The following is a 144,179-nucleotide window of genomic DNA, read 5'->3' as shown; positions in this document are numbered from 1 at the left end:
ATCTCCGAGGGAGCATGGGGGAAATCGGTATTCCGGGTAATGGTAGACCAGTTGGGACCAGGGCGGTCTCGGTTCATCCGGTAGGCGGATGAGAGTCAACAGGACTGCAGGCAGGAATGATGGTAAATGATTTGGTGTGAAAAGCCGTAAGCTGATCGGGTGATGCTAAACTGCTCATCGGGGGATCAAATGATCTTAGAGTAAAGGATTTTTCTTGGTGACGCCGTTCTCGGCTGAGCCAGAAACGTAGTAGAAAGGAATCTGCTACCCGAAGGATTGTCTGAATTCTCACGATTGGGTGGAGCTTTCAGTATTAGAGCATTGTATAGGGATCATTCCATGAGTACTGGTTTGACGGTCGGCACTGGGAGTGGTCAGGATTGCGGTTTCGGCAGAGGATTGGTCCTCGAAGGAAATTGGGAAGATTGTTGTTTGTGGAAAGTGCCTTAGAAAGGCCAGTGACAGTGTAGGGTGAAAGAGTAAACCCCTTGCGAATCAAGGGTAGGTGTATCAGGAGTATTGGTAAGATTATCGGTTGGATAAAGTGTGGTACTCGAAGGTTGCATGTAACGGGTTATTCTGAAGATGGCATCTTCAAGGTTTGGATCGAAAGGGGTGGAGTGTGTACCTTGTGGTAAATGGCGACCAGATGGTAAGGTAGTTGGCCGTGGCAGACTTCGAGGACGAAGTCTAGTTTAAGTGGGGGAGTGTTGTAACACCCAAAATCAGAAAGACCAAGAAAGGAAAGGAAAACCCTAAGTTAAAGAGGTCAACTCCGAGTCCATGGGTGAACTCGGCGAGTTGGAGCGGGAGCCGTGTCGGGGTTTAAGTGACCGACTCAACGAGTCAGGTCTGGGTTGGAAAACCCTAATTTTCGGGCTTAGTGCCCTATTTAAGCATCATTTCAGGCCTTCACCCCAGCCTTCATCACTCCCTCTACCTTCACTCGAAACCCTAAGCAGCCATTGAGTGTCATTGAGTTTCTCTTTCCATTTTTTAGTGATATAAAGCTATAAGGAAGAAGGAAGACTTTGGGTGATTCAAGAAGTAGTAGTGGACTCTGTGTTGGTGTGTCATTTTAGATCCTAGAAAGGTATGAAGCTCATACCTTGGCTGTTGTTCACTTAGATCCCCTTTCCTAGTTAGATTTTGTCATTTTGGCCATTTCCAAAGCCAATTCATGTATTGTGCCTTTGTGAGCAAAGAGAACTTCGGATCTAGGGTTGTCTTGGCCTAGAAACCCATAAAGCAGCAGTCTTTGGTGGGTTGGTGAAGCATGCTTGTCACAAAACCAAGCCCTAGAGTGTTTTAAGCCTATAGCATCTTGTTTTCACGTAAAGTTTGCAACTTTACGTGAAAGATGGGCCTTAAAAGAGTGGATCTACAGTTTGGAGCCCCTGCATGGCTCGAAAAGCCATTGTATGGATTAAGAGCTGAAGCTACTCGACGAGTCACATGGGTGGACTCGGCGAGTTGGATGAAGATAGGCAGGAACTCGACGAGTAGTAAGAACAACTCGGTGAGTCTGTTGAAGATTGTCTAGGACTCGGCGAGTCTGTTCTTGGACTCGACGAGTCTGGTCGCTGAACCCCCCTAACCTCTTCTAGTTAACACATAGATAAGTGAGTTGAGTGGTGACTCAGTGAGTTGGACAGGAAGGGACTCAGAGATTGTTGAACTCGACGAGTCTTGGGGTGACTCGGCGAGTTGAGTCATGTTATGGGAGTTTCTGAGTTAAGGACTCGGCGAGTCTATGGGTTGACTCGGCAAGTCGAGTCAACTGGAAGGTTGACCAGGACTTTGACTTTGACCATAGTTGACTTGGTTTGACTTCTAGAGTTCAGTTTGGAACTAAGAGTTTTATTGGTATTAGTAGCTCGGAGAGCTAGGGGAGCAGTGGTTCAGAAAGTGGTCGGGCAACAACCAGAGGATTATCAGCAAAGTTCAGCAGTGCGAGGTGAGTCTCCTCACTGTTCGTATGGGTCTAAGGCACCAATGTCGGCCCATTTAGTTTATGTATGCTAGGAAGACCCGGGGGTTAGCCCTAGGCAAAATGCATGAAAGACCAGGAGGAGGCTCCTGACACACAATATGTTATTATGTATGATAGGAAGACCCGGGGGTTAGCCCTAGGCAATATGCATGAAAGACCAGGATGCGGCTCCTGGCACATAGTATTTTATTATGAAAGGTAGGAAGACCCGGGGGTTAGCCCTAGGCAATATGTATGAAAGAACAGGAGGTGGCTCCTGGCACATTGTATGCTATTATATATGAAAGACCAGGAGGTGGCTTCTGGCACACGGTATGTTGTTTAGCTAAGTAGAGTAGTATCTATGGTTGTCTTTGTGATACTTGCATAAAAGACCAGGGGGTGGCCCTTGGCACTTGTCTGTAAGACCCAGGGAGTGGCCTCAGGCTTGACCAGAAGACCACGTGCAGCCCGTGGCATAATGGCAAGACTATTCGTGGCACATAACACCTTAGCAAGACTATGTTTGGCGCATAGCACCTTACTTGATTATGGATATGTTGGCTTGGTATGGCATGTATGGATCAGTTGGTTTGTATGGTATGTGGTACCTGATGGGTTTGAGCATTCTAACACTTCCTAAGTGTACATGCAACCCTAATAACCTTGAATGTAAGTTTTCTCTATATACATGCAAATTTCTTTTTCAAGGTTATTTTCTAACTAGCATGGCATGGGGAATATATGAAACATAAAAACTAGTAGAAATACATACCTTGTTGTTGCTTGGATTCCTTCAAGACTTTGTGATCCTAGCACCCCAAATGTTGTGCCTCAAATGCTTCACACAACACCACAAAACTTGGAATAACTTGAGAGAATACTTCTTGCACTCAAAATCGGTTATTCCCTCTTTAGTAACACTAGGTCCGATTTTGCTAGCCAAATGGTTCCTTTTATAGTGTTGTCATAATTAGGGTTTTCACATGAATACTCTTAATTGTCATGACTCTTCATTTCTCATGACCCACGGGTTTGTAACTCCCATGGACTATCCATGGAGCTCCATATGGTTATAACCAAACCCATAAACCATGGATCATTAATCCACCATAAAAGAATTGATGATTGTCATAATCAACCCTATATATTTAATTAGTCTCACTTTGATCACCAAATTAATACTAGATTAATACTTGATCAAATACTAATTAAATAATACTATTATTAATATATTAGAGGTTATAATATATTAATAATCATAAGTGCCTTATTCTCTCATCTAGTCTATCCAAGTATTGCAATGTCATGCAACCCAAATGGACCATGCCGGGTCGGTTCAAGTTCATACCAAATAAAGTTATGGACTTAGACACTATATCCAACAGTCTCCCACTTGGATAAGTCTAATAACTATATTTGCAAATATGACTTCAAAATCCGACTAGCAATCGTAGCTCTTTCAAAGTCTCTCGGAACTGAGATGATGATGATACGCCATTTAAGATAAGTGATCATATAATCCTCTGTTCTCATGATATCAGCCGAACAAACACATGGAACATGGTCTTACTTATTGTCCAGCATTTGTTTCTCGATCTCTGATTTGTTTCGACATAGAACTAAATTGAACACATCAATTACGTTCTGACCGGGCCCGGTACATAGGTCAAAACCAAATCATCGAGGGGCCCAAATATCGCTTCTATTTCTAGAAGGAACAGATAAACTTCGACTGATATGCTTGTACCAACTACTTGTTGAATTATTCACAAAGTCAACAACTCATATCTCTAGGTTTGAAGATTTATATGATATTACCGTCTCACGATCACTCGAGATAAATTCCATGAAGTGATGCAAGTGAGCGTGGGTTGAATCCAATACTCAGCCCTTATGAGTACTCATGAATGTTGTAGCAACCATTGCATTATCTAAAGCATTTTAGACAAATCATACAAGCCAAATTCACGACAGTCTTAAATCAATATTTACGTCCAAAGTTTGACTAACTGTGGATGGTTTGAATAATAACATAATTATTCTGGGAGTAAAACATGCAAAATTGAAACATAGTAAACAATCAACACAAGATAGTAACACCTTACTCATAAATAAAAAAAAACTTTTATTTATCATCAAATTTCAATTACATTTTACAAGTTTCAGGAATCTAATTATTGAAACTAATATCATCCTTCAACCCAATGCGCCTCGCATGCTGTAAGTGCTTAACCCTGCTCAGTCCCTTCGTGAGGGGATCTGTCGGGTTCTCATCTAATGATACCCTCTTTGCAATGATGAGTCCTTCTTCTATTCTATGTCTGATGAAATGGTATTTCCTGTCAATGTGCCTAGATCTACCGTGATCTCTTGGTTCTTTAGCCAAAGCAACCGCACTTTCACTGTGACAGAAAATTTCATTGGCTCCTTTATAGCTGGTACAACTCCAAGGTCTCCGATGAAGTTCTTTAGCCATATCGCCTCTTTTGCTACCTCGCTTGCTGCTATGTACTCTGATTCACAAGTCGAATCAGCTACTGTCTCCTGCTTGGAACTTTTCCAAGTAATTGCTCCTCCATTTAGGATAAATACCCAGCCTGACTGAGAGCGGAAATTATCCCTATCAGTCTGAAAGCTAGCGTCACTATATCCTTCCACTCTCAAGTCATCACTGCCCCCGAGGGTAAGGACCTAGTCCTTAGTCCTTCGCAGATACTTGAGAATGTTCTTTACTGCTGTCCAGTGTGCCTTGCCAGGGTTCCCTTGATATCTATTGACCATGCTCAAAGCAAAGGCCACATCAGGGCGAGTACAAGTCATAGCATACATGATCGAGCCCACAGCGGAAGCATATGGTATCTGACTCATCTCAGCCTCTGTACTCGGACTCTGAGTCTTACTTAGCTTGGCATTACTCTAGATTGGTAATTCTCCTTTCTTGGAATCTTGCATACTGAACCTCTTCAGTACCTTATCCACATAAGTACTCTGACTAAGTCCAATTAGTCTCTTACCCTTATCTCTCAATATCCTTATCCCTAGGATATAGGCAACTTCCCCAAGGTCCTTCATAGCGAAACACTTCCCAAGCCAGGACTTTACTTCCTGTAAAGTTGGGACGTCGTTTCCTATGAGAAGTATGTCATCCACATACAACACCAAGAAGCTAACTATGCTCCCACTAGCCCTGACATACACACAAGACTCATCCTCACTCCTAGAGAAGCCAAACTCTTTGACTTTCTCATCAAAGCAAAGATTCCATCTGCGAGATGCTTGTTTCAATCCATAAATGGATTTCTCAAGCTTACACACTCTATTAGGGTATTTTGGATCGACAAAACCCTCTGGCTGAGCCATGTAAACATCCTCAGCCAACTTCCCATTAAGGAAAGCGGTTTTGACATCCATTTGTCATATTTCATAATTATGAAATGCAGCTATGGCTAATAACACTCTAATAGACTTAATCTTAGCTACTGGTGAGAAGGTCTCGTCATAGTCAACTCCCGGAGTTTGAGTAAAGCCCTTCGCAACCAGTCGCGCTTTATAAGTGTGTACTTTCCCATCCATGTCAGTCTTCTTCTTGAAGATCCATTTGCACCCAACTGTCTTACGACCTGGTACATTTTCAACCAAGCTCAAAACTTGATTGTCATACATGGACTGAATCTCACTGTCCATAGCCTCCTTCCATTTCGCAGACTCAGGGCCTGCCATGGCTTCCTTATAATTATTAGGTTCATCCAAATATATCAATGTACTATCACTGATAAATGTATCACATTCAGTGGTGATGTGATAACCATAATAAAATTCAGGTGCGTTCCTCACCCTAGTGGAAAATCTTGGAGGTACAGACTCATTTATCGGCTCAACAGAAGTTTCCTCCTCAGGTTGGCTGATAGCATTTGAGGTTCTTTCACCACTTGACTCTTGAATCTCTTCAAGGTCAATTTTCCTCCCACTGTCCCCTTGGCTTATGAATTCTCTCTCACGAAAGACTCCTCTTCTTGCTACAAAAACCACATTATCACTGGGTCTGTAGAAGAGGTAACCAAAGGATCTTTGTGGGTAGCCGATGAAAATACACCTCTCGCTTTGGGGTTTAAGCTTGTCATGAGTCTCACGCCTCACAAAAGCTTCACAACCCTAAATCTTGATGTGGTCCAAATTGGGTACTTTCCCGGTCCACGTCTCGTAAGGTGTTTTGGCAACCTTTTTAGTAGGGACTAGATTAAGGATATGGGTGGCAGCCTCTAAGGCATACCCCCAGAAAGAGATAGGTAATGAAGCTCGACTCATCATGGAACGAACCATATCCAACAAGGTTCGATTGTGCCTCTCAGCCACACCATTCAACTGTGGTGTCCTGGGAGGTGTCAATTGTGAGACAATCCCACATTCCTTAAGATAGTCAAGGAACTCAATGCTAACATACTCTCCTCCCCGATCGGATCGGAGCATCTTGATGTTCCTGCCCAATTGATTCTCAACTTCCTGCTTAAACTCTTTGAACTTTTCAAAGGTTTTTGACTTATGCTTGATTAAGTAAATATATCCATATCTACTGTAATAATCAGTAAAATTCACATAATAGCGATTAGCATCCCTTGTAGCCACTCTGAAGGGCCCACACACATCTGTGTGTACAAGGTCCAACAAACCTTCACCCCTATCACAAGTACCTATGAAGGGTGACTTTGTCATTTTTCCAAGCAAACAAGACTCGCAACTATCATCTGACTTGAGGTCAAATGATTCCAAGACTCCAGCCTTCTGGAGTTGGCCTATGCGCTTCTTGTTAACATGTCCAAGACGCCAATGCCACAAGGATGCTTTATCCAAGCTATCTGAAGAATCAATATACAACACATTATTTCCTAGATTGTCTACAACATTCACAGCTTCATATACACCATAACAAGGTAATGCTTTAAAGTAAAATACATCATTGTAATAATCATTAATAGCACCATTTTTATTATCAAATGAAAATGAAAACCCTTGTTTGTACAAGCCATGAAAAGAAATAATATTTCTCGCCATTTCGGGCGAGTAACAACATTTATTCAAATCTAACATTAACCCATTATTAAGAAATAAATAATAAACTCCTATCTTGGTAACAGGTGATGCTTTCCTGTTGCCCATGACTAAGTTTATCTTCCCGTGCTCCACTTGCTCACATCTTCTTAGTGCCTGCAAATCAGTACAAATGTGAATACCACAACCTATATCAAGCACCCAAGAATTAGCATTAGATGAGTTGTTAGACAATATTGTGTAAATACCTACATGGGTGGGTTTAACCTTCCCATCCTTTACATCTTGCAGATATTTGGAGCAGCTTCGCTTGAAGTGTCCCTTATCCTGGCAATAGAAGCACTGTGCTTCCTTTGGTTTTGAAGAAGGAGTAATGGGACCTTTCTTTGTCCCACTTGAAGAGGAACCATCAAGAGTCTTACCCTTGGTACCCTTCGATGGGTTTTTCCTCTTCTTACCCTTCCCTTGCCCAATTGCAAGAACAGGGGCTGTTAAAAGAGTAGAAGTAGCAACCGCTTTACCCTTAAGGCCATTTTCAGCTGTCCTTAAGAGTCCTTGAAGTTTGCTAAGTGTGACTTCCTCCTTGTTCATGTGATAAGTCATATGAAACTGATCATAACTTGGAGGTAAGGAATGGAGAATGATGTCAATCGCCAATTCCTCAGGGAAGTCAACATTGAGCTTTAGCAACCGGTCAACGAACCTCTGCATCTTCTGCAAGTGACCGGTGATGGGTTCACCATCCTTCATCCTTGCAGTTATCATGGAGGAAATGATTTCATACCTATCTTGACGTGCGCTCTGATGGTACCTTTCCATCAAGTCCAGGTGCATCTCATAGGGGTAGAAATCTTCATAAGACTTTTGGAGTTCCGGAGTCATTGTGGCCATCATGATACAAGACACCTTGGTGGCATCCTTCTCATGTGCAATGAACTCTGCAAACTCTTCAGGAGTAGCAGTGGCTTCATTAACAACCTTAAGCTCCCTGTCAAGGACATATTCTTTGTCCTCATAGCGGGTAATCATCCTGATGTTTCTGATCCACTCATTGATGTTGGATCCATCAAAGATGACCTTACCACACAGGTTCATTAGGGAAAAGGAGCCTGTAGGGTTTGAGCCAGCAACGTTATTGGAAGACATCTGAAAGAAAGACAAGTTTCATTAGATTCCTTAATAAGTCACCCAAATGAAATATTAAGGCTAGGATCCAACAAACAATTTATAGTTGGAAGAGGGATGCTGTAATCCACACTATAAAATATTTGAAGGTAGGTAAATGACGATTTACCAATTTCCACCATAAGAACGAAATATTTTATTATTATGTTTTATTGGTTTTGAAACTCCTAGATCTTTTGAGATACATTGAACTTTTCAATGGCATGTTTGAATCTCGATTGTGCCCTTTCAAATTTGTGACTGGGATGTCGAGGATCACAAACAAGGTGTGAATAACCATACAAATTGACTTGGTACCCTCAACAATATTACCTAATCGATGTGCCGGTTAACCACACACGCTCCACCAATCTATAATAAAGTCAAGTTACCCTTTGCCACTCTTACTAGTCCATGTTAGTGTGCCGGTAAACCACACACGCTCCACTAACAACTTGGTAAGGTACAAAGTGTAATTTTATGGGCTAGCATCAATTTCACATTTTCCTAAAGTAACTAAGATTGGGAATTTATAATGTATAGTTACTTTATAATTCATTATACTTTTAATGAGTATTTAAAGTCGTATCCTACCCGTTCGGCTAACGACCCTCCACCGATCAAGGAAGTGGTGGGTGAGAGTGGACACCCATTAAGTCACCATTTTATAGGCAACAACCTTATACCCCCCTTATAGACCGGCTTCGTGAATGAGGCCTACTAACGGTAAGAATGACATATTCTTATACATATCTATATAATAAAATTATAATAATAGTATAAGTGTTGATTTTTAAATTTTTTAAAAATATAAGGTTTAATTTGGAATTAAAGTATTAAAGTGTAAGACTTTTCAAATTCCAAAACTTGAGGGCAAGAATTGAAACTATTCCAAGTCTCTTCAATTTGTAACTTATGAGTTTTAATGGTTCATAAAAATGAAGACTCTTCATTTTATGAAACCTCTTTAGTTCTTTAATCACAATATAAAGAAGTGACTTTTGGTTATCCATAACTTGAGGACATGTTATGGACACCATCATTGCCATTAAGATCATGAATTAAACACACATGGAGGTTACACATAATTGCTATGATCTTCTAAAAATTCATAAGAACACAAATTCATGTCAAGCAATTTCAAGAAATCATATAAACATATACAATACTTGAAAATGGATAAAAGTCATGTAAAATGGGTTAACATAATCATTATCACTTTGAAAAACAGATTTTACAGGTCCAAAACAGATTGGGATAATGATTTTAATCCATTTCCAGCAACAAAACTCGAAAAACTGCCCAACACGCTCCTACTCGTCGAGTGCATGATCCTACTCGACGAGTAGGATGAATTTGTTCATGGACTCGGCGAGTCCAGTCGTCAGTGAGCAGATTTTTCGATTTTCAAGCAGTTTGCATCAAGTATACAGAAAACAAACCTGACTCTGATACCACTGATGGGTTTTGAGCATTCTAACACTTCCTAAGTGTACATGCAACCCTATAACCTTGAATCTAAGTTTTCTCTATATACATGAAAATTTCTTTTTCAAGGTTATTTCCTAACTAGCATGGCATGGGGAATATATGAAACATAAAAACTAGTAGAAATACATACCTTGTTGTTGCTTGGATTCCTTCAAGACTTTGTGAGCCTAGCACCCCAAATGTTGTGCCTCAAATGCTTCACACAACACCACAAAACTTGGAATAACTTGAGAGAATACTTCTTGCACTCAAAATTGGTTATGCCCTCTCTAGTAACACTAGGTCCGATTTTGCAAGCCAAATGGTTCCTTTTATAGTGTTGTCACAATTAGGGTTTTCACTTGAATACTCTTAATTGTCATGACTCTTCATTTCTCATGACCCATGGGTTTTTAACTCCCATGGACTATCCATGGAGCTCCATATGGTTATAACCAAACCCATAAACCATGGATCATTAATCCAACATAAAAGAATTGATGATTGTCATAATCAACCCTATATATTTAATTAGTCTCACTTTGATCACCAAATTAATACTAGATTAATACTTGATCAAATACCAATTAAATAATACTATTATTAATATATTAGAACTTATGATATATTAATAATCATAAGTGCCTTATTCTCTCATCTAGTCTATCCAAGTATTGCAATGCCATGCAACCCAAATGGACCATGCCGGATCGGGTCAAGTTCATACCAAATAAAGTTATGGACTTAGACAGTATATCCAACAGTACCTGTGGAACTCACTAAGCTTCGTGCTTACAGTTTTCAGTTTGGTTTCAAGTATCAAGTTTTCAGAGAAGGAGCTCGGGAGGGTTGCAGTGCACACACCATGACAAGTTAACCTGGGATGTTTTACTCTGATAATTAAACAAGTGTTTGGAAATGAGACTGTGATTTGTAATATAAACCCTTTTTGTAAGTTTGAACGACTTAACTATGAATGAGTAATGTTTTTAAAAGAAATTTTTGGACCGTACTTTTTGGGGCGTTACGTTTCTAGTAGTATTGGATCAACTACAATGATTACAATCCTCTTCCCTCAAAATTATAAAGTTCGGGCGTTGCACTTTGAAGACTATGTTCTTGGTATTGAAGAACATGGTTCAACAATATGGCAAGTGATGACTCAGGAGATTTTCACACACTGCAACCAGGAAGGTCGTCAATACTCAGGCTGATTACAATGCACTTCTCGTTAAACACACTAATGTTCCTTAGGATGAAAATGATAAGTTGTTGAGAAACATAATGGCGATGAGAATTATATGGTTTGCTCTTCCATCGGATATCTTTCGTCTCGTGAGTGCATGTACTACTGCCAACGAGATATGGGATAGGCTAAATGAACTTTATGTGAGTGATGCTGATTTAGAACATTCCGTGCAAACATTACTTTTATCAGAGTCTGGAGCGTTTGCACAAAAATCTGATGAAAAACTAGATCAGATGTTCAATCGATTTAATCATTTGCTGAGCAGGATGCTTAAGCACAATCTCAGGTGTGAAGTAATTGAACAAAAATTCATGTTTATGAATGGACTGAGATCCGAGTGGAAATCTTGTGGGAATTCTGTGGGAATTCTGAGATCCCATGAAGATGAAGTTACGAAGGAGGTGAAGATTGTTTCTAGCATGGGATCCCTGGAATTAGTGGCGAAGGGAAAGAAGGCGGCTGAAGATGATTCAGAATCTGTGAGAACACATATATTATACGCATGGACAAGGTTCGAAAACTCAAACCATGAGTTAATGCTTAAGATCAATGCCTGCTTATAATTATATGTTCCAGTCAAGTCTGGCAAGACCAGTCGAGACCGAAGAGAGAAATCAAAAAAGTACTTCAAGTATTAAATATAGAACTATAAGTATAATCAAGGTAAGGACAATAAATGAACAAGTAGAATGTTTAAAATAGTTTGATTGAGAGAAGAGTGAAAGTGAAGTAAATGTGAATATAACTATCTTTGGAGCAACAATTCGTCATTTATTCTTATCATTGAACACTCATTATATAGGAAAAGGAGGTACAACTTACAAACCTAAATGCATACAAAGGACTGGATAAACGAGTTACATCTAACACTCCGATTATCCGAATTGATAAAAGAACTTAGTCCTATGTAAGGTTACATCAAACAAAAGACAAGAATAATTAATGCATAGATAGACAAACTATCTCGGAACATTTCTTCATCACGTACCACAAACTCCACTTCGGACTTCAACTACCATCTCGTACAATAATCGTCTCGTACTCAAGCCTAACTTCGGAACTAAAAGGGTTAGAGATTGCTAGAGGTTCACTTTCAGGTTCCAACAATCCCCCCTCCCCCGAAGTGAACTTAGCAATCTAGTCAGCTTAGTTTGATTCTTCCTTGATAAACGCATATGCCCGGTACAATCTGACTTCGATGCACCACTGCAGCTGACCTATGAACTTAGCCTTCACATGTTCTGGTGCCTCGTACTTTGATGCGCGATTGATGAACTTCCAAAGTACGTTGGTGGGAACCAAATGCTTGTCAAGGACTCAGTAGAAGTCCTTCTTGTTAGTTTTCCTTTGAAGATACAAAAACCCTAACAATGGTTCTTTAATTGGTCCTTCTACCAATATTGTAACACCCCGACTCCCAGGTATAAGTTTTAAAGCATTATGTACATGTTTATGGACCTACTCGACGATTTGGTTGCCCCAACTCGTCGTGTAGAGGCGGGTTAGCCCGCGTGGATTATTGGACCTACTCGGAGAGTCGGAGGACCCGGACTCGACGAGTAGGAGCTGGAAGATGAAACCTTAATTTTTAGGGATTGTACCCTATTTAAAGGATTTTAATTCCTTACCTCCAGTCCCTTACCACCTCTTGATGGCCAGAAGAATCCTAATCAGCTTAGATCTTGTTCTTGTGTGTTTGTGAGATTTAAAGAGTGATTTGGTGCATTTTGTGAAGAAGGTTTGGATCTTAAGGAGCTTGGAGAAAAGAAGAGCTTGTGAATCCGGCTCTACCTTATCTTGACATCATTTTGAAGGTAACAAGTCGTTACCTTGATTTCTCTCTAGCTAGATCTCTCCATGCTTAAGTTAGGGCCATTTTTAGCATATATGTGAGTAATTTCGGGTATTAGCCATGATCTAAAGTTAAAACTTTAGATCTGACTCCTCCAGGTCTCAAAGTCATAAAGCTATCAACTTTATCTCGTATGAACCTCTCACCATACCCTAAACCTCATTCTAGACTTGGTTTTTAGTGTTTTAAGCCTCTATGACCTTGCATGCACGTAAAGTTTGCAACATTACGTGGAATTTGTGCCTTAGGAAGCTGGGTCGGTATCTTGGGTTTATTGCATGATATGCTTTACGATTAGTATCCTAGTTAAAGGATGGTTACTATGTTAGTGATCTGTTAGATCGGTATCCTGGTTATAGGATTATGCTATGTTGGTGATCTGATAGATCGGTATCCTGGGTATAGGATGGTTGCTATGTTAGTGATCGGTTAGATCGGTATCCTGGGTATAGGATGATTGCTATGTTAGTGATCGATTAGATCGGTATCCTGTTTATAGGATGGTTTCCATGTTATTAATATGTTAAATATGTATGACTATCTGTACATGAAAGCTAGCGTATGATATTTATGTGTACATGTTGTTTAATTGGGGGTTGGGTTGAGGCGGTCATGCTTTGTTCTTAGGCTAACATACCCAAAGCAGACCGGATAGAATGTAGACCCACGAGGGCATACTAGTCAGACCGAAGACCTGACAAGCGGTCCGGATAGGCTGAAGGCCCGTGAGGGTGTCCATACGTGTCGATGGCTCGGAGAGCGGTCCTGATAGACTGATGGCCTGTGAGGTGGTCCAGTCAGGCTGATGGATCATTATGCATGTTGTTTGTTTATATTATATGGTTATATATGTATTTCGTTGGTATTTTGGGGAAACTCACTAAGCTTCGGGCTTACAATTGTTGATTAGTTTCAGGTACTTCTAATGATCACAGAAAGGCGAAGGCGTGATCGTGCACCTCCTTATATTTTTCATGATTTGATTCCGGGGATACTCTGATGTTTAAACTATTTTGAAAACAAATTGTAATAACTTAATGGTTTTAAATGTTTTTAAAAGTTTTGCATTGGCTTGAATTGTATTGGTGTTACAAGTTGGTATCTGAGCCTTGGTTTGAGTGAATTGGAGGAAACACTCGTGTGTCTCCAGTCTCAAACTAAGGACAAGATTTTAAAATGATCTTTTTTCAAAATGGTTTTCAAAATACTAAAGGAGGATGGAAGTGTACGATCAGTCGGAACTCACGAATAGACCCCAAAATACCTTACAGATTATTTCATTTTGTGATATGTTAGAACATCATGCTAGTACTAGGCTAGGGATCTTCAGGAATTGCATGATATAATTGCTTGATTATGTGATGCCTGATAGGCTAGGGTTTTCATTAATGGAATTGACATCATTACTGTAGCTGCTTAGTGTATGCATCACGGCTGTACATAATTAAGATCTTATAGCCTGAGAATATTTGGTTTAGCTTTATTTCCTATTCCTTGTTTGGTTGTGGGCTTAGAGTAAGATCGAGTATTCAAATGCTTATATGGTCCAGCGTTAAGTATGGCTAGCATACACTAGTGCTATAGGGTTGGTGGAAGTTTCATGGATAGGTGGGTTGTGCATGGTCAGTAGGCCAGTACGAGATATTTAGCATTCCTCTAGGAGTGAGGATTAAGCGCTCGCCATGCTATTGTATTTTGTTAGGGTGTTGTGGTGATACTTGAGACAAATATGGGTAGGTGTGGAAAGTAGTATGGGCCCGTACTACTGAAAGCACAAGACCAATACGCGTAGCAAGGAAGTCACAACCCCAAAGGGTTTAGTTGGGAATTGGTTCCCCGTTATTTATGCGGATTATCTGATATTTTCCTGGTATATTTTCAGTATGGTGGTTAAAAGACGCTTTGTGACATGCTTTTCTATAATCATTAAGATGATCATAAAATAGGATACTAAAGTACTCTCCCATCTTTTCAGATTAGAGAAACTTTTATCTTTCTGCCAAATTTGATTATTCTCATTCGTTCTGTCATACACTGAAACTTTTCTAAGGTTTTAGAATTATGCTTAAACTTGTAAGTATAACCATAGTTACTAACGTTAGTAAATCATGACGAATAATCGTTCTTTGTGGTGGACCTGACCAGTGCACAACCAAGTGTACCCAATCTCCTAGTCCTTCACCCGACTCACATATACATGTGAACAAGGAATTAGTCTTTAATTTCCAAAAGACAAAGGTTCTCATTCATCACACAATACAAGTTGTATGATTCCAAGTTTCTATCCAACTGAAACTTGGGTGATGAGAATCTTTCCTTATTTAGTAAATTTTGACACTTCCACAAACGAAAGAATCAAATCCATATTGCTAACAATAGAAACATACAAACATTAATTTTCACAAATGTCACTGCAAGGAAACTTTAAAATAAATTAAAAACAAAATTTTTTCTTTTATTTATAAAATTGCAGAAAAAACTTTTTCTTACAATGCAATTACAAATGAAACTAAGTTACTACATATTTCTAAGCAATCTATCATAACTCTTAAGTAGCAGCTCAATAATCCGATCTTCGAACCATACGATTGAAATCCATCTTTTCGCGATCAGATTCAGCATGATCTTACTTTTAAGCTTCTTTCCTTTTGCATGATCCTACAAAACATCAAAATGCAAAACTTGTCACATTATGTATTAAGAATCAACAATTTGGAACTTAATAGAGTTAGATAGTGGACATACCTGAAGTAGAACCATAATATTTGATTAAAGTTCTCAGGTAGTCAGGGCAGCTTCGCTTCCAATGTCCCTTTCCTTGGCAATAGAAACACACAAGCTCATTTGGAATGGCACATGGAACAGTCTCAGAATTGGCCTTTCTCTTATGATCAAAACATTTGACCATGGCCAATTCATTTCCTTTAGGAGAAGGAATCATTTCTGGGATGTCCATGTCAGCTTGGAATGTAGATTTTCCAATAAAATTTCCTTGACCATTGCACCAAATCATTGTTGATTCAGCAGCAATTAGCAAATAGGTAAGATCAATAAGGGTCATGTCATGATCTATCACATATTAGTCTTTAACGAACTCACTATATGACTCAGGAAGTGACTGAAGAACCAAGTCAATAGCCAACTTCCTTAGGAACATGACACCCAACATTCCCAGCCTGTCAATATGTAGCTTCATGTCCAAGACATGAGCTCATATAGACTTTCCATCTTTGTGTTTACTAGCCAATAGGGATTGAGTGATCTTGAACTTTTCAAGTCTTCAAGCTTATGGGTCAGAGAGAATAATTGGAGGAGGTGGAGGAAGTGAAGTATGATTTCCACTTCCACGATCCAATCGTGGAACATCATCTTCAAGAGAAAAGCTTGTTCCAAAAGATTTGGGAAGACCATAGTTGTCTGAACTAGACATCTACAAGGGAGAATTTTAAGTTAGTTGATTTAAGTCCTTAATATAACACCCAAATGAAATATTAAGGCTAGGACCCAACACAATATTTTATAATTCGGAAGAGGGGTGTCGTAATCCAATTGTAAAATATTTGAAAGTAGGTAAATGACGATTTATCAATTTCCACCATGAAAAATGAAATTGATTATTAAGTTTTAATTGGACTTTTCAATGGCATGTTTAAATCTCGATTGTGCCCTTCAAGTTTGTGACTGGGATGTCGAGGATCACAAACAAGGTGTGAATAACCATGCAAATTAGCTTGGTACACCCAATGTTTCAAATCACCTAATCAATGTATCGGTTAACCACACACACTCCATTGATCTATGATTAAAATCAAGCTACCCTTTGCCACGCACTGTCAGTCCCAGATTAGTGTTCCGGTTAACCACACACACTCCACTAACGACATAACAAGGTGCAAAGTGCAATTTCATGGGATAGCACCATATTCATATTTTTCCTAAAGTAACTAAGATTAGGAATTAATAAAAGTTTAGTTACTTTATAGTTATCATTATACTTATAATGAGAATTTGTGTCGTATCCTATCCGGTCGGCTAACGACCCTCCACCAATCAAGGAAGCGGTGGGTGAAAGTGGACACCCATTAAACTGCCATTTTATAGGCAGTAATCTTATACCCCCCCCTTATAGACTGGCTTCGTGAATGAGGCCTACTAACGGTAAGACTGACTTATATATATATATATATATATATATATATATATATATATATATATATATATATATATATATATGTATTCACTTTTAATATTATAATAGTATAAGAGTTGAATTTTAACTTTTAAAATTTTAGGGTTTGGAACTAAAGTACTCATAAGGGTGACTTTACAAATTCCAAAACTTGAAGGCAGTTTTGAACTATTCAAAAACTTTTGGTTTCTATAACTTATGAGTTTAATGTATTTTAATGGAAAAACTTTTCAAGTTCCATAACTTGAGGACAAGTTATGGAAGACTTTAAAACCATTTAAAAGTGAGACTTTTCATTGTTCATAACTTGGGGACAAATTATGGAGTTCATAAAAGGCATTTAGATCAAATATTCTAACTATTAAAAACGATCAAATAATTTTTCTATGATCTAGTTAAACTCATAAGTCAAGATAATTTATATCAACAATTTGCAAGAAATTAGCTTATCATATCAACTAATACAAATCTTGAAAACTATGACAATTATCTTTTAATTGGATAAGCATGATCATTACTAAACCAACAAAATCAAATTTTATGAACTAAAACATTTTTGGTAATGATCCTAATCCAAAACAGGCCAAAAATTCTGAAAATCTACCATCAGAAGCATCAACTCGTCGAGTGCATGATCATGACTCGTCGAGTTGACCTTATACTAAGTGGAGTCGTCGATTCAGCCAGTGGACTCGGTGATTTCATCAGTCAGAGGCCAAAAAATTGATTTTTTCAACTTTGAAAATTAAACCATGCATCAAATATAATAGAAAACAATCAGGTTGTGATACCACTGTAGGGTTTCAGTGTACTATAACATCCTATGGTGCACATACAACCCTAAATGCTTTGGATCTATGTTTTCTCTAATTATACATGTAATATTGTTTCCAAAGCATTAAGTCTGCAACTAGCATACAATTGACATAAACAACATAATATACTAGTTAGAAGTTTACCTCTTTACGTAGCTTGTAGAACTTGTTGTATTTGGCCTTTAAGAACTTAGCACCCCAAGTGTGATGCCTTAAACGGTTCACAACACACCTAGGACAAAGGAGAACTTGAGAGAGATGCTTCTAGCTCAAAAATCGGCTCTAATGAACTCTAAGAACTCTAGTGGCCGATTTTGGATGCTAAGGGAGTACTTTTATAGTGTAGCAAAGTCTAGGGTTACATCCATGCAAACCCTAATGCCCATGACCTTTCATATTACTTAGGCTCGATAGGTTAAACCTCCATTGACTATCCATGGACAACCATATTGGTTTAGCCCATCCTAAATAAAAATTGGCCCACACTATAAGAATCATTGATTTACCAAATCAATCCGCATATATTTAATTAGTCTCTTGTGATCACATAATTAATTTTAAATTAATTCTTGATCAATACTAATTAAATAATATGATTACATATTAATATATTAGAACTTATAATATATTAATAAATCATAAGTAACCTCTTACTCAAGTATCCATACTATCAAATTGTCCTAGTGATATGCAACCCGAAATGGACCATGCTACTCTCGAGTTAAGTACATACCAATTATAATTATGTGCTTAGTTACCTAATCCAACAACTTCTTCTTCTTCAACCACACAAGAAAAACACTCTTAGCTCAAACACACACTAGAGAATTAGGGTTTGCCAAAAATGATTCCAGAACTTGGAGGCTGAAAAGATGGGGGTAAACGGTCCATAATGATGCTTAAATACTCCACAAGCCCTAAAAATTAGGGCTTTCACCTGGACACACGTACGCCCAACATACAACACAAGCTCCCAATAAATTACCAATTTGCCACTAAGGCTTCTTAGGGCTAACTCCAACCAATTTCAAGGACCAAAATGACATATTTAAATACCAAAGGAAGGATTTGAAAATACCTGAAAGCCCGGGATGTTGCAGTTGGGTTGAGGCATTCTTGTTGTATACTGAAGGCCAAAAGACCTAGGGTGATCCGAATAAAATGCAGGCCAGAGGGGCGTACCAGTTAGGCCGAAGGCCCAGAGAATGGTCTAGATAGGCAAAAAAAAGCCCGGTGAGGCATACCAGTCATGATGAAGGTTCTGTGAGCATACCAGATAGATTGTAGGTCGGTGGGTGTTCTAGTCAGACTGAAGGCTTTGTATGCATGTTGTTTACTATTATTATTATGATTATGTGCTGTGTTGGTACATTAGGGGAAACTCACTAAGTGTTGGCTTACAGTTTTGGGTTATGTTGCAAATATTTCAGAGGATCGTGGGAAGACGAAGGCGTGACCGTACACATCCTCATGTCTAGGACTTAGGATTTGGGAAACTCTAATATTGAACATGTGATGAAAACTAAACTATAAACAATTTATGGTCTTGGGATGATTTTCAAAAGTTTAAAATTTTTCATTATTTTTATGGATGTTACGGTAGGTTGTCTTGACCAAACCACGTAAATATTGTGTCTTGTGCACTTATTGTTTTTTATTTGTTATCTGCTTACTTCCTAACAAGTGGCATCAGATTTGCGGTTTGTATTCTGGTGATTGAAGATGTCTACTCACAAATTGATTTAGAGAAATTCAATGGTTCAAATGTGTAACACCCAAAATCAGGAAGGCCAAGAATGGAAAGAAATCCCTAAGTCAAAGGGTCAACTCGTCGAGTCCACAGAGGAACTCGACGAGTCGGAGCGGGATCCAGGGGATCGATTAAGTAACCGACTCGGCGAGTCGGCTAAGGGGACTCGGTGAGTCTAGTCTGAACAGGGAAAACCCTAATCCCGGGAGTTGTATCCTATATAAAGGTTTTTATGTCCTTTCCTCAGCCTCCATATCATCCTAGAGAGCCTGTAAACCCTAGAATTCATGTGAGCTTCCATCATTTGAGAGATATAACTTTGGAGGAGGAAACCTTTGAAAGGAACTTGAAGATCAAGAGGGTTGCTTCAAAGGAGAGGTGTAGATCTGATATCTACCTCAGTTTGTGTTCATCTTGGAGGTAATAAGCTGCTATCTTCCCTCCTTTGCATCTAGATCTATTTTTGTTATGAGATTTCGGGGTTTTATGGTTGTTTGAGACCCAATTCAGGTTTGGGGCTTAGATATGTGGTTGCCACTTCAGATCTAGTGTTGGGATGGTCCAATATGTCGTAAAGCATCAGATATTGAGTAGTTGGTGAAGCCCTTTTGTCCTAAAACCTAGCCCTAGAGTGTTTTGAGCCTAGATGTCTTTAGTTATACGTAAAGTTTGCAACTTTACGTAAGGATTGAGCCTTGGAAGTAACGATCTATGATTTGGAGCCCCTGCATGGCTCGAAAAGCCACTGAATGGATTAAGAGCTGGAGCGACTCGGCGAGTCACATGGGTGGACTCGGCGAGTTGGATGAAGTTGGGCAGGAACTCGGCGAGTTGGAAGAACAACTCGGCGAGTCTGTTGAAGATTGCCTTGGACTCGGCGAGTCAAGTCGCGAAACCCCAAACCCTTCGAGTTAAGACTCGGATCAGTGAGTTGAGTGGGGACTCAGTGAGTTGGACAGGTCAGGACTCGGAAATCGGTAGACTCGGCGAGTCAGGGGCTGACTCGGCGAGTCAAGTCGCGAATGGAAGGACTCTGAGCGTGTGAACTCGGCGAGTCCGTAGGCAGACTTGGTGAGTAAGGTTGACCTGGAAGGTTGACCCTGACCAGGACTTTGAATTTGACCAGAGTTGACTTAGTTGACTTTCAGAGGACAGTTAGACTAAGTGTTGCATTAATATTGGTAGCTCGGGGAGCTAGTGGAGCAAGAGTTCAGAGAATTGTCGGGCATCAGCTAGAAGGGTCATCATCAACAAGTTCAGCAAGTGCAGGTGAGTTTCCCTTTATGTGAATGGGTCTAAGGCCACAATGTCGGCCCATGTAGTTATGAGTAGAAGACCCGGGGGTTAGCCCTAAGCACAGTATGCTAGTATGATATTCAGGACGAGGTCCAATGATAGCGGGCGGGTGCCCAAGGAATGGTTTATGTGATAGTTTATACTTGTTGTCTGTGTGATACATGTATGTGTCTGGTAAGGAGGTGAGTTTGGGCGAGGTCCCGTATCTCACCAATAGAAGAGTGTGGACGGTGTTCCACATCTCATTAGCAGCAGAATAGGGACGAGGCCCAAGTTAGGGAAAGAGTGAGTGTGGGCTGGGCCCGTATCTCACCACCAGTAAGGGCATGGACGGAGTTCCATGACTCTTCAGTAGCAGGACAAGGGCGAGGCCCAAGATAGGCGAGGCCTCAGGACAGGATTTGTGAGTATATGTTAGCTTATGTGTTGTTATATGCTTATGTGCTATTATATGTTACCGGTCGGGGCCCAGTGACAGGTGAGGCCTAAGTTTAACAGATCTGTATCCGAGCGGGGCTCGAAGCCAGGCGAGGCCTGGAGCGGCGGGGCCATTGTAGCGGGCGAGGCCCAGAATAGCGGGCATGGACCAGTATGTACAGTATGTGGTTATGCATGGTATGTGGTAGGTTGGGGAACTCACTAAGATTCGTGCTTACGATTTTCAGTTTTGGTTTCAGGTACTTCCGGTAGCGGAGGGTAGAGCTCGGTGTGATCGCATGGCACACACCATAGATTAGACAGTCTAGGAATGTTTTACTCTGATAATGAACACATGTTTTGGAAATTAATACTCTGATTATGTTCTGGATTGATGATTATGCTTTAAGTAACGTTTTATCAAAAGAAATTTCTAGTCTTGAATTTTGGGATGTTACAAAATGAATTCAGATTGTGAAAGGTGAAGATAAAGGCTTATCTGGTTCAACAAGGATGTTCAGCGGCTTTAGAAGGAGACGCAACATTGCGTAAAGACATGGAAAATAAAAAGAAGGTGGACATTCTATGGAAGGCACATAGTGCCATTCTATTGAACTTGACAGATGAAGTGTTGAGGGAGGTCGTAGATCAAACAACTTCTTCTGGGATCTGGGATAAACTTTGTAACAAGCACCATAACAACTCACTATCGAACAGGTTGTATCAGAAGAAAAGTTTGTACACTCTCAGAATGTCTGAAAGTACCCAAGTGAAAGATCATCTGGATAACTTCAATCGAATCATGTTGGATCTATAAGGGGTTGATGTGAAGATTGATGATGAAGATCAAGCACTCATTTTCTAATGTTCTCTTCCTAACTCATATGAGAACTTTGTTGATACCATTCCCTATGGTAGAACAATGATCATTGTGAATGATGTAAAAGACTCTATGATGTCTATGGAACTAAAAAGAAAAGTTTTAATTGGAAAGGAGGTGTCCAGTTCTAGTTTGTTTGTAAGGAGAGGAAGGAAATAAGAGAGGAAAGGGGGAAACAGAGGGAGATCACATTCAAAATTGAAGTCTAAAGGTTTATCAAACGTAAAATATTATAACTGTAAGGAGAAGGGATACTTCAAGTGAAATTGTCCACAGCTGAAGAATAGGAAGTTTAAGAGTGAATCAAGCAGCAACAACATTCTTGTTGTGGTTCGGGAAAGTTCTGATGAAGGGGATGATGGTGATGTACTGACTCTTAGTACATCAAGATTTGTTGATGCTTGGGTCTTGGATTCTGGAGCATCCTATCACATCACATATAATCATGACTAGTTCGACTCTTTCAAAGAGTGGAATGGCACGGTCAAGATGGGTGATGATTGGGTGAGAAATATCAAAGGTAGTGGCATGGTGTAGATCAAGATACACGATGGCATGGTTAGGAAGTTAGATTGCTGGTACATTCCAGAACTTCAAAAGAATTTAATTTCACTTAGCACATTGGCTAAGAATGGGATGAGGTACGCTGGTGAAGGTGAATGGGTCACAGTGATCAAAGGTTCTCTGTTTATAATGAAAAGGAAGATGATTTGTGAAGGGATCTTTATCCTGGAAGGCAGTACGGTTATGGGATTAGTGGCTATCTCCCAATCCTTGAATGAAAGTGATGACAAGACAGAGTTGTAGCATCATAGGTTGGGGAACATGAGTGAGAAGGGTATGTCAGTTCTAAGAAAACAAGCACCGCTTGATGGAGAGGCTACTGGAAAGATAAAGTTTTGTGAAGCTTACGTAAACGGAAAGCATTGCAAAGTGAAGTTCAGTACCGATCAACACACAAACAAGGAAATCTTGGAGTATGTCCACTCAGATCTGTGAGGTCTTGCACCATTGAAGTCTCAAGGAGGATGCTCATACTTTTTGACGTTCATTGATTATTATTCAAGGAAGGTTTGGTTGTACTTTCTGAAGACCAAATATGAAGTTTTTGGAAAGTTCAAGAAGTAGAAGATCCTGGTTGAGAAAAGGACTGGAAAACAGGTCAAGACTCTAAGGACTGACAATGGTTGGAGTTTTGCAATGTTTCATTTGATAATTTGTGCAAGGCAGAAGCTATAGTGAGGGACCACATTGTACGGTACACACCATAGCAAAATGGAGTGACAGAATGGATGAACCAAAAACTCATGCAGCGTGCAAGGTGCATGCGAATATTTTCCAACTTATCCAAGCAATTCTGGGTGGGAGCAGTTAACACTACTTGCTATCTGGTGAACAGATCACCATCAACTGTAATAGACATGAAGACTCCTCAAGACGTATGGTCCGGGAAACCCTTTGAATATTCTAGCTTATGTATATTTGGATTCCCCACATATGCTCATGTGAAAGATGGTAACACTTTAGGATAGATCCCTCAAGCTCATCATTTTAGGATCAAAAAGTGAGGATAATGGGAATATTTAATTGTTGTGAAATATATATATATATATATATATATATATATATATAAGATTATAATATTGTGAGTTGAAAACCCTATGTGCTCACCAGGCTCTCAAGTCTGCCCCACTCAGCTTCTCTGTATCACAGGTAACGGTACGAAGGTATAGGGATAGTGAAATTTGAATATACTGAGAGATTTAATGAAAAACTCCTAAAAGGATATGCACCATGACATTTATTCCCTGATTGACTTGTCTGTGGTGAGTGCATTTCATCTGGAGCTTGAACAGCTTGATGTGAAAATTGCATTTCTTCATGGGAACTTAGAAGATAAGATTTATATGTCACAGCCAGAAGGGTTTCTTGATTCTAAAAAGGATCATGTGTTTTGCTAAAGAAATCCCTGTATGGTTTGAAGTAGTCTCCAAGACAATAGTACAAGAGATTTGATTCATTCATGATCTTGAATGGCTACACTCAAAACCATTTTGACAATTGTATTTACTCAAAGGAATTATCACCAGATTCCTATTTATATTTGTTTCTATAGGTTGATTATATGCTCATCGCAGCCAAGGACATGGCTAGAATAAATGAATTGAAGCCGACTGTGAAGAATGAGTTCGAAATGAAGGATTTGGGAGCAACAAAGAAGATACTTGGAATGGAGATACAAAGGGATAGAAAAGCAGGGTGGTTGTGTATTTCTCAACAGAAGTACATCGAGAAAGTTCTGCAATCCTTCAATTATGATCAGTCCAAGCCAATTGAAATTCCTTTCACATCAAGATGTTCAAGCTCTATCAACTGTAATATATTTGGATGCCTCGCATATCCTTTTTAACGTTCATTGTCACTTATCACAACTCTGTCTAGAGTTTGAGTTGCAAACTCCACCTTCTGGCTAGCACCATGATATTTGTTCCCTGATTGACTTGTCCATGGTGAGTGCATTTGATATGGAGCTTGAACAGCTTGATGTGAAAACTGCATTTCTTCATGGGAACTTAGAAGATAAGATTTATATGTCACAGCCAGAAGGGTTTCTTGATTCTAATAAGGATCACGTATTTTGCTGAAGAAATCCATGTATGGTTTGAAGTAGTCTCCAACAAAATAGTACAAAAGATTTGATTAATTCATGATCTCGAATGGCTACACTCAAAACCAGTTTGACAATTGTGTTTACTCAAAGGAATTATCACCAGATTCCAACATATATTTGTTTCTATAAGTTGATAATATGCTCATTGCAGTCAAGGACATGGCTAGAATAAATGAATTGAAGCCGACCGTGAAGAATGAGTTCGAAATGAAGGATTTGGGAGAAACAAAGAAGATACTTGGAATGGAGATACAAAGGGATAGAAAAGTTGGGCGGTTGTGTATTTCTCAACAGAAGTACATCGAGAAAGTTATGTAATCCTTCAATTATGATCAGTCCATGCCAATTGAAATTCCTTTCACATCAAGTTGTTCAAGCTCCATCAGCTGTAATATATTTGGATGCGTCGCATATCCTTTTTGACGCTCATTGTCACTTATCACAACTTTGTCTAGACTTTGAGTTGCAAACTCCACCTTTTGGCTAGCACCATGATATTTGTTCCCTGATTGACTTATCCATGGTGAGTGCATTTGATATGGAGCTTGAACAGTTTGATGTGAAAACTGCATTTCTTCATGGGAACTTAGAAGAGAAGATTTATATGTCACAGCCAGAAGGGTTTCTTGATTCTAAGAAGGATCATGTATTTTGCTGAAGAAATCCATGTATGGTTTGAATTAGTCTCCAAGAAAAATAGTACAAGAGATTTGATTCATTCATGATCTCGAATGGCTACACTCAAAACCAGTTTGACAATTGTGTTTACTCAAAGGAATTATCACCAAATTCCTACATATATTTGTTTCTATAAGTTGATGATATGCTCATCGCAGCCAAGGACATGGCTAGAATAAATAAATTGAAGGAGACCATGAAGAATGAGTTCGAAATGAAGGATTTGGGAGGAAAAAAGAAGATACTTGGAATGCAGATACAAAGGGATAGAAAAGCAGGGCAGTTGTGTATTTCTCAACAGAAGTACATTGAGAAAGTTCTTCAATCCTTCAATTATGATCAGTCCAAGCCAGTTGAAATCCCTTTGGTCGCTCACTTTAAACTTGGTATAAACACTATGCCCACTACTAATGAAGAAAGAAAGTAAATGAGTAGAGTTCCATACTTAAGTGTTGTTTGAAGTCTCATACATGCTATGGTATATACCATACCTGATTTGGCTCGTGTAGTTAGTGTGGTTAGCAGGTTTATGAGCAATCTAGGGAAGACTCATTGGGAAGCTGTAAAGTGGATCGTGTGATACTTAAAGGGAATGGCGAATGTTTTCTTGGTGTGTGGAGCAAATACAAAGAGTAACTTAGTGGGATATGTTGACTCTGATTATGGTGGTGATTTATTGAAATGCAGTTCATGGATATGCTACATATTCACTTTATTCAGATGTGTCATCAGTTGGAAGTCAACGTTACACGATATCGTTGCTTTGTCTATAATTGAATTTGAGTACATGTCTATGACAGTCAAAGTGCTTTGATTCTTTCTAAGAATCCTTTGTATCATGAGAAGACAAAGCACATTGATCTCTGGCTGAATTTCATTCGGGATATTCTGGAAGTAGAAAAGTTTTCAATAATGAAGATTGATACCAAGGTCAACCCAACAGATATGTTGACAAAGTCGTTGCCCACAAAGAAGTTCAAGCTTTTCTTGGACTTAGTTGATGTTCGTAGAAGATAGGTCCCTTCGGGACAAATGGTGATATATGAGAGAAAGTTCTTGTTCGAGGTGGAGCTCAAAGGATGCTCAAGTCAATGTAACATTCTGTTTAATTAATAATTAAATAGATAAAAATTGATGAACGAATAGTCGCCCTAAATCTATATTATTTAGTGGGGTGATGGTTTTGAGAAGCCAACTATTATAAATCGGATTATTCGGGGCTTAAAAAGTAATTTTGGGATTTATTTTGAAAATATTTTGGAGGCTAAAGGGTTGTTTAGTAATAGTGGATTAATTATGAAAAGAATTATGAGATCAAAGGTGTAATAGTAAATATGAGAGCTGATTTGGGAAGAATTCTATGGAGAGGGACTGTTTATGCCATTATGGAAAACATCTTGATGGAGCCAGGTATTTAAAGGATTGCCAAACCCTAACCCTAAAGGAGAGGTCAGCCATCACCCCCCCTTCCTCTTCATCCTTCAGCCGCAAACCCTATAGCTCTCTCTCCTAGCCGTCATCTCATCGCCACCATCGAAGGACCACCGAGTAGCTACTCTATTCCATCGTCGGTGAAGATGGAGAGGCACGAAGAAATCAGGAAACCGTTCGTGGATGTTGTTGCTGTTGGCGTTTGGGTTGCTGCGTTGACCCACGTTCACCATCGTCACCCGCCGATGTCCGATTGATGATGAAGCCGTAAACACCGAGGAAAGTCTCATGACCGTGTACCACCTCTTTCTCTCTCTCTCTCTTTCTCTCTCTCTCTCTCTCTCTCTCTCTCTCTCTCTTCCCTGTCGTTTCTCTCAGTATTGGACGTCGCGAACATCGTTGTTGCTATCCGAGGTATTTGTGCTATTGTGGTCATTGCCTCGGTGTTGGATTGCCACCGTTTCCCAGCCGAAAACACCTTACTTCCTCCGTTTGCGGTCATAACTGCCGTAAACCTTGCTACTGCTGCCATTACCACCTTAAGCCACCGATGTGACTATTTCTGTCGTCACCACACACCACCAGGTGGGGGGTTGCTTCCATTTTTCCGAACACGGGTGTATAGGTGTGTTTCTACTTCAGATGCGCAGGTATGTCGTGTGTGAATTGTTGGCCGAAAACGTAAAGAGACCACCATGGCCGCCAGCCATGATGGCTGCTACTAGGAACCACCACCGGCCACCACTAGGGGTGGCTGTGTGTGTATTATTTTATGAGTGTGTGTGTTTGTGTGTGTGTGTGTTTAGACATTATTGTAATCTGTATTGGAATAATGAAAAAGAAAAGTATAAACCACCACTGTGAGGTGGTGGCTACCGCCACCAGCCGCCGTTTTGGGTGGCGGTGTGCTTTGCATTGTTGCGTTTGATTCGTTTGGGGTGCTTGAAACCTTAATGGGCCTAATGAAGTCCTAATGAGCCTAAGGACTTAACTTTGGGCCTAGTCAGATTGTATTGGGTCGGAAACCCCAATTAGGGTTTGGAAAGCCCTAAATGCCATGAAGCCCTAATTTTGGGGATTGATCGGGACCCGCTATAGAATTGATTAATAAACTTAAAATATAAATTTACAACATTGGAAAATTAACCTAAAGGCTATATTGGACTTAATGGGTTAAGTAGGAACACTTAACCCTAATCGACATTTTATGTGAAAAAGCCTAATTGGAATTGGGTTCTTATTAGGCCACTTATTGAAATAAGTTGTTGTGGGCCTTAATGGGCCAATTGGGAACATGTTATGGACTAAGGAAATCCTTGGACCTTAGGATAAGACCTGTTAGAGAGGCTTGGGCCAAATTAGGAAAATTGGGCCATAATTCCTACTTAACCCTAATCGACATTTTATGTAAAAAAACCCTAATTGGAATTGGGTTCTTATTGGGCCACTTATTGAACTAAGTTGTTGTGGGCCTTAATGGGCCAATTGGGAACATGTTATAGACTAAGGAAATCCTTGGGCCTTAGGATAAGACCTGTTAGAGAGGCTTGGCCTAAATTGGGAAAATTGGGCTATAATTGGGCCACAATTGGGCCTTGAGGACTATGAGAGGTTGAGCCATGGGAATTCCCAATGTTTGGACTAGAATAATAGGTTGGGCCTTAAAATAAGTCCATGTAGAGGTTTGGGCCCAATTTGGAAAATTGGGCCATATGATTGGGCTTTGGCCCATTACTTGGCCTTTGGGCCTTTGGAGTATGATTTGGACCTTAGGCTTGGAACTCAATTATTAATTGGGTACTATTTGATGTTGACAGTTCTGATGGGTTATAGCCATAAGAACATCCTATGTGCTCATGCAACCCTAATGCTTGGATCTAGGTTTCTCAATTGTACATGCAATTCATCCAAGACTATAAAACCTAAGATCTAATCAATATAACATATGAATTAGGGTTTAGATCATACATTGATTGTAATGTAGCAATAACAATCTCAAATCCTTCTTGTATTGACTTTAGAAAGCTTAGAGTCACAAATGTCACTCCTCTAATGGTTCACAAACACCAAGAGCAAGAGGATGAAGAAGAGAAGAGAATGAGGCTCTCAAAAAACGTGTGGAAACTCTAACTAATTAGTTCTCCACATTTTTGGGGCTTAAGGGTTCCTTAAATAGTGAGGCTATTATGGTTATCTAACAAGGAAACCCTAATTTGGATGTTTAGGCCCTAAGCAACCCATGTACTCCTTTCTTAAAGGCCTTTGGACGATTTCCAATGGGTTTCCCCATAGAATTCGTCCACCCCTTTAATATGGAGTCCATTAGCCCAATATTCAACTATCACACAATTGACAGTTCTAGTCTCTTAAGTTTAATTAATGTCTTTTAGCCACAAACTTAATTCTTATTAATTCTTGACTAATATTAATTAAACAATATGATTTCTCCTTTAATATATTATTCTCATAATATATTAATAAATCATAATTAATCCTTTCTCTCCATAATTCATCCTATCAAGTTGCTTTGATGAAGGCAACCCAAAAGGACCATGCACCATCGGGTCAAGGACATACCAAAATAGTTATGGACTTAGACACAAATCCAACAGTCTCCCACTTGGATAAGTCTAATAACTATTCTGCATATGACTTCAGATCCTGATCTGCAATCGTAGCTTTCTAAAGCCGTTGTCAACTCTGATCTTATCAGATACGCGTGTCCTTTAGATAAGGGATCATATATTCCTCCATTCTAGATATCATATAGACTGATACATGGATCTAAATCATTCTCTCTGTCTATGTGTTGTTTCCCGAATTCAGATTTATGACGATTGACAACAAACTACAATTGAACACATCAATTTAGTCCCGTCTTGGCCAAGCGCTTAGGTGCCATCACTAAATCATCGAGGGGCCCACAGATATCGCTTTTATCCTACTTTGGATAAAAGGAACGAATAAACTTTGACTCAATGCTTGCTTGCACTCACTCACCAAATCACACACAACAATATGTTATATAACACCAAGTTACTGGTGCGTTTACATATTATCAATGTGCAACCGACTTGCAAGATACAACTCACACATCTCGGTTTCAAGAATATAAGATGTTATCGTCTCACTAATCACTCGTGATAAAATCCATGAAGTGATCCAAGTGAACGTGGGTTTAATCCAATGCTTCAATCATATTCATAAGCACTCATGAACGTTGCAGCAAACATTTGCTTATGTCCAATACACTTTGGACAATCCACACACCAATTCACGACAGTCTTCATTCATATCTACTTCCAACATATGAACGACTGTGGCCCGTTCGAATAATTTGACTGTTCTCAACCAATTAAATTATTCAGGAAGTCAAAACATGCAAAGTGAAACACAAGGATAATACTAATCCCATATGGCCTCAAACCTTTGAGTATAAATAAAACACCTTTTATTTATCACCACATCGATTACTCATTATTTGTCGTTTCGGGTAATCAACTTCTTACTTGAATTATTACCACACTTGTCCCATGCTCTTAGCATGCACACAATGTTTACCTATGGTTCTTACTTTGTGAAATAGATCAAATGAACACATTACCAATCATACTCATTTCACAACTCCCAATCATTTCTATAAGTGAAAGAATATCAAATTCTTGCCACTTATAGAATATGCTAGATTCTAACATTTTATGTAATGATCCTTTCGTAATATCACTGCACTAAAGTCACAAGGACTATTTCCAATGAAAGTACAAAGTCCTCTATCGGAGATTGTTACAAGACAATTCCATAGATGTGATGTCTTTCACTCAAAGTACATTCCTTTGAACATCCTTTTGCATAAAAGTTTCTAATCTAGACATTGATTCTTAATATCAGACTCCCAATATGGAAACCTTTCCATACTTACCATATGACAACTCATTCTTAATAGAATCTTATCTATTCAAAATAATTTCGATATGGTCCATCCAATACTATACCTCCAACTACTCACAAGCGACCAATCCTCGGTGAACTTTGGATTGTCCTTTGATAGTTGTTTAATTATCTTAGTCAAAACCGATTCTTGTCCTTTTTCCCTCTAAATGCGCTAGACATTTGGGAAAATTTTAGAATGGTCAAATATTATAGCATTTTCAATCGATCCTATACCCGAAGCGTGTGGGACACGATGCATAATGTCTTACATAAAGATTCGATACTTTATCAATCTTTTGCCATAATATTTTACGTGTCACATTCTCACAATTCGATTTATGAAGAGGGATTCCATAATCATAATCGAAATTTGAGAACGTACTATGTATCCTTGACTAAATTTATTAACATTCCACAACCTAAGTCTTTAGATTTGAAATGAAGCATAATATTCTCTCCCTTAATTATAGCAAAATAACTATTCAATCCTTACGACTTTGTAAAGTATAACTCTTGTTTTTTATAACTAATATTGCTAACTTGCAATACTTGCCTTAATAATCATACAATCATAACATTTATGCTCCCACTATCACGATGATTATTATAACCATAACACTTATGCTCCCACACGTATTCAGAAACAACTTAACTTTCAGAAAAACAATGCCTATTGAATTTCTTTAAGTTCATATTTCTAATACACCAATGCTTTGATAATCTTTTATCAAGGCTTTATAAACTTATACACCTTTTCCTTAGATAGTTCATGTGTGTGTCTTAAACAATTCAGACAAATTGCCAAATCTCACAATTCGAATCATAGAAAGGGATATCGTAACCATAATCAAATTTGAGAGTACAATTTTACAATCGCTATCTTCTTAAAATCTCTCTTAGTGAAAGCATTTCCTCACAGTTATTTTCATGAAGTAGGGAATCTTATGACACTTAGATTTTAATGGTGTATGTGTTCCTATCCATGTGAATTTGTCAAAAACAAAGTTTACAACAAATTCAAACTCATATGGACCGAACTTTCTTAATCTTGATTTCTTGCCTTATGGTAACACGGCTGCCCACCATGTCTTCCAAGTAGTTAAGCAGCTCACCCTTTCCTATCAATGTACTTTTCATTGATCAAGGTCCTCGCCTTTTATGCATTCAAATGAGAACTCATCGAACTCATATGCATAATTAACTCGATTGGAATGGCACAGAAACAGGATAACGTCAACACGATAGGTTGTAAACCTCTATTTGTGTGCTAGTGATGATCGACAAGGTTTATTCTTGATTAGTTCTTGAAAATTTTCAAGACCATTAAGACTCCCACTGACTCCTTGACATATAAGATTCTCTTGTCAATAAACATTTCTTGACAATCAAATATTCAAGAGTTAGTGTAGCTTTTATCAAGACAAAACACCATATAAAATTGGTCCTAGTTGGTCTTTGTCTTATCCAAGACATCAAAACTTTCCAATTTCAAATGTACGATAATAAGAAAATCCTTTTCCAAATTCTACACTTGATGAATGTTATAAACCTTCTTAAGACTTGTCACTCAATGTCATAATCTTAACTCTAAGACTTGTTTTGGAACGAAGTATGATTGACTTCTTGATTTAACCATTTCTTCAATTCTTGATTCCTCTTCTCAGACAAACAATTGTACTAAGACTTACACAGAGGATTAATTGAGATATGGTTCTTAATCATTAAGACCTATCAAAAACATAAAAGGTACTCTCCCTTCTTCTTAGAATAGAGAAACGTTTATCTTTCTGCTTACTTGATTCTTCTTATTCGTTCTGCTATTGATTTAAACCTTTTCAATCAATTCAGAATTATACTTAATCTTATAAGTATAATCATATTTACTAAACCTTTAGTGAATCATGACGAATATCTTTGTTACTCTTGTGTTGGACTTGATCAACACACAACTTTGTGTACTCGATCTCCTAGTCCTTCACTTGACACTTTGTCAACGACTTAGTCTAATTTCCAAATATGAAATTTCTCATTCATCGTGCAACCAAGTTGCATGATTCCAAGTTTCTGTCCAATTGAAACTTGGGCGATGAGAAACTCTCCCTATTTGGTAAATTCTCGACATTTCCACAATTATCATAATTAAGAATCACATCCATTCGTTGTAGAAATATGCAAACATCAATTTTTCATAACGATTTCATTGCAAGGAAATAAATAAATAAATAAATGAGTCAAATCAAAATTTATTTTATTCATAAAAGCAGCGGAAAACATTTGTCCTTACAATGCAAAATCAACTGAAAAAACTATGTAATCAAATATTCCTAACAACACTATCATAACTTTCTAAGCTCAAATCTAATCTTCGAATCCATGCGATCGAGATCCATTTCTTCGTGATTAGACTCATCTTGCTTTCTCATCAAGCTTCCTCTCTTTTCACTGATCCTGCAAGACATTCAAATGCAATCTTATCACATTATGTATTAAGAATCAATGAATAGGAACTTAATGGAGTTAGATAGTGGATTTTACCTGAAGCACAGCCATACTCTTTGGCTCTCCCATCTTCTGGACTCTTCAGGCTCTTAGGGCAGACTTGTATCCAACGCCCTTTCTCTTGGTAGCAAACGCAGGTCGGCTCTCCTAGAACATCCTCGGAAGCATGGTTGGTTGACTTTCCCAACAAATACGCTCCATTGCTTTGCCAAATCATTTCTGATTCAGCAGCAATGAGCATGTAAGTTAGGTCAATGAGGTTTTCGTCATGATCCATCATATAATACTTTCTCTTGAACTCATTATATGATTCAGAAAGTGACTGCAGAACCCAGTTCACAGCCAACTTATCCGGGAATGACGCACCCAACATTATCAACCTATCGATGTGTGATTTCATTCCTAGAACGTGGGCACACACGGGTTTACCATCTTCATGTTTCATTTCCAATAGGGCTTTAGTGACATTGAACCTTTCAATTCTTTAATCTTGTGGGTTAGGGAGAATAACGGAAGGAGGTGGAGGAAGTGAAGCATGATTTCTTGTTCCTCAATCGAATCGTGGAATATCATCTTCATGTGGAATGCTTGTTCCACAAGATTTGGGAAGACCATAGTTGTCGAACTTTGACATCTACAAAACGGGAGAAAACAAATTCAAGTTAGTTGATCGATTGAGTCTTTAATAAATCACCCAAATGAGATATTAAGGCTAGGACCCAACATAATATTCCACAACTCGGGAGAGGGATGTCGTAACCCTAATTGCAGAACATTTAAAGGTAAGTGAATGACGATTCACTAATTTTCCACCATGAAAAACAAAAAATAGATTAAGTCTTAAATGTATTGAAAACTCCTAGATTCTTTGAGATTCATTGAACCTTTTCAATGGCATGTTTAAATCTCGATATACCCCTCTAGTTTGTGACTGGGATGTCGAGGATCACAAAGCGGGTGTGAATAACCATGCAAATCTACATGGTGCCCTCACATGTTACAGTCACCTATTCGATGTGCCGGTAAACCACACACGCTCCACCGAACTATGACAAACATTGAGTCACCCTTTGCTACCTTTTCTTAGAAACATTTAGTGTGCCGGTTAACCACACACGCTCCACTAACGTCTTTGCAAGGGTACAAAGTTTAATTTCATGGAATTGCATCAATTCACTTTTGCCTAAAGTAACTAAGATTGGGAATTTGTAAAAACATATAGTTACTTTTGTACTTCATTATACTTATAATGGAAGGTTCTGTCCTATCCTACCCGTTCGGCTAACGACCCTCCACTAGTCAAGAGTGCGGTGGGTAAGAGTGGATACCCATTCAATCGCCATTTTATAGGCAATTTCCTTAAACACCCCTTATAGACCAGCTTCGTGAATGAGGCCTACTAACGGTAAGACTGACTTTTACTCATATATAATGTTAAACTTTTAATGTTATATATAGTATAGGATGTATTTTACACTTTTAAAATACTAGGTGGTCAAATTTAACAATTATACTTTTAATTCAATTAAATTGTAAACCAAAACTTTATGGATTTATTAAATCTCTTTTAATTATACACTTTAATTAATTAATAAAACCATAAGGGTATGATTTGAACTTTTTCAAAACTATACTAGGGTTTTAGAATTTAACATTTCTAAATCAAACTTTTAATCAACTTTTAAATTTTAAAACTTGAGGGCAAGTTTTGAAACATTTCAAAACATTAGGGTTTAGAATTTAAATATTTCAAAATCAAACTTTTCAATCAAAATTTAAATTCCAAAACTTGAGGGCAAGTTTTGAAACCTTTTTCAAAACATTAGGGTTTCAACTATTTAAGTTTCAAAACAAAACTTTTGAGTTCTAATTTAAACTATAAATCCTAAAGGGATTAATTTGAAACTTTTCCAAACTTTGTCAAGAATATTCTAGATCACATAATTCAAATAAGGCAATTAACTATAATTGGTGGTTATCTAATTAGATCTAGTTCAAATTCTTGCAAGATAATGATCAAATAATTTCCATAACTTAACATTTATCAAATAAGGTAACAATCATCTAATTAGATGACCAAAATCTTTTATTTTGACAAGGATAATCATAAGGAATCAATAAAATTCGAATTCTATTAATTTTAAACAATTATGGCAATTATCCTAAGTCAAAATAGGCAAAAAAAAAATCCCGAAACAGCCTCCTTCTGACGCTCGAACTCGCTGAGTTCCTCTATGGACTCGTCGAGTTGGATCTACTCGCCGAGTTCATCAGACAGGGGGCCAAAAAATCGATTTTTGAAGCTTGAACAAATAACCAAGGCATCAATACAATAAAAACCAATCAAGTCTCTGATACCACTGATGGATTTTAGCCATAAGAACATCCTATGTGCTCATTCAACCCTAATGCTTAGATCTAGGTTTCTCTATTGTACATGCAATTCATCCAAGACTATAAAACCTAAGATTTAATCAATATAACATATGAATTAGGGTTTAGATCATACCTTGATTGTTATGTAGCAATAACAATCTCAAATCCTTCTTGTATTGACTTTAGAAAGCTTAGAGTCACAAATGTCACTCCTCTAATGGTTCACAAACACCAAGAGCAAGAGGATGAAGAAGAGAAGAGAAGGAGGCTCTCAAAAACGTGTGGAAACTCTAACTAATTAGTTCTCCACGTTTTTGGGGCTTAAGGGTTCCTTAAATAGTGAGGTTATTAGGGTTATCTAACAAGGAAACCCTAATTTGGATGCTTAGGCCCTAAGCAACCCATGTACTCCTTTCTTAAAGGCCTTTGGACGATTTCCAATGGGTTTCCCCATAGAATTCATCCACCCCTTTAATATGGAGTCCATTAGCCCAATATTCAACTATCACACAATTGACAGTTCTAATCCCTTAAGTTTAATTAATGTCTTTTAGCCACAAACTTAATTCTTATTAATTCTTGACTAATAATAATTAAACAATATGATTTCTCCTTTAATATATTATTCTCATAATATATTAATAAATCATAATTAATCTTTTCTCTCCATAATTCATCCTATCAAGTTGCTTTGATGAAGGCAACCCAAAAGGACCATGCACCATCGGGTCAAGTACATACCAAAATAGTTATGGAATTAGACACTAATCCAACAAGTTCGGGAGAATGTCAACCAACAGCTAGAGTTTTATATTTGGGATTTCAGCAGTGCAAGGTGAGTCTTCTCAACATACCAATGGGTCTAAGGCACTAAGGCCGGCCCATTTTATACTAGCTGGTATACTTGCTATGTAGAGGTATGTGATATGTATGTATGGATGATATACGGCAGAGATAGCCTTGTGGCTGACGGTAGAGATAGCCTTGTGGCTGATGGTAGAGATAGCCTAGTGGCTGATGGTAGAGATAGCTTTATGGCTAATGGTAGAGATAGCCTTTGTGGCTAATGCTAGAGATAGCTTTTATAGCTAATTGATATGTGTTATGTGGTAGAGATTGCTTTATAGCTAATATGATATGGTTATGTGGATTGTGTGTGGGGTATGCTCTAGGGGACTCACTAAGCTTTGTGCTTACAGTTTACAGTTTTGGTTTCAGGTATCATCGATTTCGAAAAACAGGGCTCGGATTGATTGCAGTACACACACTGTGATTCCCCAGTGAATGATTTTGGGATGAACTCTGATAAATATTTTAATTAACAATGTTTTGGAATGTTTGGAATAATTGGTAACTATGTTTGGGTTAGATTAAAAATGAAATTTTTACCCCTGATTTTTGGGTCGTTACAGTCAAGGTGGAGATTGTTAAATGTGACTTGAGCATTTAGATCATTCTCATGGAACATGTGGAGAATTTTGAGCGCTTGGAACTCAATGGATCACTTGGGTTTCATGGATCATGTAACAAAGGAAAATATCATCTGAGAAGGGAATGGATCGTTGGAAAAAGAAACGAATCAAGTGCCAAAGGAACAGATCATATAAAAGGGGGTTTGGAGCACCTGGAAGAGGTTTGGAGCACATAGGAGTAATATGGAGCAACAAAGGAACTTGTTGCGCCATCTGATAAAGGGTTGTGCCAAGAAGGATGTTGTTGCATCAAGGCCATTCCTTCTTGTGCCAAGCTACTCCCTCTTGCGCCATGAGTTATCCCTGTTGTGCCATGGAATATGTTGTTGCGCCAAGATGGTGATGTTTCTCCAACCTAGAAGCTCTTGTGCCACACTTGAAGCCTGTTGTGATATCCATACACTTATTGTACTAGGGATGAGCAATTTATCCCAAATCCTGATCCCGTACCGGTACCGAACCGTACCGAATTTAAAAATATGGGACGGTATTTGGTACTCCAAATACATGAAATTCGGGAATCGGTACCGCCGGTATCGGTACTAGTACCGAAAACCGGTACCATTCCCGGTACCGGTACCCATGATGTTAATTCGGTTCGGTACTCGGGATTTACTTTTGATCAAATTCGGTATTTGGGAAATCGGGAACGGGACGGGTTGGTACCTGTTTTGTCCCATGCTCATCCCTATATTGTACCATCATGGCGCATGATGGACCACCTTAGTTCCTGATGAGCTAAGTATGTTATGAAGTCCTCTGTGATGCTCAAGATCGTTCAATGATGCTCAGAAGTTGGTATTTCTCAAGGATTACACCATGTTGTGCCACCATGTTGGATGTTGGGCCATTAGTGTTCATGATGTGCCACTTGTACATCATGATGTTCCACTATGGCACTAGGTGCTCCATCATGTGTATCTTTGATGCTCATGGGTTGTATGACATGGAAGAATGTTCCACAAGATGTTGCATGACGGATTGTGATTGGTTGACACCTTTCATGGGCATATGGGCCAATGAGCTTAGCCCATTAAGGCTTTAGGTATGATCCATTACGTATAAATATGGATGCATGCTAGGTCATTTAATATCTTGAATTCTAGAGTGATATGCGAATCTCTGTGTAATTTTACTTGCAACCACTGTTTGAGAGATCTGAAATAAAGAATACTCCCTTCCTACTAGTGGACATAGGTCACATTGACTGAACCACATAAATAATGTTTCTTGTGCGCTTATAGGTTTTTTCTTGTTATCTATTTTACTTCCTAACACTTTAGGATAGATCCCTTAAGATCATCATTTTAGGATCAAGAAGTGAGGATAATGGGAATGGGTAATAGGGTTATTTAATTGTTGTGAAATGTATATTTAAAAGATTATAATATTGTGAGGTAAAAACTCTATGTGCTCACCAGGCTCTCAAGTCTACCCCACTCAGCTTCTTTGTATCACAGGTAACGATACGAAGGTATAGGGATAGTGACATTTGAATCTACCGAGAGATTTAAGGAGTTTTAGGCCATTAAATAAATTGATGTAAGTCCTGTAAAGACAAGTTTAGGATTATGTCACTGTATCGATTATGACATCCCAATTTTTAAAATATTAATGAAAACTATTTCCTCATAAATGCTTTGATATTGATATTATCTCACATTAATAATGTTTTGGGACAAATTCCGAACAAATAAAAGAATATTCTATTTTAAATAAGAATAAAGAAAAAGGTGTTTTTCAGACCATAAAATTGAGGATTCCACATCTTCTGTTTAACCGCCAACGCTTGTTAAACATTCATTCTTTCAAATAAGTCCAACAAAATACATATTTTAACCTTTATTTTACTAAATATGTTACATCTCTCATAAAATTATCAATTACAAGAAATATGTGTTACATTTTAACAACCAAAAGAGTATATGTCAATATAATCAATATCGGGAATCTAATTGTAACCTTTTGCTACTAACCGAGCTTTATACCTTAACTTTTTATCCAGGTTAACATGTTACTTAAACTTATAAGCCCACTTGCACTTAACGAGCTTTTTCCCTTTCAAAATAAGATCCATATTCCAAGTACCATTTATTTGTAAAGATTCCATCTTGTTGTGTATATCAATCACCAATCACCAAAGTCATCAGACTTAATAGCCTCATCATAATTCACCGACTATTACTGAAACAACATATTTAGCAATTGTAAGAGAATAAGAAAAAAAATCAGCTTCGACATACCTCTTCGGAGGTGCAATATGTCTTTTCAGCCTATTTCTAGCAATGCATGGATTAGTAGCTTGTGGTTGTGAATATGTTGAATTTTCCACAATATGATCATTTAGCGAAGAAGAATCTTGATCCTCGATTGTACTTTGAATGGTTGTAGATGAGGTACAAAGCTTCATCTCAGTTTGAGCATGCTTTTTAGTTGCTTTAAATGATTCCTTTATACTAATAGAAGAGTTAATAACTTTTTGAATCATAAAAGTTTCATCAAAGGTGTAAGCCCCAATCCTTAGATCCAAATCAGTAATCAATGAATTGCAAACAATCAAACAGAGTGTAGAAGGAGTAGAAGGAGAATAAAGTCAAGCATGCACACATCTATAACGTATAAATGTCAGGTACACCTTGAAAAGTACACATACATACATCACATTTTCGGACACACTGACACAGCCTATACAATAATTAGCAGCACACAAGTGTGCAGCTGCACACATGTGTATGGCCGCACACACCCACTAACATGCAATGATCGCCAAAACACACTCTAATCATCCTACCAAGACCTATATATTATGATGCCTAGCCCAAACCACAAAAATATAGCCTATCAATCGCCCCCTTGGTTTGTGGCTAGCATAGAGTTGGTCTTCATTCTCCTGTTTTTTCGAACAGCTTCAGGTCGGATTTTCCCATAGATCCCATCCATAATTTTCCATTGATGATAGTGGCGACCATCCCAGTGAATTCCTTGGCAGCAGCCTTCATGACTTCTTTTCTACAAATGATTTGGTGACAAGCCAAGGTATGAATGTCTCTTTCTCTGAATCTGAGAAGATCTTTTGCACAAATAAGTCTCAGTACTGTTTCCTTATTCTTGAACTTAATGGCAGCAGTGGCAGTTTCATCATCATATGCCCAAAATTCCATGTTGTCAATATATCCTTCATGAAAGTGCTGAGGGATAGAAATTTCTTTGAGTTGTTTTGTTGCTGGCCATAGTATGATCTTCATTGGCTCACCAGATTCAGGATCGAGAACATTCGCATCTTTTCTATATAGGGCTTTTGCAGTTTTCATCTTTGAGAAGTTCTCCTTGACCTGCCTATCTAGAAATCGTTTGAATTTGTACACACTGGGAACCTGCGAAGGATTGTGAAATGGGGCCCTTGAAAGTTCGGCAAGATCAACTTTTGTCCATGAGTTGAAGTCATGAATGCTCCGGTAGTACTCAGGAACTCCAGAGTTTCTCTTTACGACCCACATGTTCGCTTCATGGTCAAAGGCCCACATCTTGATCCCAGAGCGATCACCAAACTCGTCACCAAACTTTCTCTTTTTAAGGTCTGTCACTGTCAATACAGGATCTTTCGCTTTGCGATTTTCGTTCGAATCATGGTACTTGTAACATCTCAGTTTTCCTTTGTTGAATCCCACTTTCTTATCAGAATTCACACTCCAATTGTTCTTTCCTGTTTTCTTGAAGAACTGTTTTTCCCTGAAGACCGCCATGGTCATTTGCCATGTAATGTCCATCTCTTCCACATCCTCAGGATGAATCTGGTCTAGGTCAGCAAATGAGAGTTGTGAAGAGAGTTTCTCCGGCTACAAAAGCGTTGTAGCAGTTTACCAAACCAGTGGCGAGGGCCAGATTTTCTTCCTTTTCTTTCAAAGATGAAGCTTGAGGACTGATTTCATGATATTGAGTCGGTGCAGCTGTGGATGAACCAATACTAGAGCCAACTTGTTGAGCTGAAGTTTGAGGTTGAGGAATTTGAATTTGTTGCATTTGAGGTGTAATGTATGAGATGGGTTGATGAGTCACATAGGGTTGAACTTAAGGAACATGAACTTGAGGAGCTTGAGGTGTAGAAAAGCTTGAGAAAGCAGTGTTGTTAGTGGTTTGGATCCCAATATTTGTTGTGGAGTATGAATTGACATGGTTAATCACCTTTTGCTTATCATCGAGATCATAAGCCATGATGATCTCCATCGTTTCAGCCAAACTCAAACGATTCAAATCTTTGGTCTTCTTAATCACTGAGACATTCATATCCCAGGATTTTGGCAGAGAGTTCAGCAGTTTTTTGTTGATTTCCGATCTTGTAACCATCACACCAGCAGAGATCATTTATGTGGTGAGTTTGATAAACCTTTGCAACTAATTCTCAAGTGTTTCTCCCAAGACATAGTTAAACATATTGAACTTTTGTCGCAACATGTCTTGGCGACTCTGTTTCATGTCTTCGTTTCCTTCATAGACTTCTATCAGTGCTTCCCATAAGGTTTTGTTGATCTATACTCACGGAAACCTTGAGAGATTTCCAGAGATAATGCCATGGTTAGTGTAGCAAGATCCTTTTCCTGCTCCTCGACTCTCTCGAAATCATCATCGGTGTAGCTCTCAACTTGCTTATCAATTATGGTTCCATCTTCCAATGTAGTTGTAATGTGGATTGGTCCTCTAAGAATACTTCGCCATATCTTGAAATCCTTCATTTTGATGTACTTCTCGATCCGATATTTCCATTCTGGAAATCCTTCCGCAGATAACAGTCGTGGAATTCGAGAAGTGGTTCCCATAATTGCATCCAATTCATGGTGAGCTGACATGCTTTGAGATTCCATGTTTTAGAAATCAACAAAAAAAAAACTTCGTTAATTAGGATGAGTGCAACCGCACACTTCAGACGCACACAACAACAACACACACTACAACCGCACACACCAGCAGTACACTCTAACCGCACACTCAGCCGCACACTCTAACCGCACACTCAGCCGTACACTTAACCGCACACCCAACCACACACTTAACCGCACACACTAGCTGCACACTTAACCGCACACCTTCAAGGACTCAACCGCACACCTTCAAGGCTCCAACCGCACATTCAAAAATACTAGATTTTTGAACGAATTTTGATTCCAAACTAGTAAAAACAGTGATTAGTAGCAGTTTCTCAATCAAAAAGTATGAATGCACTTCAAAAACCACAATTATCTTCAACCGCACACTCTATGATTCTTTCAAATTGACACTGAATTGGCTCTGATACCAATTGTAAGCCCCAATCCTTAGATCCAAATCAGTAATCAATGAATTGCAAACAATCAAACAGAGTGTAGAAGGAGTAGAAGGAGAATAAAGTCAAGCATGCACACATCTATAACGTATAAATGTCAGGTACACCTTGAAAAGTATACATACATACGTCACCTTTTTTGACACACTGACACGGCCTATTTATACCACAATTAGCAGCACACAACCACTAACATGCAATTATCACCACAACACAATCTAATCATCCTACCAAGACCTATATATTATGATGCCTAGCCCAAACCACAAAAATATAGCCTATCAAAAGGTAACATCCCTTCAGATAAGAACCTTCTTCAAGTGAAAAATTAACAACTTGTATCCTTTTACCCCTGGATTATACCCAAGAAAAAACATATTTAATTACTCTTGGTTTTAACTTCTAATTGTTAATATGTGCAGAATATGGACATCCAAAAGGTTTTAAAAATATAATCGAAAGGTTTCCCAGACTATGACTCAAAAAGACTTTTCTTCTCAATTGCCTATAACGATGATTGGTTAATAAGATAACAAGAAGTTGATGTAAACTCTTCCCAAAAGGACTTTTGAAATTTGGAATTATAAAGCATACATTGGGCCTTCTCTATTATGTTGTGATTCATCGGCTACACCATTTTGTCGAGATGTATGGACCACCATGTGATGTTAAGTGATGTCTTCATCGTGGTATTAGACATTAGACCCTTCTGAGCAAAACTCAAGTCTGTTGTGCATGTACTCTACCATCAATTAATTAATTGTTTTTCAACCTATACTTTCTTATTTCTAGAAGTAAAAAAAAATAAACAAAAGAAAGTCCATATTTTTTTTTGAGAAATCATCAATGATAGTAAGCATATAATTAGTTCCACCTTTCGAAGCAACTAGAGATGGCCCCCATAAATTTGGGTATACATAGTTAAGTGGGCCTTTCTTTGTATCAATACAACTCTAAGGTGGTGTTGTTTGTTTTTTACAAACAAAAATTCATGAAGTCTGCGGACCACCTCTACAACCCTCTGTAGTAGAAGAGGTGGACCAAACGGCTGCAAACTATAATAAGAATTGTGTTTGTTTTTTTTAACATCTGCATGCTGCTGCAGATACTAAAAAATTAAAATAACCTGATTTTATAAAACTGAAAATAGTTTTTTAGTACCAAAAATTTAATAATGTATGACATTTTAGCAACAATTTATGATATTTCATAAAAAAATAATGATAATTCAACAAAAAAAATAAAGATATTTTAGCAAAAAATAATGATATTTCATCAAGAAATTACTATTATTCAATATAAAAAACGAAAAAAATTCAACAAGAATAAACAAAAAAAAATGAAATAAGATTTCAGCGACATAAAAAAGGGGGTTGGAAGAGGCAATACAAGTGCTCCGCCAAACAGAACACGCACATATGTTTTTTGCTACGAAGACTTCAAAAAAACAAACAGTTGCGAGATGAAAATTGTTGCGCCGTACAGCAATAAAAGGTCTGAAAATGTTTTTTCCAAAAAAAAACAAACAGCACTTAAATCTCACTCATTTTCTCTTGCCATATGCATAGAATTCATAAAACTTTTAACCGACAACCTTTTGTTATAAAGAACCCCCTTCAATCATTTTAAGATTGAACAATCGTTGCTTTAAAAGCAACTTTATTGGTAAGGTCATGGTTATCAATAATTTCTCCAACTTTATCCATAAAGAAGTGTTGAAGTTTCCTTCAAAACATCCTACAAGACATTGTTTGACAAGTGCAAATGAATTTGGGATAAAGCCTTTAGAACTTTCATCTCTTTTTCTTCATCAAACCATTCATCGGGCATCTTCTCAAAACTAAAAAGTGTCTTGTGTAAATCCATTTGTTGGTATATCTCTCATTTTTAATTTCTATAGAGGATACCTAGTGTCTTAATCCAACAACAGAATATTATACTTCATTGTAGACATGATCATCACTTGATAAAATGATCCCAATAAAATAAGGCTAGAATCTGTATGCTCTAATATAGGGACGGACGTAGGATTTGGTAGTAGGTGTTGCCGGTCCGTAGTAGGTGTTGCCGGTAAGTAGAAAAAAGAAAAAAAAAATCTAAAAATTTACACTGCGTACTGTTGAATCGTATTTTCCCATGAATCCCTTTCAAGCCCTTGCAATACAATAAATACCATAATACATGAATGGGCCCCGTATCAATATATGGGTTGTACAATAAATATATGGACTATACATAATAAAAGAAATATACGCTAACAGCCCCCCGCAATCTGAAGGGGAGATCTTGAACGGACATTCAGACTGTCTCGGAAGTCAAGAAAAAGAGTCAATGGTAGACCTTTGGTGAAGATATCTGCATACTGAGAAGAAGACGGAACATGTAACACACGTATGTGACCCAAAGAAACTTTGTCACGCACAAAATGAAGATCAATCTCGATATGTTTGGTGCGTTGGTGTTGAACAGGATTACTTGATAGATAGACAGCACTGACATTGTCGCAATACACCAAAGTAGCAAACAGCGGAGGATATAAAAGCTCATGTAAGAGGTTGCGTAGCCAACAAGATTCAGCAACAGCATTGGCAACACCACGATATTCGGCTTCAGCACTGGATCTAGAAGTGGTACCTTGTCGCTTGGACGACCAGGATAAGAGATTCTGACCAAGGAAAACACAATAGCCGGATGTAGAGCGTCTGGTGGACGGACACCCTGCCCAGTCAGCATCCGAGTAGGCGATTAGACCGCGTTATGGAGAGACATACAACTGAAGACCATGGTCCAGAGTTCCATGGATGTAACGAAGGATGCGCTTGAGAGCCGTGAAGTGAGGCTCTCGAGGATCATGCATATAAAGACAGACCTGTTGTACGACATAAGTGATGTCTGGGCGAGTGAAGGTGAGATACTGGAGAGCACCTGCAAGGCTGCGATAGAGAGTCGGGTCAGTAACAGGCGGACCAGTACCATCAAACTTGGCTGATGTATCAGCTAGTGTGCAAGCTAGTTTGCAGTTTAGCATATTAGCACGTTCAAGAATCTCTGTGGCATACTTTTGTTGACATAAAAACATGCCATGACGGTCTCTGGTGACAGCAATACCCAAAAAAATAGTTCAAAGAGCCCAAATCAGTCATGGCAAACTCTGAACGTAGAGTAGAGATGATTTGCTAAAGAAGACTTGTGGAAGATGCTATCAAAACAATGTCATCAACATAAAGTAGTAAGTAAGCAAGTTGATCGCCCTGTCTGAAAATGAATAGAGATGTATCAGATTTGCTATTCGTGAAACCAATTCCAGTGATAAATTGGGCAAATCTGTGATACCAAGCCCGGGGTGCCTGTTTGAGACTGTATAAGGATCGCTTAAGCAAACAAACATGATCCGGAGCCTGAGGATTCCGGAACCCTGGAGGTTGCATATAGATAGTCTCCTGCAAATGACCGTGAAGAAAAGCATTCTTCACATCTAATTGATGAACTAGCCAATGATGAGATAGAGCCAAGCTAAGAACAGTGCGAATGGTGGCTGGTTTTACAACCAGGGTAAAAGTCTCATCACAGTCAATACCGTGTCGTTGACTACGACCATTTGCTACAAGTCGAACCTTGTAGCGAGAGAGTGAGTCATCTGCATTGTGCTTCTTTTTAAACAACCAAATACAATTAACCACATTAGCATTATGAGGAAGAGGTACTAATTCCCAAGTTCCATTAGACATAAGTGCATCATATTCTTCTTGCATGGCGTTTAACCAATGTGGGTCTCGAAAGGCTTGAGAATACGTGCGAGGAATGGGAGAAGATGTGGAGTCAATGTGGAGATTTAGTTTATCAATCGGTTTAAAGATGCCATGCCAAGCACGAGTGGTCATAGGGTGAGATGGGGCGGAAGCTTGAGGTGGAGCAGCCCGTGAAGAACGAGATACGGGACTGGTGGCAGCAACCTCGGGAAGAGGATTGAGATCGACATCAGCCGTAGCTGCGTCGACGGAAGAGGCAGCGCCGATGATCGGTTCAACGGCGGTAGCTGCCGGAGTAGGGATGGAATCGAGAGGTTGAGCTGTATGAAGAGGATCGTTGAAAAAATTGCGAGAATCATTATGATTGAGAAAATCATAGTTCGGGGAGCGGTCCGGAGTCAAAGAACCGAAAGGGAAAACAGATTCATCGAATGTGACATGACGAGAGATGATAATCTTTTTGGTATGGAGATTAAGGCACCGGAAACCCTTATGATTGGAGGGTAGAGCTGGCAATTCTCGACACGACATGCGACACGACCCGCGACACGACACGAAATAAATGGGTTTGGGTTGAGTTTTTCAACCCGCCAACCCGTTTATTAAACGGGTCATATATGGGTTTCTCAAAAAATAAACGGGTTGACCCGCCAACCCGTTTATATTCTTAATAAAAAAATTATTATATTTTTAAATATATTTATGTATTAAGTATTAATATTTAATAAGTATTATATAATATATACCATTTATTCATAGACCATTTGATTGTTTTGACATTATTACTCGTGGTGAATGGTCTATGGTCATAAGTCGTAACCTATAAGGCTAAGTCTGTAACATGTTTCTATGAATGTTTTTAATTTTCATTTGGATATTTAAGACTTAAATATCTAAAATTTGGACCAACGAACCCAAATCTGACCCACGAACCGCCAACTTGTGAACCCGTATAAATAAATGGGTTGGTGGGTCATATATGGGTTTATGTTCCAAGCCCGCCAACCCGTGACTTGTATATTTAAATGGGTCGTGTTTGGGTTGACATATTTTGACCCACCAACCCGCCAACCCGCGACACGTCAACCCGAACACGACACAATTGCCAGGCCTATTGGAGGGGTATCCAAGAAAAATGCAAGGAACCGAACGAGGTTGAAGTTTGTGGGTATTATGGAGATGAGGGTAGCAAAGGCACCCAAAAACACGGAGATGGGCGTATGTAGGATGTTTATGGAACAATTTGTGGTATGGGGTGTCATTTTGAAGAGTAGTGGAAGGCAATATGTTTAAGAGGTGAGTGGCCATGTGAAGAGCTTCCACCCAATATGTAGGGGGAAGATGGGCTTGAAATAAAAGTGTGTGAATGGAATTATTTATGGTGCGAAGCATTCGTTTGGATTTGCCATTTTGTTGAGATGTGTACAGACATGAGAAACGTATATGAATGCCATGAGTGGAACATAATTGGTGAAACTGATTATTATCAAATTCCTTTCCATTGTCACATTGAAAAGTTTGAATTGTGGTGTGAAACTGATTTTTGACATAATTGTGAAAATGAAGAAATTTAGAGAACACGTCAGACTTGCTACGTAATGGATAAACCCAAAAAAAATGAGAAAATTGATCCAAGAATATAACGTAATAACGAATACCACCATTGCTTTGTAAAGGAGATGTCCAAACATCAGAATGTATTACTTGAAACGGAAAATAAGCATGAGTTTGAGACATATCAAAAGATAGATGAGTATGTTTGCCAAGTTGACAAGCATGACATAATAATTTAGAATCCTTTTTATTACAAGAAATGGACTTATTTGCAACTAAAAACTTGAAAGTTTGATGACCGGGATGACCAAGACGTTGGTGCCAAGTAGATGGGGTGACATTGAGAAGGGCTTGAGGAGTTGGACTTGTAACCGGATAGAGATCCCCGGTGCTATCACATCGGATGAGAACTTGTTTGGTCAAAAAATCCTTCACAGAAAAACCAAACTCGTCAAATTCAATAGAGCATTTATTATCACGAGTAAATTTACGAACGGAAACAAGATTTTTAATTATTTGGGGAGTGATAAGGACATTATTTAAGACAAGAGTACGAAAGGGATTTAAACCAAGGGTGGTGGTACCCGTTTTGACAACAGGAATTCGATACCCATCACCAACAAACACCGAAGAATTAGTACACTTATGATTAATAGATTTGAGAATACATGCGTTGTTGTTTAGATGAGTCGTAGCGCCTGTGTCCATGTACCAGTCTGCGTTGCCCGGGTCTTGAAGAGACATAGTGTTGAATGCTTGAGGTAATGATGTGGGTTGATTCGTTGGTTGCGGGTAGTGAAAATACTGCCATCCGGGTGGGAGAGAAGTGGGTTGTCCAACATTGGGATGTCCGGCAGTAAGCAACGCTTGTTGGGCTGGAGCTGCAGTGGGCCACATAGTAGTGGGCTGTCGAGATGTAAGAGTCGGCTGGAAAGACCAAGGGGCCATCGTGGGCTGTGGCAGGAGGCCTCCTTGAGGTGAAGATGACATGGTCCATGCGAAGAATCCACCCCCCCCCCCCCCCAAGCACTAGGAGGATGAAAAACACCGTTGGTCCGATTGAATCGACCACCCCGACCATCGCTGTTCCGGTCGCCGGTACGGCCGCCACGTCCACAAGAATTACGACCGCCACCCCTGCCACCTGGAGAGGATCCACGAGTGGAATTATTGGAGGGTAGAGGCTGATGTTCGGTGTTAAGAATTGTCGGGGCAGATGAGTTGTCAAGGTGCGGATTCGGTACAATCTTGGTTTGATCTTTGACCATGGCACGTTCTTCCAAAGTGAGCATGGATCGCATCTCCAACCATGTTGGAAAAGGTTTTTGATGGTGTATGGTCATGACAATGTGAGCAAATTTTGGAGACAACCCATTTAGGGTATAGATCACAAGGTTTCTTTCCGATACCGAGGCACCGATGTTGCGAAGAAGATCAGCTATGGACTTAATATGAGTACAATATTCCATAACAGTGGAGTCCCCAATGGCCAAGTTGCGAAGTTCATCATCTAATTCCAAAGCTTTATTTTCTTTATTTTCGTGAAAAAGATCCTCAATGGCTTTCCATACTTCGGCTGATGTAGCATCAGGGATAAGAATAGCTTGCAGAACCGACTGAGATAAAGTGCCATACAACCATTGCTTGACAATATTGTCAACAGTCTTCCATAAAGGGTCATTAGACGATTTGGAAGTGGAGGAACCGTCAAGATGATCAAAAACCGAGTATCCAACACAGTGGGTTTTGAAGAGTTCTTTCCAGGAATCATAGTTCAGACGATCGAGATCGAGTAGAAGAGGGACATACGATTTTATGTTGGTGATACCATAGATCTTGTCAGAAGGGCCGCTCGGAGGAGGAGGCGTATCTGTGTCGGGCATGATGAAGCAAAACGAAAACAGCAAGAAGTAGAACAGAACAGGGAGCAAGGTAGAGGGTGAAGCAGGGAACGATGTCAGGAGGGATCGATGATAGTAGGGTTAGCCAAAAAAGCTTGATACCATGTTGAATCATATTTTCCCATGAATCCCTTTCAAGCCCTTGCAATACAATAAATACCATAATACATGAATGGGCCCGTATCAATATATGGGTTGTACAATAAATATATGGACTATACATAATAAAAGAAATATACGCTAACACGTACAGAAAAAGCAAGGGTTGTCGGTGCCTACTGCGGCAACCCAAAGAGAACCATCCCTGCTCTAATACTAATTGCAGTAATCATGTGTGTAAAACACACCAAGAATCCAAATAACTTAAAATAATATTAGTTCAAGTAGAATATAAATAAGATATCAAAAGAAACAACCACCAATCAACAAAAACATCAACATAGTAAATAAAAGAGAAACGTGATTACTACAAAAGGCAATGAGAATACATGTTACCTTGACTATGAATTCAAGCACCATATGAGATACTATTTTAAAATTTCTAGATTTTTTCATTCAAAAACTTTTTTTTGACTAAAAAATAATCATTAAACTGTGCTAAATAACAAGACCATAATACACATGTTTTCCATGAATTCAAGCACCATATGAGATACTATTTTAAAATTTCTAGATTTTTTCGTTCAAAAACTTTTTTTTGACTAAAAAATAATCATTAAACTGTGCTAAATAACAAGACCATAATACACATGTTTTCCTCCTATTGTTGATGCTTTTTGTGTTAGGTTTTCTACTTCACATGCTTTTAACTAGGGGTGAGCAAAAACCGCACCGCAACTAAAATTAACCGCATAAACCGCAACCGAAAAACCGCAACCGCAATAAAAACCGATGGTGAGGTTTTCTGTTTTTCAAAAACCGCAAATTTGCGGTGCGGTGCGGTGCGGTTATTAGTTTCCAAAAACCGCAAAAAAAACCGCACCGCACCGCATATATTATATACAATTTTTTATCAATTATTAGTTTATTAAATATTAAAAATAAGACAAGTTTCATGAATGAAAGACGGATAAAATACTAAAAGACAAAAGTGTTGGTTTTTTCTTATGTTTAAATTTGAAAAAAGGATGAAATTAGACAATTTTAAGATATTTATTGTTAATTACTATTGATTTGATGTTTTTAAGATATTAGTTGTTTGAGGTTTAAGTTAAATAGTTAATTGTCTTATACCTTATGGTTTTTATTATTATTACAAGTAATATGTTTGAACTCTTAAAACTATTTGAACTCTAAACTGTGGTTAAAAACCACACAAAATAAGCGTACCAAATTCATGCGGTTAATAACCGCAACACAAAAAAAACAAAACCGCACCGCAAAAATAACCGCCTAACCGCACCGCAAAAATAACCGCACCATGCGGTTTTGAAAATGGATTAACCGCATTTGCGGTTAGTGGTGAGGTTTTGGCTAATAACCGCACCGAACCGCACCGCGCTCACCCCTACTTTTAACGAACGATAGCTATGCAGTACTCATTTTGCATTTATTGATATATTCACTTGAAATTGCCATATTTTGTTTAATCATAGACACCAGTTAACTAAGACTAAGTCAACTAAAATGTAACATTGTCTCTTAAATGTATAAAGTTTTAAAGGTGTACCTACATATTACAGCACATAAGAAGAAAACAAGAACAAAGAAACACAAATATATTTCACTGGAAACATTTTAATCACATTGTTTTCCACATCAACATCCTACTCATAAAATGTCGAGATGAAATTGGTTGAATGCATTCAACCAACAAAAGAACTACATTAGAAAGCCATTGATTATCAAATAGCTTCTAATGAATAAATTCCCCTTTGATGTTTTTTTTGGAAAGGTGATGAAAAATGGGTGCATATCTGATTGTTAGATTTAAATTAACTAAGATGATTGTAATTTAATGGCGAAAAGATGAAAAAATAAATAATATGAGGGACAAGAACAAGGTGTTCATCATTTCAATAAGAGGGACAATGGATTAACATCATAAAATGAAAAACAATAGCACACAATTTACTCTTTAATTAGATCACTTATCCTAAAATTATATTCAATAGGTCGCTAAACTTTTTTCTAGTTTCTCATTACACCGTTATCGTGCATTTCAATCGGGCAAGTCTATGAGTGTCAACGCCATACAAACCTACAGTAGACACCACATAGGATTCAATACCAATTTACTCGGTTGAAATCTACAATAATGGTGTATGAGAAGTCAAAAAAAAAATATTAGTGACGAATACAATTATAAGACAAGTGACCTAAATAGCAAAGTATCTACTATTGATTTTCATTTCATGACATTAACCCTTCGAATAAAATCAAACCAAAATGATAAGAATGATATGACTACAAAGTGTATTCATATGAATAATGTATCCGAGGGATTCATTACAAACTTCGGAGTCCTATCTTACTTGCTAATTCTCACCATTCGTTTCAACATCATGTATGTTTTTATATAACAAAAGAAATGACATGAAAATGGTTAATTAGCGCGAAGTGAAGAGAGGACAACATCTTGCAACGAGCTATCTTTTTGCATGGCCGCTTTAAATTCATCAAATGTAACTTTTCCATCGCTATTGGCATCCATGTGGTCGAATATTTCATCTAGTTTTCCAGGCTCTGTGATGTCAATAGTTAGGCAGTCATCCGGTAATGCCTACACAAATAACAAAATCAACCAAATCATTTATGTAAACTTGTACTCAATTGTAGCAATGTCATCCAAATCTAAAATAGCTTTCACCAGGTAGATTTTTCAGACTACAATGTTCTAATAACTAAAAACTAAAATTATATTGCTATGATAGGAAGAAATGAAAGTATGGAGCTATAATATTTTGATTAACTAAATTACTATAAGCCAAAACTTACCCGAAGCATTGATGCAACTTCCTCTTTACTGATACAGCCCGACCCATCCATGTCATACATCTGTAACAAAAAAATGTATGCGTTAATATTTTGTTAAATATCCGTGTTGTGATGTGTTGTGTATTATCACTATAAGTAACACTAGGAAAACAAAAAGCAAAGTTACTAAGTCAAGATCAAGATCCTAGGTAGGATTATTTTTAGGTTTGTGTGATATTGATCATAAAATCGTATCGGGATCCTAAGATCCTATCAAAAATGACATAGTTATAATTTTAAAACATGAAAAATGTATTTATATATCAGTTTCCCATTCAGAAGTTGTAAAGAGTTCAAAATTTAATAATAACAAGGGTTTAGGTCATTTTTGGTCACTTAACTTTTTGTTTTGAGCTCATTTGGTCACTTAACTATTTTTAAGTTTTAAAAGGTCATCAAACTTTTGACTTTGTGCTCATTTAGTCACTTAACTTTTGGTTTGGTCACATTTAGTCACCTAACTTTTAGATTTGTGCTCATTTAGTCACCTAACTTTTAAAATTATGCTCATTTAGTCACTAAACTTTTAAAAAAATTTAAAAGTTTAGTGACTAAATGAGCATAATTTTAAAAGTTTGGTGACTAAATGTGATCAATACAAAAGTTAAGTGACTAAATGAGCACAAAGCCAAAAGTTTGATGACCTTTTAAAACATAAAAAGAGTTAAGTGACCAAATGAGCACAAAATCAAAAGTTAAGTGACCAAAAATGACCTAAGCCCTAATAACAAATACTATTTAATCTATTATAACATAACAATGGTGATATGTTTCATGTTCAGCTGCCCATTCAGAAGTTATCAAAAGTTTCATGTTCCTGATTCTTTTCTTGATTTTCTTCATGATTATTCATATGATTATTGAGAGGAAAGGGAGGAAACCTGAAAACAAAGGCGAAGTGCATCGTCTCCTTTGAGATTTTTGAGGCTTGAGAAGCCACAAAGTATCTCCCTCATATCAACCGTTCCATCGCGATTGTTATCAAAAAGGTCAAAGATTCGTCCGGCTAAGGGTATAAGTGACGTCATTTTCATTGCTTTTAGTACCTCTTGGAACTCACTTAGTGTCGCGTTTTCTCCATCTGCACATCTACAAAGTCAAACATAACAATTTCAATTTTAAAATGTTTTTGGAATGAATGAAATGTGTTCAAAGGAATTTCAATTTTGTGGTTCATACCAATTTAACATGAATAAAATCGGAAAAAAAAAAAAAAAATTGTCGGAATTCACTTACAATGTTTTGAAATGATTTCTGAGATTTTGAAGCTCCTCTTTATTAAGATCATAAGATCCAACCAAGTTCTTGAGCTTCTTTGTTCTCAAGAAAATGGTGCTTGTATACATGCTTGCGATCGCTGCTGCACGAAACTTGCGCCTTGCATTGAAGCTCTGTAACCGCGAAACAATCTCTGGATCAATTTGGCGTGCGGTTGCTGAATCTCCAATCACCCAAGGATGTTTAAGAATCTATATATGTTAAACATCCATCTATTAGTGGCTTTTACTCTTAAAATATCCCAAAAAAAAAAAAAAAAAACATGCTTCACTTTCAAGTTACATATTGTTGTTATTGTTACTATCAATAAAACATATATAAGCACGTTACTATTATGGGAAAAAAAAGGTCAAAAGTGTTGATACCTGAGTAGCAGTTGGTCGTTTTTGAGGATCAACATTTAGTAAGCTAGAAATCAAGTCCTTGGCCGATGAAGAAATCTTATTCCATGTTTTGTCATAAAAGCTAAAATTCCCCTACACACATGACATAATGGCGATAACAATATAAACTCATTTGTAGTTATAAAAGTAATAAAATCGTTCATTTAACCAAAACAAGAAAATCGGATTAAATGATCGTACATTCATAATCATTTGTTGCTTCTGAAGATGTGATTGGGCACTAAAAGGTGGATACCTGAAATCATCAAGAACCAATCCATAATAATTTTTGGTTTATTTACAAGAAACTAATTATTTAAAAAAATGAACAAAAAATGTTAATCCAATCCATTTGGCATGTACGAAGATTATATCTATTTTGGCCAATAATAAATCATAGTGTATGAAATATGAATGATAGAATTTACTTACCCTGAGAGGAGAATATACAAAATGACACCCAAAGCCCACATATCAGATTTGGATGTTATCTTTTGTTGGGCCAATGCTTCTGGTGACACATAGTCAATAGACCCAAACAAGCCCACAACTGGATCAGTAAACTCTTCAACCGAACTCAGCCCAAAATCCATTATTTTTAATGGTGAATTTTTGCTTTTATCAAGAAAGAGACAATTTTCTGGTTTCAAATCCCTATGAATCACATTGGCATGGTGGAGAGCTGCTAGACCGCCAGCAATTTGTTGCACCACCTTGGCGGCTTCCGCCTCAGAATACCGTTCTTGACTCACTATGCGGTCAAACAACTCTCCACCGGAACACAGTTCCAAAACCAAATGGACCCCAGTGAGATCCTCACAAACATCATGTAGTTGTATGACGTTACAGTGAGGAGATACCTCCTCCACCACTCTTTTCATTACCATGATCTCGTTCGCTAGCAAAGCGTCCGAGATCAAAACCTGCTTACGGCTTGGAAATCCGACCACCCCACCACCACCTCCGCCGCCACCACCACCACCACCAACTCTTTTCAGTGTCTTGATTGCCACTTCTTGTTGACCATCTTCAAACTCGCCCTTTGACTTCTTTATACCTTTTCTTACAATAGAAAACCCGCCTCTTCCCAAGATTGTTGTGACTTCATATTCATCACTAAGTTTTCTTGCTCCTTTTTCCATTGGATTTTTGGGATTGATTTCAAATGGGTGTTTCAGAAACTGAAATAGAAGTCAAAGAAAGTTAGGATTAACAAATGATATTGAGATTTGTAATTGTTTTCTATTAAAACAATGGGGTTTGTTTAATCATAGAGTTAGATAATGATTAGAGCAAGTAGGAATTATATGGATTGAATAGACGTGTGGGATGAGGTCTCACCAGCAAGAGACAAATTCAAAGACCAAGTCAAACGAATGAAACATCAAGACTTTTTGGTTTATAATAAATAAAACTGAATATTTTATTTACACACTATGATATTTCTAAATATGATTGTTTGTGTTCCCTTATTATTGTTCGTTTTAAAACATTATAAACAAGGGAGAATTTAAACACTAGTTATTTTCCCATCATCTTTGTGCTTTAGAATTTAGATAAGTATTTAAATTAAATAATTTACCTAAATAAAAATCTATATTATCTTAATAAATAAAAATAATTTGTGCCGCATGTTATTTTTCTAGAGTATTGATTTAAAATTTGATATTTTATTCTCGTTTTGATACGTGATGACAATCTTACATATTTTTCTCTATTAATTTAGTTTTTTAAATTCAAATAAATCAATATATGTATTAAATTTGATATTTGAATTTTGAAGTAAGGTATGAGATTTCCTTTTATATTATATTATATATATATATATATATATATATATATATATATATATATATATATATATATATATATATATATATACACACACACAAAAAAAAAAAACCCAACGAGATTTCTTTTTTTTTAAACGATAATCTAACATACTCTTAAACTACACCTTAAATCCATCTATGTCCACGACGGGACTTAAACCCTCAACCTCAAGGAGGGAATGCGACACTGGATACCGCTGGGCTACAAGTCCTTTGGTAACGAGATTTCCTAATATATATAAAAACCACATATACATGCCACTATTTAGATATATTTTATTATTATATCTAAAATTTATAAACTTTATTTTATTGACATATATTATAAGAAAATATAAATAATCTCAAATCTATTCTAATAAATAAAAATATTTTTTACCACGTCACACTTTCATTTATTTTGCTACATGTAATTTTATGGCTATAAAATTAATTTTTTTATAAAGTCATGGTTTTCACATATCTCTAATCTAATCTAACTCTTCTAATAAATGAAACCTAAAAATGACACGTATCAGTTTTTTAGAATGTCTCGTTGCACGTGGCATTTTTGTATGATTTTTATTATTACCTTTTTTGTAGCAAATTAAATTCAATTTAAATTTTGAAAATACAAAATCATATCCTAACAATATTATTATGTTTATTTTGTTTAACAAATTAATTCATAATTATTTATAATCGACAACGTCTTAGGTTTTTTTTTCAATTTATTATTTTTTTGATCTATATAAAAATTTTAAATATACTGACTGTGGTTTCTACGGATTATAACATATCTATCTAATCTAATTCTTCTAATAAATGAAACCTAAAAATGATATGCATCGATTTTTAGAATATCTCTTTGACACGTGGTATTTTTATATGATTTTTATTGTTACCTTTTTTTGTAACAAATTAAATTCAATTCAAATTTTGAAAATACAAAATCATATCCTAATAATATTATTATGTTTATTTTACTTAAGAAATTAATTCATAATTACTTATAATCGACAATATCTCGGGTTTTTTTGACATTTATTATTTTTTATCTATATAAAAATTTTAATTATACTGACCGTGGTTTACACAGGTTATAATTTAGTGGTATAATGTATACAAATACAAAATTACAAATAACCTTATCTTTATCTCGACATGTGTAAATAAAAATTATTATAACACGACCTACGTATACAATACAAAAAGTTATTATAAATAAATAAATATTTCTTTTGAAAAGGTTTTAGGAATAAAAAAATAATGCCTGCCAATTCTTTTGTCATATTTGATTTCCGTTAAGCCGACCAATTTTATATTTTATTGATGTTTGATTTTTTAATCATATGTACGGTATTTTTTTATTTTTTTTTTTAAATTATAGCCTAATTTCAAACGACTTCATAAATTTGATTTAAAAAGATCAAACATTTATCGTATATTTAACAGTAAAACCTTTTTTCAAAATGTCCGTTTATATCGACTTAAGTATGGGCCGAAAGGCTTGTAAATTGGAATGCATTCCCTCAAATTAAAAAAGTCAACACCATGGTCTATATTAAATAACTTACCCAGGTTTATAACAAATTTTACAGGTCTTACATTTTGATAAATGGATCGATATTGTTGATAACATGAAAAAGTAATATTGCAAGTTGTATTGAAAAGGTAGAAAACTATTTTAACTTCTAAGATATGTTCATTTCAACACTTGGCATAATTTCGTCTAGATTACTGGTATTTAGTTGGTGATCTCATAATACACTGATCGACACTACATAGATATCACATATACTAGAATATACGTAATGATAATATACATACAATACATTACACTTGGGTCAAGACTATTCACATAAAAGAAACATTAGTTAACATGAATTATAAATACACATGACATAAACCAACGTCACTTTCATCTTTATTCACATTTAAACTCATTACAAGCACTTAAATATATACATAACACAACCACCAGAAACAACAAGTCCACAACGATTGGACCGGGCCCAGAAAGTCCGGACTGGGCCTGGCCCAAACTTATGCACCACCAGCAGTAACACTCATGGCATTAAGTTCAATATGTTGTTTCCCATTGCTTTGAGGATGAACAATCAAAGTTGCACGCGCCTCATCTCCTTCACACGAAGCGGAAATCGACCCGATCATCGGTTGAATATCATTCTTGTTTTCTTCTTGGTCGTCTTTCGAAACAAGCTCCCATTCTTCTTTGAGTGAAATTACATCTATACCCTTGGCATTGTCATGGTGCCTTTCAACCTCGAATAAAGTTGGTAGGATCACGTAGTCATTTACAGGGTTGTAGAAAGGATCATGGTCGGCTCTCAGCCAGTGTTTGACTATCCGGAACAGGTGTTTGTCACATAGGATTCCTCGGTGTTCACCCGGGATACCAACCCTAGCTTCCGCATCCAGCCCATCAGCCTGTTTTAACAAAATTACAAATTCGCCCTTATTATCCATTTCCCTGAGTGTGCCACCAAAAAGGGCAAAAAAGACTTTTTAAGTTGGTATTATGATTACCTTTGCAGATTCTAGAGGTACTGTCCCATCACCCTCCACATTCACATAAGTGGCCTGTACACAAACAGTAAACCTTACAAATTATTAAAATGTAATGTATTTTTCTATACAAGGGTAAAATAGTAATTATACATGCAGTAAATGATCATTACACTGCATAGTGGTAATTCCTGTAGGTCGGAGATGGGCGAGTCTACGCTTCCATAGCTGCACACAGCAACAAATTTTATTAGCTTGAACTCAATTGTACTATATTATTATACATGATTTAAAAAAATATATATATAAATTATGTCTTAATGACAAAATATATGAAGAAAGAGAGTTGACTTATACCATACGGATTGAGGAGTGTCTCTACCAGTGCCATAAACATTATAGAATTTAACATTTGGTGGAAGTTTAGTTGAAGACAAGATCTCACGTGTCTTATTAGCCCATTGCAATATTTCTTTGTTGAATGGAAGAGGAATATCTATTCCACCAATGCTCAGCTGTAATGTAATAATAAACAATAATTGTATTTTCAAAAAAAAAAAAAAAAAGACCCCTGGTAAATAACGAAATATATAAATAGAAGTTCACCTCATTGAAGGAAAGAGCCTGAGTGAAGATGGAAACTGCTTCAACTGGAGTGAAAGACTCCAATATAGCAGTAGAGTTTCCATCACTATCTTGAATCTCTTTCCAAATTTGTAAAAGTGGAGCATGTTCCCATTCATAATCCAAACATGCCATTAATTCATATATGGATGGACATTCAATCACCTGTTAAAATATCATATTATAAAAAATGTATAGTTTTTTTTATCTATTCTGTTACAAAATCCATAGGGTGTATATACATACCAGCTGATGAAAACTCCACTTGGATACAAAAAAGTAGGCCTCCCAACCATCCACAAATGACATCCCATTCAATAAGGTAGATGTCACATATCCAGGTGCACCTATTACCATTTTATATACATAATTACATATACATATGTATCATAATTAAATCAAGATCTTTATATACGTTTCAATATAACTTTCAAAGTTAAAAATGACTGAATTGCTTTTGCTTACCCTGAAATGGTGCAGCAATTGCTATCCAACTCTTAATGTATTTCTCACAAACCTGTAAAAAAGAAATATCATACTTTACATTTAGTCATTTATATAACATTAACATAAAATGAAATGCCACCTGGAAACTTACATCACTGTGGAGGCTCATAAAACATTTGACAAGAAGTCCACCCATTGAATGAGTAATTACAGTTATTTTTTTTCCACCTGAAGCAGTATAAATCGCTTCCAACTTTGCAGCAAGTCGATCCATTGTTTCTTTAAGTCTGAAAGTTACCATGAAATAATATATAAATAAAGATCCGGATACTCATGAATATTCTGACAAACAAGATGAAATATATTGACTGAGTGAAATCAATATTTTATTATTTTTACCTGTTGGTTTGTCGGAAATCATATCCAAATCCAAAAAGAGTTTTTCCTTCTTGATATCCCCAGCTTGTCATTTCAGTTATCATTTCATGGAAATAGCATACATTATCACGCCCAATCACCTGTTAAAACACAAATTTACATGAGAAATACAGTTAAAAAATCTGCTGAATTATAAGATGCTGACTATTAGGTGGGTATATAGTATACTCACCATATCAGGATCCAAGCAATCAATTGCATAAAGACCATCTCTCTCCTCAGGAACAACAATGCTGATGTTGGGATCCAAAGAAACGGTTTTACCTGGTTCACAGCAAACCCAATGAGTACATTCATGATTCAACCCAACAGCTTACAAATAAAATATCATAAGTGCATAATCGATTTCAAAACTGAGTAATGCATAAAAATGTCCCTTTTGGTGTGTCAAATAAAGTAATTTGGCAATTAGACAAACACAACGCTGATTATCTGACTATTGATTATTAATTATTGCTATAGCTGCTCGTCAAAACTCATAATCGATTTCATAACTGAAATTGGAGTGGATAGTATCTAATTATTGAAGCTGCAAACGACCCTTAAAATGTAATTGAATGAAGAAGGTAATCAGTGTTCCCGAATTTCTCTCGGGTAATAAAAACAAAGAAGTAAATCTATCTCCAACTACTTACCAGAATCAGGATCGAATTTGCACCAAAGTTTGGCACGGAATTCACGATCAGCTTCCCAAATCCGAACCCAAACCCTCTCTTCTTTCCCAGTTTCAGCATCTTTAGCATTAAGAATAGAACCAGCAATCCCAGGCACTAATAGAACGGGATCAAGATTCGGATCAACGTAGGGTTCTGGTTCCTTGAGAATCTTTAACCATGCCTCTACTGCTTTAACTATATCCTCCAACAACACCGCCATACTAAATTCCAATTTCTGAATAACACAACTACCAGAATCAAAATCGGTTGTTGAATGAAATAAAAAGATTGTAAATTTTATTATTACTAATCGTAAGGGGGGATTGATCGAGTTTGACTTGAGTGAAATTAGGGTTAGTATTTTACGTGTTGAAGGAAGATGCCGTGAAAGCTATATGGATTGTAGAGCAGACTGCGGATAATAACGAGCGTTTTTTTATTATTATTTAGACAAAAAGACGAAACTGCCCATCATCCGATAATGCAACATTGCAACTTCATTCAATCGTTTCCACGTGTTTCCATAAACCATTTTATAAGATTTATTTTTTTGATTTCTTCGACTACAATACAAATCCATGTTCAAAACTGGATACTGGATTCCGAAATCTGAATTTATATAAAAAATTTCAGATTTGGATCGGATATCTGAAAAAATATATTATATCTATTATTTACAAGTTAAATGTTAAAACCGAGTATATGCAAACTCAACTAAAATATTAACATAAACAACATTATAACAATCTAGATTTGCAATTGACATTTTTACTTTTACGCCTTCTTCCCTAGTTCTACTTAAGGAGTGATATGGATGGAAATGAAGAGAAAGTGAGGGATGTCGAAGAAAAATTGTGTTCTCGAGTTTCATTAATGAAATGAAAGTAAGGAGAATGAAAGGATTTTGAAATCATATTTTCCTTCAAATTTTTCCTTCCAAATTAGGCGGATTTGGGAAAAAAGCGAAGGAAAGTAAAATCTTTAAGCTTATTTTCTTTTCCCTCCTAACTTGGGAATACGGAATAAAGAAAATTTTTTTTCCTCTCCCTTTCTTTCTGTCAATATTTTCCTTCCTTTTCTTTATTTCTTTATTGAATTTACAAAAAAACTTGCGAACAAGGCGTCAAATAACCAAAGCCATACTCCATTCCAATCTCTCGTTATTAAATCTTAATCGGGTGCCTCTAATGAATAAACATGAGGATCTGATTTTCGGATTTGAATATCCCTAGTTACACATATATCCTACATTTCATCCATAAAACTCATATGAGAATAGTTATTGTAACTTTTACCCCTATGAAAAATATCAAATCATCCTTAGTTCAAAACGCAAGTTTCGGACTCTTTGACCATTTTACGTATTGATTAGGTTGCTAGTGCATCTGATATGCCTAAGAAGGGCAAGTAAGTAGGTAAGTGTGAGCAACTTAGTTGTACTGCTTGGGCATTTATTCATGTCATTCATAATAGTTAAATAAAAGTCCATTAAATGTTGATTTCTTGATGGCTATTCTATAATTAGGAGGAGGTTGCAATATGCTACTCCTAAGTGCCTTGTGAAGACTTCCTCTGGATCCAGGAAATCCTTTTTTCTCCATCATGATGTACATGGGTTAGTTTTTCACTATAACGCTCTGTTCCAAATTGACTTCTAGTCTAAGGTTGTGTGCCAAAGGTTGGTCTTCATAAGGAGTATGGCTCTAGAGAAGGTAAGATCTAGGCCCATTTGGGTGTGGGTGATGTATTAGAAGTGTTTCGGGTGTTCGGGTTGTGTTTTGGAGCCTAGGGGTAATTTGCTAAAGTGTCCGTTCGGGCTTTTGTGGATAATGGATTTTTCTTCAGAAGGTCTTAAGGAAAGTTTGAGTTGTTAGAAGTGTAGAGCTTCTCGTCGCCTTTCTGTGGATATAAGGATCGTTGAAAACGGATTTATAACGAAGAAGTTATGGCTTTCAGAAGTTTGGTAGTTTCAGGCTTAGCCGAGTACGCTGGGCGTACACAATGAGTACGTTGGGCGTACTAGAGAGAAAGGGAGTACTCTGGGCGTACTTTGGGTTACGCTGGGCATAATGACCAGGAGTGGTCGCGAAGGTTCTCTGGAGTACGCTGGGCGTAATCCCGTCAGATCAGAACCCTATTTTAGGGTCTTGGACCCTATTTAAACCCCTTATTTCATAACCAAACCCTAACATCTTTAGCCTCCACCCATCTAAACATTAGAAATCGTCATATAGCATCCATGGTGGCATTTTGAGCTTATGGAGTCCATTCTTGGGGTGTTTAACCCATTTTCAAGAAGTTGGAGTTTGATGCAAGGATGGGAATCAAGGAGGAGCTTATGGATCTTGCTTTTAGGACTCATTCTCAGCTTAATGAAGGTATAAAGCTCTGAACTTGACCATTGAATGCTTAGATCTACTATGTTGAGTTTTTGGATCTTTTGGTCCCAAGAGTGGAGCTTTATGGTTCCAAATCTGTTTTTAGGCTTGGGGTTGCCACCCTTGATGCTATTTGAGTCCCTAAGGCAGAAAGTTGTCATCTTGATGGTCTTAATGGATTCATGCGTGAGTTAGGGTTACTTTTTTGGAAGTAGAATGCCATTTTTGGAGTTTGGGTTTGTTTGGGGCATGCAAAGTCACCAAGTCAGTGACTTTATGGGTTTAGATGTTATGTATAGCTCGGGTCTGTAATTTAGACTTGTTAGGATCAAGTATTAAGCACTTAATGGATGTTGTGCATGAGCTGCTACATGTACAGTCCATTTGCTCAGTACGCTAAGCGTACAGAAGAGGTACATTGGGCGTACGCTCTCAGGAGGACTTGGGCCTTTGTGGACTTCGGACCTTTGGGCCCTAATGGTTTTGGGCCTGGAATTGTTGATAGTTGGGCCTGAATGCATCTTTGGCCCAATAATGGAATAGTTGGGCCTATTAGGCCTTGTGGCCCAATATAGAAATGGACTTTGCATTATGGGCCTGGGTTTGGGCTAATTCTTGGACTAGGTTATTGTGGGCCTTCGTGGGCCATTTGGGTCAGGATTATTCACTAAGGAAAGTATTGGGCTTTAGTATAAAGTCCATTGGAAAGGTCTGGGCCCAATTTGGAAAATTGAGCCATTGATGGTCTCATGGACATTATAATGTTGGGCTTTTGTTTTGGGTTTGGACCCTTAGTTTTGGATCATATTGGGTAGGGGTAAAGTGGTCATTTTACCCCATGCATGGACCAAGGATTAGCGTATGGGATCCAGTTGCTAATTGGGTATGTTGACTGGTAGTGACAGCTCAGGTAACTGGTGGGGGCAGCAACTAAGGATTTCCTCAGGAAGCTTCTGCATTCGAGGTGAGTCTTCTCACCATACCAATGGGTCTAAGGCACCAAGGCTGGCCCATTTTATGTTATGTGGTACACTAGTTGTAGTAAAGATATGTGGTATGGTAGCTAGCTTTATGCTAAGTGGTATGCTAGTGATTATATGATATGTGTTATGCTAGTTGTATTTGTGATACTTGCATGGAAGACCCCGGGGGAGCCCGTGGCATTAGATGTAAGACCATGTGGGGTAGCCCATGGCAGTCCTAGGTAAAGACCATGTGGGGTAGCCCATGGCATTGGATGTAAGACCATGTGGGGTAGCCCATGGCAGTCCTAGGTAAATACCATGTGGGGTAGCCCATGACATTGGAAGTAAGACCATGTGGGGTAGTCCATGGCTTTCCTAAGTTTTATGTATGCATGGCTTATGTGATGCAGGTAGATTTTATAGCTAACAGGATATGTGTTATGTGGATTGTGTGTATGGTATGCTCTGGGAAACTCACTAAGCTTTGTGTTTATAGGTTTTGTTTATTGTTTCAAGTATCATCGTTTTGGAAAGGAAGGGCTTGGATTGATCGTAGTGCACACACCTATGATTTCCGCAATGAATGATTTTGGGGTGAACTCTGATGAATGTTTTACTTAATGATGATTTGAAATGTTTGGAATAAATGATATCTATTTTTGGGTTATATTAAAAATGAAATTTTTACCCTTGACTTTTGGGTCGTTACAGTCACTATTGGTTTTGACAACTTTTATTTTCAAAATAGTTATGACTATGATAGTAATGATGCCTAGTGCTTTTAGAAGTTGGTGCAAAGCTTCCGTTGTAGAGTGATATTATACACTGTTGAGGGAAGCTTCGGGAGCGTGGCTGAAGACTTAGGTATACACTTGAGTTTCTCTTTTGGTATACACCTTACTTCGGCCTTCGATGATTTTGGTGCAAAGGTTCGATTGCAAAATGAATACTTAGGGCGAATCCGTTTGGCAAAGTTTGGTGAGTGTTGCTTTTGAGGAAAGCTCCGGGAGCAAGGCTAGAGACAATGTCAAAAGTGCAACCAAGAAGTAGAGATTTGAATGAAGTTAAAAAGCATAGTTGAAGACTTGGCGATAAAGTCAAACAACAAAGTGTAGCTGCGAGCTGCATAGTTAATCACTTGAGTTTCTCTTTCGGTATACACCCTACATCAGCCTTCGGTGATTAGAAGTCGTCCCAAATTCTGAACTTTGGATTGGCTTAGTAACTTGGGGACCAAGTCTCCCATCATGGCTAGCTTATGTCGATAATGTCATAGGCTCATGTATCTCGGTCCAGAATAAATTAGATTAAAATGTTTATTGTAAATAGATTTACAAGTGTATGACTGTAACACTAATGTTGAAAGTGTGTATCATTGATGATTAATAAAATATCTCTCTAGTTAATCTCTGAACATAGCTTCATTACCCTAATCAAGTGAACCACGTTAAATCCTTATGTTCTTATTGTTCTTCGCATTTGTGTTTGTCATACTCCTTTATCCTAACACTTAGACATATAATAAGCTTGCTCTAATATGTTTGTCATTAGAGCCTGAGCTTAGATCAATGAGTATGTTTAGGCTCGCGAGCCTAAACGAGTACACGTTACATATATTATATATGTAAAGTTTTTTAGTTATAATTACTAATTAAATTATATAAACGAAGTAAACCATTGGTGCTCTTTGCTTTGTTACACTTAGTTACACTTATTAGTTGCATCTATGAATTATTATTATTGTTGTTGTTGTTGTTATTATTATAGATAGGGGAAGATCAAATAAATGCAGTTATTAACTACCTCAAAAACATACAACCCGAGTTTGGGCTTGTTTAAACTCACAAGCTGAATTAAGCTTTAAAATAAGGCTTGAAATGAGCCTAAATATGAACGATTCGAGCTTGAGTTTTGTTAGGTTCAAGATCCGCTTGTTGGTTTACACCCTTAGTTTTCTCGTTTCAACAGTTTTTTCTTCTTTACAATAAAATCTTCGAAAAGTAAGAATAGCATTTAAGAGTATATTAGATTTGTTGTTAAAAAAAATGATAAACGAAATAGAAGTTCTATTTACCCTAATTTCCGTGTCATGTTTCTTATCATTAATCTTTACCTGGTGTACTATTTTTTCTATTTTGAGTTTATTGGTGATATGTGATTCTTTTATTGATAACTGGTACATGTTACTAGTTTAACTTTTGGTAAAGACAATGATTGGGATCATATTGACCTATCCTTTGAATCCGAAGGTTATCTTCATGCGCTTCGATGGGTATCTTTCTGTTATCTTATTGATTTTTATAATGTTGATAAATACGTAACTATTATATCACCTTCCACACAACAATAATAAATGCAAATTACAAAGAACATCAACATACTTTACCCTCATTACCAATATGGGCAATGTACTTTATTTCTTACACATAAAACCTATGTAAGTAAGTTGCTATTATGTCATGAAACATAAGTACATTGCTATTATGGACATAGAACAAGTATACCAGAATATACAAGGGGCGTTATGGTCATTAAACACCTACGAAATCTTTTTTCCATCATTATGGAATCCCATCATAATAATCGGAATTAGTAATTCCAAAAGATTTGATTACTCCGATATTTTTTCTTAACATAAGTTGCAATCAATTCCTTATAACTCCACCTTCTCTTCCCTCTATTAAACTCCAAAAGCGGTTCCGAACTAGAGTGAAAATCACCTTTCCCCAACACCTCAAACACAACATCATCAGTTAACACAACACCCAAATCATTCACATTCATTTTCCTCAAAGCAAAGTCCAAATTTTTCCCTAATCTCCTATCCAAATACGCATCAACAATACAACCATAAGTCACAAGATCCGGGAAAAATCCATTATGTTTCATATGTTCAATGCTTAAACATGCCCAGTCGTAGACATTTTGGGGCCCGGGGCAAAAAACAAATTGGGGCCCTTATAATTTTTTTCTTGTAAAGAAGGGTGGTACCTCCGGAAATTTTTATTAATTAAAACAAATAATACAATTGAAGGCTGGGGACTCCCCACCTATAGAAAAAAGGGCTTCGGGACAGGCCCCAGAAGCCAAACAACCTAGCAATTATTAATACAAAAAAACAAATAAAATAAAATAAAAGGCTAGAACATGCTCTGAATCATAATACATAAACATAACAAAGAAAAAACTAAATAAATTTACATTTACGAGCTTTTTCAGATGCAAAGTCATCAATTATAGAATCAAGTTCAATATTAGAAAACAAATCTTTTTCAATGAATAACATAGCTAAACCATTTAATCTTTCTTGTGACGTTGATGATCTCAAATAATTTTTTAATAATTTTAGTTTTGAAAAACGTCTTTCTGTTGATGCTACAGTAACAGGTATGGTTAATAGAATTCTATATGCAATACAAACATTTGGATAACAATCTTTACCTTTGGCAAACTCTAAAATTTCAACCGATTACATAACAACATCTTGCAAAGTATTTGTTAATACTTTAAGTTCCGTAATAAAATCATTTAAATCCACATCACTTGTAACGTCCCAATTTTCAAGTCCAAAAACTTCATTTTTAATTAATTGACTTGTAAAAACATTTATAGGAAAACACCAGCTAATCATAACTTTTCATAAAAACCACAACTCATGTCTGAAACAGTTCACAAAAGTAAGAATAATGTCAGAGTACAATCCCAAGTAAACTCTAGTGCGGAAAGCCAACATGTGTGTGTATGATGTGTCGCTACCGCGCCAGCTCCTGCCCCTTCGCTGAAAGGTACCTGAAACGAAAAGTGTAAACTGTAAGCACGAAGCTTAGTGAGTTCCCCCATCGTACCACATACCATACAATCACATAGCATATACACTGCCGGACAATTCTGGGGTGCCCGACATACCCGGTACGGCCATTCTAGGGTGCCGACCTACCCATGCGGCCATTCTGGGGTGTCGTCCTACCCGTGTCAAGCCATTATGGGGTTCTGACCTACCCATGTCAAGCCATTCTGGGGTGCTGACCTACCCGTAGGTCCTAACAACCGACCCTCGGGGACTATTCCACCCACTACTGTTACTATCACATATATCATAACATAACATACTATCAGACATATATGGGGTGTCCGAACTGCCCTTCGGTCCTAACAACCGAACTTGGGGACTACTCCCCTCCTACTACCACTATCACATATAACATATCATGCCAACATATAAACATATCATAACATACTGTCAGACATATATGAGGTCCTAACCATGGGCGGAGCCAATAGGGGGGCTAGTGGATGTTTTGCCCCCCCTAACACCATTGATATTACTGTATTACCAAACAAAGCCCCCTTTCAATTATATGCTCATCTCCTTCACTCAAATGGTTTATATATATATATATATATATATATATATATTACGATGTACGTCTAAGCCCCCCCTATCTAAAATTCTAGCTCCGCCCTTGGTCCTGACCTACTCTTCGGTCCTAACAACCGAACTCTACTACTAACACATATAACATATCATGCCAGCATATAACATATCAGGTCGTAGCAAACCTAGATTATATCACAAAGACAATCATCTAACATACAACCCCTACTGGGGGGCCGGCATTGTGGTCGTAGACCCACCGCTACTGGAAGGTAACTCACCTCGAACAAGTAGTTGTTGATAATCCGTGTGGGAAGTCTCTGTCTGCTGCTGCTCCGGAAATCCTCCGGCTATAATCCCCACAAAACACTCAGTCAGAAACTAATATCTATTCTTAGGGTAAAATTACTATTTCACCCCCAATCAAGTCCAAGTCAAAGTCAACTTCAAGTTGACCCGACTCGCCGAGTTGGGACGTCAACTCGTCGAGTCCCTATCCCTTTACACTTCCTTATGTACGACTCGACTCGTCGAGTTTAGCGATGACTCGACGAGTTCCTCTTCTATATGAACATCGAATGAACCTTCATCCGACTCGCCGAGTTGTATGAACAACTTGTCGAGTTCACCTTCATCTGATGAACAAGTCATGTCCTTGACTCACCGAGTTGTAAGAACAACTCGTCGAGTTCATCCCCAATCATAAGGAGATTGCCTTGGACTCGCCGAGTCTGTTCTAGCACTCGTCGAGTCCCATGAACTCCAGGTCTAAAGTTAAGTCCAATGCGTTGGGTCACTCCTTCTAACCTGCTACAACCCTTCTAACCCCCAACTGAGTTCTTTTGACCCTTAACAGATATGGAACTTTATGCCTCGGACTCCTCGAGTCCCAAGAACGGACTCGCCAAGTCGGTAATGTCCACACCGTGAATCCTCGATTTCTGATGTACAACACTTGTCCAAATGATAGATCCAATCCCCTAAGCTCGATCTAGCACGTAAAGTTATGAACTTTACATGCATGCATGGGACTTTTGAGCCAAAGAGGCTCTAAAATGGCTCTAATGTTGCATGAATCCCTCCTTGAGTGCAAAAGCAACCCAAATCTTCCTAGTGACCCCTCCATAGACTTAGATCCGACTTCTTGATTCCCAATCATGTTTGCAATCATGGTTGGCTACCTCATATGGCTTAAAAAGCCCTAAATCTCCCCCTAAAAGGGATATAACAAACAAGCAAGCAAGGTACAAACTTTATACCTTGCAAAGGCTGCAAATGATGAACCAAACTCGAATCCTTCAGTCCCCTCTTGATCCTTCTATGCTCTTCCTTCTTCCTTGAGGTCAAAACCCACAAAAATAACTCAAAAGCTTTAGATCTTGCACCAAAAGGCTTAGGGTTTGCTATGGGGGGTTCCTGGAAGCAATAGGGACGAGTGGTGGCTTAAACATATGATTAAATAAGATGTAAACCCTCATATTAGGGTTGTTTTCCAGCCAGGGCCTACTCGTTGAGTCCGGGACCTGACTCGCCGAGTCCATCACTTGCTTGTTCCTGTAATAACTCTGGGTAATGATCCATCATCTCGTCCACCAGCTCCCAAGTCCATTCTGAGCCCTTTCGGTGTTGTCATTGCACCCTCACGAGCTCCACCCTCTTGTTCCTCAGATCCTTCGACTTCCGGTCGAGGATCGCCACAGGTCGCTCGATGTAACTCAGACTGCCATCAACCTGAATATCCTCCAAGGGCACCATTGTTGAGTCATCCACCAGGCACTTTCGCAACTGGAAAACGTGGAAAGTGTTGTGGATCTGACTGAGTTCGGCTAGTAGATCCAGCCTATACGCTACCTTGCCCACCCGGGCTATAACCCTGAACGGTCTAATGTACCTGGGGCCCAACTTGCCTCGTTTCCTGAATCGGATAACGCCCTTCCATGGCGACACCTTCAGGAGAACCATATCCCCGACTTGGAACTCTAGGTCTGATCGGCGCTTATCGGCATAGCTTTTCTGCCGACTCTGAGCAGTCTGAAGCCTGCTTCGGACCTGCCGAATCTTCTTTGTCATCTTGAGCACCACTTCAGTGCTCCCCATTACCCTTTGGCCAACCTCTCCCCAACATATCGGGGTCCTGCACCTCCTCCCATACAGCATTTCGAAGGGAGGGCGGTCAATGCTCGCATGATAACTATTGTTATAGGAGAACTCTGCCAATGGAAGGTAGGTATCCCAACTACCTCCGAAGTCTAACACGCATGCTCGCAGCATATCCTCCAGTGTCTGGATGGTCCGCTCGATCTGACCATCCGTCTGCGGGTGAAAGGCGGTGCTAAAATGCAGACAAGTACCCAGCTCATCATGAAACTTCATCCAAAACATGGAAGTGAACCGCACATCCCTGTCTGAGATCACCGAAACTGGCACCCCGTTTCGCGCCACCACCTCCCTGATATAGATGTCGGCCAACTTTTCGTCCGAAATGCTCTCCTGAATCGGGATAAAATGGGAACTTTTGGTCAATCGATCGACGATGACCCAAATCGAATTCACTCCTCGCGCGGTCCTGGGAAGCTTTGTGATAAAATCCATCGTGATGTCTTCCCATTTCCATAGCAGAATATCCAACAGCTACATCTTGCCGTGAGGTCTCTGATGCTCGGCCTTGACCTTCCCGCAGGTCAAGCACCGTTCCATGTACCATGCCACATCCCGTTTCATGCAGGGCAACCAAATAGTCCAGACGAAGATCCCTATACATCTTCGTCGCCCCGGGATGCACGGAGAATCGAGATTTGTGCGCCTTCTCCATCAGAACCTGGCGCACACCCCCATGGTACGGAACCCACACCCTATGGTGTAGTGTCAGTAATCCTCGGCTATCATAGTCGAAAGAGGAAACCTGCCCCACTACTTGCTTTCTCTTCTGATGTTCCTCCTTCATGGCCTCCTGTCGGGCCTCCCGAATCCGCTCCAACAGCGGAGTCACCACTGTCATCCTCAGATAGATATCCCTAATCGGCGCTACCTTGCGGCTAAGCGCTTCGGCCACCACATTGGCCTTCCCCGGATAGTAAAGGATCTCGCAATCGTAATCCTTCACCACGTCCAACCACCGACGCTACCTCAGGTTTAGATTCGGCTGATCCATGAGGTACCTCAAACTCTTATGGTCCGTGTAGACGGTACAAAGAACCCCATAGAGGTAATGACGCCAAATCTTGAGGGCGAATACAACAGCCCCCAGCTCCAAATCTTGCGTCGGGTAATTCGCCTCGTGAGGCTTCGGCTGCCTTGACACGTAGGCGATGACATGCCCTCTCTACATCAGCACTACGCCCAAACCCAAGATGGATGCATCGCAGTACACAACAAAATCCTCCATGCCCTCTGGCAAGGCTAAGATTGGCGCCTCGCACAATCTCTGTCTCAGTGTCTCGAATGCGGCCTGCTGCTCAGGCCCCCAACGAAAGACAACGGCCTTCCTTGTTAGCCTGGTCAGGGGTACGACTATCTTGGAGAAATCCTGGATGAATCTCTGATAGTAGCCGAATAATCCTAGGAAACTTTGAATCTCAGATGGAGACTTTAGAACCTCCCATCTCATCACGGCCTCCACCTTGGCCGGGTCCACCGAAATCCCGTTCTGGTTGACGAGGTGCCCAAGGAACTGCACCTCGCGCAACCAAAACTCACACTTGGAGAACTTAGCATACACGTTCTCCTTCCTCAAAGTCTCCAGCACCTCCCACAGGTGCTCCTCGTGCTCATCCGGCGTCTTAGAATAAACAAGGATATCATCAATAAACAATATCAATGACCGGTCTAACATCGGTCTACACACGCGATTCATGAGGTCCATGAATGCGGCAGGAGCAATGGTGAGCCCGAAGGACATCACCACAAACTCGTAATGGCCAAAGCACGTCCGGAACGCTGTCTTCTGTACATCCTCCTCTCTGACCCTCATCTGATGGTATCCTGAACGCAGATCAATCTTGGAGAACCAAGATGCTCCCTGTAGCTGGTCAAAGAGGTCATCAATCCTCGGGAGTGGGTAATGGTTCTTCACCGTTACCTTGTTCAGCTTCCGATAATCTATACACATCTGATGCGACCTGTCCTTCTTCCTCACAAACAGAATCGGGGCTCCCCAGGGAGAACTACCCGGTCTAATGAATCCCTTGTCTAACAGCTCCTGCAGCTGTGTAGAAAACTATTGCATCTCAAGAGGAGCCAACCGATATGGTGCCTTGGCTATCGGAGCCGCACCAGGGACTAGGTCGATCCTGAACTCCACCTGTTTCTCCGAAGGTATCCCAGACAACTCCTTGGGGAATACGTCCGTAAACTCTCACACCACGGGTACATCGCCCACTGTCGCCTTACCCGCCTCCCCGGGTGTCCATGACATAAGCGACATATCCTGCGTAACCCTGCTGAAGGTAATGCCTTGCCCTCACTGCCGAACATAAGGCTAGCCCTCACTGTGGTCTCTCGCCCTGAATCATCAACTCTCCCCCTCCTGGGGTCCTGGCTCGCACCAACTGCTGTGCGCAATCTATCACTTCCTCATTGGGGCTCAACCAATCCATACCTATAATCACCTTGTTCCCTCGCAAAGGTATGGGAACCAAGTCTACCAGGTAACGCTCCTTGAACAATCTCAAAACACAATCTAGGAAGACCTCATATGCTCGCACTGACCGGTCGTCTGCAATCTCGACCTCTAGAGGGCAATCCAACATGCCCGAAGACTCAGGGAACTTCTTGCTAAGCGCAATGGTGGTTGTCGAGGCCAACACAAATAATAACCCTAAATATTACACACTAAAATAGTGTATAGTGGTAAAGGGATCGAATCCACGAAGATTGGTTCAATTTATAACTCTATGAAAAATCTCTTTGTAAAAATACTTGTAAAATGACAATAAAAATAAAATGGGGGGTTTTGGTGTTTTGAAATACTTGAAACAAACTAGAATTAACTATGATTTAAATAGACAAATGCAACAAAAATAAGAGTTTGATGTAAAATCTATAAGGGAGAGATGGTTGACTTAAAGTTTCCTCACTTTGACTTTTGATGAACATATCATTAGAATCCAATGGTGCAATACTTTGATTTAAATCCTTAATTTGGCTATAGTAATCCAAGGAGCTTGAGATTACCTAGACTTTTCTTAATTGTTGAAATGGATAGAGAAGCTCATAACAATTTCCTTAGTCAAAGTCACTAATTCCAAGTAGCATGTAATTAGTGAAAGTCAACTAGCATTAAGAGCCAAAAAGTCACCAAATCTAAGAGGGGTCAAATGCTTTCACCACCATGTTGGAGGAAATGTTTTTATGATTGTGTGAAGCAAAAACAACACAAAAATCATTTTTTGCTTGCTAATTTGAGGATCCTTTACTTAATCAAGAAATTAGCCAACTAATCACCACAAACACATTTAAACTCATGAACTAAAACATACAAGTAGTGATAAGATGTTAAAACACAACATTCCCATAAAGATTTAAGAACATGTTCATGGGTGCTTCAACATTCAACAAAAGTTCAAAGGATTAACCAAAAGTCAACCAAGATTAGTTTAGCCAAGCATGGCTAAACCCAAAGAAACAAAGTTAGAGAAAATTGTACCAAACATTAAGCAAGAATCAAGAGGTAAAAATATGATGTTCTTCAAGTGTTCTTGGCCTTCAAAAGTCTTCAAAACTCCAGAGAGAATCTCCAAAAATCGGATGTCCAAGAGTCTCCAAAAGATGGGCACCAACCTTCCTCAAATAGCTCAAAAGAAGAATTTCCGAAACTGCCCCTGCAGGAGGTTGCGCGACCCGCGTGCTGTTGCGCGGGTGGTCCCTGAATGTAGCATCTTTGAGGTTTTGGGCCTCCATAGCTTAGCCCACTTGGCCCAGTGCGAGCCCAATCAGCTCCTAGCCCATTTTCTTCAAGTTTTTCTTCATTTTAAGCCCAATTTGACCTCTCCAAATCCTCCAAAGCTCGTGCACTCTCCCGATTAACAATCTACGCACGCTTGAATAAACTCCTGCATCTTGCAAAATTAAAGTTTATTTCTCTCCAAGCCTTCAAATAACCATCAAGCTCGCTCCATGCATCATCTCCACAATCACCAAGCCTAACATCATTTTTGTCTACCAAATCTCATCGCTTCCCATACGTCCCGAACACTCCCGCTCCGCTAGACCCGAAAACCTGCAATTATGCTCACAAGATTCGAAAGTACCCGAAATAGTCATAAAATAACAAAATGGAAAATATGCATGGAAATTATCTAAATTATGAATGAAATATGCTAAAATAAACTATAAAAAGAAGTAAACAAAACTAACTATCACGCAAGAGAGACAAATGATCGGGTAGCACCCGAATCAAACAATACCTGAACTAGGATACCGTTCACATGGAACGATCCTAAACAGAGCACATACATAACATATCAAAATCACAGTAGCATATCATAAAAAGCATAAATATGAAGTCATACCCGTCACCACATCGGGTGCATCGCGTGCCTCCTCGGCAGTCAACTGGAATGCCCGACTCCTCACCACTAGAGCCTCTACCTTGCCATGCCGGCCATCAGTAATCCGCAGGGTTGCTAGAGCTGGTGCCTTCACTGGCATTGATGCTATCAACTGGGGGCAGTTGGCCTTCTTGTGGCCCCTCTGATTGCAGTGGAAACACAACAACTCAGACGTCTAAATAACTAGCGCAGGGGCAGTACAATGCCTGCTGAAGTGCCCCGTCTTTCCGCACTTGTAGCAGCCCGACAATCCCAATCTACACGCCCCCTCATGTGGTATGCCGCATTTCCTGCAGTGGCCCTGTCCTGACTGGCCTTTCGGCCTACCATCTGATCCCTTAGGCTTCTTCCCCGAAGCCCCAGTCGTCTGACCCTCCTCTATCTTCCTCTTCCGGACATGTTCCAGATCGATCTCCCTCTCCCTTGCCCTAGCAATCATGGAATCTAGGGTAGGGCAAGCTGAAAAACTAATATGCTCCCGAATGTCGGCTCGCAGCATGTCATGGTAGCGGGTCCTCCTCATATCCTCATCTCCCGCATACTGGGGCACCAGCAACGCCCTCTCCCGGAACTTGGCGGTGATATCCGTCACAGTCTCCGTAGTCTGTCTCATGTCCAAAAACTCCCTAGCTAGCTAACAAAAACTGATAAGTACGCAAAGGGACTTCCATGGGAGTACGTGGTGCCAATGCGTCAGGCACATACTCTGGAGGCAGCCATCTGGGCTGCCAATTCTGTGGAGGATATGATTAAGGGAAGAGCTGCCAACAAGGTTGAGGTTGGCGAGAAGAGGAGATTTGAAGGGTCTGCTAAACCCAAAAAAAAGAAGAGCAAGTTCGGTTCAAAGAAGCTCGGGGGAGGAGGAAATGAATCGAAATGGTGCGAGAAGTGCAAGAAGAAGCTCTCGGGAAAATGTAGCGAGGAAGTAACCTACTACAAGTATGGGAAAATAGGGCACTATGCCAATGAGTGCACCATCAAAAAGAGGGTGTGCTACGAGTGCCTTGAAGAAGGGCATATTGATAAGGATTGCCCAAAGAAGAAAGATGCGGGAAGGCCCAACGTTCCACCGAAGCCAAAGGTGAGAGCCTTCCAGATGACGCTCGAGGTTGCGAAGGAGGCAGCAGACGTCGCTTCAGGTACCTTTCTTGTAAATGGTTTTCCTACCAATATACTATTTGATTCTAGATCCAACTACTCCTTTGTGTCGTGTAAATTTGGTGGGAAACTAGCATTACCTGTAGAAAAACTTGATAATGCCCTGATTGTAGAAGTTGCCAGTGGCAAGTTCGTACCTGTTAGTAATCGTATTAAGAACGTAGTCATCGACCTAAACGGAAAAGAATTCCACAAAGAGCTATTACCCATAGAGTTAAATGGTTTCGACATCGTTTTGGGTATGGATTGGCTTAGCGCCAACGATGCCAAGATATTATGCCGAAAGAAGATAGTTAGGGTAAATCCCCTTGGAAAGGAGTCATTTATGGTGTACGGGGACAAATGTAGAGTGAATTCTGGAATCATCTCCCTGATGAAAGCCATGAAATGTTTATCCAAAGGATGTGCATCATACTTGGCATTCGTAATCGATGCTAAGAAGGAAAAGAAAGAGGTGCAGAATATACCGGTTATATGTGATTATCCGGAAGTCTTTCCTGAAGGTCTTCCCGGGTTACCGCCTGATAGGCAAGTGGAGTTTCATATAGACTTGTTACCAGGAACGACACCGATAGCAAAGGCACCGTACCGATTAGCACCAACGGAGATGAAGGAGCTTATGACACAACTTTAGGAGTTGTTGGACAATGGTTTCATTCGACCTAGTTCATCACCCTGGGGAGCTCCAGTGTTATTCGTGAAGAAGAAGGACGGAAGCATGAGAATGTGTATAGACTACCGAGAGCTGAACAAGGAAACAGTGAAGAATAAGTATCAATTGCCGAGGATTAACGACCTATTCGATCAGCTGCAAGGTTCGAGCTACTTCTCAAAGATCGATCTTAGGTCAGGATATCATCAGCTGAAGGTAAGATAGCAGGATATTGAGAAGACTGCATTGAGAACTAGATATGGGCACTACGAGTTCTTGGTTATGTCGTTTGGACTAACCAATGCTCCAACAGCGTTCATGGATTTGATGAACAGGGTTTGTAAACCATTCCTCGATAAATCCGTGATAGTGTTCATCGATGGCATTCTGATCTACTCGAAAAGCCAAGAGGAGCATGACAAGCATCTACAGGAAGTATTAGAAGTGCTGAAGAAGGAGAAGCTTTATGCAAAGTTCTCTAAGTGTGATTTTTGGATACGAGAAGTCCAGTTCTTGGGTCACGTGGTTAACCAAGAAGGGAAATGGTTGACCCCGCAAAGATCGAAGCTGTAATGAAGTGGGAACATCCAAAGAGTCCCACGGAGATTCGAAGCTTTCTAGGATTAGCCGGATATTACCGATGATTTATCCAAGGCTTTTCATTGATAGATGCTCCATCGACAGCTTTGACTCACAAAGGAGCTACATATACGTGGAGTGAGAAACATGATGAGGCATTCGAGAAGCTAAAGAAGAAGTTATGTGAAGCACCGATACTTTCTCTACCCGATGGAGTTGAAGACTTCGTGGTCTATAGTGACGCATCTGGAGTTGGTTTGGGTTGTGTTCTGAACCAAAGAGAAAAGGTGATAGCATACACATCTCGACAATTGAAAGAGCATGAAAAGAACTACCACACTCATGATCTGGAGTTGGCAGGGGTAGTATTTGCCTTAAAGATATGGAGGCATTACCTCTACGGCACGAAGTGCAAGCTTTTCACTGATCATAAGAGTCTCCAGTATCTCTTTAATTAGAAAGAATTGAACATGAGGCAATGACGCTGGCTAGTGTTACTCAACGACTACGACTGTGAGATACTCTACCACGCCGGTAAAGCAAATGTTGTCGCGGATGCTCTCAGTTGGAAAGTCAACCTTGAAAGGAAAAGGCCAAGAGTGTTGAGAATTGAAGTCGTCTCGACGATTGTGGAAAGTATCAGGAAAGCTCAAGAAGAAGCTTTAGAGAAGAATGACCGAAAGGAAGAACGTTTGGGCAAAACGTTAGTGTTCGGTACAAATAGTCGAGGACTGAAGGTACTCCAAGATCGGATTTGGGTACCTAAGACGGGAGGAATAAGAGATCTTCTGATGGAAGACGCACACAAGACCATGTACTCGATTCATCCCGGTAGCACTAAAATGTATAGGGACCTAAAACCCTACTACTGTTGGCCGACGATGAAGCTCGATGTTGCGAAGTATGTGGCCGAGTGTGTGACATGTGCAAGAGTTACGGCACAAAATCAGAAAATGTATGGGAGTTTAGAACCTTTACCTGTACCCATGGGTAAATGGGAAGACATCACCATGAATTTTGTGACTAAACTGCCCAGGACGAAGAACGGACACGACATGATTTGGGTGGTCGTGGATCGTTTCACTAAGAGTGCACACTTCATAGCGGCCAACAAGAAGTGGTCTATGGATAAGCTCGCAAATGCTTACGTGAAGGAAATTGTAAGACTTCACGGTGTCATCTAACAATCGTATCAGATCGTGATAGTCGTTTCACGTCGAGGTTTTGGAGGAGTCTACAAGAGGAGTTGGGTACAAAGTTATTTTTGAGTACTGCTTACCATCTGCAGACTGATGGTCAGAGCGAAAGAACGATTCGATCACTGGAAGATATGCTGAGAGCATGTACCCTTAAGTTCCAAGGGAATTGGGACGAGCACTTACACCTGGTAGAATTTTCCTACAACAATAGTTTTCACTCGAGCATCAAGATGGCGCCTTATCAAGCTTTGTACGGACAGAAGTGTCGTATGCCATCTTGTTGTCTTGAAGCCGGAGATAAAAAGTTTATGGGCCCCGAGATAGTCCATGAGACTGCTGAGAAGTTGAAAGTGATTAGGGAAAGGATGTTAGTAGCTCAAGATCGTTAAAAGAGTTGTGCTGACAAGAAAAGATGACCAATGACTTTTGAAGTTGGGGATTCCGTTTTACTTAAAGTCTCACCGTGGAAGGGACTTATAAGATTCGGGAAATGAGGAAAGCTAAGTCCAAGGTTTATTGGACCGTTTAAGGTTCTTCAGAAGATTGGGAACCAAGCTTACAAGTTGGAATTGCCTGAAGAAATCGATGGTATTCATAACACCTTCCATGTGTGTTATTTGAGGAAATTCACGGGAGAAGTTCCTGACATAATCCCGATCTCAGAGTTAAGAATGGATGAGAATAAAAGGCTGATCGAAGAGCCTGAGGCAATTGTTGACCGTAAGACTAAGAAATTACGATGCAAGATGGTCGACTTAGTGCTAGTCGGATGGAAACATTCGAATGGGTCGAATCTTACTTGGGAAACAGAGGATGACATGATGAGTCGCTATCCACATCTGTTTGTTGATGCATGATTCCGGGACAGAATCATCCTAAGGGGAGGGGGGAATTGTAACACCCGGGTTTCAGGGCTAAGCATTTTTAGACAATGTAATAGTCTAGGTCAACTATTGTAACTCTTTTTAAGTAATAAAGATGAAATATTTGAATTCTATGTGAATTATGTGTATTTGTGTGCTTATTACTTAATTATAAAGATATAATTAATAAAAGATAAAAATAAGCGTCAAAATTAAAGTGTGAGATAAGCTCGATATCTTTACATAAAATTTTAGTGGTCGAAACAAGGATTCCGGGGATATAAAGAACGCCAAAATCCGAGTTATAATTAGGGATGAGCATTAGAACCGCCGGAACCGGAACCGGAACCGAACCGGAACCAGACCGGAACCGGAACCGGAATTGGCAATAGGTCCGGTTACCGGTTCTCCATTTTTATGAAAATCGGTCCCGGTTCTAAAAACCGGAACCGGTTTGACATTTTTTTTTTCATTTTTTAAAATGCGTATAACTCGCTCATATGAAGTCGAAATTATTTGATTTTTTTTTCCAACATGTAATTTGGAGTTTGTAATTCATTTTTGACGGTACAAACATATGTTTTTGTTAGATATGGAATTAGACACATGCCCCGAAAGAAAGCATATCGATGTTGCGTTTTTTTTATTTCAGCATTATTTTTTTGTTTTTTTGAATATGTTCCATTTTTTAAATGTGTATAACTCATTCATATGACGTCGAAATTATATAAATTTTTTTCCAGCACGTAATTTGGTGTTTGTAGTTCATTTTAGACTATAAAAATACATATTTTGGTTAGATATTGAATCAGGTATAGACCCCAGAAGACAACATATCAATGCTGCGTTTTTTCTGTTTCGGCATTTTTTATTTTTTTGGAATCTGTCCCCGCTTTTAAAATGCGCATAACTCACTCATATGAAGTCGGAATTACTTGATTCTTTTTTCATCATGTAATTTAGTGTTTGTACTTCAATTTAGAATGTAAAAAGTCATAATTTGGTTAAATATTGAATCATTTACAAGTTCTAGAAGATAACATATAATCTATAGTATTTCAACCGGTTCTATTTTGAAAAATAACCGAAAAACCGGGACCGGAACCGGAACTGGCGCTAGAACCGGCGGTCCGGTTCCCGGTTCTTATAATATAGGAAAACCGGTTCTGGTTCCAAACCGGTCCGGTTCCAAAGCTCATCCCTAGTTATAACGAAGAAGTTATGACCCGTCGAAGTTTCGCGACGGAACCGACACGATACCGGGAAGCGTAAATAGTGAATTTATGATAGCGAGATTTAGCCTTAGCGATCTAAACGAAGTTCATAGAATACATTAAACCGAGAGCGTCCATAAAAAGAACGCCCAAATCTGACTTCGTATGAGGAAGTTATGATTTTTCGAAGTTTCGGATTAGCAGTGTACAGCCCGAAATTCGAATAATAGATCAAGCGGTTTTTAGCCGACACGACCTAAACGAGAATCGAAGATCTCGTTAAGAGTAGCGTAACGAGAAAAGGATAGGCGAAAACGGACGTCGGATGAAGAAGTTATGAGAATTTAACGGACCAATCATGTCCCGGCCTGTTAATAATGTAACTTTTAAAATAAATTCAAAATTAGCCGACAGAGTCTAAACGAAAGTTGTAGAGTACGCTCCCGCCTTTGCGTGGATATAAAGAACATCAAAAACGGAGCTCGTATGCGAAATATATGAATTTTAAAAGTTTGTAGTCGAAATTGCGAAGTCTGATAAGAACTTGATGACGTGGCAACATCTGGGCCATCCGATGTTGGTTCAGGAGTCGCTTCGGATCACGCCACGTTGCCCTCGCATACGCCACGCGTAGCTCCGGTTTGATCCATCCGATGGTGCGAGACAACTGGCTTCGGCTGGCATCCTTATCTGAGGTGTACGCCCAGCGTACCCTCGATACGCCCAGCGTTCCGAGAGGCTTCGCCCCATATAAATACCTGCGAGGGTCTCCGGATTTTTCACACCGTTTTCTTTCTCTCTCTAAATTACTTTCTCTCTCTAAGGGTTTTAACCCTCCCCTAAGCCTAGGTGATCCCCTAGCACCCTAAGGAAGCCCCGAGGCTCCCGGAGTCCCGAAAAAAAGGGTCTTTCGGTTTTGGAAACGTTGCTCCGAGCAAAGCCCGGTTTTCTTTAAAATCCTCTGTAAGTGAGCTACGCTTATGCAACTTTTAATATAGCTTTCTAATAATTATAGTAATGTTATTAGGTCCTTAAAATAATTATTTGGGCTATTATTATGAGTTATATTGAGTGTTATTTAACACTTATATAATAGTAATAATAGTCAGACTATTAATTTGTCGCGGTTATCGTTAGACTAAACCCTAGTGGTATTGATACTAGGTTTTATCGAAGGAAAATTGTTTTGAGAGTATCGAAGCGCTGTCCGAGTGCTGAGTCACCACCTTTCAGGTGAGTGCAGAGTTACTTTCAGCTTACACATTGATATGAAGTAGTTATATAAATTACGTGTTGTGTGTGCATATTATTTGTATACTTGCTATCTATGCTGGATGAACAATTTTATACACGTTTTAAATGATTTAAACTGTATATGTATTTTATATCTACAAAATGTGTTGGGTAGAACATGGGTAGATGTAATAGTTGTTGTGTGATAAAATAAAATAATGAGAGGCCTCGTTATAGATGTTATTGATGATCCAGTCATCTAGCGAAGTATAGATGACGACCACGGACTATTCTAGTTAGTCCAGTGGAACACTAGTAGGCTCGCAACCTGTAGGTGTTTATTTGAACTGTGTGCTCGCCAGGTGTACTCCATCCCCCACATGGTTGCCTTAAGGACATTTATTGCTAAGGAATCCCCTTAGCAGTAGTGTCCATCCCAATGATAGTCGTTAGACTAGGTCCCTTGTGTTAGATGTTTTAGGAACGTAAAGTAAGGATAACGGGAATGGATAATCGGGTTTGTTTGGTTTGATAAATCTAATAAACTTATTTATTGTGGGTTGAAAACCCTATGTGATCACCAGGCTCCCAAGCCTGACCCACTCGGTTTCTTGTATTACAGGTAGTGGCGTATAAGCATAGATGTGATGTCTTGGGATGAGGGATTAAAGGATTTTAGGCCTGTAAATACAGAATAATGTAGTAAGGCCTATGTTGTATTGTTTATGCTTATGATCTGTATCGAACATGACATCCCGAGTCTTTTTAATGAAATACATTTCTATGGAAATGCTTTTGATAATTCTTTATCATATTTTGTTTTGGGACAATTTCTGCAACACCTTTATTTAAAATGTTACTCTGATTTTTAAACAAAGCATAAACAAAATCGGTCTTTTCTGGCCGTGAAAATGGGGATGTCACACATATCATCAGGACAATTTGTTAGGAAGGACTTTTGAGAGAAAGTTATTTATGGTTTATTAATATATAATAAGTTATAATATATTAATATGAAATCATATGTTTTAATTAGTATTGATCAAGAATTAATTTGGAATTAATTTAGTGATCAAAAGATACTAATTAAATCTATGGGGACTAATTATGGTCATTAGTTATATTTATATGTGTTGGGCTTATGATCCATGTTGGACCAAGTTTATGTATGGATACATAAAGAGTTGGGCCACATGGACCATGTATCATAACACCCATTGGTATGGATTTAGGTTATACCCATGACTCTTGGAATCCAAGATATAAATGTGCTACTTCATGACCAAAACGTGTACACTTGTATCTTCTTAGAGAAATATGGAGGTTTTTGGTGCATGGAATTCTCTCTCAAGTCCTACCTTTGTCCATGATGTGTTGTGACTTCATTTGAGGCTTCCAGGCTATTGGGGCTAAGCTCTTTAAGGCCAAATACACCAAGACTTCAAGCTCCATCAAAAGGTATGTCATGCTAACTAGTATATTATATTTTTATGTTAAATGCATGCTAGTTGTAAGATTAATACATTGGAAACCATTTGCATGTATAATTAGTGAAAAAATAGATCCAATGTATTTAGGGTTGTATGTGCACCATAGGATGTTGTAGTATACTAAAACCCAACAGTGGTATCAGAGTCATGGATTGTTTTCAATTATACTTGATGCAAGTTTCTGGAAAAAAACGAATTTTTTACTGTCTGAACAACAGATTCGACGAGTCCAGTGAGGGACTCGACGAGTCCATGAACAAATTCATCCAACTCGTCGAGTTGGTTCATGCACTCGACGAGTTGGACCCCCTGACAGCATATCTTCAAGTTTTTTTGGTCTGTTTTGGATTAGAATCACTACCACAAAGTGTTTTTGTTCATAAAATTTGTTTTTTTTGATACTATGTTAATGTTTATTCTCATCCAAATAAAGGATAATAATCAAAGTTTCAAGTTTTATACATGTTTATATGATGCTTGAAATTTTTTGATTATGAATGTTCATGTTTATGAGTTTGTTTAGATTAATAGAAAAAATTATGAGATAGTTGTTTTCAATCCAAATTAATCTAGAAGTTGGTAATAATATGTGTTTTTGTAACTTGTCCTCAAGTTACTTGAAAAGTCACATTTATGAATTTTAAAAACTCATAAAATTGCCATAGGTTACAAAATGAAGAGTCTTTTTGTCATAAATAGTTTTATGAACTCCATAACTTGTCCTCAAGTTATGGATGTTCAAGAGTCTCTTCATTAATGTTTTTTTAAGACCTTAATTAAACTCATAAGTTATGAAAATCCAAGGGTTTTGAAAAGTTTCAAAACTTGTCCTCAAGTTTTGGAATTTGTAAAGTTCCCCCCCATGAATACTTTAGTTACAAGTTAGCCCTTAGAGTTTTAAAAGTTAAAATTCAACCCTTATACTATTATAATATTAATAGTTAATACTTATATGTATGTATAAGAACAAAGTTAGTCTTACCATTAGTAGGCCTCATTCACGAAGTCAATCTATAAGGGGGTATAAGGTTATTGCCTATAAAATGGCAGTTTAATGGGTGTCCACTCTCACCCACCGCTTCCTTGACTGGTGGAGGGTCGTTAGCCGAACGGGTTTGACAGGACTATAATTCTCCCTTCATTAAAAGTATAATGATAAATACTAAGTAACTAAACACTTATTAAATTCCCAATCTTAGTTACTTAGGAAAATGTGAATTTGGTGCTAACCGATGAAATTCACACTTTGTACCTTACCAAGTTGTTGGTGGAGCGTGTGTGGGTAACCGACACACTAACTTAGACTAGTAAGGATAACAAAGGGTGACTTAATGTTTGTCATAGATCGGTGGAGCGTGTGTGGGTAACCGGCACATCGATTAGGTGATAATATTAAGGATACCAAGTGAATTTGCATGGTTATTGACACCTTGTTTTGTGATCCTCAGCATCCTAGTCACAAAATTTGAGAGGGCACAATCGAGATTGAAACATGCCATTGAAAAGTTCAATGAATCTCAAAAGATCTAGGAATTTCAAATCCAAGAAAAACCTAATAAAATTATTTCGTTTTTCATGGTGGAAATTGGTGAATCGTCATTCGCCTACCTTTAAATATCTTATAGCTTGGATTACGACATCCCTCTTCCAAGTTATAAAATATTGTGTTGGGTCCTAGCCTTAATATTTCATATTGGGTGTTATATTAAGGACTTAAAAATCAACTAACTTGAATATCTCCCATTTTAGATGTCTAGTTTAGACATCTATAATCTACCCAAATCTCTTGGAATTTCACTTCCTCCACCCCCTCCAAGTATTCTCCCTAACCCACAAGTTCAAGGTCACTCAAGCCCTATTCGCAAGCAAGATCTATGTGTGATCACATCTTGGAGATGAAGTCACATATTGACAAGCCGGGAGAGTTGGGTGTCAAAGTCTTGAGAAAGTTGGATGTTCAATCACTTTCTAAGTCACATAGTGAGTTCTTTTGGGACTACTATGTGATAGACCATGACATGACCCTTAATGATCTTAACTATTTGCTTGGTGCTGCTGAGTCAGCAATGATTTTGAGCACTGGTGAAGCAAATTTGAATGGAAGATCGACTTCCCAAACCTTCATGGATATTGACAATGGTAACATTGGAAATCTAGAAAAGCTTTCTCTTCCCAATGGAAAGGGATCAACCATAGTCAACTCGGTTGACCAAATGGTAAAGAGAAAGGCTAAGTATGAGATAGACTCGTGTACCATTCCCAAAGAGTCCATATGTTTCTGTTGCCAAAGGAAGGGGCATTGGTTGCAAAGCTGCCTATTTACCTGAAAGATCATAAGCATGGTAAAGTCAAAAAGGTTTGACTCTACTTCGGGTAAAATCCACTATCTAACTCTATTAAGTTCCTATTCCGAGATTCTTATTACATGATGTGACTGGGTCACATGTTGATGCTTTAAGAGTCAAAGAAAAGAGAGGAAGCTTAAAGAAAGTATATGCTGATTCTGATTGTGAAAATGGATTTCAATCGCATGGTTCGGTGATCAGAATTTTGAGATGTTACTTAAGAGTTGTGACAGATTGCTTAAGAATAGATAACAACAAGGTTTTCATATGGATTGTAAGGATAAATTTTTCCGTAAAGTTTTAAAATAAAAGAAAAGGGTTTTGATTTTATTTATTTTAAAATATCCTTTCAATGACATTTGTGAAAAAGTGTTGCTTATATGATTCCATTGACAACAATACTGGTAAGTGGATTTGATTCTTTCATTTGTGGTAGTGTCTAAATTTACCAAATAAGGAAAGATTCTCATCACCCAAGTTTCAATTGGACCGAAACTTGGAATCATGCAAGTTGTATAATATGATGAATGAGAATTATCAGCTTTGGAAAATTAAGACTAAGTCCTTGGTCACATGAATATATGAGTCAAGTGAAGGACAAAGGGATTGGGTACACTTGGGTGTGTGCTGATCAGGTCCACCACAAAGACTATTCGTCATGATTTACTAAAGTTTGGTAAATATGAAGAATCAAATTAGGCAGAACGATAAAAGTTTCTCAAATCTAAAAAGATGAGAGAGTACTTTAGTATCATGTTTTATGATCATCTTAATGATTAAGATACCATATCACAATTGATCCTCTAAGGACATCTTAGTGCATTCTTATGGCTAAGAAGAGGAGTCATGAATTGTTGGAATGGTTAAATCAAGAAGATGAGTCATACTTCGTTCCATAAACAAAGTGTTAGAGTCATACTCCAAGATTGTAACTTGGGTGACACATCTTAAAAAAGGTTTATTAACACTAGTCAAATGTAAGAGTAAAATGTTTTCTACTCTTGTATATTTGAAATTGGTAAGTTGTGATGTTTTGGATAAAACATAGACCAACTTAGGCCAATTACGTGAAGTGTTAGTCTTGATAAGAATCCGCACTATCCCTTGAATATTTATTTTGTTAAGGAATATTTCTTGATAAGAGAGTCTTATATGACAAGAGGATAGTGGGAGTCTTAAAGGTCTTGAAAGTTTCAAGAACTAATCAAGGATAAAACCTATAATTCTTCACTAGCACACGACTTGAGGTTTATAACCTATCGTGCTGACAATTTTGTGCCCACTCCAGTTAAAGTTGGCTTTGCATAGGAGTTCTGAGAGTTCTTAATTGATTGGATAACTACTTGGAAGCAATGGCAGGCCCTTGGGCTGCCAGGTGGCAATAAGTTAAGACTGCACAAGTTCAGTCCATATGAGCTTAGATTTGTCACTAACCTTGTCTTATGATTATGGTTTGGACAAATTCATATGGATAGGAACTCATACACCATACAGTATAAGTGTCATAAGGTTTCTCTCCGATTCATGAAAATGATGGTGAGGAAACACTTTCACTAAGTAGATTTTTAGTAGATAGTAATTGTGACATTTGCATTCTCAAAGTCGTTAGTGGAGCGTGTGTGGGTAACCGACACACTAACATAGACTTGTGAGAAATGACAAAGGTCTAAACAATTGAGACTATGATTACGGTATCACTTTTCATAGTTCTATAAAATTCTTTAGACACACATGTGAGCTATCTAAGGAGAGGTGTATGATTTTGATAAAGTTTTATCAAAGCATCTAGTATCATAAATCTGAAGTTTGGTAAGAGAGTCAATAAAGTATTGATTTCTAGAAGTCCAACTGTTTTCTAAGTACATGTCAAAGCTAGTGGGAGCATAAGTGTTATGCTAATAATCATCATGTTAGTGGGAGCATGATAATTATGTTTAATATTGCAAGTTAGCTATGTTAATTATAGAAAACAAAAGTTTCAATTCGTGAAGATGCAGGGATTGAAAAGTTGTTTTGCTATAATCAAGGGAGAGGGAATTATACTTAATTTCAAATCATCTTAGATAGTGAGATTTTAATCATGTTTAGTCAAGTATATATATATGAATTTTATGTTGAAATGGTTCGACTTAAGGAAATTCTATATATATTGCGTTTTCAAAATTCGATTATGATTATGGCATCCCTCTTCACAGTCAAATTTTGAAAACATGGAAAATAAAAAAATATATAGCAAAAGATTGGTCTAGTATGTGAGACATCATGAATCGTGTCCCATATTATTCCGATATAGGATCGATTGCATGTGTTGTAATATTCATCCTTTCTAAATTTTCCAAATGCTTAGAGCATTAAGAGGGGGAAAGTCTAGAATTTGATATGACTAAATGATTAAACAATTGTCGAGGACAATCTAAGGTTTACCAAAGATTGGTTGCTCATGGAAAGTTGGAAGTATAAGTGTTAATTTTGGAAGAACCATATTGACATATTCTGAAAAGAGGTAACTCTTGTTCAGAAGTGATAGTCAAAATGGGAATCTGGAAAGGTTTCCATAGGTTGAAGTTGTTCTTTCAAATCTGTGTAAGATTAGAAAGCTTAATGCAAGAAGCATGTTCAAAGTAATGTACTTTGAATTTGAGACTTCGTTTCCATGGAATTGATCTCCATTGGAATGCTCTGTAATGTCTGTTGACAAGTCTTTGTGACTTTGTGCATAGTCATTACGAGAGGATCAATGCATATAAGTTTAGAATCTAACAGATTTTGTTAAATGTTAGGAATTTGGAATTCTTATATTTACGATAAAGATTTGGGATTGTGAAATAAGCATCATTGGAATCATGTTCAATTGATCTATTTCACAAAGCAAAGATCATAGATAAACATAGTGTGCATACTTGGTGTATGGCATGACTAGTGTTTAGAAAACATAGTTTACATGTTTGGAGCATGGGACAACTATTGTTTTAATTCAAGTATCAAGTTGATTATTTGAAACATTATACAACGAATAATGAGTAATCAATATGGTGTTTAAATAAAAGGTGTTCTATTTACTCTCAAAGGTGCTTGGGACCATAGAGGATTAATATTATTCTTGTGTTTCACTTTGCATGTTTTGACTTCCAGAATAACTAGGTTATCCTTTCCGAATGACTAAGTTATTCAAATCATCAACAATCGATAATACGTTGGAAGTAGGTATTAAGGCAAGACTTTCATGAATCAGGTTTGTAGATGTCCAAGGTAGTGGACATAGTAAGAGTTACTACAACATTCATGAGTACTCCTGGAATAGGGATTCGACTATTGGATTCAACCCACACTCATTTGAATCACTTCATGTATTTTATCACGAGTGATCATGAGACGATAATATCTTATATTCTTCAAACCTAAAGATATGACTTGTTGCCTATGAGTTGGTTATACATTGATTGCATGAAAACACATTTGGTAACTCGATGTTATAAAACGTGTCTTTGTTTATGATTCAACAAGTAATAGAACAAGCATATGAGTCGAAGTTTATCCATTCCTTTTACCCTTGGAGGGATAAAAGCGATATTTGTGGGCCCCTCGATGATTTGGTGATGACAAACGTAAGTGCTCGGTCGGGCCTGGACTGATTTGATTTGTTCAATTAGTCAGTCGTCATAAATCGGAAATCAGGAAACAACAAATGGACTGAGAGAATGATTATAATCCATGTCTCAGCCCATATGATATCTAGAATGGAGGAATATATGATCCCTTATCTAATGGACATGTCACTGATTTGTTCAAAGTTCGACAGTGGCTTTTAAGAGCTACGATTGCTAGTCTGGATCTTGGAGTAATACTTGAATAATAGTTTTAGACTTATCCAAGTGGGAGACTGTTGGATTAGGTGTCTAAGCCCATAACTATTATTGGTATATATTCGACCCGAGAGTAGCATGGTCTATTTGGGTTGCATATCATCAGGACAATTTGTTTGGATGGACTTTTGAGAAAAGGTTATTTATGGTTTATTAATATATTATAAGTTATAATATATTAATATGAAATCATATTTTTTAATTAGTATTGATCAAGAATTAATTTGGAATTAATTTAGTGATCAAAAGATACTAATTAAATCTATGGGGACTAATTATGGTAATTAGTTATATTTATATATGTTGGGCTTATGATCCATGTTGGACCAAGTTTATGTATGGATACATAAAGAGTTGGGACACATGGACCATGGATCATAACACCCATGGGTATGGATTTGGGTTATACCCATGACTCTTGGAATCCAACATATAAATGTGCTACTTCATGACCAAAACGTGTACACTTGTATCTTCTTAGAGAAATATGGAGGTTTTTGGTGGATGGAATTCTCTTTCAAGTCCTACCTTTGTCCATGATGTGTTGTGACTTCATTTGAGGCTTCCACACTATTAGGGATAAGCTCTTTAAGGCCAAATACACCAAGACTTCAAGCTCCATCAAAAGTTATATCATGCTAACTAGTATATTATATTTTTATGTTAAATGCATGATAGTTGTAAGATTAATACCTTGGAAACCATTTGCATGTATAATTAGTGAAAAGATAGATCCAATGTATTTAGGGTTGTATGTGCACCATAGGATGTTGTAGTATACTAAAACCCAACAGAGACAACCGTTAGTGATACTGATACATCGAGAGGGATCTCATCCACTACAATTTCCCCGGTCTTGCCTCAGCCTTCCTCAATTCGGGTACGAATCCTCTGCTTTCAGTAATACGGGCCCATACTACCTTCCACATCTATCCGTACCTTCCTAAAGGACTGCCTTGACTCCACCAAGTCCCTTTTACTACTGCTAATCTCTGTTATTCTCATCCTAGGCTTACCCAAGGGAAAATCTCTGACTCCACCCAAACCGGTCCTCAGCTGTTGAAGGCTTCTTGTAATGCCAATTAGCCATTACCTGAATAACATCACATGTAATGACGCTCGGATAATTCTTCGAGTAAAAGACTCGTCCCTACAACAGTTAGACTCAAACAAGAGCTGCGCAATAGGGCCAAATCCAGCACTCTGAGATTATCCCACCCTAATCACATGTGACGTGAGGTATTCACCTAATGGCTAACTCCCATCATTAAGAGTCCCACAAAGCACAAAGCAAGCAACATTCAGACACAGGAAAAACTACTCAATCAATTCTGTTCTCATAGTGAGAAACTGTACTAGCATACAATGCTGAGCTCATACTACCAGGCATAACCTAAACAGGCTATCCTATTACTGTCTACTCAATACTGGCATGCAATTCTCATAAGCTAAAGCACATAAAGCAGGCACATAAGGCATCATTCCTAGACCCTTAGTCATATTCTAGCATGTTGTTCTACTGAAACTGATAAACATAATATAAACTTGTATGGGTACTTTGGGGAATACTTACTTGAGCTCGGCCGGTTGCGCACATCACACACTTTGTTCTTTCTCAAAACCCTTTTATCTTAGTTTTTAGGAAACCATTTTGCTTGTAAAAATCTTTTAATCCCCCGATTTGAGTCCAGACACCCCCGAAGGTGTGTCCGAATCCCTCAAACAAGGGTTCTGATACCAACTTGTAACGTCCCAATTTTCAAGTCCAAAAATTTCATTTTTAATTAATCGACTTGTAAAAACATTTATAGGAAAAGATCAGCTAATCATAACTTTTCATAAAAACCACAACTAATGTCTAAAACAGTTCACAAAAGTAAGAATAATGTCAGAGTACAATCCCAAGAAAACTCTAGTGTGTGTATGATGTGTCGCTACCGCGCCAGCTCCTTCCCCTTCGCTGAAGAGGTACCTGAAACCAAAACTGTAAACTGTAAGCACGAAGCTTAGTGAGTTCCACCATCGTACCACATACCATACAATCACATAGCATATATATTGTCGGACAATTATGGGGTGCCTGACCTACCCGTACAACCATTCTGGGGTGCCTGACCTACCCGAGCGGCCATTCTAGGGTGCCGTCCTACCCGTGTCAAGCCATTCTGGGGTGCTGACCTACCCATGTCAAGCCATTCTGGGGTGCTGACCTACCCGTTGGTCCTAACAACCGACCCTCGGGGACTATTCCACCCCTACTGCTATTATCACATATATCAGAACATAACATACTATCAGACATATCTGGGGTATCCGAACTGCCCTTCGGTCCTAACAACCGAACTTGGGGACTACTCCCCTCCTACCACCCCTATCACATATAACATATTATGCCAGCATATAAACATATCATAACATACTGTCAGACATATATGAGGTCCTGACCTACCCTTCGGTCCTAACAACCGAACTCTACTACTATCACATATAACATATCATGCCAGCATATAACATATCAGGTAGTAGCAAACCTAGATGATATCACAAAGACAATCATCTAACATACAACCCCTACTGGGGGGCCGGCATTGTGGCCGTAGACCCACCGCTACTGGAAGGTAACTCAACTCGAACAAGTAGTTGTTGATAATCCGTGTGGGAAATCTCTGTCAGCTGCTGCTCCGGAAATCCTCCGCCTATAATCCCTACAAAATACTCAGTCAGAAACTAATATCTATTCTTAGGGTAAAGTGACTATTTCACCCCCAATCAAGTCCAAGTCAAAGTCAACTTCAAGTTGACCCAACTCGCCGAGTTGGGACGTCAACTCGTTGAGTCCCTATCCCTTTACACGTCCTTATGCACGACTCGACTCGACGAGTTTGGAGATGGCTCGACGAGTTCCTCTTCTATATGAACATCGAATGAACCTTCATCCGACTCGCCCCGTCGATTTCACCTTCATCTGATGAACAAGTCCTGTCCTTGACTCATCGAGTTGTAAGAACAACTCGTCGAGTTCATCCCCAATCATAAGGAGATTGCCTTAGACTCGTCGAGTCTGTTCTAGCACTCGTCGAGTCCCATGAACTCCAGGTCTAAAGCTAAGTCCAATGTGTTGGGTCACTCCTTATGACCTGCTACAACCCTTCTAACCCCAACTGAGTTCTTTTGACCCTTAACAGATATGGGACTTTATGCTTCGGACTCGTCGAGTCCCAAGGTCGGACTCACCGATTCGGTAACATCCATACCCTGAATCCTCGATTTCTGATGTTCAACACTTGTCCAAATGATAGGTCTAAGACCTTAAGCTCGATCTAGCACGTAAAGTTACGAAATTTACATGCATGCATGGGACTTTTGAGCAAAAAAGGCTCTAAAATGGATCTAATGTTGCATGAAGCCCTCCTTGAGTGCAAAAGCAACCCAAATCTGCCTAGTGACCCCTCCCAAGACTTAGATCCAACTTCTTGATCCCCAACCATGTTTGCAATCATGGTTGGTTACCTCATATGGCTTAAAAAGCCCTAAATCTTCCCCAAAAGGGATCTAATAAACAAGCAAGCAAGGTACAGACTTTATACCTTGCAAAGGCTACAAATGATGAACCAAACTCGAATCCTTCAGTCCCCTCTTGATCCTTCTATGCTCTTCCTTCTTCCTTGAGGTTAAAAACCACAAAAATCACTCAAAAGCTTTAGATCTTGCACCAAAACGCTTAGGGTTTGCTATGGGGGGGGGGGGGGGGGGTTCCTAGAAGCAATAGGGATGAGTGGTGGCTAAAAGAGATGATTAAATAGGGTGCAAACCCGCATATTAGCGTTGTTGTCTAGCCAGGGCCTACACGTCGAGTCCGGGACTCGACTCACCGAGTCCATCACTTAAATCCCACGCCCCGTCCCGCTTCTACTCGGCGAGTTGGTCTTTCAACTTCCCGAGTCCAAGGCCAAAAATGCAAAACACTTAGATAAAAATAAAAAGAAATACGTACCAAGAACCAGGTGCTACGCATAAGTCATTATGAGTAAAATTATTTACAAAATTAGTACAACTTGTTTTAAGTTCAATTTCATCCAATGACTTTAACCTTTTTGAATCATATAAAAATCCAAAAATATTTTCAAAGTTTGTTAATTGCTCAAATCTACTCTCTAATGCCGCAATTGTCACATCAACAATATATATAAAATACTCGATTCTAAATGATTCTTCTGGTGATAGTAAAATACTTTCACAATTAGTTTCATCAAATTGTTTTGTTCTAATAATTTGTCGTTTTTTTAGGAATATAGGTTCAACATCCATATCCGATGCAATGGCCTTAGCATTATCTATACTAAGTTCATAAGCTTCATTTCTATAATTTTTAAAACATGTCATCATATTTTTTAATAGATCAATTGTGGCATCAATACACAAAGTTTTGGTTTGCATTTTTTTACTAGCTTTATTAATAGCAAATAAAATATCATACCAAATTACCATACCAAGTAAAAATTCATAACTTTCAATAGCATGAACTAAACTTTCAGCTTCACTTTTAGACTTTGCATCATCACATGATGAACATAATTCTACCAAGGCATCCCTTATATGAGGAGCTTGAAAACTAATGGCTTTGACACTTTTTATTCAACTCTCCCAACGAGTATTAGATAAATATTTTATCGTTAAGTTAGGGACTTTATCAAGTAATATTGACCATCTTTTAGTTGAACCCGAAAATAATACAAAAATGCGTTGCAAAACTCCAAAAAAAAGAAATAGCTTTAGCACAAGAATGAGCCATATCACTAAATGTGAGGTTAAGACTATGACAAGCACATGGCATAAACAATGCTTTCGGATTAATTTCAAGTAATCGTTTTTGAACCCCTTGGTGTTTTCCTTTCATGTTAGAACCATTATCATAACCTTGTCCTCTTACATCATCAATATTAAGACCATATGATTTAATAACTCATTAAAAAGTCCTAAACCTGATGTGTTTTCTACTTTCAAAAATTCTATAAAAAATTATTCAACTTTTATTTTATTATTAGACATGTTCACACATCGAATAACTAGAGTCATTTGTTCTTGATGACTAACATCGGGGGTACAATCAAGGATAACACAAAAATATTTTGATTCTTTTATAATATTAATTATAGAGTTTCTAAATTTATTAGCTAAAATAGAAATGATTTCATTTTGAATTTTGTGCCTTAAATAATGAAGATGAGTTTCATGATTTTCTATGTGTCTAACATGCTCTTGCATTATAACATCAAATTCCTGCCATCATTTGAATTGCTCCCAAAAAATTACCATTAGCTTCTTGAAAAAGTTTTTAATTACAACCTCGAAAAGCCAAATTGTATTTTGCCAAATATTTTATGACAACAATTATTCTTTTTAAAACTTACCTCCAGCGTTCTTTTTCAGTTAAAATTTTATTTTGTAAATCTTTATCAATTGTTTTATTATTATCCAATCTTGTTTTTACTTCATCCCAAGAATCCATACAAAAAAGATGTCGAGAACTATTTTCATGTTCGTTAAGTCTATCAAATAGATGTTTCCAATCATTAAATCCATCATTTGCTAAAGAAATTTTAGTAACATAATTATTAGGTTTAAACAATTTACAACAAAAACAAAACACTCTATCAACTTGTTTTGAGTAAATTAGCCATTTTCGATCACTCGTCTCACCATTACTTAACTTTCTAGTATAAGAAGCATAAGAAAAATGTCTAGACAGATTATCTTTATGATAAACAAAATTTGTTTCTCTTATTGGCCCTTTTTCAATCAAAAGATCTCTTAAGTTATTATCAAGATTATTCCAATTACTAGGATCATATATATCTAAAGGTGGAATAAATTGTTCATTGTTATTATTCATGCCATTTTCATTTTCATTCTTATTTGTAATATTAACATTTTCATGAGAGAAATTAACATATTCATTATTAATAATTTCATCGTCAATAACAACATTTTCATTTGAAACATTTTCGTGTATGACATTATCTTCTTCACCTAAAACATTTTTATGTGCAACATTATCTTCTACATTAGAAGAATTTATTTTTTTACAAACTTATTCATAGATCCTTTTTGAGAATCATTAAATTGTTCAATTTTTTGTTTTTTTTTCGTTTTTCACTTCCAGACATATGTTTTCTAGGAGGCATTTTTAACAGATAACAATCAAGATAACTGATAACAAACAATCACACAGATTCACAAAAAACAACTTAACAAAATAAAGGGAAAATAGACTACCTGATGGCTAATGTGGCTGCTCAGCAGTTGACTTTCTGTTGCTTGTTTATAAGATTATATCCTTAATCCTTTGTTCCCAAAGCAATGAGAAATCTGAAGATTAAAAATACAAAATAATCTTTAAATATGAGAAATTTCAATTTTAGAAAAATCACATAAAATAGATTAAATTTTTTTGAAAAGAAAGTACATGTAGGTTGTAGGCTGTAAGTCTATAACTAGCTTAACTGTTAATAATCTTTGAGCAATCTCAAATCTTATATCCGAACATAAAAAAATAGTTAAACAAAGAAATCAGAAAATTTATTTCATATCTTATTATCTCAAATCTCAAATCTGATTAATCATTCATAACAAAATCAGCATTACAAAAGTTTATTTAATCAAAATCAATAATTAAATCACCTTCCATTGCATACTCTTAACAAAATAAACAAATAGTTCATAGATTAAAAAATTAGACTCACAGATCAAAGCGTTGTATTGTACTTCAGTCTTCAAAGTTCATACAAAATCCGAAATCACCATTCACGGATTCACCGAACGATTCAGAAATCAGAAAGAGAACCACCATAGTACCACTCCACTAGCTATTTCAGAAAAATCAAATCAGAAAATAGAAGAGAAATAGAGAATGAGTATTATGTAATCCATCATCAGCTAATTGACGATGGCAAATTAGAAAATCAAAATTCAGAGAAGAGGAGGAGATTGGAGAAGGGTAACCGATTAACTTGAAGTCTTGAACTAGAAATAGAAGAAGGAGAATCGAGAACTAACCATTAGAGATGGTGTGTCGTTTAGATTTTCCATGGAAGCGAACTAGCGAAGCTGAAGAGAAGCCAAACCGCCCAAGATTCAATTGAGTCTTGAAAATTGGAACCGAGAAACTCAAACACGGTAGGTCACACTCCCGTTTCTTCAATTTGGGCGTAGTCGTGCAGGAGTTCATTTTGGGCCAAAAAAATATGGGTTGTGATTAATATAGGCCTAAAAAATATGGGCTGCAACTAATATAACCCAATAACAGGTATAAATACGGGGCTCTTTGGCGTCTGGGGGCCCGAGGCGGTCGCCCAGCATGCCCAGGCCCATGGGCGGGCCCTGGACTTAAATGCAAATCCCAAAACAAAGACATCTTTGAGAAAGCTACAACTCGAATATTAAAAGTAGTGAAATCAAGTTCGAATCCAGCTTCCAACATATTTAAAAACTCTCTTTGCAAACTCTTCATTTTAAAATTTGCAGCATACGACAATAACAATAAGTTCCAAAGAAGATTCCCTGCATTTCTCCTACCAAGACCCACGTCCCTTAAGAAGTTTCCCAAAGTATGAAACTTTTTGTCCCTTATATAAGCAAGAGAAATTGCCCTAATCCCATCTTTTTCAACCAAAAGTCTTGAGCTTTTTAGAAGTTTGTAAGCGTTTTCCATCATGGGTATTGAATCAAAATGACTATAATACATGATATAAGCATTACCCATAGTAGAATCAACAGGAAAACCATTTGAGACCATATCTTTTAATATATTCTCCATTAACTCAAGCTCTCTTATCTTACCAAAACAAGATATGGTGTGTTCATAAACTTGGTGTTGTAGTTGAGGATGCCTGAGACTAATTTGATGTATAATTTGGATTACTTCATCAAAAAGCCTCCCTTCAATGTAGGCATCAATTAGGCCCAAAATTCTTTGAATATCAAGATTATAAGAACTGTTTATAATTTCATTCCATATGGAATCTGCCTGTGTGAAAAATCTGTTATTTGCATTGTATAACATCAAAGTTGTCATGGTAGAATTGTCGGGAGCAAAACCTTCATATTGCAATTTATCGACATGTCTTCCCTTTCTGTTTAAACATGGAATAATAGAAGCACAGTTTTTTGTTGGATTAGTGTCTAAGTCCATAACTATTTTGGTATGTACTTGACCCGATTATGAGCATGGTCCTTTTGGGTTGCCTTCACCATAGCAATATGTAGGATGATTTAAGGAGAAAAAGGTTTAAATATGATTTATTAATATATTATGAGAATAATATATTAAAGGAGAAATCATATTGTTTAATTAATATTAGTCAAGAATTAATTGATAATTAATTTTGTGGCTAAAAGAGATTAATTAAATTCAGGGGACTGGACTGCAATTATTGGATAATTGAGTTATTGGGCTAAGGAATGCTAAAGGATCAAGGGGTGAACGAAATTATGATGGAAGCCCATCATATTTCCGTCCATGGCCTTATCCAGAAGGTTCCATGGGCTGCTTAGAGTTTAAGCTGTCCATTAGGGTTTTGACTGAAACCCTAGTAGCCCACACAAGTATATAAAGGACCCCTTAGGCTCCAAAAACGTGGACAACTGATTCTCTAGGGTTTCTAGTCGTTTTTCGGCAGCCTCTCTTCTTCTCCTCTTCATCCAAGTTGTATATGGTGTTTGTGACTCCATTAGAGGTGCAGCACTTGAGGCACTAAGCTTTCTAAGGCCAATCCAAGCAAGGAATTGATTGTTATTGCTATATAACAATCAAAGGTAATTCTCCAAACCCTAATTCAGTTCATAATATGTTAGATCTAAGTTTATTAGTCTTGGATTCAAAGCATGTACAATAGAGAAACCTAGATCCAAGCATTAGAGTTTGTATGAGCACATAGGATTGTTCTTATGCATAAAACCCAACAGTGGTATCAGAGCCTTGATTGGTTTCAGTTGTATGTGATGCTTAACTACTTTATTTGATGAAAATCGAGTTTTTTGGCCTCTGCCCGACCTGACTCGGCGAGTCAGTGGATGAACTCGGCGAGTCTGTCTGACTCGGCGAGTCCAGGGATCAGACAGAGGGATTTTCGGGTTTTGGCTGCTGTTTTGACTTGGATTTGATGCCTAATTTGTTTTTTGAAGTTAAAATCCGATTTTTATCTTAATTATATGTTTATCCTTGCCAAAACAATAGATATTTTCAAATCTTTTAAATATTGGTTGTTTATGTGATAAATATGGATTATTTAAAGTTATTTGGTAATTATCTGATGACTAAAATAAGATTAGGTCAAAAAAATAGATAATTATGAAATTAATTGTTTAATTTGAATTATTTGTTGTTTGATCCCTAATGTTTTGAAATGTTTCAAAACTTGCCCTCAAAGTTTTGGAATTTAAAATTTGACTAAAAGTTTAATTTTGAAATGTTAAATTCTAAAACCCTAGTAATTTGAAAAGTTCAAATCACACCCTTATGGTTTTATTAATTAATTAAAGTGTATAATTAAAAGTGATTTAATAAACCCATAAAGTCTTGGTTTACATTTAATTAAAAGTATAATTTTACTAAATTAAACCACCTAGTATTTTAAAAGTGTAAAATACACCCTATACTATATATAACATTAAAAGTCTAATATTATATATGTATGAGTAAACAGTCAGTCTTACCGTTAGTAGGCCTCATTCACGAAGCTGGTCTATAAGGGGTGTTTAAAGAAATTGCCTATAAAATGGCGATTGAATGGGTATCCACTCTTACCCACCGCACTCTTGACTAGTGGAGGGTCGTTAGCCGAACGGGTAGGATAGGACAAAAACCTTCCATTATAAGTATAATGAAGTACAAAGTAACTAAATACTTTTTCAAATTCCCAAATCATAGTTACTTTAGGCAAAATGTGAAATTGTATGCTAACCCATGGAATTACACTTCGTACCCTTGTCAAACGTTAGTGGAGCGTGTGTGGTTAACCGACACACTAATTTGGGGATGACATTGGTAGCGAAGGGTGACTCGATGTTTGTCATAGATCAATGGAGCGTGTGTGGCTAACCGGCACATTGATTAGGTGATTGTAGCATTGGGTGCACTACGTGATTCGTATGGTTATTCACACCTTGTTTGTGATCCTCGGCATCCCAGTCACAAATAGTAGGGCATAATCGAGATTAAACATGCCATTGAAATGTTCAATGAATCTCAAAAGATCTAGGAGTGTCAATTCATTTAAAACTTAATCTTCCTTTTCGTTTTTCATGGTGGAAATTGGTAAATCGTCATTTACCTACCTTCAAATATTCTGTAACTAGATTACGGCATCCCTCTTCTAGGTTGTAGAGTATTGTGTTGGATCCTAGCTTGATGTTTCATTTGGGTGTTGCATCAAGAGTTCTAATCAACTTAACTTGAATTTTCTCCCGTTTTGTAGATGTCTACATCTTACAATGGTCTTGCCAAATCCTTTGGAACAAGCTTTCCAAATGAAGATGACGTTCCGAGATACGATCAAGGAAATGAGAGTCATGCTTCACTTCCTCCACCTCCTCCAATTATTCTCCCTGACCCACAAGTTCAAAGTCTTGAAAAGTTCAAGCTCACTCAAACCCTTTTGGCAAGTAAACACGAAGATGGGAAACCTGTGTGTGCGCACGCCTTAAAGATGAAGTCACACATTGATAGGTTAAACATGTTGGGTGTCGAGATTTCAAGTGAGTTGGCTGTTGACTGGGTTCTTCAGTCACTTCCTGAATCATATAGTGAGTTTGTTAGAAAGTACTATATGATGGACCACGACGTGACCCTAATTGATCTCACCTATTTGCTTATAGCTGCTGAATCAGCAATGATTTGGCGTGCTGGTCAAGCAAATTTGTCTGATGAATCAAACTCCCAAACTTCAATGGACACTGGCAACATTGGAAGTGCAGAAAGAACTAAGTCTGTGATTGTCCGATGTGCTGTGCCAAAGGAGTCCATTTGCTTTTATTACCAAGAGAAGGGGCATTGGAGACGAAGCTGCCCTATTTACCTGAGAGATCTAAGAGATGGGAGAGTCAAGACGTATGGCTCCACTTCAGGTAAAATCCATTATCTAACTCTTTTAAGTTCCTATTCTAGATTCTTAATACATGATGTAATAAGATTACATTTTGATGTTTTGTAGGATCAAAGAAAAGCGAGGAAGCTTAAGGGAAGAAGTGAGCTGAATCTAATCGTGAAGAAATGGATTTCGATCGCATTACTTGAAGAATGGATTCTTGAGCTACTACTTGGAGTTAGAATAGATTGTTAAGAAATATGTAATAACATAGTTTTTCAATTGAATTGCATTGTAAGGACAAATTTTTCCGCAATAAAATGAATTTTGACTTTATCTTATTTATTTATCCTTGCAATGGCATGTATGAAAGAATTTATGTTTGATGTTTCTATTATTAGCAACAATGGATTTGATTCTTAATTATGTTATTTGTGGAAATGTCAAAAGTTTACCAAATAGGGAGAGTTTCTCATCGCCCAAGTTTCAATTGGACAGAAACTTGGAATCATGCAATGTGTATTGTATGATGAATGAAAAACTTTCACATTTGGGAAACTTAGACTAATTCTTTGGCAAAGTGTCTATTGAAGGACAAGGAGATCAAGTACACAAGGTTGTGCATTGATCAAGTCCACCACAAGAGTGACAAAGATATTCGTCATGATTTACTAAAGTTTAGTAAATATGATTATACTTATAAGATTGAGTGTAATTCTGAGTTGATTGAAAAGGTTTCAATGAATAGCAGAACGAATAAGAAGAATCAAGAAGGCAGAAAGATAAAAGTTTCTCCATTCTAAGAAGAAGGGAGAGTACCTTTTATTGTGTTTTATGATAAGTCTTAATGATTAAGAACCTTGTATCAATTGATCCTCTAAGTGAGTCTTAGTGCAATTGCATGTCTAAGAAGAGGAATCGAGAATTGTAGAAATGGTTAAATCAAGAAGTCAATCATACTTCGTTCCAATATCAAGTCTTAGAGTCAAGATTGTGACATTGAGTGAAAAGTCATAAGTAGGTTTATAACACTCATCAAATGTGGAACTTGGAAAAGTTTTCTTATTTGCACATTTGAAATTTGTAAGTTGTGCTTTCTTGGATAAGATAGAGACCAACTAGGACCAATTATGTGAAGTGTTTTGTCTTGATAAGAACTACACTAACTTTTGAATATTTGCTTTGTCAACAAATGTTTCTTGACAAGAGAATCTTATATATCAAGGAGTCAGTGGGAGTCTTAATGCTCTTGAAGGGTTTCAAGAACAAATCAAGAATAAACCTTATAGATCATCACTAGCACACGACTTGAGGTTTACAACCTGTCGTGCTGACATTATTTTGTTTCTATGTCATTCCAATTGAGTTAATTGTGTATGTGAGTTCTATGAGTTCTCATTTAAATGCATACTAGAGCCTTATTCGATGGAAAGTACATTGATATGTAAGGACAAATTACTAAACTACTTGGAAGACATGGTGGGCACTCGTGTTACCATAAGGAAAGAAATCAAGATTAAGAAAGTTCAGTCCATATGAGGTTGAATTTGTCACAAACTTTGGTTTTGGCAAATTCACATGGATAGGAACTTATACACCGTAAAATCAAAGTGTCATAAGATTCCCTCCTTCATGAAAATGACTGTGAGGAAATGCTTTCACTAAGAGGGATCTTAAGAAGATAGCAATTGTGAAAATTGTATTCTCAAATTCGATTATGGTTACGACATCCCTTTCCATAGTTCGAATTGTGAGATTTGGCAATTAGTTTGAACATTTGGAACTTAGTAACATAAGTTCTAAATTGTTTAAGCACACATATGAGCTATCTAAGGAAAAGGTGTATAAGTTTAAGAAGCTTAGATAAAGGCTTGTCGAAGCATCTGGTATTAGAAATATGAATTTCAGAAATTCAATAGGCATTGTTTTCTGAAAGTTCATTTGTTTTCTGAATACATGTCAAAGCTAGTGGGAGCATAAATGTTATGCTTATATGATAATAATCATCATGATAGTGGGAGCATAAATGTTATGATTGTATGATTATTATGGCGAGTATTGCAAGTTAGCAATATTAATTATAGAAAAACAAAGATTCAATTTGCAAAGTTGCATGGGTTGAAAAGTTGTTTTGCTATAATTAAGGGAGAGAATATTATACTTCATTTCAAAATCTAAAGCTTAGATTGAGAAATTTTAACATTTTCAGTCAAAGGATACATTGTGTGTTCTTAAAATTCGATTATGATTACGGCATCCCTCTTCATAGTTCGAATTGTGAGAACATGACACATAAAATATTATGGCAAAAGATTGGTAAAGTATCATATCTTTATGTAAGACATTATGCATCGTGTCCCATACGCTTCGGGTATAGGATCGATTGCAAATGCTATAATATTTACCATTCTAAAAATTTTCAAATGTCTAGCACATTAAGAGGGAAAAAGGACTAGAATGGATTTTGACTAAAATTATTAAACAACTATCAAAGGACGATCCAAAGTTCGCTGAAGATTGGTCGCTTGTGAGTAGTTGGAAGTATGGTATTGGATGGATCATATCGACATTATTATGAATAGATAAGATTCTATTAAGAATGAGTTGTCATATGGAAAATGTGGAAATGTTTCCATATTGGGAGTTGGATATTGAGATTCTGTGTCTAGATTAGAAAACTTTATGCAAGAAGGATGTTCAAAGGAATGTACTTTGAATGTGAGACTTCACGTCTATGGAATTGTCTTGTAACAATTTCTAAGAAAGTACTTTGTAATTTTATTAGCCAAGTCTTGGTGACTTTTGTGCTATGACTTTATGAAAGGATCGTTGCATAAGATGTTAGAATCTAGCATATTCTAATAGTAGCAAAGAACCTTGTGTTCTTACACTAATGATAAGGATTGGGAATTGTGAAATGAGCATCATTGAAAAGGTTTTTCAATTGATCTATTTCACAAAGTAAGGACCATAGGAAACATAGTGTGCATGCTTTATGCATGGGACAGCTGTTGTTGTAATTTAAGTAATAAGTTGATTTTCTGAAACAGTAAACGATAATAATGAGTAATCAATATGGTGGTTAAATAGAAGTGTTTTATTTACTCTCACAAGTTTGAGACCATATAGGATTAAGTATTATTGTTATGTTTCAATTTGCATGTTTTGACTTCCATAATAACTAGGTTATTCAAACATCCACAGTCGGTCATACGTTGGGAGTAGGTATGAATAAAGACTGTCATGAATCTGTCTGTAGACTGTCTGAAGTGTTTAGACATAGCACAAGTTTGTTGCAGAGTTCATGAGTGCTTTGATAAGATTAGAGTATTGGATTAAACCCACGCTCACTTGGATCACTTCATGGTTTTATCACGAGTGATTAGTGAGACGATAATATTGTATATTCTTGAAACCGAGACGTGTGAGTTGTTATTTGTTGGTCGGTTGCACATTGATAATAAGTAAACGCACTAGTAACTTGGTGTTATAAAACTTATTGTTGTGTGTGATTCGATCAGTAAATTCAAGTGAGCATTTGAGTCGAAGTTTATCCATTCCTTTTACTCAAAGTGGGATAAAAGCGATATCTGTGGGCCTCTCGATGATTTAGTGATGACACCTAAGCACTTGGCCAAGCCGGGACTAAGTTGATGTGTTCAATTGTAGTCTGTTATCAGTCGTCATAAATCGGAAGTCGGGAAACAATATAGAGAGAATGATTGAAATTAATGTCTTTTGTCTATACGATATCTTGAGAATGGAGGAATATATAATCCCTTATCTAGAGGACACGCTATCTGATAAGATCAGAGTTGACAGCGGCTTTTGAAAGCTACGATTGCTGATCAGGTTCTGAAGTCATACTGAAAATAGTTATTAGACTTATCCAAGTGGGAGACTGTTGGATTAGTGTCTAAGTCCATAACTATTTTGGTATGTACTTGACCCGATTATGAGCATGGTCCTTTTGGGTTGCCTTCACCATAGCAATATGTAGGATGATTTAAGGAGAAAAAGGTTTAAATATGATTTATTAATATATTATGAGAATAATATATTAAAGGAGAAATCATATTGTTTAAATAATATTAGTCAAGAATTAATTGATAATTAATTTTGTGGCTAAAAGAGATTAATTAAATTCAGGGGACTGGACTGCAATTATTGGATAATTGAGTTATTGGGCTAAGGAATGCTAAAGGATCAAGGGGTGAACGAAATTATGATGGAAGCCCATCATATTTTCGTCCATGGCCTTATCCAGAAGGTTCCATGGGCTGCTTAGAGTTTAAGCTGTCCATTAGGGTTTTGACTGAAACCCTAGCAGCCCACACAAGTATATAAAGGACCCCTTAGGCTCCAAAAACGTGGACAACTGATTCTCTAGGGTTTCTAGTCGTTTTTCGGCAGCCTCTCTTCTTCTCCTCTTCATCCAAGTTGTATATGGTGTTTGTGACTCCATTAGAGGTGCAGCACTTGAGGCACTAAGCTTTCTAAGGCCAATCCAAGCAAGGAATTGATTGTTATTGCTATATAACAATCAAAGGTAATTCTCCAAACCCTAATTCAGTTCATAATATGTTAGATCTAAGTTTATTAGTCTTGGATTCAAAGCATGTACAATAGAGAAACCTAGATCCAAGCATTAGGGTTTGTATGAGCACATAGGATTGTTCTTATGCATAAAACCCAACATTTTTATGATTACCCTGCATAGAAATATAAGGAAAAGTAAGAAGTGTTACATCAATCAACCACTCATACTAGTGTACTACATCAGTTGTAATGATAAAATGGTTTACCTTTTGAGCTGAACTTCTACCATGTGAGTTCTTGTGGCTGCAGAATGTCCTCAAACGAGTTAATTTGGATTCAATAGGATGAGTTACAGAAAGAACCGAGATAGCTTCCATACCTAAAAGAAGGATAAAACCACAACAAAACACCAATATTTAACCCATGTTTTGATAAGCGAAAGAGGAAAGATAGAAATGATGAAAAAACCTCAAAAAAAACAACCTGTTGTCTTCTTCGAACCAGAACGCTTTATTTGGCGAGCTATTGGGGTGTGTATGTAGAATATGTAAAAGAACTAGAACAAATAGGATATTGGTCTCAATATTACAAAAGACAATAATGAAATTAAAAAAATCCATTATTAATTTACTCGGACAATAAGAAAGACTACTCTGTAATTTTGGTCTCAATAAAATTCATCACCATCGATTGATTTAGATAATAAGAAGTCAAACAGTATTGATTTTACTAATAGCCAAACAAAATAATTTATCAGTTACATAAGGAAACACATACCCCTAAGAACTAGTAAATCCAAGAGAAGATGGAAGCATAACAAACCCAACCCAATAGAAATGAACAAAAGCAAACCTGAAATTGGAATTTACTCAACCATGGTCACCCGTGATTCACTCAATTTTTTTTCTGAGACAAAACAGTCGTCGATCGTGATTTTAATCTTTCATCTTCCCCTTCTACATACACATTTCCACTATATATTCTCCCTTCTCACTTATCTATGTCTTGTGTTAAGTAAAGAACCTCGAATATGCCAATATCTTTGAAATGTTGGCTTTAAACTCTTCCCTAGTCAACAAATTTGTAGGGAATCCAATAAATATTAATATTAAACCCTCAATATCGATATCTTTGGAGAGGGTGCATTATTGTTGTTGTCGGAGGCGTCAACTCAAGATTCTGTAATTTCCATGGTGATGTTCATAATAGTCAAAGGGGAAGAGAGTGACATGGATGGTGGTGGAGACACTGGCGTCTGTGATAAGGAGATGAATGGTGGGTGTTTGTTGATGAGGATAGGTGATAACAGAGGACGAGGAGGAGGACGAAGGTGGTTCGATTGAGAATTTGTTTTGAAGTCGTCGGTGGTATTAGGGTCATGAGAGAGGAAGTGGGGGGAGGGGGGGACAACCGGAGGGAGGGGTTGACAAGTTTTTATTTTTATTTTTAAATTATAAAAAATACCAAAATAAATATAAAAAATGTAAAAATCAAATTAAAAGGGTGTTGTATTCCTTTTATGTTTATCAGAGACTAAATCCACAATAAATTCTTAATTTTCGACCATTCATACAAGTTGAAAACTTTTTGGACCTTAGCCACATTTTTTAGCTAACCATAGGAACCAAATTTGCAGTTTAGTCTTACATAAATGGTCCTTTGCTTGGCAAAACTGACAGGTTGGCTACTTCTATAAAAGGATATCTTATATCTCTTTGTTCTTTTGTTAAAGGTTTTTATTTAAATAAACCCTAAAAATAACAAATAAATAAATATACATTAAGTGAGATATTATGTTTTCTTTAACAAATGAAGTGGCAACAAATATTTTATCAATCAGTCGATTTTTTTAATTATAATTTAAGATATGAATTTATGTTATTGATAATGATATCAAATAACGCATTAGGAATCTTGCACTTCTTCAATATTGGTTTGTAAAAGCAATTAAGATCAACAAACAAATAATTTGAACTTGATAGTCAAACCAAGGGATTGTCTGAAAGTTGTTATTGAGTCGATTAAGTCACAGGTTTGATTAGATTTGAAGTTTGATTAAATATATATTTAATTAAAACCATGTTGTTCTAACTAGCTATGTTGAATGATGATCATTTTACTCTTATGTTTTATTTACAACTCAACATACATCTATTCATAGCAAAAAAGAATGCAACATGTAACATCAAACCATACAAATTCATTTTTTCTACATAAATACAATTGTAGCTATCAAATAGTATCACTGGCATTTTGATTACTTATTATTAAAATGAATCCATAACATATAATTATTGAAGGTCTAAATCCTAAATAATTACAACCATTGTACCCATATATCCTATTGAGGATGTAACTGTAATCAAACCCAAGGAAGCAATATTTCATAAGCAAATAGAAATCTCAAATAATATCTACATTGATTGCTAGAAGAGGTTATACCTCTCAAGAACCATTGTTGTTATGTTTTCCTTCAAAATTGGTCCACCAAGTCGCAACCTTTGCTCAAAACTATGATCCTCGGTACCGAAAAATCACAATTAAAGAATTTTAAATCCAATCATAATATTCAAAACAATAAATTTTATGTTTTATTGGTTTATACCTACAAGATGAATGTAACAACCCAAATTTTACCAAGAAAATTTTTCGTTTTACTTAATCAAATGATTACATAGTCCATAAGTTTTCAAAACATTTGTTTCCAATTCACATTCATTACATCAACGTTGTGTTTTTATGAAATCATCAGAAAGTCCCTAAAACTTCCAAAAGAGAGATTGAGTACACGCCACGTCATCACGCCTTGCCTTTGCCCTTAGGCTCCGAAGTACCTGCAACAATCAACAACCTGTAAGCGAAATGCTTAGTGAGTTTCCCAGAGCATACCACACAATCACATATCCCGATAGCCATAGAGCTACACACATAACATATAAACCATGCATACATAAAAATCTGTAATAGTGCCATGGGCTACCCCACATGGTCTTCACCTAGGACTGCCATGGGCTACCCCACATGGTCTTACATCCAGTGCCACGGGCTACCCCACATGGTCTTCACCTAGGACTGCCATGCGCTACCCCACATGGTCTTACATCCAGTGCCACGAGCTCCCCCAAGGTCTTTATACAACATGCAATCACATAGTAAAACAACACAGAGTATCTAGCACATCTACCATAATCATGTAATGGGCCGGCCTTGGTGCCTTAGACCCATAGGTATGGTGAGAAGACTCACCTGATACGAATGCTGAACTAATACTTTTTCGACTGGATATGCCCCACGAGCTGCTCCAACTCACTACCTAAAAGCGACATATAATACCCAGTCATTAACCTTAAAATCCGCTCTGGTCCACTTCAGTTAGGATCAAGTCAATAGTCCATGTTGACCTTAACTCGTCGAGTGCAACTAGTGACTCGCTGAGTTTCCCGAGATAACATCTACTCGTCGAGTCATCGAGGTGACTCGCCGAGTTCATGCGACCTTGATTGATAATCTAAGGTCCACTCGTCGCGTTTCCTTGCTTGCCACTCGACACGCTTATGACCATCGAATCCATTGGGGAAACTCACTTGACTCGCCGAGTTGTTCCTTTAACTCGTCGAGTTCTAGGAAAACTTCATCCGGATCGCCGAGTTGTTCATCCAACTCGTCGAGTTCATAGGAATATTCATTGGGCTCGCCGAGTTGTTCATTCAACTCGCCGATTCCATGCCTGTATTCATATGACTCGCCGAGTCTCCCCCTGAGACTCGTCGATTCCTATCAGTTCTCAAGCCATACAGACCCCTTGGAGCCATGCAATGCTTCCAAATTACAGATCTAATCTCATGGGGCATGATTTTCACGTAAAGTTGCAAACTTTACGTGCATGCAAGGCTTTTAAGGCCCCAAAATAGCAAATCTAAGCTTGGAATTGAGTCATACACTTGAGGGAAGGCTCATGCTAGGAAAAAAGGATAACTTTATGCATCTCAAGGTCAAAAGGAGTCCAGATCTGAAGTTACAACTTCAGATCTTGGCTTAAACACAAAAGCCCTTTCCCTAGAATCCATGCACAAAAGGGTTTTGGAAGAAATGAGTCAAGGAACAGCTTTATACCTTCAGAGGGTGCTCCATAGAGGTAAATCTCGAATCCCCACAAGTCCTTTGCTTCTTCTAACTTGTTTCCGTAAGTGCTTCCTTCACCAAATCTCTTCTTCAAGCTTAAACCACCAAGAAACACACTCACACTCGAATCAGGGTTTTGGGAGGAAAGGAACTGTAAAAGGGAAGGCTAAAGGAGGCTTATGACCCCTTTAAATAGGGTGTAAGGCCCCGAAGTTAGGGTTTCACTTGCCAGCATCTACTTGTCGAGTCCCATAGCGAACTCGGCGAGTAGATCATTAAACTTCACGGGCAAACCCGCTACTACTCGACGAGTAGGGAGGCCAACTCGCCGAGTAGGTTCTAAAGTACAAACCAAAATATTAATATTAATACCTGAGGATCAGGGTGTTACAACTCTCCCCCACTTGAATTAGGCTTCGTCCTCAAAGCCTGCTGGTTCAAATAACTCCGGGTAGAAACCTCGCATTTCCTCTTCCCATTCCCAAGTCCATTCGGAACCCCTTCGGTGCTGCCATTGCACCTTAACCAACTTCACTTATTTATTCCGGAGCTTCTTTGTCTTCTTGTCCAAAATTGCAACTGGTCTTTCGACGTAATTCAGGCTCCCATCCAACCGAATGTCGTCCAAGGGTATGATTGAAGATTCGTCGGCGACACACTTCCGAAGTTGAGATACATGGAAGGTGTTGTGAATCCGACTAAGCTCCTATGGAAGCTCCAATCGATATGCCACCTTGCCCACCTGGGCTATGATCCTGAACGGTCCTATGAACCGGGGCCCCAATTTGCCCTTCTTGCGGAACCGAATAATCCCTTTCCAGGGCGACACCTTTAATAAAACAAAGTCCCCTTCCTAAAATTCGAGGTCTGATCGTCGTCGATCCGCATAACTCTTCTGATGGCTCTGCGCGACCCGCAACCGGTCGTGTACCTGCTGAATCAATCTGGTGGTCTCGAGTACCACCTTCGTGCTCCCCAAAACCCGATGTCCAACTCGTCCCAGCACACTGGGGTTCTGCACCTCTGCCCATATAACATCTCAAATGGTGCTTGGTCAATACTGGCATGATAGCTGTTATTATACGAGAACTCTGCCAGTGGAAGATATGCATCCCAACTTCCTCCGAAATCCAGCACGCATGCCCGCAACATGTCTTCCAGTGTCTAGATCGTCCTCTCACTCTGGCCGTCGGTCTGGGGGTGATACGCTGTACTAAAATGTAGCTGGGTACCCAGTTTCTCGTGGAACTTCTTCCAAAACCTGGATGTAAACCGAACATCCCTATCTGAAACCACTGATACCGGCACTCCGTGCCTAGCTACCACCTCTTGAACATAAATGTCCGCCAACTTTTCTGCAGATATACTTTTGGAGATCGGAATGAAGTGGGCACTCTTTGTCAGTCTATCCACGATCACCCATATGGCTTCTACTCCCCTCGCTGTCCGTGGTAGCTTCGTGACAAAATCCATAGTGATCTCTTCCCACTTCTACATGGGAATGGGTAATGGCTGAACCTTTCCATGAGGTTGCTGGTGCTCGGCCTTGACCTTCCTGCAGGTCAAACACCGCTCCACATACCCGGCGATTTCTCGCTTCATGCAGGGCCACCAATAGCCCCGCCTCAAATCTCTATACATTTTTGTTGCACCTGGGTGTAGAGAAAACCTGAACTTATGCGCCTCATCCAACAGTCTCTGCCTCACTCCCCCTGACATCGGTACCCACACTCGACCACACTGAGTCAATAAGCCGCGGCCATCCTTAACAAACAAAGGATACTGCCCCCGAATCCTTTCCATTTTCCAGTTCTCTTTCTTCACCCCCTTCGACCTGAGCCCCTCGAATCATGTCTACCAAGGGGGGACTTACCGTCACCCTTATACAAATGTTCCTAATTGGCAACCCTGTTGCTTTGCGACTCAATGCATCGGCCACCACATTGGCCTTCCCTGGATGATATAATATCTCGCAGTCATAGTCCTTTAGCACGTCTAACCATCTCCTCTGTCGCATATTCAGGTTCTACTGGTCCATCAAATACTTTAAACTCTTGTGATCGGTATACACAATGAATTTCACCCCATACAAGTAATGCCTCCAAATTTTGAGGGCAAACACCACTGCCCCCAATTCCAGGTCATGAGTGGGGTAATTAGCCTCGTGAGGCTTCAACTGTCTCGAGGCATAAGCGATCACGTACCCCCCTCTGCATCAGTACTGCACCCAATCCTAAAATAGATGCATCACAATACACTACTAAGTCATCCAATCCCTCAGGCAGAACTAGAATCGGAGCCTCACATAATCTCCGCCTCAGGGTCTCACAAGCCCTCTGCTAGTCCTCACCCCATTGGAAAGTCACATTCTTCCTGGTTAAGCGGGTCAATGGCACGACAGTCTTGGAGAAGTCCTGGATAAAACTCTGATAATAACCCACTAAACCTAAAGAGCTACGAATCTCAGAGGCATTCCTCGGTACTTCCCACCGCATCACCGCCTCCACCTTTGCTGGGTCAACCAAAATACCCTCCTGATTGATGGCATGACTCAAAAACTGCACTTCCCTCAGCCAGAATTCGCATTTGGAGAACTTCGCATACAGCTTCTTCGTCCTCAAGGTCTCCAGTGCCTCTCTCAAATGTTGCTCGTGCTGCTCCCTGGTCTTAGAATAGACCAGGATGTCATCAATAAAAACAATCACTGACCGATCCAACATCGGCCTGCACACCCGGTTCATGAGATCCATGAACGCGGCCGGAGCATTAGTGAGCCCAAATGGCATCACTACGAACTCGTAATGCCCATAATGAGTCTTGAAAGCTATCTTCGGTATGTCCTCATCCTGAATCCTCATCTGATGATACCCTGACTGAAGATCAATCTTGGAAAACCACGACGCTCCCTGGAGCTGGTCAAATAAATCGTCGATTCTAGGCAAGGGTTAGCGGTTCTTCACCGTCAGCTTATTCGGCTCCCTATAATCGATGCACATCCTGTGCGACCCGTCCTTCTTTTTCACGAAAAGGATCGGAGCTCCCCACGGAGAACTACTTGGGCGAATGAACCCTCGGTCTAGCATCTCTTGGAGCTGGACAGATAATTCCTGCATCTCGGGTGGCGCCAACCGATATGGTGCTTTTGCTATCGGGGCGGCGCCTGGCGCTAGGTCAATACGAAACTCCACCTGCCTCTCCGAAGGCACTCTGGGTAATTCTTCGGGAAAAACATCCCGAAAATCCCGCACCACTGGTACACTATCGATATCCGCTACTGCCTCCACTCGCGTATCCGAAACATAGGCCAAAAATCTCATGCAGCCCTGCTGCAAAAACCTCCTCGCCCTCGCAGCTAAACAAAGGGTCGGACCCTGCGGGGTCCTCTCGCCGTGAATAACTAATTCTCCTCCCCTTGGGGTACGAATCCGGACCAACTGTCGCTCACAATCGATCATGGCCCCATTGGCCCCCAGCCAGTCCATCCTAATAATCACTTTCAATCCTCGCAAGGGTATGGGGACTAAATCAACGTGAAACCTCTCGCCGTGCACATTTAGGACACAGTCCTGATATACCCTCGCAGCACTCACGGTGCGATCTTCTGCAATCTCCACCTCGAGCGGGGTATCCAAAGTCCCCGGTGCGTCCCGTAATTTCTTGCTAAGTGCAAGGGACACAAAAGATCGGGTAGCCCCCGAATCGAATAAGACATGGGCCGTCATACCATTGACCAGGAAGGTCCCTATACAAAGAATAATAAGCATACATGTGAACATTTAACACTAAAAGAACAGAGGATAATGAAAACATACCAGCCACAACGTCTGGCACGGCCCGAGCCTCCTCGGTAGTCAGCTGGAATGCGCGGCTCTTCACCGTTGGAGCTTCCGCCTTGGGGCGGCCGTCAGTAATCCTCATAGTGGCGGGCGCGGGCGCCGCCACAGATCCTCCTCCCCCACCCTGAAACCTCGAACATTCGGCCGTTTTATGGCCTATCTGGTTGCATGAAAACATATCAAGCCCTTCTTGGGGCAATCCTTACTCAAGTGGCCCTGTTGGCCACAGGAGTAGCATCTTGACTTCTTGGCTGTACGACAAGCCCCACTATGAAATCTCCCACACTTGGAACACCGGCCCCGACCCTGTTGGACCTTACTTGAAGAATCAAAGGTCTTAGGCTTTTTAGCCTGAGTCCCCGCTACCTGTACCTGCTCAGTCTTCCGCTTTGTGCGGGACTCCAACTCCATCTCCTTTTCACGAGCCTTCTCAACCATCTCATTCAGGGTTTTGCACCCTATGAAACTCACAAACTCCCGAATGTCCTCCCTCAGCATAGAGTGATATCAGGTCCTCCTCATGTCCTCATCGGTCGAATACTGAGGAATCAGCAAGGCTCGCTCTCGAAACTTGGCGGTGATTTCCGCCACAGTCTCAGTAGTCTGCTACAGATCATGAAACTCTCTCACCATCCATTGCACCTCAATAGGTGGTGCGAACTCCTGATCAAAACGTCGAACAAACTCAGCCCACGTCATGCTAGCCACACCGACTGTCCCCATCTGACTAATAACCTCGCCCCACCAATCTCGGGCCCTGTCCCTCAACATACATGAAGCAAATCCGACCTTGGCCTCCTCCAGGCAAGAACTCGTACGCTGAGCATTTTCAATGTCTGCCACCCAGCGTTTACTCACAATGGGATCCCGGACCCCTGAAAACTCCGGAGCTCCACACGCCTTGAACTCCCTGAACGAGGAAGTTCGAGCTTCACCCTGGCTCGCAGAAATATCGGCCTTGAATGCCCTAAGTCTCTCCTCCATGATCTCCATCATGCGCTCCTTGACCGTCCCAAAGATGACTGGGATAGCGTCAAGGATGCCCCTCGTAACCTCGGTCGTGATCAGCTCACGCAGCCTCTCATCGATACCATGGGTAGGGCCGTCTGACCCAACCCCGGATCTCGATCCCGATCCTGATCCCCCTGTTCCAAATCGCGTAACCGCCATGCTGAACGGCCATAACACAAACATAAAGATCAGGATTCCCATATTGAGATTGTATCCATCCAAACTTCTTTGGAATTCCCAGATAGAACATGGGTTCGGGTACGGGTCCTGTGTTTCCAATAGTATGGTCCCAGTACTACCTTCCACACCTACCCATACCTTTCCTCCTGCTTTACCCAGTACCTCCAAATCTATCATAACCGAAACTATGACTCACAGACCTCGCATGAATCAATCCCTAAATACCCTATGATTTCCCTACTCACAACAATCATACCAATCACTGCAGGTTGCTACTAGGCATGCAAATTATACACAGAAAGGATCAATAGAATTTTGAATAAGAGATTCTACCCTAAAACCACATCCAAACATGGAAAAGGAAATAAGGCTAAATCACTCATTCTGAGGCTGCAACTCCTAACCGTATATAATTTTTTTAACATACACTTAACAATTTCACATAATCAACAGAGTTCATTTTCAGTATAACATGGCTATTCGCATTGGGAAACTACTTACTTGGCTCATCTGATCACGCGCGTTGTACTATCTTCTTTTGGGCTTATAATCCTTTTTAAGTTACTTTTGAAAACGTTTACCACTTCCTCAGTTTGAGTCCTGACTCATCCGAGGATGTGTCCGAATCTCTCAAACCAAGGCTCTGATACCAATTTGTAACAACCCAAATTTTACCAAGAAAATTTTTCGTTTTACTTAATCAAATGATTACATAGTCCATAAGTTTTCAAAAAATTTGTTTCCAATTCACATTCATTACATCAACGTTGTGTTTTTATGAAATCATCAGAAAGTCCCCAAAACTTCCAAAAGAGAGATAGAGTACACGCCACGTCATCACGCCTTGCCTTTGCCCTTAGGCTCCGAAGTACCTGCAACAATCAATAACATGTAAGCGAAATGCTTAGTGAGTTTCCCAGAGCATACCACACAATCACATATCCTGATAGCCATAGAGCTACACGCATAACATATAAATCATGCATACATAAAAATCTGTAATAGTGCCATAGGCTACCCCACATGGTCTTCACCTAGGACTGCCATGGGCTACCCCACATGGTCTTACATCCAGTGCCATGGGCAACCCCACATAGTCTTCACCTAGGATTGCCATGGGCTACCCCACATGGTCTTACATCTAGTGCCATGGGCTCCCCCCGGGGTCTTCATACAACATGCAATCACATAGTAAAACAACACAGAGTATCTAGCACATCTACCATAATCATGCAATGGGCCGGCCTTGGTGCCTTAGACCCATAGGTATGGTGAGAAGACTCACCTGATACGAATGTTGAACTAATACTTTTTCGACTGGATATACCCCACGAGCTGCTCCAACTCACTACCTAAAAGCGACATATAATACCCAGCCATTAACCTTAAAATCCGCCCTGGTCCACTTCAGTTAGGATCAAGTCAACAATCCATGTTGACCTTAACTCGTCGAGTGCAACTAGTGACTCGCCGAGTTTCCCGGGATAACATCTACTCGCCGAGTCATCGAGGTGACTCACCGAGTTCATGCGACCTTGACTGATAATCTAAGGTCCACTCGTCGAGTTTCCTTGCTTGCCACTCGACACGCTTATGACCATCGAATCCATTAGGGAAACTCACTTGACTCGCCGAGTTGTTCCTTTAACTTGTCGAGTTCTAGGCAAACTTCATCCGGCTCACCGAGTTGTTCATCCACCTTGTCGAGTTCATAGCAATATTCATTGGTCTCGCTGAGTTGTTCATTCAACTCGCCGAGTCCATGCCTATCTTCATATGACTCGCCGAGTCTCCCCCTGAGACTTGCCGAGTACTATCAGTTCTCAAGCCATACAGACCCCTTGGAGCCATGCAATGCTTCCAAATTACAGATCTAAGCTCCTAGGGCATGCTTTTCACGTAAAGTAGCAAACTTTACGTGCATGCAAGGCTTTAAGGCCCCAAAATAGCAAATCTAAGCTTGGAATTGAGTCATACACTTGTGGGGAGGCTCACGCTAGGCAAAAAGGATAACTTTATGCATCTCAAGGTCAAAAGGAGTCCAGATCTGAAGTTACAACTTCAGATCTTGGCTTAAACACAAAAGCCCTTTCCTAGAATCCATGCACAAAATGGTTTTGGAATAAATGAGTCAAGGAACAGCTTAATACCTTCAGAGGGTGCTCCATAGAGGTAAATCTCGAATCCCCACGAGTCCTTTGCTTCTTCTAACTTGTTTCCTTAAGTGCTTCCTTCACCAAATCTCTTCTTCAAGCTTAAACCACCAAGAAACACACTCACACTCGAATCAGGGTTTTTGGGAGGAAAGGAACTGTAAAAGGGAAGGCTAAAGGAGGCTTATGACCCCTTTAAATAGGGTGCAAGGCCCCGAAGTTAGGGTTTCACTTGCCAGCATCTACTCATCGAGTCCCATAGCGAACTCGGTGAGTAGATCATTAAACTTCACGGGCAAACCCGCTACTACTCGACGAGTAGGGAGGCCAACTCGCCGAGTAGGTTCTAAAGTACAAACCAAAATATTAATATTAATACCTGAGGATCAAGGCGTTACAATGAACAATAAAATCCATTTTGTGAGGTTGGATAAATTTTGGGGCAAAAAAAACAACTCTTGCAATCTGACTCTTAGGAGGCAATGCATTAATGTGTTGTTCATCACAAAGGGTCTTGAAAATACCTACTTTCAAATAAGCACTTTTGGTTTCTTAAAATGTTTTCCAAATGGATTTAATCAATCTTTTAGTCCATTTTTAGCCATTGACTACTGTGAAAATTTGTCAAATCATAACACTTAAATTCGCCAAAAGATTAGGTTACCAATCAATACACCAAAATATGAGATACGATTTCGAAGCCTCGTACATGAAAAATTTTGTATGACCAAGAGTCATTATAGAATGATATTTCTAATAATATATGATTTTATAAGGCCACACCATATAGCAAGTTGCCGTCAATTGATTATTTATTAGTATAATTTGATTATTAATAAATATATCAACACTTGTATTTAATTGGAAAATTATTATTTTATGGAAATAATATTTTACTAATTGAGAATTTATTATTTGCAAAAATAATATTTATTGGAGAAATAACAACTTATGAAATATATCATAAAATATGATTATTTATAAGTTATATTTATATCTTAATAAACTAGTTAGAGTTTATTTATATAAAAATGTAGTTTTAAATAAAAGAATATATATATATATATATATATATATATATAAAAGTAGTTGTTTGAATATATGAATCACTTTATATAAAAAGAAGGGTTTGGGTTTTTCTTTCTTAAAAATTGAAAAAGAATTAATGATCATGGTGTTGAATCATGGATCATTAAAATTGGAAAAAAAAATTGTACTGAAAAAAAATTGGAAAAAAATTTTGATCATTAAAATTGAATCATGGATCATAAAAAGTGAATCATGGATCATAAAAATGATATATGCTTCAATTTTAATGAACCAAATTTTTTTTCCAATTTTTTTGTTTCCGATATAGTACTATGCTCGATTTTATGATTTGCATTTTTTTTATATTTTTTTAAGGCGTCCCCATTGAAAAAAGAGTCCTCACCAGATCTTATCTCTCTCTCTCTCTCTCTATATATATATATATATATATATATATATATATATATATATATATATATCATTATATCATTATATACTTATAAAGCTAGCATTTTTTTTCTTTCACCACATTCATTTGAAATTTCCATTCAGTTTTTCTTTCACCACATTCATTTGAAACTCCCATGACTTTTCAATTTCTTTCTAATAATGATTATAAGTTGGGTAATAAGGTTAAATAAATATAAAACCTAAAGTGTAATCATATATAAACTAAATTTCAATATTAAAAGAATATATTTTCTTCTACTTATAGAGTTATGTTTTTAACTTTTAACATATGTTACTTAATTTATTAGGTCTAATATGTTGTTGTATGTAAACCATTATCATTTTAAAGCTACAACTTTTGAACAATTTGTATAAAATACTTAAATTGTTAATTTAAATATAACCTTACAGAATCAACTTAAATATAAATTTTTGTTCAACTTAAACAACCGAAAGAATATTTTGTAAATAGTTAAAAGTGATAAATTGTAGCGTCTTTCTAATAATGATTATAAGTTGGTTAATAAGGCTAAATAAGTATCAAACCTAAAGTGTAATTATAAATAAATTAAATTTTAATATTAAAATGATATTTTTACTTCTACTTATAAAGTTATGTCTTTAACTTTTAACATATTATACTTAATTTATTTGATTTAATATGTTGTTGTATGTAAACCATTATCAATTTAAAGCCATAACTTTTGAACAGTATTGACAAAATACTTAAATTGTTAATTTAAATATAACATTACAGGGTCAACTTCAATATAAATTTCAGTTACACTTAAAAAACTCAAAGAATATTTTGTGAATAGTTAAAAATGATAAATTGTAGTGCTAAATGTAAAAACTAAATTTTAATATCAATTTAACTAAAATATTTCCTAAAAATATTTTTATAATCATTAAAAGTTTTCAAATAATTAGCTCAAAATAACTTACAATAACAATAATTAAAAATAACTCTATATAAATGATTATATTGTTACCTTTAAAAAAAAAATGTTTGATGTTTTAAATAATTACAATGATACAAATTAAAAAGTTAAGCAAATAAATTTTAAAAAATTAATTAATAATAACTACAACTATAAATAACATTAAACTATATATTATATTTTATTTTATTCATGAGTAACCCTTGGATAGAGGTCATTCAAAATATTGAGATTATGCAGTTTTAATTCATATAAGTCAAAATAGAGTAAATTACATGAATGGTCCCTATGGTTTAGAGTAATTTGTGTGTTTTGTCCCTAACTTATTTTTTTTAACTCCGAAGGTTCCTACTATTTGTTTTTGTTACGCACTTGGTCTCTGTCTTATCTAAAAATACTATTTTTCCCTTGATTTTCTAATTTATTTAAATAAACGGACCCCCAACCCCACCCATTCACCTTACATTACATACCCTATAATTTTTCCCTATTTAAATAATAGTCTTTTTAGGTAAGACAAAGACCAAACGCATAACAAAAACAAATAGTAGTGTCATTCCGAGTTAAAATAAATAAGTTAGGGACCAAGCACGCAAAATCATCCCAAACCATAGGGACCATTCGTGTAATTTAGTCTTTAAAATAATCAATATATTATATCTCCTTAGTATATGCTTTATTATATCAAATTTAACAATAACATTATTGTTATATTTAAAAAAAACATGTAAAGATTTCAGTTATATAGATGCTTCTGCGCAACGCGCGGACATTCGCCTAGTATATATATATATATATATATATATATATATATAATGTTATCGATGTAGATAGAGACTATTTATACTTTTATATTTAAATTCCTATAATACATAGAGCAAACTTTATTGAACATGGTGTTGTTTTTCATTTTAGTGATCTCCATCTCTGATAATTTTAGTCTCCAGTAAACTTAATTTTTTATATTTAATATTTTAAACAATAAACTTATATAAAACGATGATGTGTGTTTTTCTATGTCAAGTCTAGAGTTTATTTTAATCAAAATAGTGTAATTAAAAAAATATATTTATCAAAATGGTGTTATTTTAAAAATGTTTACAATTTAGGTTAAATTTTATACCAAATCAAAATTAGAATGTAATTTTTTTTTTGACTTATCAGGATAATTACATTTTCGTTTTGTTTATATTTGTATAACTTTTTTGTACGTATCTAAGTAACGAATTTGATGAAAGTTTTTACATATGATCTGCTATTTTCTGGTCATAATGATCATATGTGAACACTTCCAAAAAATTTATTACCTATGGGTAAAAAGAAAAAAAAATACTCAAATATGAACAAAGCAAAAATATAATTGTCTTAGTTTCCAACATAAATTAACAACTTCCAAATGCTACCTAATGCTAAAATGACAACTTCCTAATACCTATGAAAGAGTTTATTCACTGGTAATCACTGAACTTCAATATCATTAAACTAAGCCAAAGTGGCATTAAATACTAGAAATTACAAAGATATAACAAATTATAGCTAGTAACAAGGAAAAGCTAGAAAAACGGAAATAGCTTAAGAATCGGTATTATCACATGTGCAAATCCCCACTTGACTTGACCCAACCAACTTTATTTGAATTCTTTTATTCTTGAGCTAAAGACATCTAAACTCTATCAAACCCTCCCTCAAACATGACTAGGTTTCTATGTCTTGTTTGCCCTTGAGAGAATAAACACCCAGTCTTCCTCTTAACCTTTGAAAATCATCACGATGCAATGGCTTGGTTAAGATGTCTGCCACTTGTTCCCTGGTATCCATATATTCCAATGCAATTGTTCCATCACCTACCAATTCCCTTAAGATATGAAATCTTACTCCAATTTGCTTACACTTTCCATGAAAAACAGGGTTCCTTGACAGCTGTATGGCTGAAGTATTGTCACATTTTATCACACTTTCACCCCTCTGATGCACACCAAGTTCTTCCAATATTTCTCGAGTCCAAACAACTTGACAGGCACAGGACGCAGCAATTACATACTCAGCTTCTGTGGATGATAGAGCTATTATTCTTTGTTTCTTTGATGACCACGAGACAACTGAACCATCCCACAAAATCACATTTCCAGAAGTACTTTTCCTGTCAATGAGGTCTCCACCGAAGTCACTATCTGTAAAAATTTCCATCTTGCCCTTTCCTCCTTTCTTGTACCGGATCCCATAGTCTAGAGTTCCTTTTATGTACCTTAGTACCCGTTTGGCTGCTACAAAATGAAGCTCGGTTGGTTTGGTCATGAAACGGCTTATGAAACTCACTACAAACTGTATGTCGGGTCTTATGGCAGTGATGTACATTAGACTGCCCACCAATTGCTTAAATAGGGTTTCATCAGCTGGTTCTCCTTCATCATTCTTTAGTCTGCATCTTGGAACTATTGGGTTTATGACTGAATTGCACTCTAACATCTTGAAACGAGTTAGTATTTCAACTGCATATTTTCTCTATGAAATGTGGATGCCAGCTGAGTCTTGTATCGCCTTAATACCCAGAAAGTACCTCATCTTTCCCAAGTCTGTCATCTCGAATTCAGCCTTCATATAACTCTTGAAATCATTCATCATCTTCTCATCATTTCCTGTGAAAAGTAGGTCATTTACATACACATTAACAAACAATAGTTTTCCTCCTGCTTTATCTTTAATGAATAATGTATGCTCAATCTTGCTTCTAGTAAAACCATCATTGCTAAAGTAAGCCTCAATGCGACTATACCAGGCCCTGAGGGCCTATGTAAGTCCATACAATGCCTTTTGAAGCTTGTACACTTTGTGTTCATCATTCTTCACAACATATCCTTGTGGCTGCTGGACATACACATCTTCTTGCAGAGTTCCATGGAGAAAAGCTGATTTTACATCCATCTGATAAATACTCCAATTTCTTTGTGCTGCAAGTGCGAGAATCAAGCGAATGGTATCCATTCTAGCCACTGGAGCATATACTTCCATGTAGTCTACTCCATATTTTTGACCATAGCCTCGAGCCACCAACATTGCTTTGTGTTTCTCAATCTTGCCCTTTTCATTCATCTTTGTCTTATATATCCACCCCAATGCACTTGGCACCCTTTGGTAGATCAACTAGCTGCCAAGTTTGATTTTTCTCAATCATATCCATCTCACTATCCATTGCTTTCTTCCATTTGGCTTCTTTCACAGCATCTTCATAACATGTAGGGTTCTGATGAATTATCTCCATGATATTTATTTCTTCTTCTTCTGAATCTAGTTTATCACCTGTGACATAATTGATGGGTTTTAGCCATAAGAACTTTCCTATGTGCGCATGCAAAACCCTAATGCTTGGATCTAGGCTTTCTAATAAACATGCTTTTGAATCCAAGTCTTCTAATGACTAATTAGGTTAAATAACAACATTGAAATAGATCTAGAACCATACCTTTGAGTTCCTTGTTGATCTTGAGGTCTTGGAGCTTCTAGAGTCACAAATGTCACTCCTCTAATGGCTTACAAACACCAATAGCAAGAAGAATGATTTAGGAGAGAGGAGAGGGGAGGAATTCGACCAGAGGTTCCTTACTTAAGGTCAAGTGTCGAATTCCATCAGCCATAGGGTCTATTTATACTTGTAGACTCCTTAAGGGTTACAACCTAAACCCTAATTGGATAATCTTCTCTTAAGGCTATCCAAATCCATTCCATAGATAAGCCTTTGGACGATTTTGGCTATCCTAACACTCTTAGAATTCGTCCAAAGCATATCCCAATGGATTTACAGTCTAAAGCTTAACTATCAAACAATCGACAGTTTATACCCCTTTATTTAATTAATCTCTTTAAGTCACCAAATTAATTCTATGACTTATATTAATCAAATAACAAATATATTATTCATTATATTATTCTCATAATATATTAATAATATTTACTCTCTCTTATTAAATCATCCTATCAAGTTGCTATGGTGAAGGCAACCCAAAAGGACCATGCACAACCGGATCAAATACTTGCCTAATATAGTTGCAGCCTTAGACACTATTCCAACAGTCTCCCACTTGGATAAGTCTAGTAACTATACAAGTACAATTCGGTTTGCAATCGTAGCTCTCAAAGACGCTGTCAACTCTGATCTAATCAATCTTGTCCTTTAGATAAGGGAACGTACAGTCCTCTGTTAGATATCATGCTGACAATCCTATGGAATGGTTAGTCAAGCATTTAGGTTTCTCGATCTCTGATTTATTCGACATAGAACTTAATCGAACACATCAATTCAGTTCTAACCGGGCCCGACACATAAGTCAAATCAAATCATCGAGCGGCCGAGATATCGCTTTTACCTTCTTAGATAAAAGTTACAGATAAACTTCGACTTATATGCATTTACTTATTCATTAACCAACTATACACAACAATACATTTTATAACACCAAGTTACCGATGCGTTTTCGTATTATCAATGTACAATTAATTAACAAATAATAAACCATATATCTAGGTTTTAAGACTATATGATATTATCGTCTTGCGATCACCTTTTATATCGTATTCCATAAGGTGATTCCAGCAAGTGCGGGTTTGTTCCAATGCTCAAAACTAGTTCATAAGCACTCATGAACGTTGCAGCAATCCTTTGCTATGTCTAACACCATTTAGACAATCTACATACCAATTCATGACAATCTTCATTCATATCTACTTCCAACATATGAACGATTGTGGACAATTTGAACAATTCCATTATTCTTAATAATTTCAATTATTCTGGAAGTCAAAACATGCAAAGTGAAACAATAGCTAAACAATTAACATAAGATAGTAGCATTACTCATAAATAAAACTCCTTTATTTAATCATCAAATGTTAATTACATTTATCTATTACACGTTTCTAATACTATCTAATCTATGCTAATATCATCCTTCAGCCTAATACTCCTAGCATGCTGCAAGTGCTTAACCCTACTCAGTCCCTTCGTAAGCGGATCTGCTGGGTTATCTTCTGATGATATCCTCTTCACTACGAGTTGTCCTTCTTCTACACGATGTCTAATGAAGTGATACTTTCTGTCGATATGTCTTGATCTACCATGATCCCTCGGTTCCTTGGTTAAGGCAACCGCTCCTTCGTTATCACATAAAATCTCCATGGGCTCCTTTATGGCAGGTACAACTCCAAGATCACTGATGAAGTTCTTTAGCCATATTACCTCCTTCGACGCTTCGCTTGCTGCAATGTACTCTGATTCGCACGTTGAATCAGCTACAGTTTCCTGCTTGGAACTCTTCCATGTCACTGCTCCTCCATTTAGGGTAAAGACCCAGCCCGACTGCGAACGGTAGTTGTCCCTGTCGGTCTGAAAGCTGGCGTCACTATACCCTCGCACCTTCAAGTCATCACTCCCTCCGAGGACTAAGAACCATTCCTTCGTCCTTCGAAGGTACTTAAGGATGTTTTTCACCGCAATCCAATGTGCCTTGCCAGGATTCCCTTGATATCTGCTAACCATGCTCAAAGCGAAGGCTACATCAGGGCGAGTACAAGTCATAGCGTACATGATTGAGCCAACTGCGGAAGCGTATGGTACTCGGCTCATTTCTGCTATCTCAGCTTCGGTACTCGGACTTTGAGTCTTACTCAATTTGGCATTACTTTGTATCGGTAGTTCTCCCTTCTTCGAGTTTTCCATACTAAAACGTTTTAGTACCTTCTCTAAGTAAGTATTCTGACTAAGTCCAATTAGTCTCTTACTTCTTTTTCTTACTATCCTTATTCCCAAAATGTAAGAAGCCTCTCCGAGGTCCTTCATAGCGAAGCACTTCCCGAGCCAGGACTTAACCTCCTGCAGAGTCGGGATGTCGTTTCCTATGAGTAATATGTCATCGACATATAGAACGAGGAAGCTTACTATACTCCCACTGGCTTTGACATATACACAAGATTCGTCTTCGCTTCGTACAAATCCAAACTCTTTGACTTTCTCATCGAAGCAAAGATTCCATCTGCGAGACGCTTGCTTAAGTCCATAAATGGACTTCTCAAGCTTACACACTCTATCCAGATGCTTCGGATCCACAAACCCCTCTGGCTGAGCCATGTAAACATCCTCAGCCAACTTCCCGTTGAGGAAAGCGGTCTTGACATCCATTTGCCAAATCTCATAATCATGAAATGCGGCAACAGCTAGCATCACTCTAATAGATTTAATCTTCGCAACTGGTGAGAAGGTCTCATCATAGTCAACTCCAGGAGTTTGAGTAAAGCCCTTCGCAACCAATCGCGCTTTATATGTGTGCACGTTTCCATCCACGTCGGTCTTCTTCTTGAAGATCCATTTTCACCCAACGGTCTTACGTCCGGGCACATAATCAACTAAATTCCAAACTTGGTTATCATACATGGATTGGATCTCGCTATCCATTGCCTCTTTCCATTTCGCAGACTCCGGGCCTGCCATGGCTTCCTTATAGCTATTAGGTTCATTAAGATTTATTAGTGTACTATCACTAATATACGTGTCCCCTTCGGTGGTAATATGAAGGCCATAAAACTGGGGATGAACTCTAACTCTATCGGAACGTCTAAGAGGTAAGGATTCGTCAATCGGTTCAACCGGAGTTTCCTCCTCGGGTTGAGTGCCAGCGGTAGAGGTTCCTTCATCTATCGACTCTTGAATCTCTTCAAGTTCGATTTGCCTCCCACTGTCTCCTTGGCTTATGAGTTCTCGCTCCCGGAAAACTCCTCTCCTCGCAACGAAGACAACATTGTCCTTCGGTCTATAGAAGAGATATCCAAAGGATGTCTGCGGGTAGCCGATGAAAATACATCGCTCACTTCGAGGTTCGAGCTTGTCGTGAGTATCTCGTCTTACGAAAGCCTCGCAACCCCAAACCTTGATATGTGCCAACGAGGGAGCTTTCCCTGTCCACATCTCGTGAGGTGTTTTGGCAACCTTCTTAGTAGGGACTCTGTTAAGGATATGGGCGGCAGTCTCTAAGGCATACCCCCAGAAATAGATAGGTAGTGAAGCACGACTCATCATAGAGCGAACCATATCCAATAAGGTTCGATTACGCCTTTCTGCCACACCATTCAATTGCGGTGTCCTAGGAGGCGTCAATTGTGAAACTATTCCACACTCCTTGAGATAATCATGGAATTCAAGACTTAGGTACTCTCCTCCTCGATCGGATCGAAGCATCTTGATTTTCCTGCCCAATTGATTCTCCACTTCATTCTTGAACTCTTTGAACTTTTCAAAGGTGTCTGACTTTTGCTTGATTAAGTAGATATACCCATATCTACTATAGTCATCGGTAAAAGTCACATAGAAGCGGTTCCCATCCTTCGTGGTTGATCTAAAGGGTCCACATACATCGGTATGTATTAGGTCCAATAGACCCTCGCCCCTTTCACATGTACTCGTGAAGGGTGACTTAGTCATCTTTCCAAGCAAACAAGACTCGCATGTGTCATCTTCCCTAAGGTCGAATGACTCCAACACTCCATCCTTTTGGAGTTGGGCTATGCGTTTCTTGTTGACATGTCCAAGACGACAATGCCACAAGGATGCTTTATCCATACTAGTGGAAGAATCAATATTTAAAACATCATTTCCTAAGTTATCAACAATCATAACGGTTTCATATATTCCATTACATGGTATAGCTTCAAAGTAAAAGACACCATTTAGATAAGCTAAAATAGAACCATTCTCATTATTAAAAGAAAATCTAAATCCTTGTCTATATAAACCATGAAATGAAATGATGTTTCTAGCCATTTCTGGTGAATAGCAACAATTGTTCAAATCTAAAACCAAACTATTCCTAAGCACTAAAGAATACACTCCAATCTTGGTCACAGGCGATGATCTTCTGTTCCCCATGATTAGATTGATCCTTCCTTGCTCCACATCCCTACTTCTTCTTAGTCCCTGCACATTAGAACAAATGTGGTAACCACAACCGGTATCAAGAACCCAAGAAATAGCATGATTAGAATCGTTAGATTTAATTGTGTATATACCTGCGAAAGATGGCTTGATCTTTCCTTCTTTGATTGCTTGCAGGTACTCTGGGCAGCTTCTCTTCCAATGTCCTATCTTGTGGCAGTGGTGGCACTCTGCCTCCTTCGGGTTAGAGCAGGGCTTAGCGGGATCAACTTTGGTCCCACTAGAAGAGGCACCATCTCGGGCTTTCACCTTGCGATAGTTCTTCGATGAAGCTTTCCTCTTCTTTCCCTTCCCTTGACCAATAGCCAAGATAGGAGCAGCAGACGGATTGGGAGTGGGTGCAACAGACTTGTCCTTGAAGTTGCTCTCAGCGACCCTCAAGAGACCTTGGAGTTTGCTTAGGGTGACCTCTTCTTTGTTCATGTGGTAGGTCATCCTAAATTGGTTGTACGTCAGAGGCAAAGAGTGAAGCACCATGTCGATCGCCAAGTCCTCACCGAAGTCAACATTTAACTTGCGAAGGCGGTCGACATACCTTTGCATCTTTTGCAGGTGCACGGTAAGAGATTCTCCATGACCCACCTTTGCGGAAATCATGTTGGTGAAAATCTCATAACGCTCTTGTCTCGCGTTTTGATGGTATCTCTCCAATAAGTCTTGGTGCATCTCGTACGGGTACATGTCCTCGTAGGACTTTTGGAATTCGGAGTTCATGGTGGCGATCATGATGCAATGTACCTTCGTTGCATCTCGCTCATGAGTTTCAAAGGCGGTGATTTCGGCGGGAGTAGCAACTTCGGGGTTGATTTTCTCGAGCTTCTCATCGAGGACATACTCCTTATCCTCATAGCGAGCAATGGAGCGAATGTATCTTATCCATTCGCTAAAGTTCGTTTCATCGAAGGTGACCTTTTGGCAAAAGCTCATCAACGTGAAAGAACTAGCAGCAGCATTGTTTGCGTTCGACATCTACGATTAGAAAAAGGACAAAGATAGATTAGAATAAGAATCCCTAATTATCACCCAATAAGAAAAATTAGGGCTAGGATCCAACAATAACATTTACATACTAGAAAAGGGATGCCGTAATCTAACATGCAAATAAATTGAAGGTAAGTGAATGACGATTCACTAATTCTCCATCACAAAACTTAAACTATTAGTCCTAAGTGTTTTTGAGAATTCCTGGGTTCGGATGAGATTCATTGAAACTATTCAATGGCATGTTTAAATCTCGATATGCCCCTCTTGTTTGTGACTGGGATGCCGAGGATCACAAAGCGGGTGTGAATTACCATGCAAATTCACATGGTGCCTTCATTGTAACGATCACCTATTCGATGTGCCGGTAAACCACACACGCTCCATCGAACTATGATAAACAATGAATCACCCTTTGCCACCTTCGCTTAGAACCAATTAGTGTGCCGGTAAACCACACACGCTCCACTAACATCTTAGCAAGGTGCAAAGTGTAATTTCATGGGATTGCATCAATTCACTTTTCCTAAAGTAACTAGGATTGGGAAATTTTAAAAAATATGTGTAGTTACTTTATATTTCTTATTATACTTTTAATGAGAGGATGAGGTTGCCCTATCCTACCCGTTCGGCTAACGACCCTCCACCAATCAAGCAAGCGGTGGGTGTGAGTGTACACCCATTAAGCGCCATTTTATAGGCCGCAACCTTATACCCACCTTATAGATCGGCTTCGTGAATGAGGCCTACTAACGGTAAGACTAGCATTTAGTTATACATATATATATATATATATATATATATTATACTAGTAATATCATATTAGTATAGGGTTGTATTTTAAACCTTTTAAAATCTAGGGTTTTGAAATTTAAGTTGTCTAAATTAAAACTTTTAATCATAAATAGAAATTTCAAAACTTGAGGGCAAGTTTTAAACATTTAAAACATGGAGGATCAAATAACAAATAATTCCAATTAACAATTAATATCCTAATTATCTATATTTGATTTATTCAAGATTTCTTTTAAGATAATTACCAAAATAATCAAAATAATTAATTAATTATCATATAAGGAAATTAAATATTTTATTATATGATAAATATCTTTAATTAGATCAAGATTGCAGTTATATTTATCAGAAAAACGAATTAACATTGATCTAATTAGTTTATGGAAGGTTTAGATAAGATAATTACAAAGAAATCTCGAATCTGGCCATTCCTGACGCCGGGACTCGCCGAGTGCACAAGGGGACTCGCCGAGTCAGGCCTACTCGCCGAGTCCACCTTGGAACTCGCCGAGTCCATGAATCAGAAACCTAAAAATCGAATTTTGTAGGTTTGTTTCAGTTAATCAAGCAACAATTTAAAGAAAACCAAGCTAGGCTCTGATACCACTGATGGGTTTTAGCCATAAGAACTTTCCTATGTGCGCATGCAAAACCCTAATGCTTGGATCTAGGCTTTCTAATAAACATGCTTTTGAATCCAAGTCTTCTAATGACTAATTAGGTTAAATAACAACATTGAAATAGATCTAGAACCATACCTTTGAGTTCCTTGTTGATCTTGAGGTCTTGGAGCTTCTAGAGTCACAAATGTCACTCCTCTAATGGCTTACAAACACCAATAGCAAGAAGAATGATTTAGGAGAGAGGAGAGGGGAGGAATTCGACCAGAGGTTCCTTACTTAAGGTCAAGTGTCGAATTCCATCAGCCATAGGGTCTATTTATACTTGTAGACTCCTTAAGGGTTACAACCTAAACCCTAATTGGATAATCTTCTCTTAAGGCTATCCAAATCCATTCCATAGATAAGCCTTTGGACGATTTTGGCTATCCTAACACTCTTAGAATTCGTCCAAAGCATATCCCAATGGATTTACAGTCTAAAGCTTAACTATCAAACAATCGACAGTTTATACCCCTTTATTTAATTAATCTCTTTAAGTCACCAAATTAATTCTATGACTTATATTAATCAAATAACAAATATATTATTCATTATATTATTCTCATAATATATTAATAATATTTACTCTCTCTTATTAGATCATCCTATCAAGTTGCTATGGTGAAGGCAACCCAAAAGGACCATGCACAACCGGATCAAATACTTGCCTAATATAGTTGCAGCCTTAGACACTATTCCAACAATCTTGTAGGTATATTGGGGCTCTTTTTTGTCTTCCCTCCCTAAATGTGGCGGTGTTCGGGCCTACTTCATCATTTGACTGATCTGATTCAGTCACTTCATGTTGTTCATCGCCATGATCATCAATAAAGACATAGTCTTTATCGATGAAGTCATAATTACCCCATGAGAGTTCTTCTTTTTTTATGATTTCTTCTTTACCTTGACACCAATTCCAACTTTTGTGTTCTTCAAAGATCACATCTCTACTTGTTATGACCTTCATTGTTTCAGGATTGATCAGACGGTAAGCCTTTGATTCCTCACTTACACCTGTCAACACACAAAAAATGCTCTTGTTTTCAAGTTTAGATCTCTTCTCCTTTGGTACATGAACATGTGCCAAACAACCCCAAATTCTAAAGTGTTGGATTGCGGGCTTCACACCACTCCAGGCTTCTTGTGGTGTCATGTCTGATAGAGCTTTAGTTGCACTTCTATTTAGCACATAGAAACTCCAGCATGTTGCTTCAGCCCAGAACATTTTAGGCATATTCTTGGCTGAAAGAAGAGTTACCACCATGTTGATTATTGTTCTGTTCTTCCGCTCTGCAACCCCATTTTGTTGTGGGGTAAAACTAGTGGTTAACTGTCTTCTGTTACCATGTTCACTACAGTACTTGTCAAAGTCCTTAGAAAGGTATTCTCCTCCTCTATCCGTTCTAAGAGCCTTCACCACCTTCCCAGTTTCAATTTCTACTTTGTTCTTGAAGTCTTTGAAGCTTTCGAAGGCTTGTGATTTCTCTGTTAGCAAATAGACCCAACCTTTGCGACTAAAGTCATCAATAAAACTCAAGAAGTACTTCTTGCCTGTATGGGATGCTGGAGTGATTGGTCCACAAACGTCCAAGTGTACCAACTCTAGGATTTCTTTCGCACTCCATGAGCTCATCTTTGGTATGGCCTCTCTTGTCAGTTTTCCCATCATACAATCTCCACATACTGAAGTATCAATGACAAACTTGGCTAGATCACACACCATGCCTTTGTTTTGAAGAAACTTTAAACTAGTTTTACTTATGTGCCCCAACCTTTCATGTCATAGCTTGGCCACATCATCATCACTAGAGTATAAGCAACCTTCTGTATTCTGCTCTTCATCTTCATTTGTATCCTCACTGAGTGGATACATACGATTTGTGCTTATACCTGATTGAAAGATCAAGCCTTTATCTGGATGAAATACTTTACAAACATCAGATTGAAACATAAAGGATATACCCTTTTGTTGCAATTGCCCAATGCTAAGGAGATTGTTCTTTAGATCTGGAACCTAGTACACATCCCTTATCACATAAGTTGCACCATTCAACCCAAGCTTTACATCTCCCTTTCCTTCCACAGTCATCCGAGTGTTGTTGCCTAGCTTTATAGTGTTTGAAAAACCTTGATCAAAGCCCACAAACCTTTCTTTGTTTCCACACATATGATTTGAACATCCAGAATCTAGGAACCACAATAGTCCTTTGTCTTCATTACTTGATTTCACCATGAACACGCCCTGTTCTTCTTCACTTCCTTCAATCATAAGCATGACTTCTTCATTTTCTTTGAACCCTGTATAGTTTGCTTCTTTTGAATTAGGGCATTCATAAGAATAATGCCCTAATTTATGACAATTGTAACATTCAATTGTTTCTTTGTTTATTGACTGTTGACCTCTACTGTGGCTCCTTCCTCTGAAGTTTGATCGACCTCTGCCACGCCATTTAGAGTTAGGACTGCTCCCTATATCAGCCTTTAGTGCGTGTTCTTCTTCCCTTTCATTCTTCTTGAACTTTTGCTCATGGACGATTAAAGTGCTCTGCAATTCTTCTATAGACATCTGTTCAATGTCCTTTGATTCTTCAATAGACACCACTACAAACATGTATTTTTTAGTTAGGGTTCGAAGAATTTTCTCCATAATCTTGACATTTGTCATTTCTTCTCCATTGCTTCTCATCTGATTAGAGATTGTCAAAACCCTACCAAAGTATTCAAGTATGGTTTCATTTGTCTTCATCTCTAAGACTTCAAAATCTCTACGGAGCTTCTGCAACATGGATTTCTTAACACGATCATTCCCTGCAAACCTTTTCTTCATTGATTCCCAGACAACCTTGGATGTTCTTCGGTCGAGGATTTGCTCAAACGTGACACGGTCAATTGCTTGGTACATGTAATGTTTAACCTGCAAGTCCTTCATTCTCAGTTCTTCCAATTTCTTCTTCTTCGCCTCACTCTGCGCAACACCCACTACTGGCTCTCTAATGCCTGGATCGATTAGGTTCCAAACCTGTTTTGCACGCATCAAAATTTTCCATTATCTCACTCCAATGTCCGTAATGACCATCCAAGACAGGCACTTTTCAACTTATCATCATTCATCTCGCTTCCCTCCTCTTAGTGATCTGAATTTCGCTTTGATACCAAATGAAAGATTTTATTCACTGGTAATCATTGAACTTCAATATCATTAAACTAAGCCAAAGTGGCATTAAATACTAGAAATTACAAAGAGATAACAAACTATAGCTAGTAACAAGGAAAAGCTAGAAAAACGAAAATAACTTAAGACTCGGTATTATCACGTGTGCAAATCCCCACGTGACTTGACCCAGCCAGCTTTATTTGAATTCTTTTATTCTTAAGCTAAAGACATCTAAACTCCATCAACCTAATGCTACGATAACATTATCCATTTTTGAAACTATGATCAAACAGTGATAGCCCTTCGTTTTAATTTAATTTTGTCATTATCCAATAAAAAATAATATTATGAGTGATAAGATAAGATGAACTTTTTGCATTTAGTCTAAGGACACCTTTATTTGTTTATTTTTTCATTTTTTTTTTCTGAAATGAAACTTCCCTAACGAAGGTTTTCGGGCCAACTTTTGCATACCGACTAATCACCGTTGTAAACATGAGACTTTGTCTCATGTCCTAGAGTCTCTGTAAGTGAACCTCCATAGCCACAAGGGACACCTTTACTTGAGTTAAACGAAGATGATATGGAGTTTAATGAAATTAAATAATATTATTAGTGATAAGGTGGACATAAGATTTGGTTAAGACCATGAATGATCCAGACTAGGGATGAGTTATAAAACTGGAAAACCGGAACCGGTATAACCGGAAAATGCTTAAATGGTCCGGGTATTGGGTTTAAAAAAATAGTCTTATCCGGGTTCCGGGTACGGGCCCAATAGATCCATGTATGTTGGGTATTAGAACCGGATTTGTGGAAAAAAAACGGAACCGATTTAGTGGACTAGGGAACTGGAATTTGAGAGTTACTCAAAAAATTTAGCTACTGATGAATTGTTGATCGACGATAAGGGCTATTAAAAAAAATATGATCCTCTCCTGCTATCGACATCAACTAGAAACACAAAACCAATCTCGTTTTTTACATATGTTGTATTAAAACAAAACATGTACATAAAAAAGAAAAAAGAAATTAAAAAAAGATGTAGGTAACTGGAAAGGGTTTTCACATGTGAAAAATAAGTGTTTGATAAGTGGACTTTTTCAACTAGTTAAGAAAGAAAGTGAAAGAAAAAAAAAACTATGTTTTACATACTAAATAGATAACTGGATAAAAGTTAAATTTGGTTTCATAGAAATATTGGATGGAAGAAAACTAAAACTTTAGTAGTAAAAAACCTTCACATATATTGGTTGTAGGATCTAATTAACTTTTATTATATAGCAACATATGACATAGTTATTGGTTCATGTTTTATTTATGTTTGAAAATCACAAAAATGGACTAGTTTGTACATATTTGTCTCATTTTAAAAATAAGAAAGATATGGTAAAAAAAAATAGTACAGAAAAATAAATAAATGTTTTTCAAAACCACATAAATGATAAATTTGAAGTTTATTTTATAATAATTTGATAATATGATAGGTTCACAATTTATTTTTTCTTTGATTTTCCATGAGTATCGCGATCACTATTCCGGGTTTCCGGTTTCACTTCCGGGTTGCTAGCTATTTCTGGGTCTAATACACAATTCCGGTTTCAATTATCAATTTTCAGTTCCAATCGGTTCCATACCCATTTTATTCGGTCTGATACCCGGAACCGAACCGGAACCGGTTCCTATATACCGGTCCAATTCCCGGTTTTTATAATCTATCAATTCCGGTTTTCGGGTTTTCCGGGTCCTGGTCATCAGGCCCGAGTTGGACCCACTTTCATCCCTGATCTAGACAACGAAATAGTTATTAGGACAAAATAGTTATTTTTATATTAATTTGAAATAAAATTTATTACTATTTCTTAATTAATAGTAACAATATATTTATTTACAACAAAAATACAAATCATATCGAAAAAACAATAGCATACAATACATGATCCCGTAAATTGTTGGGTAAATGGTCGGGTTCGAGAGAAAAGACCTAAGTCCATTCCATGGACCATTGGAACCGAAAGTTGAAATCGAAAGCTGCAGAAAAGAAAAGCATCAGTAAAGTTACAACAGCCGTTGTGGAGTAGGAGTGTAGGACGCAACTGAAGTTGAGTTTCGTCAAAACAGAACTGGAAATGGACAGCAGCGAAGAAGAAGACGATTTCCCATCTATTGAATCGGTCACTCCACAATCCAAGATCGACACCGTCTTTCAATCTAAAACCGAAAAGGTATCAAATCCTTGTCTGTGAATCATTATCCTTACATATTTTCAACTTTTTTTAAATGTTTCCTTGTAAGTTCACAATCTGTTAGAATTGTTACAGTCGAATGCGTTACAACGACAAAAGGAAACCTAAAAACGGAGAAATCTTATGTTAATACTTGAATTGTGAGTAAATTTAGGCTTTAATTTTAGAAGCCTCGAGTTGATTCTGATCGTAGGATGATTACATTATATTTATGCATCATTATTGTATCTCAAGCGCAATCATTTTTGAAGGATTAATAGTTCTTATGCGTATATATGTGAAGCTCTGTGCAGATTTGTGAAATCCTTTGGCATTCTACTGATTGAGTTTCCTACTAAATTTCTGATTTTTGCAATCTTAAATGTTTTTATAAATATGTAAAACTTCCTTTAGGAGTTTAAGAGGCAAGTAGGTATCACATTTGTGCAACACTTAAAGGTGGTACTCCTCAATGACAGAAGTAGGATATGTATATATTCAAGAATCATGGTAAAGTTAAACGATGAATTTCTCTGTATTTTTTAATATGAAGATGAATCACATGGCATTTTAGTTTATAAACAGATCATATCTTATTTTCAGACTACCACTTGTAAGATCCAAGTTCTTCTGAACTCTTAGCATTTTCAGTTATTAATCCATCTAGGAAACAACACATTATTAATTGCATGGAAACAAATCTGATCAAGCTGAATAGCTTTTGGTGAGGTTGATGCTTAAATTGTAAACAAGGTTTCAAATCTTTGCTGAATTACTCAGTTCAAGTATGTTACATGTATGAAAAATTAATTTTTTTAAGTAATAATTGTTTGTTTTGTGAATGTTTACAGTTTGAAATCTACATGTTTCTTTATACAGTTTTGTAATTGGCTACATTTTTTTCTTTTATTTGCAGGGCATTAGAAAGCTCTGTTTTGAGCTTCTTGATTTGAAGGATGCAGTAGAGAATCTATGTGGCAACACTCAATCCAAATACTTAGCTTTTCTGAGGTAATATTCCCTCACTTCCCTTTTGTTTCTCTCCTTTTCCCTTTTATCTTAAACACATCTTAACATAAATTCCAAATCATTTAAGCATTTATTCTAATTACCACTTATTTAAAGGTTATCCGATGAGGTTGTGGAAATGGAGCATGAACTCAACGACCTAAGAAAGAACATCTCTGCACAAGGAATCCTCGTACAAGACTTACTAAGTGGGGTCCACCATGAACTGAGTGAATGGAGTAAAGCCAACAACACTGAGAAACCTCAAAAAGACACCGAATTCGACTTCCCAAATGAATCACAAGATGAAAAAAGATCATCTTTAGAAAATATAGACCTTCTTCTAGCTGAACATAAAGTAGAAGAAGCCATAGAAGCAATAGAAACAGAAGAAAGAAAACACCCTGACCTTAAAACCTCATCTGATTCATTATCCAATGAATTTTCAAAACGAAAATCTTTAATTGAAAATCAACTTGTTGACATCATCGAACAAACCGATTTAAAAGTAGCAGTTTTGGGTCTACTAAAGCTAGGAAAAGGTCCTCTTGCACATAATCTTTTTCTCAAATCAAAAGCTGCCCGACTTCAAAAAAGTATCCAAATCTTTCTCCCATCCTGCCCGTGCTACCCGGAAACATTTCCGGCCACTTTATCCAACATTATCTTTTCCACAATCTCATCAACAACCAAAGAAATGGGAACAATATTTGGAGATGATTTACTCTACAACAACCGACTTGTTCAATGGGCAGAAAGGGAAATTGAATTATTTGTGAAATTGGTTAAAGAAAACGCCCCTTCTTCAGAAACTGTTTCAGCTTTACATGCTGCAAGTGTTTGTGTTCAGGCTAGTTTGAATCACTGCTCAGTGTTGGAATCACAAGGGCTAAAGTTGTCAAAAGTGCTTTTAGTGCTTTTGGAGCCTTACATTGAAGAGGTTCTTGAATTGAATTTTAGAAGAGCAAGAAAATTAGTTTTTGATTTTTCAGGAAATGATGAGATGTTGCCATTGTCACCTCGCCTTGCCTCTCCTTTGTCTACTTTTGCTATATCTTCTGATGGAATGCTTGTTGATAGTGGGACCCGTTTCATCTTCATGGTCAAAGTGAGTTGACTTGATTTGAATGCAAGAAATATCAATGTACTTTCACTGATTTGTTTATTATAGAAATTTACTTTCATTGTATTTTTTACAGGATATAGTGGAGCAACTAACGCGCCTAGTCATCTTACACTTTGGAGGAAATATTTTAACAAGAATTCTAAAACTTTTTGATCAATACATGGATGAACTGATAAAAGCTTTACCTGAACCTTCTGAAGATGACAGTTTAGTGGAGTTAAAAGAAGCTGTACCTTTTAAAGCTGAAACAGATTCCCAACAACTTGCCCTTTTGGGAACTGCATTCACCATTGCAGAAGAGCTGTTACCGATGGTTATGTCAAGAATATGGAGTGTTTTAAACGAAAGCAAGGAAGCAGGAAATGACAATACTGCCCCTCTGTTGAATAATGCAATAGATTATAAGGACTGGAGAAAGCAGCTTCAGCATTCACTGGATAAGCTTAGAGATCATTTCTGTAGACAATATGTGTTGAATTTTATATATTCGAGAGATGGGAAAACACGCCCTGATGCAAATATTTATTTATGTGGTGAAGGTGATGATCTTAATTGGAATTCTGATCCTTTGCCTTCCTTGCCCTTCCAGGTAATTTTGTAATTAATGGAAACATTTTTGTCACATTCTTTTGAGTTGTGGTGTTAACATGGATTTATGCAGGCATTATTTGGAAAGCTGCAGCAGTTAGCAACAGTTGCTGGAGATGTGTTACTTGGGAAAGAAAAGATACAGAAAGTGTTGCTTGCAAGGCTAACTGAAACTGTTGTGATGTGGGTGATGTCTAATGAAGAGGATTTTTGGGGTGTTTTAGAAAATGAAGTGGCAAAACTTCAACCACAAGGATTGCAACAGGTAACTAGTTAAGGGCTAAATGCAAGAAATAGCAAAAGAAATAACTAATTCTACATTTTTTTTTCTTGTAGTTGATTCTTGATATGCATTTTACTGTTGAAATTGCGCGTTTTGCTGGTTACCCTTCAAGAAATGTGCACCAAATGGCATCATCTATAATTGCTCGTGCTATCAGAACATTCTCAGGCAGAGGTCTAAACCAACAAAGGTAATAAGGGTATATAAGTAATTTTACTTTGAAAAATATACCCAGTTATTGTAAGTGCATTGCTATTTCTTGCATACAACCCTAATTTTTTTAATCTCACCAGTGCACTGCCTGAGGATGAATGGTTTGTTGAAACTGCAAAGGCTGCAATAAACAAACTGTTGATGGGAGGTGATGGATCTGATACTTCTGAAATCGATGAAGACCATATAATCTTACATGATGATGAGGATGATGATGATGAAGATGATGATGAGTTACATGATGAAGTGATCTCAGATTCTGATGGATCTCCATCTTCTTTGTCCACAATTACAACATCCGAGTCGTTTGCTTCTGCAGAAAGTCAAATGTTGGATAGTCTCTCGGACTTTACAGATCCTGAATCATGAATTATTTAGTGATGTCTAGGATTAGAATTTGAAGTTTGAGTGTAATATTTTACTAAAAGTAAGTTGTGGTTTAATTTGGAAATTCCATGGTAGCAAGTTATTATGCTCTTTCATAGAACACATCTCATTAAGGCTATTTTCATTTATGCGAACCAGGAGGGCATTAATGTCTTTTGTAGAAGCAAGAGATTGAGAGTGAGTGCATGTCCCAACTCTTTCCTCATTTTTTGGTAGGATAAATAATTGCACTTATTATCCCATTGACATGGTCAAATAGATACAAAACATACTACTATATGTTCGATTCTCTCTCATGTAAGACTCAGGATGTTTAAAATGTGTTTTTTATATGCGATAAAGACAACTAAGAGAATATACAAACTTCTAGTGCTATTTTCTATGTTAGTTGCATTTGCTAGAAATCAAGAGCAATTATATGTCCCATCTTAACACTCCAAAATAGAGTGGTTTCAGATTTATATCTCACAAGCTTCAACCTTAAGATGACATGTCGTTCAAAAAATAATGTGAATATCATGTTAAATAATTTGGATATTGGTAAAACATCACATTCCATGTTATGAAAACATAATAAACTCTAATATTCAAATTAATATATTTGAAAAGAAGTCACAAGATAGATGTGCATTTCACAAAATATAGTGGTCTCTGGTTTAAATCTCACAAGCTTCAATCTTAAGAACTCTAAATGCCTTGGCATTAAATATTAATGGGTGGTTATTGCATATTTTAAGTATAAAATTAGGTATCATAGATATGCATTTCACATCATATTATCCTATATTGACAATTTGACATTAAAACTTTTTGAAAAAATACTGGTAGATGCATATTTGTTGTTATCTTAACAATAAAGTTCATCTTCAATGCAATTTGGATTTGATAAAGGGCTAAATAGTAAATAAATATCTGGTGCGAAGTCAAACAAAAATGTGGAAGAACCACACACGCAAAGAAGGAAAGGATGATGCTAAGCTTCGGCGCGTCTACGTCATCTTTCCGTCTTCCTCAAACCGTGACGTTCTGTACTTACAGCAACTCTCATCATCCGACCACCACACACGGTGGTGAATCGCATCCGGTGGTAACAAGACGGACTTTATCTCTTCTCGCAACAGCAACGGCGACGGTGACCGCTGCAGCGTTTTCAGTTCCAATTTTGTTTTGCGACTCTTCCGTTCGTTGCTCAGAATCCGCCGCCGCCGCAGCTACTCCTCAATTCTCCGAACTACCTGAATCTGGAGGTGTGAAGGCGCTGGATCTTCGAATTGGTGATGGCGATTCTCCCGTCAATGGCGATCAGGTTTCACTTTTCACTTTGTTTTATTTATTTATTTATTTATTTATTTTTTCTGAATTCATTCCGAGATTTTTTTTTTCTTTTCAAACTGCTTATAAAGTTCCTACACAGGTTGCGATTCATTACTACGGACGATTAGCTGCTAAGCAGGGATGGCGGTTTGATTCAACATACGACCACAAAGATGAAACCGGTGAACCACTTCCCTTCATCTTCACTGTTGGTTCAGGCAAAGTAAGTATCAGTCGATTTCTCTTTCTATTTGATTCTGTTCGATTACTTGTGATTTCAACAGTGATTTGTTAACCTAATTCAGGTGATAGCAGGGATTGAAGCAGCTGTTAGATCCATGAAAGCGGGAGGTATTCGTCGTGTCATCATCCCCCCATCAGAAGGATATCAAAACATGTCTCAGGAGCCCGTTCCACCAGATGTAAGCTTTCCAAACCCATAATAGCAATATACTTACATTTCTTTTACATCTCTACTTTGTTATTATTATAAGTAGAAATAAAATACATTGCTATTATTGATAAAAAAAAATGTAAGTATGTTGACTTATTTATCTTTTTTTTTTTTGTTATTTTTTTGTTTAAAGTTTTTTGATAGGCAAAGGCTGTTCACTACCATTTTTAATCCTACACGCCTTGCAAATGGAGAAGGCTCTACCTTGGGGATTCTCATTTTTGACATTGAACTTGTCAATGTAAAGCACCTTTAAATTGGCGAGTCTCGTTGTAATTTAGTTTGAAAATTGTATATTTATGTATATTCCTGCTAAGTTCAGGGAGCATTTTGTTAAAAAACTGTATATTTGTGTATACGTAAGTTTCAATGTGTAGACGTAGGTTTCAATATGTGGTATATAGATATAAAGGACATCCATGAAAAGAATGTTATGTTACTGGTAAAAAAAATCATAGATATACAATCAACAAACCATGAGAAAATAAGCAAATATTATTGGATTGGAGCGGAATAAATACTTTAAAATGCCATATAAAAGTACAAAAACAAAACAAGTGTCTTAATCTTAAATATCATCTCGAATTCAATGAATTTTTCAAACTCTCCCATGTAAAAACACCTTCAGGATGAATATGAACAAAATATTTCACAAATCTCGCATCTGAACACGCCAAAATAGTGCTCAAAGACAGCTTCGGCTTCGCAGCACCTCTCTCCAAAAGCCACAAATACATTGAAAATCTTAAATTAATCCTCTGAATATCATAACACAAATACGAGGGAAATGCCACTACAGCTTCCAATGGATACCCTAATCGATTCTGCAAACAATCAATCTTTTTCTCAAGTAAATCTTTTGTCTGATTTAATACTGAAGGTGCCCTTTTGATCATACTGGAGACCACATTATAATCAAGTCCAGCTTCCACTAAACAATCAAATCTTTCCTGTAATTGACTCCCTCTACCCCTAAACTTTCTAAGAGCTTTCGATAATTCATCAGAGTTTTCAATGTACCCCAATCTCAACAAAAAGTTTTTCCTTTCCACAATCGTGTTAGAATCTTGGTTATCGATTGTTTTACTATTACTACCCAAAGTCACCAGTTTCATAGGATCTTTCTTGATTGCTTGACATAATTCATCTTGTTGTAGCTTCAAACTGTTCATTACAGTAATCGGACATTTTAAAGAAGTGGACCCGAGAATTTCCATATGGGTAGTCACGATTCCCGCGATTCTTTCTGTTTCCATTCCGATTTCGGTTAAAAAACAGACAGCTGTCCATAGATTCTTGGCACATTTTGATGATAGAATTTGGGGGTTTTTCAAGAAAAGGTCGTATATTTGGTTCATTTTGAGCCCTAGTTTAAGTAATTGTGCTACAAGGATGTAAATTTGTTTACCTGAGCCTTCAAAGAGTAATGCAGGGTTACCTGTGAATAAAATTTCCATCTGTTTATCGTTGTATCCCACTTGAACAAGAAAACTCATGGTGTCCAGCATTCTGTCCCAATTCAAAGTTGTTCTTTCAGAGATATTAGTACCAATCCATTCACTTCCAAATCCAAATCTTTTGAGCTTTTCAAGAACAACAAGAAAGTTATTATCAGTAAGTCCAACTAAAAGTGAAGGGCAGCATGTTACGAGTTTGATAACAGTTGATTTACTCAATCCCAATTCCTCATAGGATTTAAGTTTCTTCAGTAATACTCCATGCTCGTATTCGAATATCTCTTTTGTTTCCTTATACATTTTGCCAATTTTGATTCTGGGAATCCCGTAGCCACAAAGAGCATGGAAATTGTCAAGTAGAAGAGAATCATCTCCCAAAAAGATTAATGATTTGGGAAGTAATGATGGGTACTCAGAAGGGGGTAGACCTAAACTCTCCAAGAAAGGTTCGAATTCATTGATGGGATTATACCGAAAGTACTTTGATAATGCTCGTGATACATCTTGATCGTTGTCAACCACTGATAGCAGGTTTTGGATGAAATTAGGGGAGTTCTTGCTGATGTGTTCTGCATCGGTGAAATGGAAGCCTCGAGTGAAATGTAGATAATCAAAAAGTGCAGTTTGTGCCTCTGTTCTTACCACCCGTGAAATTCGATTTCCATTGACAGGAGCTTGTGATGGATGTGAACAAACGACGCTAGCTTTTACTCGAATTGTGGGTTCTGATATGCAAAAGTGTCGTCTTTTGAATGATACGAAAGATAGCCCGGTTCCGGTACAGGCATTTTTACAAACAGTTGGTGAGCAAAGCAGATGATGCAGTTCAGAAATCATGTCGGAGTTCCAAATTCGACGATTACTTATCCCGCGAATCAGCATAGCAAAGTTCACACTACCCAGAAATAATTCTGTAAAAGAACAAGAGGGTATTCACAAATTTATTCAATGTCTAGCTTTCTCATATGGGTTTTGAGTTAAAAAGTAGGCAAATTCAAATTAATAGAGCACAAAAGCAGTGGAATCAAGATCACTTACATGACATTTTGTTTCTTCAGTTGAATCTCGAAAGTAATGCCCATTAGATTGCGTAATCTGATGAGGTGAGAAGAGTTGCGATGGAGGATTCTCCTAAAGCCCTTCTTTAGGGGTTTTTTTCGGCTTATATACTAAAATTACGCACGCACCCTCTACATTATGGCTTACTTTAAAAGACCCCTTTATAAAAACCAAATTTTGTATTGGACCCCTAACGTTTCTTAATTCACATTATGACACTAAAAGATTTTCTTTTGAAAACTCATTTGTATTTGTTTGTTGATTATTTTCTACTTTTATTCAAAATAAGTGTGATATGGATTACATTACAAACTCATATAATTATAAAACTAATTGGAAAATATAAAACTAATAAAATATAAATCATAAAATTCAAATAACATTTAATTAAAAAAAAATAACAAGACTAATATATAACATCAACATTAAAAAAAATACCATAGGTGTTGGATATGTAGGCATTTGTATTTTGCAATATGTTTCACTTATCAACATTCCAATTTCCATACAACTTTACCATTCTACACTATATTTAATCATTTATTAAAAGCAAATTGATAAATGCTTCAATTTTTTAGATTCTCATTGTCCATGTCTTGTATATTTTCCCAAAAGAAACAAACACCCGACAAGAAAATTTACGATCATACATTCACCTTTGATTTTTTTCAACAAAGTCAACCGCACCAAAAGAAAATAGCTTCACCGAGTGTATTCATTATAACAATCATCACTTATAACAGAAACAAATCTCTCAAGCCATGGCAGCTGGTCAAGGTCCTTGATAGTGTTATCAAGATACGAGCCGCCATCATCTGGCGGCAAAGATGGTGGTTCGTGGTGGTCACCAAGGCTAAAACCACCACCTGCAAGAAATCTTTGAATCAATGCAAGTTGTGATCTTTCTTGATCAGAATAAGCATCCGTCATGTTTGAAAGTGAACCAAAAGACTCCCATGCCCATTCCTCAAACTGCTGTGAAGGGTTGGAAGGAGTAGTTGGGGCGAGGGTATTTTCGTCATTTTCTTCTTCTTCTTCTTCCTCTTCCTCTTCCTCTTCACCCCATATTGCACATTCACTTGCATCCATCTCCTCTAACAATGTGTACAAGGCAACGGGAAGAAACACTTTGCATTCAAGGGTAGAAATGTAATTCCTACAGTTCGGGATTGGGCACCTAATGGGAACCTCAAATGACCGAACTTTTTCATCAACATGTGCTTTCATACAACAAGAACAGAATTTATGTGAACATTTCAATGTGATCATCATGGGTGTTGGTTTATCTTCACAACAAAGTACACAATTTTCAACCGTTTGATCATCTATGGTATCATGAACAATCCCGATTGCCACTTTTGCTAGATGCAAAGGGTACTTGAGATTGACATCATGAACATGTTTTAGAACAAAATGTTCAAGATTTTCAACATGTTCAAGTATTTTTTGCTTCAATGCCATGAGAAGT

At 37.9% G+C, this 144,179-nt stretch overlaps 8 protein-coding genes across 9 annotated transcripts in view; 2 read left to right on the top strand and 6 right to left on the bottom strand.

Annotated features, from left to right (window-relative positions):
• Nucleotides 1-45,653: 45,653 nt before the first annotated feature.
• Nucleotides 45,654-49,663, bottom strand: LOC145067701 (uncharacterized). Its single transcript, XM_079014779.1, has 2 exons — nucleotides 48,829-49,663; nucleotides 45,654-46,546 (listed from the first exon to the last, which is right to left on the bottom strand). The coding sequence occupies exons 1-2, from the start codon at nucleotides 49,661-49,663 to the stop codon at nucleotides 45,654-45,656; spliced, it is 1,728 nt and encodes a 575-aa protein (XP_078870905.1).
• Nucleotides 49,664-52,048: 2,385 nt separating this feature from the next.
• On the bottom strand, nucleotides 52,049-55,580 carry LOC145070324 (calcium and calcium/calmodulin-dependent serine/threonine-protein kinase-like). Its single transcript, XM_079017264.1, has 7 exons — nucleotides 54,751-55,580; nucleotides 54,520-54,574; nucleotides 54,301-54,411; nucleotides 53,894-54,126; nucleotides 53,539-53,746; nucleotides 52,619-52,678; nucleotides 52,049-52,403 (listed from the first exon to the last, which is right to left on the bottom strand). Exons 1-7 carry the CDS (start codon nucleotides 55,458-55,460, stop codon nucleotides 52,227-52,229), a joined length of 1,554 nt encoding a protein of 517 aa, XP_078873390.1. The 5' UTR covers nucleotides 55,461-55,580; the 3' UTR covers nucleotides 52,049-52,226.
• Nucleotides 55,581-58,034: 2,454 nt separating this feature from the next.
• LOC145068345 (alpha/beta-Hydrolases superfamily protein) lies at nucleotides 58,035-61,322 on the bottom strand. Of its 2 annotated transcripts, XM_079015301.1 has the most exons (12): nucleotides 61,190-61,322; nucleotides 60,803-61,058; nucleotides 60,340-60,431; nucleotides 60,129-60,247; nucleotides 59,881-60,016; nucleotides 59,748-59,799; nucleotides 59,529-59,629; nucleotides 59,265-59,447; nucleotides 59,016-59,173; nucleotides 58,832-58,886; nucleotides 58,680-58,733; nucleotides 58,035-58,580 (listed from the first exon to the last, which is right to left on the bottom strand). In XM_079015301.1, the coding sequence occupies exons 2-12, from the start codon at nucleotides 61,041-61,043 to the stop codon at nucleotides 58,176-58,178; spliced, it is 1,596 nt and encodes a 531-aa protein (XP_078871427.1). In that variant the 5' UTR covers nucleotides 61,044-61,058; nucleotides 61,190-61,322; the 3' UTR covers nucleotides 58,035-58,175. The 2 variants fall into 2 exon arrangements, with proteins under 2 accessions (XP_078871427.1, XP_078871426.1); XM_079015300.1 differs by having other exon boundaries at nucleotides 60,803-61,225.
• Nucleotides 61,323-66,754: 5,432 nt separating this feature from the next.
• On the bottom strand, nucleotides 66,755-114,259 carry LOC145067699 (pentatricopeptide repeat-containing protein At3g42630-like). Its single transcript, XM_079014778.1, has 6 exons — nucleotides 113,897-114,259; nucleotides 105,792-105,864; nucleotides 105,575-105,687; nucleotides 105,462-105,481; nucleotides 97,065-97,817; nucleotides 66,755-67,065 (listed from the first exon to the last, which is right to left on the bottom strand). Exons 1-6 carry the CDS (start codon nucleotides 114,257-114,259, stop codon nucleotides 66,756-66,758), a joined length of 1,632 nt encoding a protein of 543 aa, XP_078870904.1. The 3' UTR covers nucleotide 66,755.
• A 20,284-nt stretch (nucleotides 114,260-134,543) lies between these two features.
• Nucleotides 134,544-138,527, top strand: LOC145066423 (LOW protein: exocyst complex component-like protein). Its single transcript, XM_079013668.1, has 7 exons — nucleotides 134,544-134,822; nucleotides 135,739-135,833; nucleotides 135,948-136,938; nucleotides 137,030-137,545; nucleotides 137,618-137,809; nucleotides 137,881-138,017; nucleotides 138,121-138,527. The coding sequence occupies exons 1-7, from the start codon at nucleotides 134,727-134,729 to the stop codon at nucleotides 138,407-138,409; spliced, it is 2,316 nt and encodes a 771-aa protein (XP_078869794.1). The 5' UTR covers nucleotides 134,544-134,726; the 3' UTR covers nucleotides 138,410-138,527.
• An 811-nt stretch (nucleotides 138,528-139,338) lies between these two features.
• On the top strand, nucleotides 139,339-140,551 carry LOC145065405 (FKBP-like peptidyl-prolyl cis-trans isomerase family protein). Its single transcript, XM_079012403.1, has 4 exons — nucleotides 139,339-139,733; nucleotides 139,842-139,964; nucleotides 140,047-140,163; nucleotides 140,329-140,551. Exons 1-4 carry the CDS (start codon nucleotides 139,395-139,397, stop codon nucleotides 140,449-140,451), a joined length of 702 nt encoding a protein of 233 aa, XP_078868529.1. The 5' UTR covers nucleotides 139,339-139,394; the 3' UTR covers nucleotides 140,452-140,551.
• A 121-nt stretch (nucleotides 140,552-140,672) lies between these two features.
• LOC145065403 (transcription termination factor MTEF18, mitochondrial-like) lies at nucleotides 140,673-142,848 on the bottom strand. The gene is made up of 2 exons (XM_079012401.1): nucleotides 142,691-142,848; nucleotides 140,673-142,563 (listed from the first exon to the last, which is right to left on the bottom strand). The coding sequence occupies exon 2, from the start codon at nucleotides 142,532-142,534 to the stop codon at nucleotides 140,771-140,773; it is 1,764 nt and encodes a 587-aa protein (XP_078868527.1). The 5' UTR covers nucleotides 142,535-142,563; nucleotides 142,691-142,848; the 3' UTR covers nucleotides 140,673-140,770.
• A 490-nt stretch (nucleotides 142,849-143,338) lies between these two features.
• The window catches only part of LOC145065404 (uncharacterized), a 2,034-nt gene continuing 1,193 nt past the window's right edge, over nucleotides 143,339-144,179 (bottom strand). The window contains exon 3 of the mRNA XM_079012402.1: nucleotides 143,339-144,179. This exon is cut by the window's right edge and continues 29 nt beyond it. Coding sequence (XP_078868528.1) covers nucleotides 143,414-144,179 — 766 coding nt within the window. The 3' untranslated portion in view covers nucleotides 143,339-143,413.

Source organism: Lactuca serriola, chromosome 8, assembly GCF_051521515.1.
Source record: "Lactuca serriola cultivar US96UC23 chromosome 8, Lser_US96UC23_V15, whole genome shotgun sequence".
Taxonomy (NCBI): domain Eukaryota; kingdom Viridiplantae; phylum Streptophyta; class Magnoliopsida; order Asterales; family Asteraceae; genus Lactuca; species Lactuca serriola.
This window is presented reverse-complemented; position numbering and strand designations above follow the sequence as displayed.

Bases quoted from the DNA above. Each gene is read 5' to 3' on its own strand.
- LOC145067701 (XM_079014779.1), bottom strand. From the start codon at position 49,663: ATGCCCGACACAGATACGCCTCCTCCTCCGAGCGGCCCTTCTGACAAG. The intron at 46,547-48,828 runs GTGTTTTTCATC...CTCTTCATACAG, and splicing joins TCGATTCAATCGGACCAACG to CTCAACCTCTCGATTCCATC.
- LOC145070324 (XM_079017264.1), bottom strand. From the start codon at position 55,460: ATGGAAAAAGGAGCAAGAAAACTTAGTGATGAATATGAAGTCACAACA. The intron at 54,575-54,750 runs GTAAGTAAATTC...TGATGATTTCAG, and splicing joins TTGTATATTCTCCTCTCAGG to GTATCCACCTTTTAGTGCCC. The intron at 53,747-53,893 runs GTAAGTGAATTC...TTGACTTTGTAG, and splicing joins AGAAATCATTTCAAAACATT to ATGTGCAGATGGAGAAAACG.
- LOC145068345 (XM_079015301.1), bottom strand. From the start codon at position 61,043: ATGGCGGTGTTGTTGGAGGATATAGTTAAAGCAGTAGAGGCATGGTTA. The intron at 60,432-60,802 runs GTAAGTAGTTGG...GCTGTGAACCAG, and splicing joins CAAATTCGATCCTGATTCTG to GTAAAACCGTTTCTTTGGAT. The intron at 59,448-59,528 runs GTATGTATATAC...ATATTTTAACAG, and splicing joins AGTGGAGTTTTCATCAGCTG to GTGATTGAATGTCCATCCAT.
- LOC145067699 (XM_079014778.1), bottom strand. From the start codon at position 114,259: ATGGAGATCATGGAGGAGAGACTTAGGGCATTCAAGGCCGATATTTCT. The intron at 105,482-105,574 runs GTAAACCATTTT...ATTTCTATGCAG, and splicing joins GTAGAAGTTCAGCTCAAAAG to GGTAATCATAAAAATGTTGG. The intron at 97,818-105,461 runs GTTTTATGCATA...ATGTTTAAACAG, and splicing joins GGTAATCATAAAAATGTTGG to AAAGGGAAGACATGTCGATA.
- LOC145066423 (XM_079013668.1), top strand. From the start codon at position 134,727: ATGGACAGCAGCGAAGAAGAAGACGATTTCCCATCTATTGAATCGGTC. The intron at 137,546-137,617 runs GTAATTTTGTAA...GGATTTATGCAG, and splicing joins TGCCTTCCTTGCCCTTCCAG to GCATTATTTGGAAAGCTGCA. The intron at 137,810-137,880 runs GTAACTAGTTAA...TTTTTCTTGTAG, and splicing joins AACCACAAGGATTGCAACAG to TTGATTCTTGATATGCATTT.
- LOC145065405 (XM_079012403.1), top strand. From the start codon at position 139,395: ATGATGCTAAGCTTCGGCGCGTCTACGTCATCTTTCCGTCTTCCTCAA. The intron at 139,734-139,841 runs GTTTCACTTTTC...GTTCCTACACAG, and splicing joins CTCCCGTCAATGGCGATCAG to GTTGCGATTCATTACTACGG. The intron at 139,965-140,046 runs GTAAGTATCAGT...AACCTAATTCAG, and splicing joins TCACTGTTGGTTCAGGCAAA to GTGATAGCAGGGATTGAAGC.
- LOC145065403 (XM_079012401.1), bottom strand. From the start codon at position 142,534: ATGCTGATTCGCGGGATAAGTAATCGTCGAATTTGGAACTCCGACATG.